This window comes from Microcebus murinus, chromosome 16 (genome assembly GCF_040939455.1).
Source record: "Microcebus murinus isolate Inina chromosome 16, M.murinus_Inina_mat1.0, whole genome shotgun sequence".
Lineage (NCBI taxonomy): Eukaryota > Metazoa > Chordata > Mammalia > Primates > Cheirogaleidae > Microcebus > Microcebus murinus.
Window position 1 is genome coordinate 10,970,556 of NC_134119.1, and position 141,610 is coordinate 11,112,165.

Consider the following 141,610-nt stretch of genomic DNA (forward strand, 5'->3'; position numbering starts at 1 on the left):
GTCAAGTTGATGGCTGCCTGGTGCCGCCACTGACCAGTGGCTGTGTCTCCTCTTTGTAGTGAGTAAGCATCTTCAGGAGAGACATCTTCAGATTGAATTTGAGTTGAAATATCCTGCCACACCTCCGGCTCCCACCCACGGACGTTAACATCCATTGGTGAGGCTGCCTCGACGGATCAATCTGCTGCGTCATAGCCCAGAACTTAGCAGCTCGAAACAATAACCATTCACTCCCTCGCTGTTTTTCTGGATCAGGAATTCGGGAGCAGTTTGGATGGAAGGTTCTTTCTCGCTCAGAGAAAGCTCTCAGAAGGCGGCAGTGGAAATGTCTCGGGGGCCACCGCTATCCGGAGGCTCCGCTGGGCCTGGCGTGGCGCTGTCCAATAGGAATATAACGTGAGTCGGCCGGGCACAGTGGCTCACGCCTGTAATCCTAGCACTCTGGGAGGCCGAGGTGGGCGGATTGCTCGAGGTCAGGAGTTCGAAACCAGCCTGAGCAAGAGTGAGACCCCATCTCTACTATAAATAGAAAGAAATTAATTGGCCAACTAGTATATATAGAAAAAATTAGCTGGGCAGGGTGGCGCATGCCTGTAGTCCCAGCTACTCGGGAAGCTGAGGCAGGAGGATCGCTTGAGCTCAGGGATTTGAGGTTGCTGTGAGCTAGGCTGATGGGGCAACAAAGCGAGACTCTGTCTCAAAAAAAAAAAAAGAAAGAAATATAACATGAATCGTAAATGTGAACCACATATTTAAGTTTTCTCTTTTTTTATTTCAGCATATTATGGGGGTACAACTGTTAAGGTTATGTATATTGCCTTTGCCCCCCACCCCTGAATCAGAGCTTCAAGCGTGACCATCCCCCAAACGTTGCACATCTCACTCTTCGTGTTTGTATATACCCATCCCCTCCTCCCCCCTCCCACCTGCCCAACACCTGATAAATGTTATGCCTATATGTCCACTTAGGTGCACATATTTAAATATTCTAGTAACCACATTTTGAAAAGTGAACAATGGTACAGGTGAAATTCATTTTAATAATATATTTTATTTAGCCCATATCAACATGCAGTCCACAGTTGAAAATATTAACAAAATATTTGCCATCCTTTTTGTCACGCTGTCTTTGAACTTTGGTGTGTATTTAATAATGCATGTTCCGATTTGGACAAGCCACACTGCAAACACTCAATAGCCATCTGTGCTCCGTGGCTGCTGGATGGGTTAGCTCCGCACCGGAGTGTCCTGGTGACGGAAGCGGTCTTCCCCCAGAGAGCGAGGAGAAAGCACGATGCCTTCTGTGATATCTCCAGCTATCTCCGTTACTTCCACCATATTCGATTCATTACAGTCAGGTCACTAAGTCCAGCCCCCACGCCAGGGGGGGTGAATTAGACTGCCCTTGTTGAAGAGGGGGGTTTCAAAGAAGCTGTGGACATATTTGTAAGTCACTCTACCCTTTATTTGCTTATTCATTTACATCAGTATGGACTAAGGGATTTTACTTTATTCCATGTGTTATAAATCCGTGTCTACCAGAATTTATATTGGTGCTCAAATTGACCCAGATTTGGCCAGTGTGAGCCCCTTTGGGCTGGCTCCTGTGTCCGTTCAACATGTCCCCTTCATTCTTGAGCATTTCCTTATTTTGGAACAAGATGTTCCAAGATCAGTGTCTACTTTTCCTATCCCTGGTCCCTTGTAGTGAAGAATGGCATTTTGAAACCAAAATCTGGGTGCTTTCCAACTCTTTTATTTTTACCAAGCCAATCGGTGTAAAGTGATATCTCATTGCTGTTTTAGTTTGCATTTCCTATTACTGATGAGTTTGAGCTTTCTTCCTAGGCTTGTGGTTTTCCTCCTCTGTAAATTGCTTTTGACATTGGTTGCCCATTTTCCACTGGGGCTGCTGTCTTTTCTGTTGTTTATTTGTGGGAGTTTCTTGTATTTTTTAAGTACTGCAGTTTTATTTATTTTTATTTATTTATTTATTTGAGACAGAGGCTCCCTTTGTTGCCCAGGCTAGAGTGAGTGCCGTGGCGTCAGCCTAGCTCACAGCAACCTCAATCTCCTGGGCTCAAGCGATCCTTCTGCCTCAGCCTCCCAAGTAGCTGAGACTACAGGCATGCGCCACCATGCCCAGCTAATTTTTTCTATATACATTAGTTGGCCAATTAATTTCTTTCTATTTATAGTAGAGACGGTGTCTCGCTCTTGCTCAGGCTGGTTTCCAACTCCTGACCTCGAGCAATCCTCCCGCCTCGGCCTCCCAGAGTGTTAGGATTACAGGCATGAGCCACCGCCAGGGGCTGTTTGCCCATTTTTAATTGGGTTGTTTACACCTGTGCTTTTAAAGTTTAAGAAGTAATTTCTCAACTCTAGTCACAAAGATATTCTCTGACTTTTCTTCTTTGAGGGGTGGGGATTAGCTTTTTTGGTTTTATTTTTATGGTGATAAAATATATGTAACACAATATTTATCATTTTCACCATTTTTTCGGGTACAATTCAATGGCATTAAATGCATGCATAGTGCCTTGTACCCGATCTTCACTATCTACACCAGAACTTCACCATTGCCAATGTAAAAACTCTGTCCCCATGAAACAATAGCTCCCCTCCCCTCCCCCAGCCCCTGGCAATGGCTACTCCACCTCCAGTGCCTGTGAATTTGCCCATTCTAGGCACCTCGCGTGGGTGGGATCACGCGGTCAGACCCTCTGCGTCTGGCGTCTACACCTAGCTAATCCGTGTTGCGGCGGCGTCAGGATTCCCTTCCTAGGACAAAAAGGCCTATCCGCCCGGCCTGCCCTGGATCTCCAGCACCCGGTGCCTCTCCCCTCTGCGCGCCCCGAGTTTTCATCTTCTGGGCTGGTCAGCCCGTGCTCTCAGCCCCTTTCCTTGCCTCCGTCGCCGCGGGGCCGGGCACGCAGCAACCACCGAGCCTGGAGCAGAGGGACTCTCCTGCAGGGCGTCCGTCCAGCGACGAGGGAGGAGCCCAGGGGCCCAGCCAGGGACTGTGAGGGCGCTCAGAGAAAGAAATCCACAAGCGCAGAAGGTCACGGCCACCTGTAAGCTGGAGGGACGGAGGACGGAGCTGGGTTTAAAGCAACGGGGGCGCGGGGGGAAACACTCTGCCTCTGCCCTCCTCCTGCCTCCGAGCTCCCCCGGCCCTCCCCGGCCGGGCCAGTGGGAAGCGGGTGGGCAGAGCCTGGGCAGCCGCGGCCGGGGCAGCCCTCTGGGCCGCAGAGCAGAGCGGGGACGCGGGGCCGGGGCGGAGCACCCGCGCCCCCGACAGGCCCTGCCTGGTCTCAGCTCCTCCCGGGCAGCCCCCACGACCGCTCAGCCCTGGCTGCGGGGACCCGGGGACCCCACAGCCTCCTCTGTCCCTCTGGCCTAGGGTGGGAGCCCAGGGTGTCCTGTGTCACTCTCTGTGGCGGCCTCCGACCCTGGGAAGTGCATGCCAACGGTTCCTCCTTCCGTGCCTTTCCCCTGGAGTTGCGGGTGGGCGTGGCGGCACCGCGCGGGGCCCTTCCAGTGGGTTTCTGTGCGCGCCTCCCGCGGCTCGTGGGCCTGCTCACACCGCCTCGGAGACGCCTCCCCGCGCCCACGCTCCGGGCCTGTTCTCCTTTACGGCGGGCACCGCCCGGAGTTACCGCGCATGCGTGTGGCCTGGCTCGCGCTCTCCTTCCACGGACCGCGACGTCCAGGGGGCCGGACGGTCTCGTCCACTGCTGTCCCCCTGGCGCCCGCGTGAGACCCCCATCGGCCACTGACGTCACGGGTGCCCGGTGTCGCCCCCACCGATGAGTAAACGAGTGAATTCTGTCACCCAACCCTCGCCAGGCGTCCGCAGGCAGGCCCTAGCACCCTCATTTTATGGGAGAGACTGAGGCTCAGATTGAGTCCCAAATCGGCCCAGCTCACCCAGCCAGTCAGGAGTAGGGGCGTCCAAGCCCACACCCAGGCCGCCCGCTTGCCTCGGCCTTCCTCCCAGGTCTCTGCGGCTTCCCAAACTACACGCTCATCTGGCTGCCCCTAACTTCTCTTATTCTGGAAAGTCCCAACGCTGAGCCAGTCTGGGCTGCGGTGTCATTTTGGCCCAGCAGGTGTCACTGGGGAATTCCAGACGGCCGCGGTTCACTGTCTCACGCCGCAGAGTGTGAATGTGCCACGGTTTATTTCATCACCTCTCAGGATGTTTCCAAGTGTTTGCCCCACAGATGAAGCTGCAGCTGCTTCCTTACACCTGTGCTCATAGGATATGAAGTGAGCATTTCTCTAAAAACAGAATTGCAAAGAGCAGAAAATATCTTCTTCATAAAACAGTTTATGTAAATGGAAAAGAACAAAATATCGGGTTTTTTTGTAGAAGTAACGAAGAGTTTATTAATTTGCTGGCAAACGAAGAGGTTGGCAGACTCCCATCTCAAAGTACCAACGTCCTGCCTCTGAGCAGGAGTGCAGAGCTCTTAACGGTTCTGATTAACCCCATATCCCATTTTAGGCTAAGACAATCTCGTGACCTCTGCCTGGACTCATCCCATCTTTAGCTAAATGACCTCTGCCCAGGGGCAATTCCCCTGAGCCATCTGCTGTGGCTCAAAGAACAAATGACACTCTCCTGCCCCTCCAACCACTGGCCTGAGGCAGGAGTGTAGGTTTTAGTTCTCAAAAGGAGCAAGGGGGCTTTGAAGAGAGAGAAAACATGTTTACCCTTTTTCAGGCCATTTTCCCTGTTATATATCCCCCATTGGCAATTTTTACCCTTCCATATCTATGGGATGAGGGGCGATATAGTGTCAAGCTACTTCCTACTGAATTGGGGTGATGTTTTAGATGGAAGGTTTATACTTATTTATGTCATTACAAAGCCTTGGCAATAGATTTACAACATCAGACTACCAGGTGAGAAAGGACATAAGCAACAACTACAACCATGAGTACTGATAAGAGAGATTTTACCCCACTTGGTATCCAAGACACCAGCAGGATGTTGGTCAGGATCTAGACAAATTGGAACCCTTGGATGGGCACGGTGGCTCACGCCTGTAATCCTAGCACACTGGGAGGCCAAGGAGGGAGGATCACTCATGGTCAGGAGTTCAAGACCAGCCTGAGCATGAGCGAGACCCCATCTCTACTAAAAATAGAAAATAAATTAGTCAGACAACTAAAAATATATAGAAAAAGTTAACTGGGCATGGCGGCACATGCCTGTAGTCCCAGCTACTTGGGAGGCTGAGGCAGGAGGATTGCTTGAGCCTAGGAGTTTGAGGTTGCTGTGAGCTATGATGACGCCACGGCACTCTAGCCCGGGCAACAGAGTGAGACTCTGTCTTGGAATCATTGTGTGCTGCTGGTGGGAATGTACAATGGTGTGGCCAATATAGAAAACGGTATGGCAGTTCCTCAAAAAATTAAACATAGAATTACCATATGATCCAGCAATTCCACTTCTAAGTATATACCCAAAAGAATTGAAAGTAAGATCTTGAAGAGCTATTTGTACACCCACATTCATAGTGACATTATTCACAATAACTAAAAAGCGGAGGCAGCCCAAGGGCCCATCATTGGAAGAATGAATAAGCAAAGTGTGGTCTATACATATAAGGGTCTATACATGCATATTCAGCCTTAAAAAGGAAGGAAATTCTGACTCATGCTACACTGTGGATGAATCTTGAGGATATTCCACTTATACAAGGTAGGAAGGAAGGGAAGGAAAGGATAGGAAAAGGCAAGGAAAAGGCAAAGAAAAGGAAAAGGAGAGGAGAGGAAAGGAAAGGAGCAGTTGCTTTTAAAATGAGCCAGACCCTGAGCTGGGCTCCCAGGGGCCAGAGGTGACTCAGCAGAGGGTCCACCCTTGATTCAAACGGGGAGAGGTTCCAGGGCAGCCTCCCGCTGATGCGTCAGCACATAGTCCCAAGAGCCAATCACTCGTGAGTCAGAAGCTCCTGGAAGTAGCAGCTGGGCCCAGCATTTTTGTTGTGCTTCCAATCCCACCTCCCCAGCCCCATTTTACCCGAGCTGAGGGAAGCAAACATAGCACAGCACGATGTCATTGCTTTGTTTTATCTGTCTCCTAATTGGCAAGTAGGTTGGTTCCCTTTTCCATCGAGTGTAAACAAACCTGGCTGGAACTCCCTGTGCCTGCAGAGGCGGGTTTTTCGCAGCACAGCTGGGGAGAAGTGGGACTGGGGGTGAGCTGTAGATCCACAGGGTGCTCCCGTCACGGCAGAGGGAGGGGGACTTCCAGATCCGGATTTCTGAACCTCGACCCTACTGACACCCTGGACTGGGTAATTCTTCATTGTAGGGACTGTCCTGTGCACTGTAGGATATTTGGTGTTCCTGGCCTCTACCCACTAGATGCCAGTACCATGTCACCACCCCCAGTTATGACAACCACAAATGTCCCGTGGGAGTCAAAATCACCCCCAGTTGAGAACCATTGCTCTAATTGTGCTGAGCCTGTGAGTAGGATTTCTAAGCACAGGATTCCTGCATGTTATTGATTTTCTTCTCTTTGAGCAGGTGCATGTTTTACCTTTTTAGAAGGGGTGCAGTTGTTACCGCCCAACCAGGTTCACTGCCGGCTGCTCAAGAGGAAGCCAGTGCACTGAGACAACAGGGTTACAGTGGAGAAAGAGTTTCATATCACAGGGCGCCCAGCAAAGGAGAGATGGGAGAATCTCCTCAAATCCACCTCCCTAAGAATTTGGGAGCCAGAGTTTTTAAAGATAGGTAGGTGGGCACAGGGCTAGGGGATTGGGTTCTGCTGATTGGCTAGGGATCAACTCACCGGGTTGGGAAACAAATTGCTCTAGGTCAGTTCCCAAGTAGAGGGTTACAGGACCTGTTAAGTCAATTCCTAACTATGGCCACTGGTCCAGTTGGCATCAGCTGGTCCACTGGAACGCAGAGTGCGGAAACTATCTCGAAGACCAGTCTTAGGTTTCACAACTGTGATGTTATCTATGGGAGCAATTAGGAAAGCTACCAATCTTACAACCAGAAAGCAAACTAGGGAACTATATGTAAAACATATATAGATGTTGTAACTATGCCTGTACCTCTGCAGAGTGCAGGCCCCTACCACAGTTCCCATCCTGTGCCCCTTTATCAATTGTATAAAGGATGGTTTCACAATGACATTGGTAGTCCATAGTCTAAGGATAAGGGTTTCAGACCATTATTGGGACAACTGGTGAGATCTGAATACGGACAACAGAAATTAAGTTATAACTTTGTATCAGTGTTAAACTTCTGACTTTGAAAACTATCCATGACAGTGGTCACGTAAGAGAATGTCCTTGTTCTTAGGACATGCACATGAAGTATTTAGGGGTCAAAGGGCATCTCGTCTGTGACTGACTCTCAAAGGTTCAGAGCGCTCCCACGCAGAGAAGGAAGGACAAACCCAGTGCGGCAAAACGCTGACAACTGGGGGATCTGAATGGGACCTATGGGAGTTTACATATGTGACACTCTTACAACTCTTCTGTAAATTTGAAATTCTTTTTAAAATTATTATTTTAGAAAGGCTTTTTAAAAAATCACCTATGATTTATTCTAGTTTTAAAAATATGGTTTCAATCTGTCATTCCCTCCTGCTCCCAGGAAAAGGAAAAATCATACACGATGGTGCCCAGGCCCCGTTTAGGGTGCAGTGCAGGAGCCTCCAGAAAGGGTTCTCAGTGCATGCAGAGCAAGCAGGAGGATCCTTTGCCCGGCCTGCAAAATGCCTGGACAGAAATTCCACAGACCGTTAACGGTGGGTCTCAGTAGCCACCCCCTCCCCGTACCGGCCCCGCCCCAGTTTTGTTCACATGTCCACCCCTTCCCCAGGCAGCCCAGGTGCCTCGGGAAAGTGACTCCCCAGCTGCCTAGAGGGCATGATGGGTCAAAGGGCAATCTTATCCCCCTGCCAGTGTGTGCGCATGATGCACGTGGGCCAATAAGGAACAAGGAACAGTTTACTGGAAGCCCTGGGCTGGTGTTTGAATGGCGTTGATAGAGGCTAGACAGGAAGAAATGACTTTATGAGACATCAGAGTGTAGGGCTTGCAGATGCTGAGCTGAGAACACCAGGTACAGAAGCCGGTCTAGCCTTCTGGAAGGTAACAGAAGTAAGATGCCGCAGCCAACAATCAGCTGCTCTCTGAATCTCATCTCCCCATGAATGAGTCCATCTTGGCCCCGCCAGCACAGCTAGAAGCCCAAGGAGGCTGCACGAATGAGCCCAGGTGTCTCCAGCGGAAGACCCACCCGCCAACTCACAGCATCTTGAGAAGTGTTATAATAAATCAGTGTTGTTTTAGCAACTAAGATTTGGGGATGAACATGCAGATTCAATGAGGCTATAACATGCCCTGGCATGCAGTAAGCACTCAATAAATGCTGGCCATTACTAATGATCATGCATTTCTGCTCCCGTCCCCTGTGCCGTTCACTCCTGCTGCCAGAGAAGCACCGTGGGGGCCCATGATGAGGCAAGAAAAACGCTGGTGGACACACAGGAATGCACTAGGAGGATATTGGGGAACTCTCGGGAACCCCAGGAGAGCTGGAGAGTCCAGGAGAGCAGTTCAGATACTGGAGGCCAAAACAAGGACTAATGCCTGCCAGGGATGGAACCCCAGCTTCTTCCTCGGTCTCCTGAGACAAAACCTACAGTCCCCGCCTCTGCACAGCAGAGTGCCGTGGGACTAAGACTACGTTCTAACCAGTGGGACAGAAGCAGGGAAGTGCTGCCTCTGGCTGGAATACGACAAAATGGCCAGAGCATGGGCAACCTTCTTGGATCCTGAGGTGGAAGTCACCTGCTACAGATGGGGGAGTGGCCAGAGAGAAGGGGCCCGGTAACTGTGGAGCTGTCACACCACCTTAGCTCTCCTAGATCTGCATGAAAGAGAAAAGTCTGCCACGTTTAAGCCACTACAACTTTGGGATATCTGTCACTTACAGTCAAATCTCAACCAAGGAAATGCATCTCTATCTATGTCCCCCTCTCACAGATGAGAAATTGACACAAGAGGACAACAGCTTCCTGGACATGACACTAGGATAACTTCAACAACTACTAATGTTGATTGAGCCGGGCCCCGCCCTTCCTGGTCACCTGACCTTTCATTACAGGAATTGTCCTGGACTCCAGATGACTCCTGTTGCCTGGGCAGTGCACTCAGTACCCTGCACCTCCCGGCCTTTGCTCTAGTCCTGCTCCCTTCCCACCACTGAGCGGCTTCGCTGCCTTACCCTTTCTCTTTGGAGAAATCTTACTCATCGCTGAGCAAGTTAACTTCTCTGAGGCTCAGTTTCCTCTTCTACAAAACGGAGCCAATAGCAAGCGTATGCACAATGCCTGGCACACGGGACCGGCCACCTTCAGACAACAGCTCCCCACGCCTTTCTCCCTGGTCTTTCCCTGATCTCAGCCCCACAGTCTGCAAGTTAAAAAGACAGCAGAATAAAAGCAGAGAATTTATTGGATTCCTAGAACTGTGAAATCCAGAGGAAAGTTACAGTTCAAGAAAGGTTTGTTCTAACGGCTCAGTGTTAATAATAATAGCTAAAATTTATGGAGTGCTTACAATGTGCCAGGCACTCCTCTAACCACTATATAGTAACTTGTTCATCTTCACAACAACCCTAAGAAACAGGATTACTATTGTGATCCCCGTTCTCTACAAGAGGAAACTAACATCCTGAGAGGCTAAATAATTTGCCCATGGTCACATAACACACAAGCGGTGGGGCTGAGACTTAAACCTACGTCTGTCTGGCTGGAAAGGTAGGGTGGCTTTCAGGTGAGTCTTGACCCAGCCATTCAAAGATCTCAGCAGGGACCTGGTTTCTCTTGGTCTCTCCTCTTTGCTTCCTCCAGTGCTGAACTCACCCTAAGGATAACCCGCTTGTAGCTGCCAGCAGGTTCTGATGAGATCTGCTTCCTCCTTCATATCCCAGTTCCGTGCCAGGATCCTGAAATTCACTGTGATTGGACCATCTAAAGTCACATGCCCATCCCTGAACCAACCCACTGTGTCCCAGAGGACTGGACAATGTGGCTTGGCTTATGCTAAAGGGAGGAGGGCTGTCAGTACCATACAAACCACAGGCTAAGAATGAGGACAAGAGAGATTCCTCCCAAATTCATGGTACTAGTTCTATGAAGAAGGGGGAATGGCTGTGGGCAGCCGGAAACACGTATCTACATGCCCACGACTCGCATGTACAACAAAACATTCTGACGTGATCATTTGGAAAAAAAGAGGCTTGGTTTGGGGACAGCTGTGCCACAGCCCAGGCAGGCAGCATCTAGCCAGCCCCTCCATGACCCCCAAGGAAGGAGGCCTGGCTGTCTACACCCTCACCCCAAGGTGCTGGCAGGGGCAGGAGGTGGGCACACTCGGTGTGGGCGGAGAGCCTGCCCCAGGACCGAGCACATCTGGGGCACTTCCTGCTGGGTGGGAGGCGCTGCTGGGGACAGCGGAGATGTGCCCAGGGAGTAAGTGGCCTGGCTGGGCACACACAGCCTCTTGGTGGCCCCAACATCCCGACCACACCGCGGCCCCTGCTCGCATCTGAGGCTTTTCTTGCAGCCTGGGAAATTGAGCCTCTTCCCTCACCACACCCCCTCCCTGTCTGTCCTTCTGCCAGGCCATGGCCCGGGTCCTTTAAGGTCCCTCTGGGCTCCAAGCTCACTCCTTAACAAGCCTACATGTTTAGTCAAATCATTAAAATGCACCTGCAACAGATTTTTAGAGCAGTGAAACTACTCTGATACTGTAATAGTGGATCCATGTCATTATAGGTTTGTCCAAACCCACAGAATGTACAACACTGAGAGTGAACCCCAAGGTAAACTGTCAGCGAGGGTGATAACAATGTGTCAATGCAGGTTCAGCAATTGGCACAAATGCACCACTCTGGCTGGGGAAGGTAAAGGGGAGGCGGTGCGTGTGGGGGAAGGGGTGCATGGGAAACACCTGTGCCTTCCTCTCAACTTTGCTGTGAAGCTACAGCTGCTCGAAAAAAGTCTATTGGCCCGCAGCCAATAAGGCTCCTTCCCGCCTCAGGGCCTTTGCACTGGCTGTTTGCTCTGTCTGGAGCACTCTTCACCTACAACCCCACAGGGCTGCCTCCTTCCCCTTCAAGTCATGTCACTTTCTCAATGAGGCCTTCCCTGGCCACCCTCGTTAACAGCGCCACCTGCCCTCCATCCCCCCAACTTCCAATCCTCCTGACTTGCTCTGCTCTGTTTTTCCAAAAGCAGCCCCCAGCCTAGCAGGCTGCAGTTTATTTCCTATTGTCTATCGTCCATCTCCCAGCCCCACCCGAGCATCAGCTCCGTGAGGTAGAGATTTTGTCTTTTTTGCTCACTGCTATGTTTCTAGTACCTCAAACAGGTCCTGGCATGCAGTATATGCTCAGTAAATGTTGAATGAACAAATGGATGGGAAAGGATTTGAGATTACAGTGCTGCTCATTTTTGCCTAAATAACTATGCCGAGGAGGATCTTAAACATTCTCCTAGACACAGGGCGCGGCATGTTCGCGAAGGAACATCTGTGAGGAAGGAGGCTTCATTCACCACAGGTCCCTCTTTACCTGTTTACTGCCTGTCCCTCTCGTAACTGTGAAGGCAGGGACATCATCCATCTTGTTCACTGCTGTATCACCAGAATTTTACACGGTATCTGGCCCACAGCAGACCTCAGTAAAGATCAGATGAATAAATGAATGAGGTATCTGAATCATGGGGGCTCCATCCCCTAACACTGTGACCCCTGGGGTGGTGTCCACCTTGGGTCAGGTACTCTCAAACACAGCTGGTGGGATTATAAATTAGTATATAACTCCAACAGCAACATCCACCTACCTAAGGATTGGTTTCTCAGTATCTACCAAAATGACAAAGGCTTTTAACATTTGTCGTGGCAATCCCTCTTCAAGAGGTGTGCGCTAGAGATCTACCTAGACATGCAAAACATGACATTACAACAAGGCCCATGACACCCAAAGACAGAAAACCACCCCAATGTCCACCATAAACAGCCAATTAAATTATGGTCCAGCCACACAGCAGAATACGATGCAGTTGTAAAAAAGAATAAGGAGATAAGACACCCAGTGCACAAGCAACCAGAGGAAAAATAGGTAATTTGTTCTTCATCAAGAGTAAAAACTTTTGGCCAGGCGCGGTGGCTCACGCCTATAATTCCAGCACTCTGGGAAGCTGAGGCGGGAGGATCGCTCAAGGTCAAGAGTTCAAAATCAGCCTGAACAAGAGCGAGACCCCGTTTCTACTAAAAATAGAAAGAAATTAATTGGCCAACTAAAAATATATAGAAAAAATTAGCCGGGCATGGTGGCACATGCCTGTAGTCCCAGCTACTCAGGAGGCTGAGGCAGGAGGATCACTTGAACCCAGGAGTTTGAGGTTGCTGTGAGCTAAGCTAACACCATGGCACTCTAGCCCAGACAACAAAGGGAGACTCTGTCTCAAAAAAAAAAAAAAAGAGTAAAAACTTTTGTATGTCAAAGGACACTATCAAGAAAGTGAAGTATTGGCCGGGCGCGGTGGCTCACGCCTGTAATCCTAGCTCTCTGGGAGGCCGAGGCGGGCGGACTGCTCGAGGTCAGGAGTTCGAAACCAGCCTGAGCAAGAGCGAGACCCCGTCTCTACTATAAATAGAAAGAAATTAATTGGCCAACTGATATATACAAAAAATTAGCCGGGCATGGTGGCGAATGCCTGTAGTCCCAGCTACTCGGGAGGCTGAGGCAGGAGGATCGCTTGAGCCAGGAGTTTGAGGTTGCTGTGAGCTAGGCTGACGCCACAGCACTCACTCTAGCCTGGGCAACAAAGCGAGACTCTGTCTCAAAAAAAAAAATAAAATAAAATAAAATAAAAAAAAGAAAGTGAAGTATTGGTTGTCAAATTCTTTTAATAATTATGTCTTCAGAATTTTTGCTTTATCTTAAGGTTAAGTTTCTCATTTCAAACCCATTAAATATTCTGGGCGAGACAAATCACTCACTTGCTTACAAGAAAAAAAAAGAAAGTGAAAAGACAACCAACAGAATGAGAGAAAATATTCACAAACCATGTATCTGATAAGGGATTAATATCCATAATATATAAAGAACTGTTACAATTCAACAATAAACAATAAAAAGACCAATAACTCAATTTAAAAATGGCAAATATTTGAACAGATAATCTTTAAAAAAAGATATACAAACAGCTAATAAGCACATGAATAGTCATGAGGGAAATGTTAATCAAAAACACAGGCCAGCCAGGCGCAGTGGCTCATGCCTGTAGTCCTAGCACTTTGGGAGGCCGAGGCCAGTGGATTGCTCAAGGTCAGGAGTTCGAAACCAACCTGAGCAAGAGTGAGACCCCGTCTCTACTATAAACAGAAATAAATTAATTGGCCAACTAACATATATAGAAAAAATTAGCCGGGCATGGTGGCGCATGCCTGTAGTCCCAGCTACTTGGGAGGCTGAGGCAGAAGGATTGCTTGAGCCCAGGAGTTTGAGGTTGCTGTGAGCTAGGCTGACGCCAGGGCACTCACTCTAGCCTGGGCAACAAATCAAGACTCTGTCTCAAAAAAAAAAAAGAAAGAAATTAATTGGCCAACTAATATAGAAATAATTAGCTGGGCATGGTGGCGCATGCCTGTTGTCCCAGCTACTCGAAAGGCTGAGGCAGGAGGATTCCTTGAGCCCGGGAGTTTGAGGTTGCTGTGAGCTAGGCTGACACCAGGGCACTCACTCTAGCCTGGGCAACAAAGTGAGACTCTGTCTCAAAAAAAAAAAAAAAAAAAAAAGAGAGAGAGAGAGAGAGAAAAACACAGGCCATGCCTGTAGTCCTAGCACTGTGGCAGGCCAAGGTGGGAGGATCACTTGAGGTCAAGAGTTCAAGACCAGCCTGAGCAGCAACATCATGAGATTCCATCTCTGCAAAATATAGAAAAATTAGCTGGGCGTGGTGATGCATGTCTGTAGTCCCAGCAACTTGGGAGGCTAAGGCAGGAGGATTGCTTGAGCCCAGGAATTGGAGTTTGCAGTGAAGTACAATGACAATACTGTACTCTAACTGGGGTAACCGAGCAAGACTCTGTCTCAAAAAAGAATAAAGTCTTGGCACATGCTACAGCACATGAACCTTGAAAACACTATGCTAAGTGAAAGAAGCCAGACAAAAAGGCCACATATTATGATTCCATGATATTGAAATGTCCGGAAGAAGCAAATCCATAGACAGAAAGTAGATGCATGGTTACCCGGGGCTGGGGGAAGAGAGAAACAGAAAGTATCTGCTGGCAGGGCACGGTGGTTCACGCCTGTAATCCTAGCACTCTGGGAGGCCGAGGCGGGCGGATTGCTCGAGGTCAGGAGTTCGAAACCAGCCTGAGCAAGAACGAGACCTGTCTCTACTATAAATAGAAAGAAATTAATTGGCCAACTAATATATATAGAAAAATTAGCCGGGCATGGTGGTGCATGCCTGTAGTCCCAGCTACTCAGGAGGCTGAGGCAGGAGGATTGCTTGAGCCCAGGAGTTTGAGGTTGCTGTGAGCTAGGCTGACGCCACGGCACTCACTCTAGCCTGGGCAACAAAGCAAGACTGTCTCAAAAAAAAAAAAAAAGTATCTGCTAATGAATAAGGGGTTTCTTTTGGGGGGGGGTAATGAAATGTTCTAAAACTAGATAATGGTAATGATTACACAACTTTATGAATATACTAAAAACCACTGAATTGTATACTTTAATAGGTACACCATACTTTAAAGGGTATGAATGCAATCTATATCTAAAACAAAGGTTAAGTAAAAACACTCTGTACTGCTAGTGCAAGATTTAACAACAACAAAATCTAAAAGCAGAATAGTGTTATGTATCCTTTGTGTAAAAAGGGGGAGGACAAGGAGAATATATATTCATTTTGCCTGTATTTGTATAAAAATACTCGATGAGAAACTAATAAGTAGCTACTTAGGGTTAGAGTGGAAAAGGGGTGGGTGTGGCCAGGGCTGGGAGCAAGACTTCTCAGTGTGTACCCTTTCATATCATTCTGATTTTCAAAGCATAAGAATGTCTTACCAGTAAAAATAAAATTAAAAAATGTAAGTCAGATCATGTCATTCCTCTACTTAAAACTCTACAGGGAAAGGACTTCCCAGCTCGGTTTAAGTAATAACCAAAGACCCTATAATCCCTTTCAAGGCGCGGCCCCATTGGCCCCTCTCCCCTTCCTCCCTGAACTCCCCCCTCTCACTACCCTTGATCGGTTCCTAGAATATCAGAAACATGTTCCTGCCTCAGAACTTCCGTGCCAGTTGAACTCGCTCAGAGCCACTTGCCCAGATATTTGTGCAACTGGCTCCCTCATCTCCTTAACCTCTCGGCTCCAACAGCCTCTCCTTGAGCAGGCCTTCCCCGACCTGCCCCTCCACCTTCCAGGAGAGCAGGGATTGCCACGTTCCCTGCTGTGTCCCTAGAACAGTGCCTGGGCCGGGCTGGTGCTTAATAAACATGTGTGGAGTGAATGAAGGAAGGAAGGAGTTATCTCAGGTGGTCTGTTTGTCTAGACCTAGGAATAACCAGCTTGGAGGCTCTGGGACTGTTTCCCTGAAATCTGAGATCCAGCCCTCACCAAAGCAACCACCCTCCTGCCTTAAGCTCCTGGTTTAAGAATCCAACTGTGTAGTTAATAAATGATGCGAGGCCAGCCAGCTTCACCAAAATTTACCAGGACTTGGGCCTCAGCCTCCTGTCCCCACATTCAAAGGTGGCTTTTCCTTCCTGGGAGGAGGTGTGGGAAGGAGAGGGGGGCAACGGGGGTAGGGGTAGGAGGGAAGAGCCCTGGGGTGACTGGTAGCTGAGGAATCCTGTACTTAAACCCTCAGAGAACCAGGGCAGGACGGAGGAGCCTCAGAAAGAAATTCTGGAAGGAGATTTTACCTCCCTCCCTGCTCCCCCCAGGCACCTCTTGGGTCCTCCCACGGCTCCCACGCGATCACACTACATGGAATTAATGGGAGCAATTATCGTGTACTCCGTAGGCAGCTAGACCCCGGGTGAAACCCTGCTGCTGTATTTACCTGCCCAAGTACTAAAGGCGTCTGCCCGAGCCTTAATTCCTCCCTCAAGCATTCTTCGAGCTCCTACCGTGAGCCAGCAGCGGCCGAGAGGAGAACAAAGCAAGTCTCTGCCCTCAGGAGCTTGTTTTGTGGCAGGAGAAACAGGAACTGCAAGTTCACTGCCCCTGACAAAGCTGTGAGGACAAAACCGGGTGATGTCACAGAGACCGGAGGGGGGCGGCTTTGAGCAGGGTGGCGGGGAGCCGCCCCCCGAGGCAACTCCGAGGGTCGGGAAGGGCAAACGGAACGGTGCCCTGCTCGCCCTCGGCCCAGCGCCCGGCAGATATTACGCGCCCGACAAATCTCACAGCGCCTCTCTCCGTCACTTCCATTAGTTTCCGTCTTCTTCCCGCGGAGAGCGCGAGCGGCCGGGCCGGGGGCCGGGCTTCTCCTGCCGGCGCACGGCTCGGAGCCGGCACCTGGGTGGCGACGCGCCCGGACCGAACCTCCGCTCACGCCAGGGCTCGAAGAACTAGTCCACTGTGACCGGACCGCTAGGGAGCACCGTTCCCAGAGCCCACCCATGCTCCCTGGCCGCGGCCTGGCCGTCCGGCCCGCGCCCGCCCTCGCGTCCCTTGCACACAGCAGGCGCTCGGCGCTGCGGCCCGGAGTGCCCGTTTCCGGCCCGGAGTCGGCGCGCCGCACAGGCCCGCAAGCCCACGCCGGGCTGGCCGGCCGCGCCGCGTGGCCCCGAGGGGACGCGGCCGGCCCGCGGGGGCGGAGCGGGGCGGGCGGGGACGCGCGGCCGCCTCACGCTTCCGCGCCCAGCTGCGCCCAGCTGCGGCCCGGCCCCCGGCGCGCCGCGGTTGGCTGCGGCTCGGCGGCCGCCGATTGGCCGGCGCGGCCCCGGCGCGGGCTCCGATTGGCTGTGACGCGCGGCCGGGCGAGGTCCCCGCCCGCGCCGCTGCCGCGCCCGGCGCCGGGCGGTCATTGGGCGGTGTGATCTCGCCGCGATTCCGCGGCCCTGCCGCCTCCGCCGCCGCCGCCGCCGCCAGCGGAGCGCAGCGGGCTGGCCGGGCGAGTGGCCATGGCGGGCGCCGAGGACGGGCCGGGCCAGCAGCCGGAGCTCGACGAGGACGAGGCGGCGTATTGCCGGCGCTGGGGCGCGCAGCACGCCGGGGCCCGCGAGCTGGCTGCGCTCTACTCGCCAGGTAGGACCTCCGGGCCCCTCCAGGCCTGCAGTCAGCAGCCCGGGCTGCGGACAGCGACCCCGGCTCCCTCGATCGGAGACCCAGCCTCGGGCTCAGATGCGGAACTTCAGCCCTGGCTTCTAACTTGCAAATAACGCCTCCAGCGTCCCCTCCAAACCCAAACCAGAATCCCAGCCCCGAGGTTTCCTGGCTGCAAGACACTCCCCAGCTCAAGAAACTACCATATCAGCTCCATGGGCCACAGGGCTCCCGTTGTATTCCCAGATCCGAATCCTAGCCCCAGGGCACCCTCGACTGCAGAGAGCGCCCCTAGACTTAGGAACCCCCACTCCAGGACCAGGTTCAACCCAAGGCAGCCTCGCAGCTATCAGCACTGCCCCGGGCCTCCTGAAAGTCACACCCCATCCCGAGTTCCACATCCTTGTGCCACCTCTGCGCCCCAGCCAGGGCCCTGGGGTACAAACGGTAACTTCAGCCCCCTAACCTGGAACATCAGTCCATCAGCTCAGGGAGCCCTAACTCAGGGACTCCCAGCTGCAGAGTGCCCCCCCAGACACCCTTCCCCCAAAGCCGCATTCTGGTGATAGCTTCAGTGGCCCCAGACGTCAATCCTCTTCTTCCCCCGTGCCTGGACCCTCCAGTGAGAGCATCAGCCCTCACCCCCTACTCCTGGATCCTCTGAGGTGAGGGGACTGCAAATGTCCCAGTTTAAGCTCCCGCCATGCACAAGCCCCAACTCCAGCCCTTGCCCCTCCCCCACATCCACATACTAGCCCCCTCCGTTAGGACTTGGGGGTGGAGCCCCCAGATCCCCCAGACCACAGCACAACTTGGAGACCCTTGCTCCCGCTCTGCCCCTTTCCCACAGGCCAAAGTCTCTCCCTGGCTTCCTTCTGCTTTGCTCACCAGTCTTGTTCACCAGTCAGGCTCCCACAAGCACCAGCCACCACCCCGTTCCATGTGAGCCCCAGGAATTTCCTTGCCTGGTTACTGGATGGCCTAGTGTCCTCGGGGGTTAAGGAAGTGCCTTCGAGAATGTGGAGTCAGGTGACCCTGCTGCCTCTGTGCCAACATCACACCAAGCTTTGTTTGTCAAACATTCTGACATCTTTCCTTTTGCCTTGGGATAGCCACCGTGCACAGCTCTTGCCTGGGGTGTGCCTAGGGCCGCCCCCACTTGGCTTCCTGCCCTGGCTGGCTTGGTTTGATGACTCTCTGCATAACCTTGGGCCATTCCCTTCCCCTGCATCCTCTGGTTTCTGTGTGTGATTTCTCACATCTGACTTGGGCACCTGGTCCATGCTGCCATGGTTTCTTCAGCCATACCCCAGACACCTGCAGTCCTTGGGTGCAGACCAGGGTTGGCATCCTGACTCTGCTACTTAGCTGTGTGACCTAGACCAAGCTGTTTTCCCTTTCTGAGTCCCAAGTTTCTTCACCTCTAAAATGGGCACAAGGTAAAGTTTATTTGCCCCTTAGTGTTGTTAGGAAGAGGAAATGAGGTCATCTACTTGGTGCAGTACCTGGCATCCAGTAGGTGTGATCCCTCATTTTATGGGTCAGGCCCAGAGAGGTCAAGGTACTTCCCTGAGACCACACAGCCCAGCCAGAGAGAGGCCTCCCTATAGTCTGACTTTGCTGTGAGGCGAGCAGCCTTACCTGTCTGGTTCCCAGACTCCCCACCTGGGAATTGAGGGGAAGGAGTCAAAGGCCTTCTTTGGTGTCCAGCTCTGCTACTTGACTAAACTCTGCCTGCTTTCAACCAGCCCAGGCATTGCCAGGCATTCTGAGCCTCCCCAGGGGCCCACTGTCTCCCCACTCTGTCACGACTGCCACTGCGTATCTGTCCCTTTCTGGTTCCCAGGAGTGCCCCTGGCTCTGCAGAACAGCTGTGGGGAATCCGGGGCTGCTACAGTCTCCTGGTGCCCCAAACCTGCCATCCAGGCTCCTTACCTCCTCCTGACCTGGAGAGGGGAGGAAGGGAGGGCACTTGCTGAACTGGTTTCTCCAAATTCGTTTCAGGAGGCCTGTCTCTGCCTCTGTCTGGCCTGGCTGTATGGCCTTGGGGAAGTACCTTGACCTCTCTGGGCCTGACCTGTAACAGGAGGGATCACACCTAGTACATATTGAGCACTTCTGTTCCAGTCCCTGTTCTGGGCCCTGGGGGTATAGCCATGAACAAGACAGAAAAAATGGAGCTGACATTTTAGTAGGGAGCCAGGCAATAAACTCAGTAAATAAGGGAAATATCTCATATGCCCAATAGTAGCAAGCACTGTGGAACAAATATATAGCAGGAAAGGAGGAAGTGAAATGTTGGGAAAGGGGTGACATTTTAGAGAGGGGCAGTTCAGCTCTCACTGAGCAAGTGACCTGAAAGGAGGACGGGCAAGAGGGAGGAAGCAGGGAGGGAGGCAGCAGGTGCAAAGGCCCTGAGGTGGGAGCGGCCCTGGCATGTTCTAGGAACATCACGGAGGTCTGTGGGCTGCAGCAGAGGGAGCAACGGAAGAGTGGGAGAGATTCCTGGGTTCTAGGAGTTGAATTTTTGAGATTCCTGGGGCCAGAGGTGGTTTGGCGCCGTGACAGTTGACAGGGATAATAATGGCAGTTAAGACAGTTGACGTTTGTTGAGCACTGACTGCGTGCGGGGCATTTTCCTCGCATGCCCGCGTTTCCTCCTCACTGCGCTGTGCGAGGTGCACCCTGACAGTAGCCGCCTTCTACAGAGCGGGAGGCCAGGCGGCTCCCCAGCCCCCACACGCGTGTTCTTCCCGAAGCGTGTCCTGACTGGGATTAGGCCCGAGTCTGCGCCACCAGATGGGAAGGTCAGCGAGGACAGGGACTGCATCTCTTTGGTCTGCCTGGCGTGCCTGGCACTTCCTGAGCACCCAGCCCACCTTGGGAGTTGCAGCCACCGGCCATGGTGATGTGGCGCGTCAGCAGCAGGACCAGAACTGGAACTGGGGGCGGAGGCGCCCTGGGTCTGTGTCTTGCTCCCGCAGTGGGAGTGGGCCAGCAGAGGCAGGTGTGGCAGAGGAGCCGATGTCCCGGGTCAGGGGACAGCGTGCATGCAGGCGATGCCCGGGTGCAGGGCGGGGCCGCTGTATGCAGAGGACAACGAGGGACCAAGGGAGTGGAGAGGGGCGAGGCAGAGAGGTGGCCCTGGTCTGTTCCCGGGGATCCCGAGTGTCCGGCCCAGGAGTAGGGACCCGATCCTGCGGGCCCCGGGAGCCACAGAGGGCCCTACTCCGGGTTTGAGTTTGCAGCAGCGGCCCATCTTGCAGGCGCCAGGGCTTGTGCAGGGCCTGGCGAGCTTGGCAAGGCCTGTCCCAGCTGCACAGACAGGCCGCAGGTGTCCAGCTTGCCAGGACGTGCCAGCCAAAATCTGGCCTTGTGTGCCACTCTCAGGTGTTCCTGAAGGATCCGGCATCCAGCCCTCCCCCCACCCTGCACAACTGTGGATGTCCTGCCCTGGGGGACATGGGGACTCAGTGTGCGGTGAGGGGAAAGGTGGAGTGTCAGGCATGGGTGGGAGTCCTGGGATATAGTCCCAAAGCAGCCAGGGCGTTCAGTGCCCTGGATGGGCCTAACCTGGGACAGAGGCCTGGGCCCCTCGCTGGCCAGGCCCAGTCCTTCCACACCCCGGGCTGAGCTTTGTCTGTCTCTTTGCCAGCCTCCTCTCTGGTCACGCCATTTCGCTTGTCTCTGTCTCCCTCTCTCTCCGTCGCTGTTTCTCATCTTTCCCTGATTCCTGCCCTCTCATCTCTCTTCGCCCCTCTGTCTGTCGTCCTCTTCCCTGGTCTCCACCCTCTCTCTTCATCTTGCCCCCATCTCCTGAGGCTGAGGGTCTCCTGGTGGCCAGAGGCCGTCAGAAGTGGAGGCTATTTGGGGCTTGAGCGGAACAGGAGGAGTCCGGCCTGGGGCCGAGTCCTTGGCTGGGGCCTGCCCTCCCAAAAGCAGCGTGGTGGAGGCCTGGCCCTGGGCCTCCCTCTCTTCCCAGCCCTCCATGCCCACCGCTCGAGCACAGCCCCCTCCCCAGGCCAACAAGCGGTCACTACTGTCACTCAGCCCAGATCGTCAATCTTTGCCAAGCCAGGCCGGCCTGGGAAACAGCCTCAGTGCTCCAGCCAGAGGACAGCTGTGTCCTGAGCACACCCCCACCCCTGGCCTCAGTCTGCCCATCTGCAAAGTGGTATCGTTTAGGCCACCTGACCCCACAGGCCCTGCCACGGTGATGGGCCATACTGTGAATTTGGTGACCCTCAGGTGACTTTGGAAAAGTCACTTCATCATCTCTCTAGGCGTAGTTTTTCCTTCACAGGATGGGACAAATGGTCCCCAGCTCACGGGGGGGGGGGGGGGGGCGCGGAGGGGGTCACTGGGGTCACCCTTAGCACTGTGCCCGACACGTGCTCGGTGCTCAGTGAAGGCCACTCAGTATTGTTTATGTGTTCTTTAGGGATTAGAATTGAGGCACTTGATCTGCAGAAAGGTCCAGGCTCCAGAGGCCAAAGAGAGATGGAATTTAGAAGGAAAAATATTTAAATTCCAGGGACATTCTCCATGGTGTGGGGAGAGAGCTGGGCCGTCTTTGGAATCGGGACAGCCCTGCACACCCCATTTGTGAGTCTGGGATCCAAACCCAGCTCTGAGCCTCAGTGTCCTTATCTGGAAAATGGGATCACACGTTTCCTTCCTTGCGGGACTGAGACTCGAATGAGAGGCTGCCTTGAGCACAAAAACTCAGACGACTACAGGGGCCTGGCCAGGGCTGCCACCAAGGGACGCTCCCCAGTGTGAGGCCATGGGAAGGGGGAGGACCGGCATGAACCAGGAGCTCATGCCCCACTGGACGGGCACAGCCACTACTGCCAGGCCCAGGGTGGCCTGAGCCCTGTGTTCTCAAGGGAAGCAGGAGACTAGGAATTGTACGTGATTTTAAAATTTAGCTTTTTTTTTTAAAACCGAGCAAAACATGCCGAGTGAGGCGGTTTTCGACATCTGTGACGGGGGCCATGCCCTGTCCCCCAGCACGGGATAGGCTTCCAGGGTGTGGGCCATCCTTACTGGAACTGTCATCTGATCATGTCGCTGTCAGCTCTGCCCACTTGCTGACCTGCATGCCGACAGGGAGGAGTCACCTGTCCTTTACTCCCTCTGCCTCTCCTCGCCCCCCCAGCCCGCTCCCGCGGGGCTCCCTGCTTCTGAGCCCCGGGCCGGCCACAGACGGGAACTGGAGACGGGGCCCTGCTGGGTCCCACGTGGTGATCCCCGGCAGGCCCTGCTGGGTCAGAGGGGCCCTTGCCTAAGAACAAGGATGAGGGGCGCTGGGCCTGCTGCGGCTGCGGCGTGACCTCTCTCGGGGTCCTTGTCTCTTCTGGGCCTCAATGTCCTTTTCTGTAAAGAGGGACCAAGGGGTCATGGCTCTGGCATATCCCTTCCTGCTTCTGAGCCGTGGTCTTTTCACGAGGCGAGGGGAGGGCAGCCATCCTGGTTCTGGTCCAGGGTGGGTGGGGAGCAGTGCGCTGTTGTGTGACCGGGACAAGTTCCTCCTCCTTCCTGAGCCTCAGTTTCCCCGCCAGGACAAATGGGGAGCCCTGTACTTCCATCCCAAGGCACGTCAGTAAGGGGCACCTGGAGACAAAGCCTTGGAGTTGGCCTTTAGGACTGTGGCTGGGAATTTGCTCGTCGCACAAGCATTTATTGAGTACCAACCGAGGCCCGGGCCCTGGTGAGTGACCAGACTCGGTTCTGGCCTCCCGAGTTCACATTCGGGCAGGGAAGACAAACGGATGCAGGCCACGGTCCTGAGTGATGGGCCCATGCTGGGGAAGCACAGGGTCAGCGGAGGCATCATGGATGGCTTCTTGGAGGCGGAGGTTTCCAGGCCGAGATGTGCAGGAGCCATGTCAGACCAGCCAGCTGCAGAGGGGAAGAAGGGAACAGTGTGCTCGAAGCCCTGAAGAGAAGAGAAGGCAGATGCAGGAGGAGGCCCCTTACCCGCTCTGGCCCTGTCTCCTTGGCTAGTCCCTCACTGGGTCCCATTTGGTCCATTACCTAGCAGGCCTGGGCTCCTGACACAGATGTCGCCAGGGCAATGGGGTGGTGGCGAGTAGAGCAAGGGACCAGGGGCAGCAGGAGAGAGCAGAATGGGGTGAGGGCAGGGTCTTAGGTGCCCACCCAGGCCACAGAATCCTGGTCTGTAGGGGACTAGCCTGGGTGCCCGTGGGCTACTTGCTGAACCACTCTGACCCTCAGTTTTGTCATCTGCAAAAGGACATCATCACCTTGGCAGGTGCCTGACACATAGTAACTGCTTGATGGATGTTAAACACTAATGATAAAATTGTTGTCATTGAAGTTTTCTGTGCCTGTGGGAGCAGCTGCCTAGGGCATACCCAGGAGCCTAGTCACACGTTCTGTGTCGCTCAGATGGTGTTTTTATATCCTTTTATTTTTTTTAATTTTAATTTACTTTTATTTTTTGAAACAGAGTCTTGCTTTGTTGCCCAGGCTAGAGTGAGTGCCGTGGCATCAGCCTAGCTCACAGCAACCTCAAACTCCTGGGCTCAAGCAATCCTCCTGCCTCAGCCTCCCGAGTAGCTGGGACTACAGGCATGCGCCACCATGCTCGGCTAATTTTTTTTTTTTTGTATATATATTTTTAGTTGGTCAATTAATTTCTTTCTATTTTTAGTAGAGACGGGATCTCCCTCAGGCTGGTTTCAAACTCCTGACCTTGAGCAATCTATTGCCTTGGCCTCCCAGAGTGCTAAGAGCCACCACGCCTGGTGTTAATTTAAAATTAAAAGAAAAAGTTTTGATAGTGCTTGCAAAGGCAGTAGTGAAAGGGCAGTCTCAACTATGTAGATTTATTTATTTATTTATTTGAGACAGAGTCTCACTCTTTGGCCCGGGCTAGAGTGCCGTGGTGTCAGCCTAGCTCACAGCAACCTCAGACTCCTGGGCTCAAGCAATCTTCCTGCCTCAGCCTCCCGGGTAGCTGGGACTACAGGCATGCGCCACCAGGCCTGGCTAATTTTTTCTATTTATTTTTAGTTGGCCAATTAATTTCTTTCTATTTTTAGTAGAGACAGGGTCTCACTCTTATTCAGGCTGGTTTTGAACTCCTGACCTTGGGCGATCCTCCTGCCTCGGCCTCCCAGAGTGCTAGAATTACAGGTGTGAGCCACCACACCCAGCCACAACTATGTAGATCTTTAAAAAAATATTTTCTTGCATAAATGGTCACTGTATGGAACTTTGCATTTTGCACGAACCTGTTAATCATGGGCATCTCCTGGTATGCACACGTAGACGTCTGCCCGGGCTTTGTCCTACCTGCAGAGATGCCTTAATTTGGCCAGTCCCCAGGTGATGGACACTCAGGTTATTCCCGTGTGAATCGGCTTGTCCGTGCGCACGTGCCTGTTAAAAATACGTGGCTCTCTTAGCTTTGTTACCTGGAAAAGAAAAATAGGTGGCAACGTTTAAATAGGAGAGTTTGCACTCAAAACCTGATGTCTGGCTCCTCCTGAGATTCAGACGCTCTGGCCTCCCTGGCCCACACTCCCGCCTTGCACAGTCTGACCCATGGCAGCCCCCTGCTAGGAGCCCCGCTGCCCCCAGGGCCCTGTTTGTCCTGACGCGATGCCTGGAGTCTGCTTGATGGAGGTCAGGCAGGGTCTGAGCCTCCGGGATTAACGGCTGTTTATAGATCTCTACCCTCAAATGATTACCTGCAGAAGGGGATTGGTGATGCCATGAAGATTCCAGTTTTTTAAAAAGAAGCTTATTAAAGTTCCCTCAGGTGTCTCCAGAGAGAACGCAGATGGGCCTGGGAGACCAGAGTTCTGGTCCCGTCTGCCAAAGAACTGGTCTATACGGGGCCAGCCTCATGGGCATGGGACCTGGCCACATCGGCCTGCTCTCTGAAGGGTCCCACGCTCCGTTTAAGGCATCCACCCTTGACTGTATGACCTTGGGCAGGCCTTTCCCCTTCTCTGGGCCGCAGCGATGTGATCTGTGAAATGGGCAGGTTGTGGTTAGCCCTGCAGGTAGACTTGCAGAACACAGTTGAGAGCCCCATGGGGTCCCAGCTCTGCCTGGCGTTGGTCCCCCGGCCTTTTCCACCCGCCCACACTCACCTCTCCCCTCTGCTCCCTGCAGGCAAGCGCTTCCAGGAGTGGTGCTGCGTGGTCCTGTGCTTCAGCCTCATGGCCCACAACTCGGTCCACCTCCTGCTGCTGGCCCGCTGGGAGCACACGCCCCTCGTCATCCTGGGTGTTGGTGAGTGCTTGAGGCTTCGATGCCTGCCTCAGTTTCCCCGGCGGGGCAGGGACCTACCCAGTGACTCACACGAGTGCGTGTGCTCGGGGGTGGTCTCCTGTGTGTGGGTACGTGCTGTGGGAGCCCTGCCTCCCCATCTCGGTCAGTGCCACCTCCCTGTGTCCTGTCACTTGGGCCCCAAACCTGGATATCATGCCCGGTCCCTCTCTTTTTCTCACCTTCCGCATCCAATCATCAGCAAATGCTGTCGGCTCTACTTTCAAAATGTGTGCAGGGTCCAGCCACTACTCCCTGCCTCCACTGTCCCCACCTTGTGCAACCACCAGCTTCTCCGGCTTGACCGTTTCAGGGACCTGCTCCCTGCTCTGCCTGCCTCCCCCGGGGCCCCCACCATTCTGTCTCCACACACGGCCAGAGGGACGCTGTCAGATCACACGGCTGCCCTGCTCTGAGCTGCCCGCTGAGAGTAAGCAGCCACTCCGCAGGCGTCCTGTGGGCCCTCAATCCACTCTGCTCCTGCCACCTGGCCTGGCTGTGCCCCACCACGCCCTGACACACGCCTACCTCAGGCCCTTTGCATGGGCTCTTCCCTGGGCCGGGAACTCTTCTCTCGGACACCTACGCGATTTACTCCCTCACCCAGGTCTCTGCTCAAAGGAGGCCCTCCCTGACTGCCCCTCAAAGGGAGCAGCCCTGGCCAGGTGCGATGCACGCCTGTAATCCTAGCACTCTGGGATGCCGAGGCAGGAGGATCGCTTGAGTCCAGGAGTTTGAGACCAGCCTGAGCAAGAGTGAGACCCTGTCTCTACTAAGAATAGAAAAATTAGCTGGACATTGTAGCACATGCCTGTAGTCCCAGCTACCTAGGAGGCTGAGGCAGGAGGATCGCTTGAGCCCGGGAGTTTGAGGTTGCTGTGAGCTAAGCTGCTGCTACTGCACTCTACCCCGGGCAACAGAGTGAGACTGTGTCTCAAAAAAACCAGAAATAGCAGCCTTGTCACACACTATTCCCCTCAACAGTTACACTATTGTATTTCTTTGTTTATCATCTATCTCCCCCCACTCAAATGTCAGCTCCCTGAGAGCAGAGATTTCTGTTTCATTCACATAGCCAGTACTCAATATTTACTGAGTCAGTGAATGAATGAATGAATGAATGAATGAATGAGCAAACTGCAGTTTATTACTATCTCCTGGGTGTCGGTCCTTACCTATCCACAGCCTGGGAGGTGGATGCTAAGGTTGTCATCATTTTCCAGATGAGGGAACCGAGGGTCAGAGAAGGGACCAGCTGAGAGTCACACCTCAAGCCAAAGCCACAACATAATTCTTAAGACAGCGTCTCCACCCCAGCCCCAGATGCCTCGGTTTCCTTCCTCTCCACCCACCACGGCTCCCCTCTTCCCTCTGACTTGGGCACTCATCCCCTCCCTGTCCTGGGCTCCTAGGCTGAGGGGGCAGCTGTGCCCTTGGTCCCTCATGTCCCTCATGGTCCTCCCTGAAGGTTCAGCTCCCACAATCTCATTACAAGCATCCGGCTGCCTAAGCCAATAGTGCCCAGGCCAGCCAATTGAGCCATCTGGGTCTGGCTGGGGTGGGCATGTGCTGGGGGGCCGGACCAGCTGGAGGCGAAAGAGTCTCGCCTGTCCAGTGCGGGAAGTCCGGGCCGCGTCCCCAGGAGCCAGGCATAGCCCCGCCAGGCATGGGAGGGACCTGCACCCCCAGCCCCTCTGCCTTGGAGTAAGTACCACATTGAAGGGCAGGAATGGCGTCAGTCTGAGCCTCAAAGCCTCGTCTGGGGATGGTTTCGAGCAGGCCCCTAATCCATTTCAATAGCTACCCTGATTTGGGTTCAAGTCCCGCTCCACCACCTCCTGGCTCGGTGGCCTCGGGCAAGTGTCACTGCATCTCTGAGCCTCATTTTGTGCATGTGTAAAATGAACCCGCTGGCAGTACCACCTCCTGCGGTTGTCGTGAGGGCGAAATGCAGGCGTGCACAGGTGCGGAGAGGCGCTGCCCACCAGACCACTGGCCAAGACTCGCACCTCGGCCTTGCTGGTCATTTAACAGTGAATGTTTTGTGAGCACCTACTATGCGCCACGCCCCGCGCTGGGCACTCTTCCCGTTTGTGACAACCTAGTGAGGAGGTTCTGATCCCCATCCTCTGAGACACCAAGTGACTTGCCCACTGGCCCACACCCAGGCAGCAGCAAAGTCTAGAATCAAAAGTCCAGAGCTGCCCGTCTCTCAGATCACATACTCCACCGCCAGGGCCGTGCAGCCTCCAGTGAGCACCGGGAGGAGAGGGTGTTCTAGGCAGCAGGCCAGCTTGGGCAGAGGATCGGCAGGATCAGAGCCAGGTGTGTGCTGTGCAAGCTGGCAGGGTGGGCATCCCGGGTGGGTCCTTCTGGTTGGAACCTGAGCTTCCAGCCACGGCCCAGCACATCTCTGGCTGCCAAGTCACCAAATGTGCCAGCTGCCCCATCACACACCTTTGCCCCTGGGCTGATAACAGGAGACAATCCCCTGATAGTGGTGTTTGCACAGTCTCTAATCAATTTAAATAGTAGCTCTGATTTGAGTGTTAACATGAAGGCAGTGAGGGCACCGTGCCAGCCTGCAGAGCCTGCCTCCCACTCCTCACTGTCTCCCCAGAGGTCCCAGTGTCCCAGGCAAGCCCTGACATCAGGGAAGGCAGGAGCATGAAAGGGTGTCTAGTTAATAAACACACACACACGACTTACCCCTGGGAAGCAAAACCAAGATAAGGGAATAGGCAAGGAAGCCTCTCCAAAAAGATGGCATTTGTGCGGAGACCCAAAGGACATGGGCCAAGGGACCATGGAGATATCTTGGGGAGAGGTATTCCAAGCAGTGGAAACAGCAAGTGCAAAGGCCCTGGGGCTGGTGTGTGCCCGTGTGTTTGGGGACTGGAAAGGAGGTCAGCATGGCTGGAGAAAATTGCTCACAGTAAAGGGGTGGTGGCAGCTGCGAGGCAGTGGGCCGATGCTGTAGGGCCTGAGGGCCGTGGGCTGCGAGGGAGGCTGTGGAAAGCCACTGGTGAGTTCCCCACAGGGAACTGACATCATCTGATGCCACAGGGCGGGTGGCCGGGGGTGGAGAGGCCAGGAAGGAGGCGCCCACAGGGGTCCAGCTGCACAGAGAGGGTGGCCCGACCCGGCGGGGGGGGGGGGGTGGCGATGAGTTGTCCCAACCCGGGTGAGCTGCCAGGACGTGCTCCCGGGTTGGCTGTGGGAACGAGAGACGGGGAAGAATCCGCCCAGCTCCCAGCAACGGGAGGGACGAGGCCCCAGGTGCCGGCAGGAGGTCGGAAGCCCCGGGTCATCCGTTAGAGATGGCGTTGAAGCCCAGAGGCTGGAGTGGCGCCTTGGGGACTTGCTCGAGGGGGGCGGGATGAGAGCCTCCCCCAGAGCCAGGAGGGCTGCTAAGGCCGAGAGGAGACCGGGTTTCCAGGGGCTGGGGGCCAGCCACGGAGCGGACTGGCAAGACAAAGGACCCACCGGCTTTGGCCACAGGGAGGCCGCTGGTGACCTTGACAAGGACAAGTCCCGAATGGCCGGGAGAGCAGATGAGCGACCGAGGCGCCCGCGCTGTCTGTTCCACTCTGGCCGCTGGGCAGCCCACGGAGGGGAGGGGTCCGGGCAGGGGACACCGTGAGTCAGAGTTCTCTCGCCAGGTCTGAGAAGCCATGCGGCCTCGGGCCCCGGGCGCCGGGCAGGTGGGAGCGGAGAGTCTGGATTGGACAGGATGTGGACCCAGGCGGTCTGTGAGCAAGGACAGCCCGGCCTCACCGCAGCGGGCTGCTCCGCGTCTCTCCTCCTCCACACCAGGCCTTTGAGGGGCAGGGGCGACGAAGTTCCTGCTGGGTGACCTGTGGCGAACTGGGGGCCCCACAGAGGGCCCAGGGACTGCCTCAAGGTCACCGGTGAGTCAGGGTAGCCTGGAGTGAGTCACCCCCAGCCCCTTCCTCAGCCCAGTGCCATGCAGGGAGGGGCGGTACCCAGCCCGAAGCTGCCCCCGGGGACAGCCGGCTGCCAGCCCCCCCCAGAGCTGGGACAAAGAGGCTTCTGTGTGCCTGTCTGCCACCCCTGCCCCCATTAAAGGGGCCTCAGCGGCTGGGCTTGGTGCTCCAGGAACAGCCGCCGCAGAGGCCTAGGGACCACGGAGCCACGGAGCCAGGGGGGGTGCTCCTCCCCCAAATACTCCCTGACCCCTACCCCGGGCACACGGCCCTCCCCACTCGCTCAGCAGCCCACAGAGGCCAGGCGCCGGTCATTTGACAGAGGGCAGCCTCATTTGACAGAGGACAGCCGCCAGTGGGAGCCCCGGGGGTGGGGCTGCTAAGCTCTTCACCTGCAGCCCATTTTATCCGCTATCCCAGTTGAGGGCGCTAAGTCCTATTGATATCCCCCTCCCCTGACCTGGCTGTGAAGGCTCAGCCACCTAAGGTCACATCTGCCTGACTGGCCCCAGCAATGGTCTGCGGCGACTCACCAGCTATCCTGACTAGCACCTGCCTCTGAGTGACCCCGGGCAGGCCTGACCCTCCTCTGGAAAGTCGGGATGGGGTGGAGCCTGTCACCGCGGCATGAAGTGAGATAACACCCTGTATGAACATAGGCTTGATTTTTTTAGAACAGTTGTAAAGTCACAGAAAAATTGAGCAGCTAGGACAGAGAGTTCCCACGTACCCCCTGCACCCAGCTTCCTCTTTTATTAACACCTTCCTGCTCTCCTTATTTGGTACGTTTGTTACAAGGCCCGCACCGATGGGGATACATCAGTATGAGCTAAAGTCCTGAGTTGATTCAGATGTCCCCAGTTTTTACCTAATGTCCTTCTGTTCCAAGACCCCGTCCAGGATGTCACATTACGCTTAGGTGTCCTGTCTCTTTAGCACCTCTTGTCTGTGACAGTTTCTTACTCTTTCCTTGTTTGCAATGACCTTGACAGTTCTAGCGAGAAGTGCTGGTCGGGTGTCTCTAGGCTGCCCCTCTATGAGGATTCCTCTGGTGTTTTTCCTATGTGTGGACCGGGTTTATGGGTTTGGGGAGGAAGAGCTGAGGGGTGCAGTGCCATTTTCCTTGCATGGTAGTGGAAGTACACCCTGTCAACATGACTGGTCGCTGTGCTGTTGACTTTGATCACCTGGCTGAGCTGGCTCACGTCAGGCTCCTCACCGTAAAGTGACTCCGCCCCTCCCTGGCTGTGCTGGCTTTGCACGGAAGTCAGTGTGCACAGTCCACACTCAGGAACAGGACGGAATGTCCTTTCACCACTCCTGATGAAGCAATAGGTACACGGTGTTGGCCATATTTTTTCTAATCCAGTGTTGTTTTTATTATCGTCATCCTTCCTGTTATCTGTGAGGATTATGTCTTTAGGATGATTAAGGAGATAAGATATGGCCCAGGCCGGTCTTGCTACAGTTTAGGCAAGGGATTAAAGGAGATAAAGCATTTAAGATGCTGGCACAGGTGGATGTTTCAACTTCATGTAAAACAAAAAAGAAAAAAAAAAAAAAAAAAAAGATGCTGGCACAGGGCCTGGTACCTGTAAATACTCAATAAATATCAGGTTAAAAAAAAAAAGTAGGCCGGGCGTGGTGGCTCACACCTGTAATCCTAGCACTCTGGGAGGCCGAAGTGGGTGGATTGCTCGAGGTCAGGAGTTCAAAACCAGCCTGAGCAACAGTGAGACCCTATCTCTACTATAAATAGAAAGAAATTAATTGGCCAACTAATATATGTAGAAAAAATTAGCTGCCTGTAATACCAGCTACTCAGGAGGCTGAGGCAGCAGGATCCCTTGAGCCCAGGAGTTGGAGGTTGCTGTGAGCCAGGCTGACGCCACTGCACTCACTCTAGCCTGGGCGACAAAGTGAGACTCAAAAAAAAAAAAAAAAGTAGCTGACATCTTTACCCAGAGGAAAAGAGGGCAAATGTCTACACACGGACTTTCACATGGTTGTTCCCCGCGGCGTCATTCATAACAGCCCTAGACGGGAAACAACCCCAATGTCCAGAGACAGCCAGATGGATGAATGCGTCCTGGTACATCCCACTGATGGAACACTACTCAGCAATCAAAAGGATGAACTGGTACCCATGACTCCATGGATGACTCTAGAAGCATTCCACTAGCAAAGGAAGCCAGACCCCAAAGAGCACATAGCTTATAAATCCATTTATTTGAAGTTCTAGAATAGGCAAAACCAATCTATACTGATGGGAAGCAGGTCTGTGGTTGCATGGACCAGGGGAGGGGGATGATAGAGGAGTGCAGGGGAGCCTGCTGGGGGGCTAGACATATTCCGTATCAGCCCTTAGCACACTAGGGCCTGAGAACCAAAAATACTTGTGAACAAAGTATTAGGGGAATGCTGCCACTCCCATTTGTTGCATTTTTGTTTTTGTTTTTAGAGACAGGGTCTTACTATGTTGCCCAGGGTGCTGGAGTGCAGAGCACAGCCGCATGATAATAGCTCACTGTAGCCTTGAATGCCTGGGCTCAAGGGATCCTCCCTCCTCAGTCTCCCAAGTAACTAGGACTATAGGCACACACCACCACGGTTGGCTAATTTTTTAAATTTTTTGTAGAGATGGGTCTCACTATGTTGCCCAGGCTGGTCTCGAACTCTTGGCCTCAAGCAATCCTCCTGCCTCGGCCTCCGTTAGTGCTGGGATTACAGGCCTGAGCCACTACCTGTCCCCCATTTGTTTTGTTTTTGTTTTTTGTTTTTTTTTTTTAGAGACAGAGTCTCACTTTGTTGCCCAGGCTAGAGTGAGTGCCATGGCGTCAGCCTAGCTCACAGCAACCTCAAACTCCTGGGCTCAAGCGATTTTCCTGCCTCAGCCTCCCAAGTAGCTGGGACTACAGGCATGTGCCACCATGCCTGGCTAATTTTTTTTATGTGTATATTAGTTGGCCAATTAATTTCTTTCTATTTATAGTAGAGACAGGGTCTCGCTCTTGCTCAGGCTGGTTTCGAACTCCTGACCTCCAGCAATCTGCCTGCCTTGGCCTCCCAGAGTGCTAGGATTACAGGCGTGAGCCACCGCGCCCTGCCCCCCCATTTGTTGTTGATACCCACTTTCATACTACAACAGCAGAGTTGAGTAGTTACAGCAGAGACTGCATGACCTGCAAAGCCCAAAATATTTACTATCTGGCTCTTTAAAGAAAGTTTGCCAACCCCTTATATTCTATTTAGGTTCAGAATCTCTGTCTTGACCTGAGAGATGGCCAGACAGGTGTGTCCATATGTAACAAGGCCGGGCCCTTTTCTGTATGCAGGTTAGACTCACTGATAAAATGAGCCAAGGTTCGGGGAGGGGAAGGGGCTTGCCACATTCTCACCAGGAGCCCAGAACTCGGGGAACAAGGGACCTAGACTATGAATCCCTGCAAGGCCACACCCCTTGGCATCCAGTCTCCTCTCGTGTATACCTCTCTCTCACATAAAGACAGCATTTGGAGGTGTCATTAGAGTTACTGGGACAGGGCCGCTGCAGATACCTCAGCTGACCTCATTATACGAGTGAAGATGCTGAGGCTCAGGTGGCAAGGGGCTCACCTGGGGTCACACAGCAACATGGTGGGGAGAGATGAGGCCCTTGGTGCTTGGCTTGATCTAGCTCTGCCATAGCTCTGGGCCACATGGCCTCTCCTCCCTCTTGGTAGACAGAGGCAGTGCATACACAGCATGCAATGGTATGCAGTAGGAGCACAAATAATGCCCCGGACCTACTGCAGTGCAGGTTCAGGGCATGAGGGGGAGCTGGTTGGGGAAGCGGGTAGGCGGGCCTCTTCCCACCCCACAGCTGCCACTGCAAAGCCACATGGCCAGCGGACGGTGGTTAGACTCCTCTGAGCCTCTTATCTCATCCAAGAAGTGAGGACAATAAATGTGGCCATGTCAGGTGGTGACAAGTACCATGAAAGAAATAAAGCAGGGAGATGTGACCAATAGAGCCTGGCTGGGAGGGTGACTTTAGCCAGGGAGTTTGGGTGACCTGTGCTCTGAGTGAGAAGGCTGAGATGGAGCCAGCTGGGGGGTTGCGGGGCGAGGGTGGGGCGAGGGTGGGGAGCCGAGAGTGCGGGAGGTTCTGCCTCCCTCAGCGTCTGCCCACCCCGGCCCCGCCCTCAGCCTGGGTCCACCTCCTTGCATCCCCTCTGGGGCAGGGCCGCCCAGCCAGCCACCATGCAGTGACAACCTGTAGCCTGTCCTTTGGCTTCCGTGTGCCAGGAGGTACAGCTGCTACGGCCCCCACCTGCCCTTCTGCCCTTACCACCAGGAAGGCGCAGGTGCCCGCATGAAGCCGGAAAGTGCATTCCACGGCTGCCCCTGCGCTCGGGCGTGGCCAGCAGAACTGCCCGTCCACAGTGACCCGCGTGCTCACTCTTCTCCTCAGTCGCAAGTCCTCTCCAGGGAGGTGTCCAGGGGCTTTTCCACAGCCTCCACAGTGCCCCAAGGCCCTGGTCCCCTGTCACCAAGGGGCTGAAGGCCCCAGCAGAACTCAGAACCTGGGCCTTGGACACCAGTTCAACAGAGAAACTGAGTCTGGGGAGGGGCAGGGAAGGGGTCTGCTGCGTGAGTCCTCACTCACACTGCCCTCATCCCCTGCTGCGTTTTATAGCAGCCGCCCCCCACCCCACCCGTCATCCTTCCCGGTAGATGAGAGCTCAGCGTCTGGCCCTGGAGCCTGGCGCACAGTAGGTGCTCACAGAATGCTGCCTGGTCGATGACGTGACTAGCAACAGTATCACGTACAGAGGGCTCACTATGCGCCAGGCCTTTGGGGCTTTACTGAGTTCCCGTTAGGGGACAGGAACCGGATTCAGGCTCCAGCGAGGAGCCGAAAGCTCCGGCCCCTGTGGCTGGCGTCGTGTGGTGGCAGACGATAAACCGCCAGAGAGGAGCCAGAGCCGCTGAGTGCCCGGAGAAGAGTAAAGACCGGAGACAGGAAATGCTGGAAGATGAGGCGGCTACAGTTTTAGATCAGGCGTCCAGGGAGGACATTTGCGTAAAGACCTAAAGGAGGAAAGAGTGAGCCGCGTAGAATCTTGAGAAAGAATGTTCCAGGCAAAGGGAATAGCAAACGCAAAGACCCAGAGGCACGGAAGTGTTTGCCAGGGAAAGAGGGTGAGCCAGCAGTGCTGGGCTGCAGCGAGTGAGGGAGGCAGCACTGGGGTGGTTTCTTGGGCAGATTGCTGGCCACTTGACCTCAGTTTCCCCATGTATACAATGGTGGTGGTACATCCTGCTGTTAAGAGGTACATCCTGGCTGGGCACTGTGGCTCACGCCTGTAATTCTAGCACTCTGGGAGGCCTAGGCAGGCGAATCGTTCAAGGTCAGGAGTTCGAAACCAGCCTGAGCAAGAGTGAGACCCTGACTTTACTAAAAATAGAAAATTAATTGAATAACTAAAAATATATAGAAAAATTAGCTGGGCATGGTGGTGCATGCGTGTAGTCCCAGCTACTCTCGAGGCTGAGGCAGAAGGATCGCTTGAGCCCAGGAGTTTGAGGTTGCTGCGAGCTAGGCTGATGCCATGGCACTCTAGCCCAGGCCAACAGAGTGAGATTCTGTCTCACAAAAAAAAAAAAAAAAGAGGTACATTCTGTGCCGCTTGTCACGTGTATGACCTCAGCCCAGTCACTTCTCTCTAAGCCTCAGTTTATACCTCTGCAAAGTGGGAATAAAAATGCTACCAACTTCTAACAGACAGTGAGAATGCACAGAGATCTAGCATGTAAAGCAGTCATGCCTGGCTTTGAAAAAATGCTCAATAAATGGTGCCCATTATGTTTTTGTTAGTCATCATCATTCCCGTCTTACAAAAGGAAACTGGGGCACAGAGAGGTTAGTTAACATGTGCAAAGTCACGCAGCTAGTGAGTGACAGCTGGAATTGGAGTCCACATCTAATAGCTCTTAACCTCTGTGTTACACTGAGCCCTCCAGTAAGTGAACAGTGCTGGGACTCTGAGGGGACCCCACTCCAGTTCAGATCAGATTAACAGCAAAGACAAGGAAAAGGTTGCTGGGGACCGAATTATCAGGTTTGTTGCTGATAAAAGCTAGGGTGGGGGTGTGGCTTCTGTCTGCAGGTAAGGTGCTTCCTAATACCAAGCCCAGAAGGACACTGCTGCTGTCATAGGCAGCCCTGGCGCAGTGCAGAGCAGAAAGAAGGGGACGGCCAGCCCTAACAAGGAAAGGCTGGGCTGATCCGAGCATGCCCAGTTTATGCTCTTCAGACTCCCCAGGCAGATGAGTGCCAGCATCCCCCCGGGGGCAGAGGAAGGAAGGGGCAGGTGGGGCAGGAGTATTATGCCTGAGCCTCCATTCTCAGGGAAGAAAACATCCCAAGTAGAGATGTTTTGTCCCCTAACAAATGAGTAACAGAGCAGACAAGTGAGTAAATGAATGGCTGACTCCCTGGTAAGGGGGCAGGGATGTCCTTCCACATGTCCTCCTATCCCCGGCTTACCCTCTTCTTGTCCACAGTTGCAGGGGCTCTCATTGCTGACTTCTTGTCTGGCCTGGTGCACTGGGGTGCCGACACGTGGGGCTCCGTGGAGCTGCCTATCGTGGGGAAGGTGCGTATGTCGACCCAGCCCGACTGTGGGTGAGTCCCCTTTCCTCTCTGTGCCTCAGTTTCCCCAGTATTCCAGCCTGTCCCTCATGCCTGCCGTGCAGACTAGAACAGGAATCCCTTGGGGTTTTGTGGAAGTAAAAATATGGGGCTTGGGATGGTCAGAGAGCTCGATGTGTGCCTGACTCACCAGAACTCACTGAATTTGAGGACCATGTCTTGTTTTTCCGTTATCGTCTGTGCTACACCTGTTTTAATTGGATTTTATCTTGTATTAGTTGAACTTTTTTGGTTGTGACAGAAAATCTATTCTAAACTGGCTTAGAATAGCAAACAAGGGTACTGATTGATATAACTGAAAATTCAGAGTTGGAGCCAAATTAAGGCATGGCTAGGTCCAGTGGTACAGACAGACCATATTCTTCAGACTCAGTCTCTCTCCGTCTCTGTCTCTGCTTTCCGTTTGTGAGATGGCTCCTGCCTGCCTAGACATCCATCCTCCCAGTTCCCAGAAAAAGAAAACTCCTTTCCCTCCTCCCAGGAGAAAAGAATTTCTCCTTTCCCATAGGTACAGCCAAAGTCCCATGGCTCACTCCCATTGGCCCAGCTTGGGTCACATGCTCATCCTCAGCCAGTCATTGTGGCCAGAGGGATGGAAGGTTCTGATTGGCCAGGGCTGGGTCACATGCTCTCTCTTGGCCAGGGACAGAATCAGCCCTATCAGAACAGCCTGTGCTAAGAGACAGTTAAGGAAGGGCTCAGGTGCTGGGGAGACAGAGGGTCCCACCCCTTACCTCAAGGGGCCTCCTCAACTGCCTTAGGGTGGGGAAGAAGGGTAGAGGTTGTCCCCAAGCTCCCTCACAGCACAGGTGGGGAGACTGAGGCGCAGAGGGGGTGGTACCAACCCAAGGTCCCTGCCACAACCATCTCAACTCATCTTCCACTACAGCTGCTAGACCAAGCCCCTAAAGGCCTGGTGGGGTCTGTGTCAGTGGCTGGTGGGAATACTGGGGCATCCCAGGTGGAATGAACCGTAGGAGCAAAGCTGGGAGGGGAGCCCGTAGACAAGTGTGTTCTGGGGGGTGTGGCGAGCAGGCGACCACCAGGGGCTGACTGGCTGGGCTGTATCCCCGACCTACCCAGGCTTTCATTCGGCCATTCCGGGAGCACCACATCGACCCAACGGCTATCACGCGGCACGATTTCATCGAGACCAATGGGGACAACTGCCTGGTGACACTGCTGCCACTGCTAAACATGGCCTACAAGTTCTGCACCCAGAGCCGCGGTGAGGCACGCCAGCTGGTGATGGGCCAGGAGTGGGCTGTCAGGGACAGAGACTCGCCCCATGAGCCTCGTGGGGCTTGTGTTGTGTGTTTAGCCCCTCATGGTGTTTTTGTTTGTTTCTTTGAGACAGGGTCTCGCTTGTTGCCCAGGCTAGAGTGAGTGCCGTGGTGTCAGCCTAGCTCACAGCAACCTCAAACTCCTGGGCTCAAGCAATCCTGCTGCCTCAGCCTCCTGAGTAGCTGGGACTACAGGCACACGCCACCATGCCCAGCTAATTTTTTCTATATATATTAGTTGGCCAATTAATTTATTTCTATTTATAGTAGAGACAGGGTCTCGCTCTTACTCAGGCCGGTTTCGAACTCCTGACCTTGAGTAATCCGCCCGCCTCAGCTTCTCAGAGTGCTAGGATTACAGGTGTGAGCCACCACACCCGGCCACATGGTGTTTTAAAATATTTTTTTTGTCAGTTGTCCTCACGAAAATTGGGATATTTGACATAAAGATCTGGGTTTCCAGCTTCTCTTGAACAATTGATTTGGCCACCCTGAATCCTTGTTCCCACCTCCTCCCTGGGCAGGAGCTGAGCAGTGGCCACCCCCTTTGATGGCTGACAGGATGCACACTCTCCAGTTTACCACAGTCCCCACTGCTCCCTGCTGTCCTCCACCCCACCCGCCTGTTCATCTGCACTGTCAGCCTGGCCCTGAGGGCTTTCAGCTTTGCTCGCTTGGTCTCATAGAGAGCATAGGCTGTGAGGCCAGTCCTGAGTTCAGATCTCGGCCCTGCCTATTTGGGGAGGGACTTGTCCCAGAGCAAATCACTTCATCACTCCGAGTCTCAATTACCTCATCTGTCAGGTGGAGGTGAGGCCAGGCCAGATCCTGTTCTAACAGCGTGACACCCACCGATTCTTAGAGCAGCTTCTCTACGGTCAGAGGTGCAGTGGCACCCCTGCCTCCCCGCTCCCCCGTGGCTGCCAACAGCTCCCCCTTCTCGGGAGACTCGCTGGGGGAGGCCCTGCCTCTTCTCTTGGGATAGACCTGAAACCAGTGATTGAAAAGCCTGCGGAGGGCACGTCCCTTCACCTCTGAGTGGGACCAACTCTGTGGAGCCTTCAAGGCCCAGAACTCCTCCCAGGGTCAGGCTGAGACAAGGCTGCCACCCCCTCGGCCCTTCCCCACCCTGTCTCCCTTCCCTCACTTCTTAGATGTTTTTCTGAAGAGATCGGCTTGATAAGTCACATGCGGGGGAAGCCATCTCAGGCTCTGCTTCTATGGACCTGGCCAAAGGCCTTATTCCCATTTTACAGATGGAGAAATTGAGACTCAGAGAGACAGAATCACCAACCCAAGCCCATACAGCCAAGGATGTCCGAGCAGGGATCTGACCCGGCTCGGGCACTCCAGAGCCCGCGCTCCTGTTCCTTGTGTTACTCCGTTATGTGCCCACTTAGCAGAAGGAAAGCCTGAGGCCATGTGGGAGGCCGGGAGGAGTCCGGGATGCTTGCCCAGGGGTGGGAGCTGCCAGGGGTGGGTGGTGAGGGCCAGGTTGGCAGCGGGCCTCCGCCCCGCATGATGGCTGTGCCAGCCCCGTGGGTCTGCTGTCCCCTGCCCTGCAGAAGCCCTGGAGCAGCTGTACCCCTGGGAGTGCTTCGTCTTCTGCCTGATCATCTTTGGCACCTTCACCAACCAGATCCACAAGTGGTCGCACACGTACTTCGGGCTGCCACGCTGGGTCATCCTCCTGCAGGACTGGCACATCATTCTGCCGCGTAAACACCACCGCATCCACCACGTCTCGCCCCACGAGACCTACTTCTGCATCACCACAGGTGGGGCCACCGGCGGCGCGGACGGGCTTTCCCCACCACGGCTGAGGCACCAGTGTTGAGGTCAGGAGGGCAGAGGTCACAGCGGGGGTCATGCAGTCCTTGCCCTCTCAGGACGTGCCGTTAATGAGCACACACCGTGTGCAAGGCATTCTCGGTGCTGAGGACCCTGCAGCACGTAAGACAGCAGAGCCCTCTCCCCTCCTCCTGGTGTTGACTCCGGCTCCCCATCCATCCAGCAGACACTCCCTGCGTACTGGCCACAGGCCAGGCACCGATCCCTGCCCTCGCGGCACTACCTAATGGGTGCGACAAAATCAATAAATAAAAGATGTAGTACTTCTGATGCACCGACTACTGTCGGGGAAAACAGGGCAAGGAGACAAGGGCTGTGCCTTCTAAACAGGGTGGCCAGGGAGACTATCACTGAGAAGGTAACAAATGAGCAAAGACCTGCAGGGGCTGAGGGCGGAGGCCAAGCAGATCCCTGCAGGAAGGGCACTCTGGCAAGAACAGCAGGTGGAGGCCCAGAGGCTGGAATGTGCTTGCTTGGTGTGTTTGAGGAGCAGCAAGGAGGCTGGTGACTGGGTCTTGGGGGACAAGCACGGTGGGAGAGGGAGGGGAGAAGCAAGGGAACAGCCCTGCAGATAAATGGGGACAGATTCGAGCAAAGGAAGCAGCAAGCGCAAAGGCCAGAAGTAGGCACACGCCTGTAGTGTTGAGGAACAGTAAGGAGGTCATGGGCCACTGGACCGCTTGCAAGGTTAGGTCTATCAGGTGCTGTAAGTCCAGCCACCTCGGGTGTAACTCTCAGCTCCTCCGTCTGCGCCTTTAGAAAACTCACAACCCTCCTTGAGTATCATTTTTCTCTTCCACAAAATGGGGCTGCAGCCCCTTCCTTCACACCACCCTCTTGGGGCCCTCGCGAGAATGGAAACGGGGCACATACAAAGTGCTTGGTGTGTAGTGGGTACTCGATCAATTATAGCTACTTTTTTTTTTAAGGAATTTAAGCAGGCGGAAGGATTAGAATTTAGGCTATTTTAGCCAGACACAGTGACTCTCACACCTGTAATCACTGGACTTTGGGAGGATTGCTTGAGGCCAAGAGTTCAAGACCAGCCTGGGCAACACATCTCTACAAGAAATAATTTTTTAAAAAATTAGCCAGGGGTGTTGGCACATGCCTCTAGTCCCAGCTACTCAGGAGGCTGAGGCAGGAGGATCGCTTACAGTAAGCTATGATCGCAGCACTGCAGTCCAGCCTAGGCGACAGAGCGAGACCCCATTTCTTTAAAAGGAACAAAAAAAATAAGTGAATGAATGGGAAAATAGAGTCATTCCATGTGGCCCTGAGACCATTAGAGGGGAGGCCTCCATTCCCAGACTCCTTGGTTGGTGCCGCCTGCTCCAGTCCTCTGCAGAATCACCCCTTGTTAGGCCCTGCCCCAGTTAGGGCCAGCTTTCCCCCAGTATCCAGCATCGCCTTGACTACCGCGCCCCATTCAGTCTCCCGGTGCTGTTCCTACTGCAGGCTGGCTCAACTACCCTCTGGAGAAGATACGCTTCTGGCGACGCCTGGAGGACATCATCCAGGCCCTGACGGGCGAGAAGCCTCGGGCAGATGACATGAAATGGGCCCAGAAGATCAAATAACTTCTCCGAGCCTGCCACTTGGTTGCCAACCTTCCCTAGCCCCCAAACCGAAGCCATCTGCCAAATTCCAGCCTCTTCGAGCTGGCCCCTCCAGGTGGAGAGGACACCTCCTGGGCTGGGCCCAGGCAACCCCAGCCCACCCCTCGTGACACAGAATACTTGAGCCACTGATTTATCATTTCCTTTTTTCGTTTTCTGTCCTTGGCCCCTCCCCAGCCACTGAGCTGCTCTGTCTGCCAAGCTGGACCCTGCAGAAAAGGGAGCCCCGCCCTGCCAGCCGCCCCTCGGGTAGAGAGGCGGCTCACGAACTCCCTGTACTCTGCCCTGTGCCCTGCTGGGCAGCCCTTTGGTGTGGCTGGCACTGGGGCCACTGAGTTGCCTCTGTCTGTCCCTCCTTGTCTGGCCCCAGTGGTCTAGGGAGCCCCCAGGCACACCTCAGTGTCCCTGGAGCACTGTCCTGCCATGCCCTGCAGACTGATCCTGGAGACCTGGGTGGGTGGACAGCCCCAGCCGCCACCTCCAGCCCAGCCTGTCCACCCAAGAATGGCAAAGCTCAGCAAGGGCCGGAAGGCAGCCGGCCAGAAGAGGCCGGAACTTCCGGCCCAAGTCTGGACCCCTTCTCCACTCCCCCACCCCCATCTGCCCACGTGATTCTAGCCAGAGCTGATATTTCCAATATGAGGATGTCTTCACAGGGCACAGCCCCTGCAAAAGGTCTTGGTCATTTGGAAGGGGATACAGTATCCCCTCTGGCCAGGGTGTGTCAGAGAAGGAAGAGTGGGGCTCTTTTGTTTTTGTTTTTTTTTTTTTAAAGGTGCTTGCTTGTTTAATGTAAATAATAGAAAGCCTTAATATCTTTTCTGTAACACGGAGTAATATTTTAATGTCATGTTTTGGATGCACATAATATATTTATAACAAAGCAGCAAGAGTCTACTTAACCTTAGCTGCCTCATGACGTTTCCTGATGGGCTGGGGTGGGCGTTGTGTTACGGAGCCAGGGGGAGCAAGGCCTCCCTCCCTCCCTCCCCATTCCTCGCTCCCCCAGCCCGGGCCTCAGGATGGGGGCTTGTCGTCTGACCGTGAAGTAATGTTGACATCTGCTCCAAGTCCTTTGGAGGGGACCCCCATTTGGTGAGGAGTGGCCTTTCATGTCTTCATGATGATAAAGTAATGATGCCTGATCCCTATTTGTGAGTTCCTTCAGCAGATGTTTATTGACACCCGGTGCGTGCCAGGCTCTGTCCTGGACACGGGTACAGTGGTGAACAGTCTGACAAGGACCTGCCCTGGTGGAGCTGCCCTCCTGGGGAGAGAGAGACAATAAACATAAATAAATGCACATGGAAATTCAGGTGGTGGTTTGTGAAGAAAATCAAAGAAGCGGAGAAGCAGGGTGGTCCGGGAGGGCCTCTGAGGAGGTGCCGTTGAGCTAAGACTTGGCCTCTTGATGGGACGGCAAGCACAAAGGCCCTGAGACAAGAAGCAGCTTGGGTTTTGTTTGTTTCTGGTCTTATTTCCTAGCCACCAGGGAGAAGCCTGGGATTTTAAGAGACAGCGGGGTGGCCAGTGTGGCAGGACTACAGCAAGCCGGGGAGAGCGAAGGTGGGGCTGGGAATCGGGGACCTGTGACACAGGGCCTCACAGGCTGAGGTGAGTGGGGCTGGGAATCAGGGACCTGTGACACAGGGCCTCACAGGCTGAGGTGAGTGGGGAGCCTCTGGACATCCTGGACGAATAAGTGACTTGTTCCCTCACTGAGCAAGTAATTACAAGACACCTATGTGCCAGGCACTGGGCTCCGGAGTGAACACTACAGACATTACAATTAATACCTAGTCTAGGCTAGATGGTTTAGCCAGAAAAAAGAAAGCCTGTTGGGAACAAGGAAATGATAAAAGACTCTTCGGTGCAGTTGCAAACATGGCATTTATTTTTTAAAATGTGACCCATAACTTCATTTTCCTTAAAGTTTGCCTACCACTTTGGATTTGTGACTGTCTGAGGGGACCACAAAAGGAAGGGCCTTAAAATGATAGAAATGACAGAAAACTAAACTAAATCAAAAGTGAATCGCTAAGATAACTGTATAAGCTCATGAAACTAAGAAGTCCACATGTGGTTTTTTTTGTTTTTTTGAGACAGTCTCACTGTGTTGCCCTGGCTAGAGTGCTGTGGCGTCAGCCTAGCTCACAGCAACCTCAAATTCCTGGGCTCAGGCGATCCTGCCTCAGCCTCCCGAGTATCTGGGACTACAGGCATGCACCACCATGCCCAGCTAATTTTTTTCTAGCTATATTTAGTTGGCCAATTATTTTCTGTCTATTTTTAGTAGAGATGGGGTCTCATTCTTGCTCAGGCTGGTTTTGAACTCCTGACCTTGAGAATGATCCTCCCAACTCAGCCTCCCAGAGTGCTAGGATTACAGGCGTGAGCCACCGCGCCCGGCCTCCACACGTGGTTTTTGACTGAAGGTTTGGCAGGACCCAGGGGCTCACATGATTTATCAGAACTTGGTTTCTCTCTCTTAGCTCTGTTCTCTCACTTGAGACTCACTGAACCTGTTCAGCCGTCCAGTGGCAAGAGCCTTTCCAGCAGTTGCAGTGAAAGTCCCAGACTGTCCTTGGCCTGGGTTGGGTCATGTGCCTCTCCCTGACCCAATGACCTTGGTCAGAGGGTGGGGGGTGGTGGTGTGTGAGACAAATGTTCTATTGGCCAGGTCTGAAGTCCACCTGGAATTGCAGAAGTGGGGTCAACGCTTTCCAAGCCAGAGGAGGGAGGGAGGGTCCCAGAAGAAAATTAAGGTGTTATAATATAAAAGAAGTCTGGTAGATGGAGCAGACACCCAAACTCTTCTTCGGAGAGACCAGATGAACTGCCTCAGTGGGATAGGGGTTGGCTTCCAGGCCCTACGAGTCTGTCAATTTTGCTGGAGCCAACAAAAAAATTCAGCCTGAGTCCAGAGAGGTAAAATGACTTCCTGAAGGTTCTACAGCTAGTGATGGCAGAGCCAGGCCTCAAACTAAGACCATTTCACTTCTGAATCCCAAGGGGTTGGAAAAAAATTCTTTTTAAAACCAGAAGAAAGTGGGTACAAATCTAAGTAAAAAAATCTATAAAATGAAAAAGTAATAAAAACAAAAAAATAAAATAAAACCAGAAGAAGGTATGCATTGGGTCCGAGAGTGCTGGGGCCACTTGTGAGATCAGGGCTTACAAACAAGTGTCTGTGAGGGCCAGAAGGAAACATGCCACTTAACATTTACTGCACACTTATCCCTTGCCAGACTGTGCTAAGAACTCTGGCCCAGGTCCCATCAGCAATACATGTAGCTCTGAAAAGTGAGTACTCTTAGCACCATTTGCAGATGAGGAAACTGTGGCAACCTAAGTCAGGTGACATGCCCAAAGTCACAGAGCTGGTAGGTGGCAGAACCAGGACTTGAACCCATGCCTGACCCAGAGCCCTTGTGCTTTAGCACTGTCACTGGGAGAGGGAGGTGAGGCAGGTGGCAAGAGGGAAATGTGTCCACTATGAGGAAATGGCAACACGCACGAGAAACGGCAGCTGACGCTGGGGACTGGGATGACCTGGAGACCTTGGGCCCCAAAGGCAGCTGCTACTCACACCAGTTGGTTAAAAAGGAGCCAGATTTTAAAAACACAGACTCCACGTTTAAAACATAACCCGTGGGCAAAATAAAATAGGTGCATGGGTCAACTTATGCTCGTAGCCTCCCAGCTGGTGAAGGATGGCTTGCTTTTAGGTGGGCATGTGCTGCTATCTGGTGGCAGAGCAGGGTAGGTGGCACGCAGGGCAAACATGGGGCTCCAGCTGGACCTGGGAATGTCACACATCCCTCTCTGTGCTCATTTCTTCTTAGAGGGATCTGGGCACACACCTCAGGGCGCCTGCCCCAACATTAACCCTACCCCCTTTTGATAAACCAAAAACTGTCAAGCTACCCTTTTCAATATTATTTTGCAACACATAATGCATGCATAAGGTAAGGAGTAAATCAAACAATACGGGTCAGCTGACTCCGGCCAGTGGGCCAAATCCTGCCCATCTGGTTCTCCTACAGCTCACACGTATTTTTTTAAATGATTAGGAGGGGCATATTCCCCAACACAGGAGTTCACATTTCGATGGTGTTTGTGAAGTTTAATTGGCACCTGGCCATGTCCACTCATTTACATACTGTCCCAGGCTGCCTCTGCACTGCAGCAGCAGATTTGATGGCTGCCTCAGAGACCAATCGGCCCAAGAAAGCCTAAAATATTTACTAAGTGGCCCTTTACATAAAGTTACCAACCCCTCCCTGGTCTAAAGTGAAGAGTGAATTGCTCCCTGATACATGTGCCCCCAAGCCCTCAGCTCCCCTCCTTAGAGGCCATCACTTTGACAGACGCTTGCAAGTCCCTTACATCGGTGTAGAGCCATGCCTGCCCCCACCTCTGTCACACAATAGGATTTAGTGCACAGTCCTGCAGCTTGCCGTTTTCCCTTTAACACTGAAGGAGCTCAGGGAATTTCACCCCAAAACATGACTCCTTGGTATAAAGAATATTTTGAATTAAAGGCCCTTAGAAGTCAACAGGCGCTGGGAGGGACTTTTCCCTCTATCCACACAAAACCATGGAAAAACAATTGCCTTTCCAATTACCTCCCAGTTACCTCAATATATTGCAGGAAAAAAGATAAAAAAGGCAACCAGACCTTGCCCAACCCATTTTAAAGGTAATACCTGTCTCTCAGGTTAATTTAATTTCCAAAGAGAATCATTTACAAGTCAATCTGTTTTCCACCATCCATTCCTTGTCTGAAGTATCTATTCATCCTCCCTAGTAACCACTTATTGTCCCTAAACAGAATTACCTATACTCCTCATCTCCCCCGCCCCTCTAAGGTGAGGGGTAAATTTCTGGACCACACTGGGATATTAGGTAATCACTCTGTGGTTCTCCCCGTGCGCACAGTAAATACATTGTAATCTCTTTCTCTTAGTAACCTTCCTTATTGTGAGTTGATCTTTCATTGAATTTTCTGGGGAGAAGGGTAGTTTTCTTCTCCCCCACAACGTATTTTGGAAATAGTGTTATTACTGACACTATGCTCAGAAAGCTTCCTTACTCCTTTTTACAGCTGCAGAGTCTTCCAACTTCGGGATGGTCTCGACCTGCATTTTTTTTTAACCTTGTTGGATGTTAAGGTCATTAACCCAGTGACAGTCGTGGGCGTTACTGTAACTGGCTCCATGTACTCCTATATTTTATTTTTATAATCCTCTCCCTTAACTAACTGCTTGAGCCTTTGAGTTGTTTGCCAGAAATGATAGACTCCTGGCCTCAAGTGATCCTCCTACCTCAGCCTCCCAAAGTGCAGGGATTATAGGTGTGAGCCACCACCTGGTCAGAAATGATGAATTTTCTACCAAAGGAGTTGAGATTCTGCAGCCTCCAGGGCAGACTTCCTGATGCCAAGATTCACCATCCCCCCGAATCTGCCCCCAATGCATGTAGCCCCTAGTGAGATATACCACAACCTGTCCCAAGGCACGTGATCCCTCTTTTAAAAGCCCATGACCTAGCACCTAAGAGGACACATAGGTACTACAGTAATAGGGTATAGGGCAGGGGGGAGGGGGAGTGGGGTGGGTACATACATACATAATGAGTGAGATGCGCACCATCTGGGGGATGGTCATGCTGGAAACTCAGACTTGGGGGGGAGGGGGGGAAAGGGCATTTATTGAAACCTTAAAATCTGTACCCCCATAATATGCCGAAATAAAAATAAATAAATAAAATAAAGATAATTCTTACCGGCCGGGCGCGGTGGCTCACGCCTGTAATCCTAGCTCTCTGGGAGGCCGAGGCGGGCGGATTGCTCAAGGTCAGGAGTTCAAAACCAGCCTGAGCAAGAGCGAGACCCCGTCTCTACTATAAATAGAAAGAAACTAATTGGCCAACTGATATATATATAAAAAAATTAGCCGGGCATGGTGGCGCATGCCTGTAGTCCCAGCTACTCGGGAGGCTGAGACAGAAGGATCGCTCGAGCCCAGGAGTTTGAGGTTGCTGTGAACTAGGCTGACGCCACGGCACTCACTCTAGCCTGGGCAACAAAGCGAGACTCTGTCTCAAAAAAAAAAAAAAAAAAAAAAAAAGATAATTCTTACCTAAAAAAAAAAAAGAATGGAAATTTGCTGTGAATTAAAAATCTGATCTGAAAAAACAAAACAAAACAAAAAAAAAGCCCATGACTTCCCTTAGTCAGGGAGCTGGATTTGTGGCAGCTTCTCCTGTTCTCCCAGCAAGACATATTAAAAATTCCTTTCTTCCTTGGCAATCCTCGTCATCTCAATAATTGGATCTTTGTGCAACAAGCAAATGGACCTAAACCAAAACCCCCTTGCAGTTTCCACTGCATCACATCACTGTTATGTTCAACAGAGAACTTAAGTCTTTGTTCTGTGGGCCAGGAGATCCGAAGGATCAATTCCTAGAAATTGCTGCGTGATAGGGTGTTTGTGTTTTAAATTTTAACAGCCCACACCAAATTGTTTTCCACAGAGGATGTGCCTATTTAAACTCTCACAGCTTTTGAGAGTGTCTGTTCCCTACACCCTTGCCAACACAGTGAGTTATCAAATGTTTTGTTCTTTGCCAATCTGATAGGTGGCTTTAATTTGCATTTCTCTTACTGTATCTCCTTGAATCTAAGATGTCATTGATCCTAAGATGCACCCTGATTTCAGAGATGTTTGAATGTAAAACTATGCATCTTAGAATCACTGAAATACAATCTGTTGAGTGATATTGGGTATCTTATTGTTAGTTTAAAAGTCATTTGCATTTCCTTATCTGTTCCCATCCCTTCCTTTTCTTGGAAGGCAGGGCAGTAGTGGTTAAGAGCTTGGCCTTCAAATCCCAGCTCTGCTGCTTACAAGCTTGTGACTTGGGGCAATTACTTGACCTTTCTGGGTCTCAGGTTCCTCATCTGCAAAATTTAAATAATGGTACCTACCTCATAGGATAGTTGTGAAGATTAGTATATGCAAAACATTATGTTCCTGGAACACAGTAAATGCTCAATAAATGCTTGCTATGATTATATCTTTCTTTTGGGTTATTTATCTTTTTTCTTTATAAATTAAAGAAACTCATCCTTTTTGTCATGCACCCCTGCCCTCTGCCCTAGACCCCAGGTTTTCATTTCTTTTTCCCTGACCACAAAAGTAGCATATGATACAAAATTCAGATGTTACAAAAATAAATTATACAGGAAGATGTCAACGGAAACATCCCAAGATGTCCACCGATGATGTAAATGAAATGTACTATGGCCCCTCTACCATCTACTCCCACCCCTTTTCAGCTGTATATTTGAGAAACTACATCACACATTAAATGTCTTAATGCTATGCTCAGATACACCTCAGGGGACATAATTCCACATATGTATCATAAAATGCCGCTAGCAAATGTGTCAAATCTGCTTACCACAGACCCCTTCCCAGGGATTCTACTCTCCCCCTTTTGGGACCCCATGACCCTTCCTCTCAACAGTTCATCAGCTTTACTTTCTGTAATTTGTATTATAAAAAGTATAGGACGGCCAGGCACGGTGGCTCACACTTGTAATCCTAGCACTCTGGGAGGCTGAGGCGGGCGGATTGCTCAAGGTCAGGAGTTCAAAACCAGCCTGAGTGAGACCCTGTCTCTACTATAAAAAATAGAAATTAATTGGCCAACTAATATATATATATATATAAAAAATTAGCCGGGCATGGTGGCACGTGCCTGTAGTCCCAGCTACTCTGGAGGCTGAGGCAGTAGGATTGCTTGAGCCCAGGAGTTTGAGGTTGCTGTGAGCTAGGCTGACGCCATGGCACTCACTCTAGCCTGGGCAACAAAGTGAGACTCTGTCTCAAAAAAAAAAAAAAAGTATAGCACGAAGTTGGGTTTTTTCTTAACCATAAATTGAAAATGAAAACATAAAGCCTGTGCAAACATTATATAATAATGTTTTTTATATTTTGGATATACTTTTTCAAACTACTCATGCCTTTCACATCCCAGAGATTCCAAAACATCCCCAGTGTTTTCCTATTTATTGGGAACGCTGTGGAAGAGTCAGGTCTATATGTCCCTCAGCTGAACCACCGCACCAGCTTTCTGTATCTATTAGGTATGCTTTTTGGCTGTAGGTAACAAAAACCTACCTTTGGCCGGGCGCGGTGGCTCACGCCTGTAATCCTAGCTCTTGGGAGGCCGAGGCGGGCGGATTGCTCAAGGTCAGGAGTTCAAAACCAGCCTGAGCAAGAGCGAGACCCCGTCTCTACTATAAATAGAAAGAAATTAATTGGCCAACTGATATATATATATATATATAAAATTAGCCGGGCATGGTGGCGCATGCCTGTAGTCCCAGCTACTCGGGAGGCTGAGGCAGAAGGATCACTCGAGCCCAGGAGATTGAGGTTGCTGTGAGCTAGGCTGATGCCACGGCACTCACTCTAGCCTGGACAACAAAGTGAGACTCTGTCTCAAAAAAAAAAAAAACAAAAACCTACCTTTAAGAGCCACTTAAGCAATAGATACTTATCTCATGTCTTAAGAAGTCTGTAGGTAGGCTGGGCGCGGTGGCTCACGCCTGTAATCCTAGCACTATGGGAGGCCAAGGTGGGCGGATTGCTCGAGGTCAGGAGTTGGAAACCAGCCTGAGCAAGAGCGAGACCCCGTCTCTACTATAAATAGAAAGAAATTAATTGGCCAACTAATATATATAGAAAAAATTAGCCGGGCATGGTGGCGCACGCCTGTCGTCCCAGCTACACAGGAGGCTGAGGCAGGAGGATCGCTTGAGCCCAGGAGTTTGAGGTTGCTGTGAGCTAGGCTAACGCCAGGGCACTCACTCTAGCCTGGACAACAAAGTGAGACTCTGTATCAAAAATAAAATAAAATAAAAGAAGTCTGTAGGTAGACAGCCACAGGAGTCCTCCAGCAGCTTAACCACATCATCTAGGACCTGGCTCTTGCCATCTTTCTGAGCTGACATCTTTGATGTGTCAGCTTTATGGTCTCTGGCTTGTGCCTCATGGTCTCAATGTGCTTGCCACAGCTCCAGCCTCCACAAGCTCATATTGTAAGAAGGAAGAAAAGAGACAAAAAGGCTTTCTCCCCAGCTTTTAACAGGGGAGGGAATTTTCCAAAGACCCACTTCACCTCATGTAGGGGCATGGTGACTGGATTGGCAGTAAACAAGTGTCCAACACACCTCCTCTCTGGAGTCTCCTTGTCCAGTTCCCTCCAGGTAGCCAGAATGCACTTAGAGAAAACAAACCTACCCACATTTTGCTTGAAACCTCCCAGGCTCCACCTCCCTCACTACAGAAGAACCAGCAGGTGCCACGGGGTTAAGAGAACTGGATTCCAAAACTATTTCTCCTTCCTTGTGTGACCCTGGACAAGCCATCAAACTCCTCCAAGCCTCAGTTTCCTTATCTGACAAATGGAGATGGTAACAGCTACTTTGCAAGGGTCACTGAAGATTAAATTATAATACCAGCTAATACTTACATAGCACTTAGTGCCAAGCCCTCTTCTAGAGTCTCTGGTTCTATTAACTATTTTAATCTTTCCAACATTCCGTTAAAACAAGACTCTCTCATCCCTAACAGCTGAGTTTATCATCTCAAGCGCAGAGCCGGGAAGGGGGCAGGGGGAGGACCGACTCTCTGGGAACTGGCCGCGTCTTCCAGGAAGGGGGCGGAGCCTCTCCAGTGGCGCATGTGCGAGGGGAGGTACTACAACTCCCAGCAGGCTCCGCGGAGCGCTGGACTACAATAACCAGCATGCCCTGGGCAGTTTCGCCTAACCTTTTCCTCCCGCGCTGCGCTCTGCACAGAAATTCGGATTATTGTCAATTTTGCTTGCAAGAAAGTCCCTACAAGAACCAAGGAATCTATGCAAGTAAACATTTATGAGCATCGTGGATAAGGGGCTTGTGTTTTAATCCTCACTCTTCCACCCGTTAGCTCTAAGTCTCGGTTTTCTCGTCTCTAAAATGGGCACAGTCCTAGGAGTTGCTGCTTCGAGTTCAGAATTAAAAGCTGGATTAACGCCTTGGTAAATGTCAGCTCTTTCAGTGTCCCTTCCTCTTCTCTGTGCCAAGGAATTTTATCAAAGCATTTTATCTCCACAGCAATTTTATGAGGTCGACACTAGTGTCCTCCTTTTTATTTATTTTTTTTTTATTATTTTTTTTTTTTATTTTCATGCACAAGGATTGAGGTCATGTCCTCCTTTTTAGAAAGGAAAACTGATGCCAGGAAAGGTTCAAATCTCTTACCTCAAGTCACACAGCAGAGTGAGTGATGAAGGACTTGAACCCAGAAAATTTCACTCCAGAGGTGAGTCCACCTTAGGAGGCCAAATGTTTCCACTTGCTGCTGATGCTTTGCAGTGACTAAAGTCCAGAGCAAATATTTTTTGTGCTCCCCAGGGGAAACTTGTATCATGTGATACACGAAATAATGTCAAGTCGTTTCACGTGTGATCAGCTCTGGAACGGGGCAACTTTGAGAGCAAATTATACTGGAGAAATCAGGGAAGGCTTTCCTGAGGAAGTGATACTGCATCTGAGAATTGAAGAGAGGGAAAAGCACAAGCAAAGTCCCTGAGTAGGGAGAGGGCATGTCATGTTCCATTGGCCTTGGAAAGGGTCAGTGTAGCTGCAGAGGTCCGGAAAGTCTTAGAGGTGCAGGCAGTGCTAAGGCTAGGGTAAGGCAAGTGAGGCAACTAGGGTGCGAATTTTAAGGAGGCACTTACTTGTAGGTTGCACAAGTGCAGAGACAGGACTTGAGTGAAAGCCTCAAGTTTGATGCCCTCACCTCCCCATCCTAGTGCCAGCCCTGGGTGCAAGGCCTTGTGGGTAGGGTGTCCATTCATCCTGCTTTGTCCTACAGAGTCCTGGTGAGATTACAAGAGGTCCCCTTTGACCTCATTGAGTGATAATTCTATGGTCACTCTACTTGCAGAGTTTGTATTTTATCCAGAAGGAATGGGCAGCCACTGAAGGCTTTAGCTGGAGGGTATTTTGAGTACACTCTGACTGCCATATGCAGAATGGACCCTAATAGGTGACAGAAGGGAGGCCACTGGGGTCCTCCAAGTGGGAGGCAAGGGGGGCTTGCCCTGAGTGGGAGAAGTGAATGCAGTGGGGAGATGGATAGTAGGCACTGCTGTCAGAAAAAGGTGATGGGTTGGATTCCAGCTTGTCTCTCTGTATTGAGAGTCCTGGTGGTCCTTCTGCCAGTGTTTTGCTCTGTGACTTTAAGCCAGTGCCTTCATTTCTCTCAGCCTGTTTCCACATGCATATAGGGCCTTCTCAGACCATTTGTGATAAAGGAGGCACTGCTTCTTGGACTTATTAATTGGCAAATATATTTCCCCAGGGCCTTTGCACAGGCTTTTCCCTCTCTCTTCATCATTCCAGCCTCTGCTGAAATATGGCCACCTTAGGAGACCCTTTCTGATTATCCTCTGTTGCCCTTTCCCTGGTTTTATTTTCTTTCCTATCATAGTTATAGTTGCCTATTTATTTGTGTACTTGCTCTCCTCTGTCTCAGACTATAAGTAAGCAGGGAGTTGCTTGCTTCCTTAGGGATATATATCCATCCCCAGCACCTAGCACAATGCCTGACTCATAGTAGGTGCTTAATAATTTGTTTGGATCAATGAATGGCTGGATGAGTGAATGTGTTCCCTGCCACTTTAATCCTCCCAAGTTAGCTGCACCCAATACAGGCCGTGTCTGGGCAGGGAGCATCGACCCTGGAAGCAAGACCTGGGTTCAGATTCAGTCTCAGCCACTTAACAGCTCAGTTTAGGTAAATGGCTTGATCTGTTTTAGCTTTATTTTTCACATGAACCCTGACCCGGCAGAGATGTTGTGAGGGTTCAGCTACATAGGAAAGTGCCTGCAGCGAAATAGGCGCTTTTTGTTCGGAAGCGCTCTTTTCTCCTTTTTCTTTCACCGTCGCGCCCTCCCAAGCCTAGTCACCCCGCGCTTCTCTCCTCACCTCCACACCTCCCTCGCTCCGAGGCGCGGAGGGACTCGCAGGTTGCCCGGCCCTCGCGCACGCAATACTTCGTCCCTCTAAAAGGAAAGGAAAGAAGCCTTCCCGGCCCGCGTCGCGCCGGTCCCCGGAGCGGCCGTCAGCGGCGGCGTCTGCGCTTGCGCGCACGCCTGCGCATCAGGGCCAGGGGACGGGCGGGGGGTGAAGAAGGGGCCGGCCTTCGAGCGACAGCGACGCAAGATGGCAGCCACCACGGGCTCGGGTGAGCGAGGGTGCCGGGCTCCGTCGGCCGAGGGGGCGCGGGCTCGGGCCGGGCGCCGGGGACTTGCAGAGGCCCCTGCAGCGGGGCCAGGGTCTCCGCGCCGCGTCTGTCCGCTGGCCTCCGCGGCCGCCAGCGGCGCGGCCTGACGGGGCAGGAGGAGCAGGCGGTGGCCAGGAGCACGGGCGGGGACCGGAGGGGCCTGTGGGCGGCGCGGAGAGGCCCAGAGGCTCCCCGTGGGCGGCGTGAGGGCCCCGCTGAGAGGAAGGGCCGGGCCGGCGTCGCTGCTAGGGGCCGGAGTGGGCGAGGGCCGAGCCCTGAGGTACTCCTGAGGAGACCTGGGCTGGCGACTCTGGGGACGACCGAGGGGTTCCCCAGAGGATGAGGAGGCGCCCCGAAGCGGATGGAAGTCCCTTACGGGGTGCTGGGGTTCCTGGGGAGGCGGAGGGCTTGGGATGTCTGGTCAGAGGGGACATCGGAGAAACCCCCAGGCCGCATGGGAGGAGGATCCCCTCTGGGTAAAGGGCGGCTCGGCGTTGGTTTTGGGGATGGGGCTAGCTGAGGAAATACCTATGCTGATCGGAAAGGAGGAGCCTTGGGGTGGCTGCAGAATTGAGGAGATGTCCGCAGGATGAGTGAGAGGGGAAAAGGAGTCAGATGCCAGAGGGATCTGATGGGGGCGGTAGTGAAATGACCCCATCGTGACCAGACCCCTCTTCGACGGGACAGATGGATTCCTCCAAGCTCCCGGTGGGGCAGTTGGTGTAACCTCTGACATTGGACGAGGAAGAGCAGATGAGTTGGGAGCACTGGGGGTGCCTCTTGTGGGGTGGATGTTAACTGAGGGAGTCCCTTCCAGTAGGTGAGAGTGGAAACAGGTCAGGTTTCAGAGATGTTTCTTTTAAAGAAGAATTATTTCCTCTTCCTGTATTAAGTGAGGGAAGCATACTCTAGAAGTGTAAGTGTCTTTTTTGTGGCGACTGTCACTCCTTTCAGTAACTGGGACAGATATGTGGGTTCAGCTTAGAAGTCCCCCATTGGCTGGATGGGCACAAGGAGACAAACAGATGAGATGGGAACTCTTGGGTGAGGGTGCCCCATTAGGTGCCCTGCAGTGAAGTTTCCGCTGGGGTCAGACTAGATCCAAAGAGGTTCTCCCAAATGGGGTGAGGGTGGGTTACCTCTGATGGAGGACACAAACAGGGCCACGGTGTTCCCACATGGGCCTGCAGGACACCAGCCTGAGCACTGCAATCCTTGGACTGTTTAAGGCCACAGCAGCAGCAGTGTAAGGAAAGGGTTGGTGATCTGAAGGAAACAGGGTGAGGAGAATCCATCTTTCCAGATGTTGCTCCTCTAGTATGCCAAGGAGCCATGCCTGTCTAATTGTTAGGGTGGGAATAAAGGAAATTGGATGTGGTGAAGTGACTCGCTGCAAGCTGCATTTTACACTTAAAGCAGTGGGGTCTTCTGGAGCATAGAGGAGACCATATATCCATTTACCAGATTTTGGTTTCAGCTGGAACAGTGCTGAGTCAATTCATTTACAGAGACATTGCTACAGGCACTCCCAGAAGAGAGAGGCTGAGTCAGGCCAGACTGCTGGGGTAAACTTCTCACCAGAATAACACCCTCGCTGGGTTGCTATGAATTGGGGAGTACAGTGTGCCCTGGGGTGGCCAGCATTTTGGTGGTATTGCAGCTTAGCCCTGTTTGCAGTCACCTGAGATTGGCTACCTACAATCTGGTTTAATAGCTACTCGATTCTGACTTCTTGAGATCCTGCCAATTTAAGAGTGCTTCATAAATGCTATGGGGGTCAGATAAAACATCATCAGCTGCTGTCTACTAAAATATTAATACAGTAGCACTTGGTGTGGTTTAGATAACATAGAACAGGCTTTGAGGTACCCTAAATGGGCTTCCCAAAATTCTTTTGTCTCTTTATTCAACAGACATTTACTGAGGGTCTGTTATGTCCCATTGTAATAGCAAGCAAAGTGAACATAGCCCCTGTCCTTGCAGAGCTTCCATTCAAGTCAGGGAGAAGGCCTTTAAAGGAACTTATGTGACAGAGAGTGTCTGCAGAGGTGGTCAGGGAAAGCTTCTCTGAGACAGTAGCATTTGAACTGAGACAAATGATGGAAAGAGCCAACCCTACATACAGCATGTGTCACAGACAGGAGACAGGAATGGACTGAGTGCAAAAGCCCTGTGGTGGGATGGAGCTTGGCATGTTGAAAGAACAGCATAAAAGGTTTTGGTGTGCAAGGGACGCTTGTTAAGGAGATGAGATGGATTGATATGGCTCTGGATTTTAATAAATATAAGAGGAAGCCATTGAACAAATGTCTAGTACGAAAGAGGTATTCAGTAAATGTTTGTTGAATGAATGAATGAGAGTCTTAAAAGGAGGATGATGAGATCTGGTGTCGTTAGGCAGTGAAAGTAGTGCAGAGCGAGTGCTAAGAGTGGAAGCAGAAAGACTTCAATTGGGTTACACTAAAATGAGTGTACAGGTCTCTCTACTTTCTAACCCTGAGAAGTCTTTCAGGTGTGGTCAGGGGCTTTGAGGCCTTCGTTAGTCAGGTTTAGAGTGAGCCTCTTGATTAATCTGTGCCTCTGGTTGCCAGGAAACAGCTGTGAAGCCTTTGAGTCCTTTAAGGGCCGAACTTAGATTTTTATGATCACTGCTTTCAGCATTTGGCTACACCACCTTCCCACTTCCCTTGGTTCTGCAGTGTGTGGTTTCTGCAGAACTCCTAGAGGGTGGAACTGTGAAGAGTCCACCACCATCCCTCAGTATGCCAGTACTGTGTAGGTGACTTCCTCCTGCCTTGGCCAGGATTGCAGGACATAAAACAGTGGCCCTTGGTCCTTCCTCTCACCCAGCATCCCACAGGCTTCCCTGACAATTAACCAGAAACCAAGTGCCAGAGAGGTAATCCCTGGATGGGCATGATTTTAAATTTGCATACATGAGAGTACCCACTTTCTTATGAAGATTTAATCATGTGGGCAGTAGAGACTAAGTAGTTGTCCTTTGCATTAAAAGATGTTGCCCAGAGAGAGCTGGGGGAGGGAGGTGAGAACCCATAGTCCCTAAGTTGGTCTCAGACTTGTGTGTCTCACTGTGTGAGCATCTTGTACCAATTATAGTTAAGTGCCCTTTGTATAACATGGGCTCTACATTCAAGACAACTAACTTCTTCATATTCTTCTTAGCCACAGAAACAGCTATCTGCTCAAGTGATGGAGGGGAACTGGCTTTGCTGGGCTAGTGCAAGCTAATTCTCTTGAGGGATTGCCAGGGTTAATTTTGGTGATCGAGCATGGTTTTCTCCTTGCACATTAACTTTATTTTCTCTCTCTCTCTCTCTCCTTTTTTTTTTTAAGCATGAGGTGCTGTTAGAACACATTAACTTTAAAACCACCCTATTCCCTCTACCCATTCTCTTTCTCTCCATATCTGTCGTCCTCTTCCCTCCCCACCCCCAACCTGGATTGTGGCTCTACAGTAATTTGATAAAAATGGAATACAAAATATGAAGTTAGGAATCCTTTGTTAAATTCTGAAAGGCCACTGTGAAGTATAGAGCTGCATTTGGTGAAGTAAATATTTTAATACTATTTTTATATCATGTATAGTCCTTTAGAATGTTCCACATATTGTGGCTTACCTGTTAGATTGTCTCATCTAACTCTCCACAGCCCAGTGACTAACCAAGGGAAGCATCCAGCCCGCAGTATTACTGTGGGAAGGGCCAAAAGCTGAGGGAGATTGATGATGCTCAGACTAGAGCCCAGGCATTTTTTTATTTTTTTTATTTTTTTTTATTTTTTTGAAGACTAGTCAAGTGCAGTAGTGAGGAGGGGGGAAAGTAGTAGAACAAGGAGTTCAATCTGTAACTGACTGTGAACAATCACGTGAGATAACTCACTACCTTCGGACCAGCCTAGCCCAGGCATTTTGACTCCAGTTCACTCCCTGACATGCACCAGCATCTTAGGAAGGAAATGGAAAAGGCATGGATTTTGACATGCTCTTCCTAGGTCTTGGAGTGTTTAATCTTGGTGAAAGGGCTTTAATAAGAAGTGTTTGCTGCCACCCATTTCAGGAGCCCTTTGTATAGCATCCCCTTCTGGGTAATGGTGCTGTCCAGCAAGAGTTAGGTCTATTTTTAAGGAAGCTCTTGCTTATGCTTTATACTGAATAACTCATATTGTTGGGCTGGAGCCCCAGGTGTCATGTACAAAGCCCTCATCCTCAATTATATGCAAGCCCTCAGGCTTCTTTTAAGTTGCACTTCTAGGGTTTACTATGTGCTAGACACTGTATTAGCTACATTATCTCACTTCTCACAGCAAACCTTTAAGGCATATATCTATCAGGAAGATGAGGAAGTAACTAGCCTGAGGCTGAGAGTGGGTGACTTGCAGAGCCAGGGTGCAGAACCAGGACAGCTTTGCTCCAGGACAAGTGTTCTTGGGCAATCATCATTCTTCCAGCCCACATTGCCTGCTGTCTGAGCTAGGCATCTCAGGTGCCTTCAACCACTGGCCTCTCTGTCAATGTTTCTGTGTTGGCCAATTAGTTCATTAGTAGGTAGATGGTAATGACCCTCAGGTAGGAGTCTTTTCTTATCTTCACATCCTCACCATCACAAGTCCAGTCGGTGTAGCCCTGAAATAAATTGTCAAATCCTCCTCCTCGCCATCATCTCTACAGTTGTCATCCTAGTCTAACCAGAACCATCTTCCTTTTGCCTGGAAGACTGAAAAAGTCTCCTGCTTCCAATTTTGCCCTTTCCAATCCATTTTCTTTTCTTTCGAGACAGAGTCTCAGTCTGTTGCCCGGGCTAGAGTGCCGTGACATCAGTCTAGCTCACAGCAACCTCAAAGTCCTGGGCTCAAGCAATCATCCTGCCTCAGCCTCCTGAGTAGCTGGGACTACAAGCATGTGCTACCATGCCTGGCTAATTTTTTCTACATATTTTTAGTCATTCAGCTAATTTCTTTCTATATTTAGTAGAGATGGGGTCTCGCTCTTGCTCAGGCTGGTCTCAAACTCCTGAGCTCAAACAATCCACCCGCCTCAGCCTCCCAGAGTGTTAGGATTACAGGTGTGAGCCACCACGCCTAGCCCCAATCCATTTTCTATTCAGGAGGCAAAATGATCTTTTATAGACATAAGACAGAAACTGCCTCTCCCCTTCAGAAAGCCCTTCCCACTGCACTAGAATAAAATCCAGCTCTGTTCCGTGGCCTACAAGGTCCTGCCACCCCGACCTCAAGTGGTATCGCACACATCTCTGTTCTTGCTCTGTCCCTAGATTTTCATGAACCTGACTGCTTCTCATTCTTCAGATCACAGATACCCAGAAAAACCATCCTCAACCACCCCATTCAATGATGGTTTTTTGTCACTCTCATGGCTCTCTCTTCTCTCCTAAGTTACTTTACCTGAAGTTTTTGTGCTTTCTGCATATTTCCTATGCCTTTTCACTAGGGTAGGATTCTCTCTTGTTCTCTGCTGTGTTCGTAGCACCAAGCCCAGTCCCTGACATAATAGTGGGTGCTCAATAAATATTTGGTGAAAGCTGGGTGCAGTGGTGCGGCTCCCAGCTACTCAGGAGGCTGAGGTGAGAAGATCACTTGAGGCAAGGAGTTCAAGACCAGCCTGAGCAACATAGCGAGACCCGTCTCTAAAAAAATAAATTAAAAAAAATTATTGAATGTTGCAATCAATTAATCTAAGGTCTCACTTTTGATGTAACCAAATATGTAAATTTGACATATATGGAGAAAAAACTTATCTGATAGAGCAAAAGTGGTGGTTCTGCCTTTCAAAAAGGAAAGCTCTCATCCTGATTAGTTGGCATTTATAGAAGCACTTTATCATAGAATCAACTGTGTCCCCCCCTTCTCCAGGTGTCCTGACTCACTTCCCACATCTTACTCTTCAACTCCACCTCTGTCAGAGAAAAATCTGATCTCTGGCTTTGGTCACTGACCGTCACGGCAGGAACACAGGGTCTTGCATTTTGTCACCAGCTGTTGTCACATTGTCTGGACTGTAAAGAATGACAGGTTGCTACTGTTTGTTCTAGAGCAATGGGTCACAAACTAGTGAACATCAGAATCACCTGAAGGGCTTGTGAGATTGCTGGGCTCACCCTTGGAGTTTTAGATTCAGGAGTTCTGAGAATTTTTTTTTTTTTTTTTTTTTTTTGATTTTTTTTTTTTTTTTTGAGACAGAGTCTCACTTTCTTGCCAGGCTAGAGTGAGTGCCATGGCGTCAGCCTGGCTCACAGCAACCTCAATCTCCTGGGCTCAGCGATCCTACTGCCTCAGCCTCCCTAGTAGCTGGGACTACAGGCATGCGCCACCATGCCCGGCTAATTTTTTTTTTTTGTATATATATTTTTAGTTAGTCAATTAATTTCTTTCTATATTTTGGTAGAGACGGGGTCTTGCTCAGGCTGGTTTTGAACTCCTGACCTCGAGCAATCCGCCCGCCTCGGCCTCCCAGAGTGCTAGGATTACAGGCGTGAGCCACCACGCCCGGCCTGGAGTTCTGAGAATTTACATTTCTATTTGGTTCCCAGGTGAGGTCCAGACTATAGATTTGGGGACTACATTTGAACTATTGCTCTAGAGAAGGAGAGAAAAAGTCTGCATATCTGGGCAAGCTAACTAGGCAGCCAGACTACACTTGCTGATTGCTCAGGAATAAAAGTTACCAGCCTTTAATTTTATGTCCATCTTTTGGGTACATTGAATCCAGTGCATCACCTTCCAGGCCTCCTCATTTTCTGAAGTTGAAGCAGCATCAGATTCCTAGCTCAGGGGGTGGGGGAAAAAATTAAAAGATTCCTAGCTTAGTCCACTGTCTTTCCCGAATAGGCAACCAAACCAGTTTTAACTAGCAGCTTTCTTTTCAGGTGAAACCTGTGAGGCTCTACCATTTAAAATCAAGACCTAGGGCTGGGTTTTCCAAGATTGACTTACTTTGAAAGCTGCTATTTTGTGGCCATGATTTTCCCAAAAGATGTTTGAAAGGACTTCAAAAATCCTTTTGGTACCACAAATATCTTAACATGTTGCTGTGTTTCAAATTATTGCATTAAATGTTCTACTGTGATGTTGTATAAAACTCTATCAAATATTCATGCTTTTTCAACCTGGTTGTCATATTTTCTTTGTAATATCCTGCAGCTGCTGACTTTCAGTTTATATTTAGCCAAGAGAATAACTGGCTGGCTTTTGATACTGACACAGATCCAGGAAAAATCCTTCTGGAAAGAATAATTCTGAATAGGAACAAATATTTTCTTTTAAAAAATCTTGGGTTACTGTGATATTTTAGCACCTTCGTGAAGTTGTCTTAAGATTTTCATAGTTAACTTTTTAATAGTTACAGTTTATTCAGTTATACTTATCATTAACTTTAGTTTTTCCTAGTACACTGTCTGGCTATTGTAGAGCCTGTAGTTCTCTTGGTTTAGGAAGATTACAAGCGTCTATTTTTATATCCTCTATATTGTCAACTAGATACTGTTTCTCCAGCTCCTTTCAGGTAGTCAGCTTCTCAAAGAAATATTGGAAATCTTAAAATTTGTTGATTCAATTGATTAAAGTGCCATAGGAATAAAACATATGTTAGAGTATTCGTGGCTTTTCTAACTTATTATGTTTCTGTTCTTTGGCATATGTGAATTTAATTTTTTAATATAGTCACTAAATCATTAATGTATCATGATTTTGAACGTATGCTCTCCATTTGAGATAGGATAAGGCCCTTGCTTGTGACTAATACATCCATGAGTCTGCAGGATCTCTGAGTTCCACTAATATTTAGATTTATGTCTCTGGAATAGCCCTGGAAAGTCTAGAACTTCTAAGTGTGGTTAGACCATTGGAATTAAATGCTATTTTGCTTTGTAGAAAATGTTGATGTGTTAACTTTGTGTGCAGCTTCTAAATGGTTTGGAATATTAATAACAGGCTTTCATCCATATTATAAGAAAGTTCATTTTATAGTGAAGAATTCTTCCATTTGAGTGGTTTGAGTGAAAAACCAGGTTTCCATCATTTAAAAAAAATGTACGTTTACCTAAAATTCTCAATCATTAAAAAATAAATGAGAATAGCTAAGATGAGGGAAAGAAAAAATTAAAAAATAAAATAAAACTAGTTATACAAATATACTTATCTCAAAATAAAAAAACCTTGGGTATCTCAATTATATGGTATCAGTGTCCAATATTTTGGTCCCAATGGGCCATATTAGAGTTTACAATAGGAAAGGAAGAGATATTGCCGTTTCTTCAACCAGGAAACATTTGAGTACCATTGTATGCCAGACAGAATACCAAATTCTGGGGAAGCAGGATTGAATGAGTCACACCTCTAACTTGAGAAGCTCAGAGAATGAGTCAGACAATAAAGAAGGAAAAAAAAAAAGTAAAGAAAAAGAGAAAATACAGCACAGGCCTTGGAGGTGAAGGTGTACTTGGCAGAGGGCTCTGAGAGGGCCTCTGCAGACCAGCTTCTGAAAAAGATTTATAGTTTTTAAGATCATTATATTCAAGATTTAATATAACTTTTCCTGGGCTTTAAAATTCATACTAAGCCTCCTCTTTGATAATCCTTATAATACTAGAGTCTTTTTAATGGTGCTATGAATGTTTTCCTCTTGTATTTTCAGAAATAAACCAGAGTTAGAATTCTGTGACATTGAGGAGTAAGCATTCTGAAATACTATTCTAGCTAACAGCCAGTCGTCCATTCATTCTTTCAACAAGCATTTGAGGGCTTACTCTAGAGGGCAAAGCACTCTGAGGCATTGGAGATTCAACAGTGAATAAAACAAAGTTTTACTCTCATAGAACTTACATTCAGATGAGAGAGACAGACAGTAAACACCCAATGAAGCTGAAATGAATATATTTAAAATGTCAAGTGGCAACAAGTGCTATGAAGAAAAATAAAGCAAGATAAGGGAATGGGAAGTTAGACCTTAGGTGGAAAAACAAGAGAACCAGTCAGCCATTCACAGAACTGGGATATGGTCTCTCTAAGCTGAGGGACTAGCAAATGCTAGAGGCAGGAAGTAAGGATACCTCTTCAGAAACTTCAAGAAGGACTGTTGTGACTGAAAGAGGGTGAGGTGGCAAGGAGAAGAGTGGCAGGAAATGATGTTGGAAAAGCATGCAGGGCTCTGGTTAGGCGGTAGGGTGTGTTCCAGTTGCAGCAGGAGGCCGGGGTGGGCTTCAATTGTAGGGAGCGATGATGCCTAGTGTACCTTCAGAAGGATCATTGTGGCGAATAGACTGTAGGTAGAGCCAGGTGGATGAAGAAGTCAGTTAGGAAGCTGAGGTGGCATGGATGCCAGCAGTCATGGTGGAGATGCTAAAAAGGACTAGATTTGGGATAGATTTGGAAATGGGTTGGATGTGGGGTAGAAGGGAAAGATTTCTTGTCATGTCTCCAAGATTTTTGGCCAGAGCAATGTTTATTCCATATCCTGAGCTTGAGGAATGGCTAGTCTTTGTTTTTAGGAGTGCAAGGGAGTTCCGTTTTGGAAGAATTTTAAGTGTGAGAGGCCTAACAGGCATCCACATGGAGATGTCTAGGAGGCAGTTAATTGGAAATATAAATTGGAGAGTCATCAGCTTACTTGGAGCCTTGCTCTGGGTAAAATCACTTAGAAGGTAGGAGCAAATGGAAGCGCTCCTGTGCCCTGAGCATGAGATGGAGGGAGGAATCAGTGCTGCCAGAGCTCCAGTAACTCGGGGCTGGGAATTGATGGGATTTGGCCTTGGGATTTAGATGGGTACCCCTGACGTGAGTGACTAGGTAAAAAAGCCCAGTTGGAATAGGTGCAGGTGAGATGAAGACTCACAGACAAGGAGTCTAGACAGCCCTTTTGAGGTTTTTTTGCTAATAAGGAACAAAGAAATGATATGGTAGCTGAAAGGAGATAGTGGGTCAAGCGAGGGTTTTTTTTTTTTTATTTTATTTTATGATGGATAATGCAGTGCGCTGATGCAGGGGTTCAGTAGCAAGCTTACTATGTGCCAGGTATTATACAAAGTGCTTTCCTGTCTTACCTCATTTATCCCCCCTTGCAGGTGTATTGTGGTCCCTGCTTCACTGGGGCGCGAGGTAACTTGCTCAGGCATACAGCTAGATTGCTGGAAAGTTGTGGAGCCAGAATTTGATCCCAGGTCTGTGCTCTTAATCTTCTGCTGAAAGATTATAGAATTTAAAGTATATTCTGATTCTGATTGTGGGAAGATAACATAGCCATTACTCTGACCTGCCTTTAAAAAATAGTGGTAGACCAGGTCTCCTTACATTGTGATTCTGTGTCTGTGGCATCCAAAGACCATTGATGTGAGTATACACATACAGGGAAGAATGAGTTGACTTTGTGGAGTTTCTGGGATTTTTGTTTTGTTTTGTTTTGTTTTGTTTTGTTTTGTTTTGAGACAGAGTCTCACTTTGTTGCCCAGTCTAGAGTGAGTGCTGTGGCATCAGCCTAGCTCACAGCAACCTCAAACTCCTGGGCTAAAGCAATCCTGCTGCCTCAGCCTCCCGAGCAGCTGGGACTACAGGCATGCGCCACCATGCCCGGCTAATTTTTTGTATGTATATATTTTAGTTGGTCAATTAATTTCTTTCTATTTTTAGTAGAGACAGGGTCTCACTCAGGCTGGTTTTGAACTCCTAACCTCGAGCAATCCACCCGCCTCAGCCTCCCAGAGTGCTAGGATTACAGGCGTGAGCCACAGCGCCCGGCCGAGTTTCTGTTTTTTAATATATGAAGTGAAGCTTGCAGACCTTTTTATCTTTTTTTGCTCAAATTTTAAGTTTTTCAACAAGTGGTTATCTGAAGCCTGCTATGTACAGGCCAGTTTTTTTGTCACATTGTAAAACCAGGAACTACTACTGTAGTCGTGCAAATGAATAGTTGCCACGGTATTAATTACCACATCTCACCGTTCCTTCTGCTTTTGTTATCCAGGCCTGTAAGAAGGTTGGTAACAAATGTTCTGTCATAGTATTTGCCCTAAGCAAATGCTTCTAGCTTTATATCCTGAGATTAGTGGTAACACCTCCCTAAGCTGACCTCTAACCCTTCCAGTCCATCCTGAACATTACCCAGGAGACTTGTCTCTTGTCTGACTCAAGAGCCTTTTGCAGCTCTCCTCTGATCACTCTTTTTTTTTTTTTTTTTTTTTTTTCTTGAGACAGAGTCTCGCTTTGTTGCCCAGGCTAGAGTGAGTGCCATGGCGTCAGCCTAGCTCACAGCAACCTCAAACTCCTGGGCTCAAGCGATCCTGCTGCCTCAGCCTCCCGAGTAGCTGGGACTACAGACCTGCGCCACCATGCCTGGCTAATATTTTCTATATGTATTAGTTGGCCAATTAATTTCTTTCTATTTATAGTAGAGACGGGGTCTCGCTCTTGCTCAGGCTGATTTCGAACTCCTGACCTCGAGCAATCCACCCGCCTCAGCCTCCCAGAGTGCTAGGATTACAGGCGTGAGCCACAGCGCCCGGCCCCCTCTGATCACTCTTAAGGTAAAGTGCAGGCATCTTAATAACATGGTCACAACCTCTTGAGCTTTCATCAAATTTCAATGGGGTTTATGACCTCTCAGGGGTTAAACACTGCTCTGGTAGGTTCTATTCCCCTGATACATTTTGATAATGTTTTGTTTCATTGATCTTTGTATGGATATCTCGTTTCCACACTGAGACTTTTAGACTCTGATGGGAAAGCCTTTTTATTTTATTCCTAGCCCCTATATTGTCTAGCAAAGTGCTGGATAAGTATTAGGTAAATCTCACACTGAAAGAAGGTGTGTGTGTGTATAAATGTTTCTGATATTCATGTATAGGGAAATTCTGACAAGCAGGCAAAAAGCCTAGCAAACTTTTTTTCATTGTAGCCCTGAAATGTGTAGACTTTTTTTTGCTTATAAATGTGCAGTGAATCCAGTTTTACACACACTGAACATAGTGAGCCCCAGAATGGTCCCTTATCAAGAACATTATGTTCTTAGCACAGTAGAGTTCAGTAGACCAGCTAACCAGGTGGCAGTTAGCCACTTACATTTAAATATCAGGAAAGAGGCCGGGCACGGTGGCTCACACCTGTAATCCTAGCACTCTGGGAGGCCGAGGTGAGCGGATTGCTCGAGGTCAGGAGTTTGAAACCAGCCTGAGCAAGAGCGAGACCCCGTCTCTACTATAAATAGAAAGAAATTAATTGGCCAACTAATATATATATAGAAAAAATTAGCCGGGCATGGTGGCACATGCCTGTAGTCCCAGCTACTCGGGAGGCTGAGGCAGAAGGATGACCTGAGCCCAGGAGTTTGAAGTTGCTGTGAGCTAGGCTGACACCACAGCACTCACTCTGGCCTGGGCAACAAAGTGAGACTCTGTCTCAAAAATAATAATAATAAATAAATATCAGGAAAGATTAAATGAACCACTCTATAATTTATAAAATTTTGTAATTCTTAATTTCTACTAGCTGTTACTATTCTCCAAACTTTCTTTTTAATCAATTTTTGAGTGAAAATTAAAATTTGCAGGTCAGAAAAAAATGAATTAAAAGTTAACAGTCTACTTTAGGAACTTTCTAGATTATAGACTTCTTCAAGATTTAGCTAAATAAAGGTTAGCAGTCTTTAACTGTCCTATGCCAGATTAGTATACCATTTACCAATCTTTACTTTTCCTTCTGACAAAGGGTTTAAAATACTCTCTGAGCTAAACCTAGGATGTTAGAGCTCAAAGGGACTTGGGGACCAATTAGGTGACCTTAGATGTTGCAGAGCGGTGGTCCATGAGCAGAATCTGGCCCACAGATTTGACCAGAGGAAAGGAGTGACTGTCCCTTTAGATTGGACGTATGTTCTCCAGCTCACCTCAGTTATTCATGCTCCCTGTTGTTTTAAGCCAGTCATTAAAGAAATTTGCAAACTCTTGCCATCTTCTCACTAATTTTTATTTTGTACTGTAGAAAATATAGTTGTTTCTTAAGCTATATTATGTATCATTTGTCTTAACACATAATGGTTTGTTGTGGTTATTTTTAAATGATAAATTTTTTTTTTTTTTTTTTTTGAGACAGAGTCTCGCTTTCTTGCCTAGGCTAGAGTGAGTGCCGTGGCGTCAGCCTAGCTCACAGCAACCTCAAACTCCTGGGCTCAAGCAATCCTCCTGCCTCAGCCTCCCGAGTAGCTGGGACTACAGGCACAAGCCACCATGCCCGGCTGATTTTATATATATATATATATATATATATTATTTGGCCAATTAATTTCTTTCTATTTTTATGGTAGAGACGGGGTCTCACTCAGGCTGGTTTTGAACTCCTGACCTTGAGCAGTCCGCCCGCCTCGGCCTCCCAGAGTGCTAGGATTACAGGCGTGAGCCACAGCGCCCGGCCTAAAATGATAAATATTTTTAAAAGTTTCTCAGTTTAAATTTCTAATTTGGCAAATTAATAGCTATAACTCACATAAACAAAGGTTCTTTGAGGTCTTCAGTCATTTTTAAGAATATAAAAGGGTTTTGAGACCCAAAACGTCTGAAAACTGCTGTGCAAATGGAATAAATACTTATTGTAATGATTTAGTATATGGTATAGTTATTATGATGTTTATATATATTCCAACTCCTACTTGGAATGATTCTAAACTGCCTAGTAGATATTGGCCAATCCAAAGTTTTTCATTTTTTAAAACTGTTTCTGGTTTAATGGATGGTGTTATGGGCTACATTATGTTTCCCCCCTCCAATTCATATATTGAAGCCCTAACTCCCAGTATCTCAGAATGTGACTGATAGGGCCTTTATTATTTTTTATTCCCTGCCAACTATGTAAAGCAGTGTATAGGCAGGGCCTTTACAGGGGTTGTCAAGTTAAAATGAAGCTGTTAGGGTGGGTCCTAATCCAATCTGATGGGTTTCCTTAAAGAAGGGAAGTCTGTGCCAGGCAGGGTAGTTCATGAATGTAATCTCTCAGCACTTTGGGAGACTGAGATGGGAGGATCACTTGAGACCAAGTGAGACCAGCCTGGGCAACATAGTGAGACACACCCCCAACAACCACACAAATAGAAAAATTAGCTGGGTGTGGTGGCATACACCTATAGTCCCAGCTGCTCTGGAGGCTAAGGCAGGAGAATTGCTTGAGTCCAGGAGTTTGAGGTTGCAGTGAGCTATGGTCAATGCCACTGTACTCTAGCCTGGACAACAGAGTGAACCCCTGTCTTAAAAAAAAAAAAAAAGATGGGAGGGAAATCTGGACACATAAAAAGACACCAGAGATGCGTATATACAGAAAAAAAACTCTGAGGACCCAATGAGAAGGTGCCATCTGCAAGCCACGGGGAGATGCCTCAAGAAACTAAACCTGCTGACACCTTGATCTTGGACTTCTAGTCCCTGAGCTGTGAGAAATAAATTTCTATTGTTTAGGCCACCCAGTCTGTGGGTGGCAGCCCTAGCAAACTCATGCAGATGCTAAGTGAGACATCTTAAGAAGCTTACTACAGTAGGTAAGGATGTATACCAAGATGTTAACAGATGTTATCTCTGGGTATAAGAATTGTGGGTAATTTTTCCCCTTTCTATATTTCTAATCTCTTTTACCATGATCCCATGTTACCTGTATAACAAAACAATTTAGGAATTACTTCAACCACCCTCTAGGCAAGGTCCTACCTCAGGGCCTTTGCATTTCCCATTTCCTCTATTTAGAAGACTCTTCCTCTAGATGTCCATAAGCGGTGCTCCTTCACCTTCTTCAGAGCTTCAGTTATATGGCACCTCATCTCAATAAGGGTCAAGAATTCTATGAGTGGGAATCTCACTTAATGGCGTTTCCTGAATGACTAATTTTAAATGGTCTTTGTTTTTAATGTTACTAAAACTTGTTCAGACTGTCAAATGAACAGTGGCAAAATGTAACAACTTCCATAGCTAAGCCCTTCATTACTGAATGGAAATTGCACATGTGACCTTTATTTTACATTGTTCTTTTAGCAAGATAAGAAAAAAATGTGTTACTTTCTTGTTAGGTATTTAAATGTCAGGCTAGACTATTTCTAGCAGGACTGTTCCTCTTGTAAACTTAAGCAAAAAACTTCCTTGTGGTTGAAATATTACTTTTTCATTTAACAATCAGATCCAATGTTCTAATATAAGCTCATTGCTGTTAGTTTCAAAATAGGTAGTAAATTCAAGTTTTTGTTTTTGTTTTTTGAGTCAGGGTCTCCCTCTGTTGCCCAGGCTAGAGTGCAGTGGCATCATCATAGCTCACTGCAACCTGAAACTTCTGGGCTCAAGTGATCCTCCTGCTTTAGCCTCCCGAGTAGCTAAGAGTAGCTGGAACTATAGGTGTGTCCACCACTCCTGGTTAATTTTTCTATTTTTAATAGAAACAAAGCCTTGCTCATGCTGGTCGTGAACTCCTGAGCTCAAGTGATCCTGCTACATCGGCCTCGCAGAGTGCTAGGATTACAGGTGTGAGCCACCACGCCCAGCCTATATTTTTCTGATGTTTAATTTTTACTAAAGAAGTAGGGGCCAGGCACGGTGGCTCACGCCTGTAATCCTAGCACTCTGCAAGGCCGAGGTGGGAGGATCACTTGAGCTCAGGAGTTTGAGACCAGCCTGAGCAAGAGCAAGACCCATCTCTACTAAAAATAGGGGAAAAAATTAGCCCAGTGTGGTGGTTTGCACCTTGTAGTCCCAGCTACTTGGGAGGCTGAGGCAAAAGGATCGCTTGAACCCAGCCAGGAGTTTGAGTTGCTGTGAGCTAGGTTGACACCACGGCACTCACCCTAGCCTGGGCAACAAAGCAAGACTATGTCTCAAAAAAAAGAAGGAAAAGTAGGGTAAAATATTTTATGAGTAATTAATCCTATATTTCCAACAAACATTTCTATTGGATTAGATACTCAGTTTCTTAAAAACAAAGCATGAGGCTGGGTGCAGCGGCTCACGCCTGTAATCCTAGCACTCTGGGAGGCCGAAGCGGGCAGATTGCTCGAGGTCAGGAGTTCGAAACCAGCCTGAGCAAGAGTGAGACCCCGTCTCTACTATAAATAGAAAGAAATTAATTAGCCAACTAATACATATAGAAAAAATTAGCCGGGCATGGTGGCGCATGCCTGTAGTTCCAGCTACTTGGGAGGCTGAGGCAGCAGGATCGCTTGAGCCCAGGAGTTTGAGGTTGCTGTGAGCTAGGCTGATGCCATGGCACTCACTCTAGCCTGGGCAACAAAGTGAGACTCTGTCTCAAACAAAACAAAAAAAACAAAACATGCAAAGCCCACATAAACAATTGAACCAAAGAAATACGGAAGTTAGTTCAATTTATTTTATTTTAGTTTTGAGACAGAGTCTCACTTTGTTGCCCAGGCTAGAGTGAGTGCTGTGGCGTCAGCTTAGCTCACAGCAACCTCAAACTCCTGGGCCCAAGCGATCCTCCTGCCTCAGCCTCCCGAGTAGCTAGGACTACAGGCATGCGCCACCATGCCCGGCTAATTTTTTCTATATGTTTTTAGTTGGCCAATTAATTTCTTTCTATTTTAGTAGATAGAGATGGGGTCTCCCTCTTGCTCGGGCTGGTTTTGAACTACTGACCTTGAGCGATCCTGCCCGCCTCAGCCTCCCAGAGTGCTAGGATTACAGGCGTGAGCCACCACACCCTGCCTCAATTTATTTTAGGTTAGTATTTGGAACCTGAATCCAAGTACCTCGGATATTCATCAGCCTTTCTATCAATGTGATTCTGTGCTCTTTTGATACTCGTTTTTATTAATGTAGGCTTATAAGTTAACCAATAGTAATACACAGTGACTTTTTTCCCTAGCCAAATTAGTTTGGATTATTAGAGGTTTATATTAGGTTATTCAATATGAGGTGTCTGATTTTGAGTCAAAAATGTAGTTTATATCTCAAACAAAAAGCAGTACAATTAATCAAAATATGTTCCTAAACTGTCAACACAGTTTTGCCATCTTACCGATAGCTTGTTTGTGCCAGCAGCAAAGAAGCCTGGAAAGCAAGTGGCGATGAAATCGCGAAAGGCGTTTTCCACAGCTTGTTGAGAATTGAACACTTTCCCTTGCAAGAAGTGGTCCAAAGCCTGGAAGAAGTGGTAGTCAATTTGTGCAAGGTCTGCTGAATATGGTGGATGATAGAGTTTCCAAGTTCAGCCTCTGTAGTTTGAGCAGCATCGTTTATGCAACATGTTGTGGAGCGTTGTCTTACAAGAGGATTGGCCTGTCTCTGTTGATCAGTCTGAACTGCTTAATCACAAGCATCCTCCTCATTTCATCTAATTGGTTGCAGTAGACACCACTGTAAAGGATTAACCAGATTTCATGAAGCTGCAGTGGATAATACCAGCACTGGACCACCAGACACCATTAGCTATTTTTAATGAGTATTCAGTTTTGGACTGTGTCTTGGCACTTCATCTTTATCCAACCCTTGTGCCAAACACTTGAAATTGTTGAAAACGATCCATTTTTCATCACACGGGATAATACTGTATCAGGGATCCTCAAACTACAGCCCCACGATCCATTTTTCATTACACATGACAATACTGTATCAGGGATCCTCAAACTACAGCCCTGAGCCACATGCAGCCCGCAGAGGACATTCATCCTGCCCACTGGGTGTTTTTGCTGCTGGCTGCCTGTCTTGCTTAGCAGCCGACTCATCCCGGGCCCACAGTGCGCATGTGTGGAATGTGCGCCGCACTCTCCAGTGGCCCTCCAACGGTCTGAGGAACAGTGAACTGGCCCCCTGTTTAAAAAATTTGAGGACCCCTGCAAGTGTGTAGAAATGGTTTGGCTTTATGTCATGACAGCAAAGAAAGACAAGCTTTGAGAGGATCTTTCTTCTGACTCTTTAATTCATGTGGAACCCATCTATCCAGCTTCTTTACCTTGCCAATTTGTCTCAAATAGTCCAATATTGTTAGAATAGTAATGTCAAACCTTGCTGGTAATTCACTAGGTTGAGATAGATTCGATTCCACTACAGCTTTCAGCTTATCATTATCTGTGTTGGTCTCTGGTTGCCCACATGGCTCATTTTCGAGATTAAAATCACTGGAACTTCTCAAACCATGGATGTTCTGTGCATTCATTAGCCACATCCTCCCCAAACACTTTGTCGCTGTTTGGAGCTGTCTGCACAGCATTGGTTCCATGATGGAACTCCTGTTCAAAAATAACACAAAGTTTTGACTTACCTCGGTTTCACAAAATTTGCCCCCCCCAAAATTGAAAGATAATCACAAACCAAACTATGCATTTGAAAGTATGAGGATGTACTATCACAATAAAAATAAGAAGTGTCAGAGATATCAACTGTCAAACTTAGTACTTAAGGAAATCAGACATTTCATACTTAATAACAGTGTTCTTTCTGAACAAAAGTATCATGCCTATAATATCAGAAACATCTTTCCATTTTGTTCTCTAGAGGAGATAATCCACTATAGCTGAATAATAACAGTTGGCTGTTTGGTGGATGAAAAATGCCAGTGTTTTCCAAAAGAGCAGTTCACATGTGTTTTCAAGTTTTTGCTGTTTCAGGTCCCACATATACTACTATTTAATATTTTTCTTCAATCAGCTGATTCTTTAGCTTACAATATTTTAAAAGGAAACTTTTGCCATCATTGCAAATGGGAAGTTAGTATGATATTACTTGCTCTACCTAAGTAGGTCATTCTTAAAAATAAATATGTAATGGTAAAATGAAGTGTTAACCACATACCTTCTTAAAGCCACTAACAACTCTATCCTTCCAGTTACTCAGACCAAAACCCTGGGAGTTGTAGTTGACTCCTTTCTCTCACATCTCCCAGTCAACCTGACAGCAAATCTTGGCAGCTCATACCTTCAAATACCTACAATTGTGCCACCTCTGACCACCTTCACTGCTCTCGTCCTGGTCCAAGCCAGCATTCTCTTTTGCCAGGATTTTTGCAGTAGCCTCTTAGCCACTCTGCCCTTGCTTCCTTCACTCTGTCCCTCACGAAGCAGTTAAAGGGATCCTGTTAAAAACAAGTCAGCCAGTCTGAGCAAGAGTAAGACCCCATCTCTACAAAAAAATAGAAAAATTGGCCAGGTGTGATGGAGTGCCTGTAGTCCCTGCTGTTCAGGTGGCTGAGGCAGGAGGACTGCTTGAGCCCAGGAGTTTGAGGTTGCAGTGAGCTATGATAAGGCCATTGCACTCTAGCCTGGGTAACAGAGTGAGACACTGTCTCAAAAGAAAATTAAAAAAACAAGTCAGAGCCTGTCACTCAATAACTGTTGGCATCCTTAATCTCCTACTACTCTCTAATCTTAATTTGCTTTGAGCTAACTTGGCATCTTGCTGTTCTTTCTCAGTCTAATCAAGGGCCTAACTTAGGGCCTTTGCACTTGCTGTCCCTCTGCTTCAGAGACTCCCCTCAGCTATCCATCAGTCAAGCTTCCTTACCTTTAGGTCTCTAGTCATGACACCTGATCACAGTAGCCCCTTCCCTATTACTCCCTGCTTCAGAACACCATGATCTGTCATATAATTTACATATTTATTTTGTCGATTATGTCTCTCCCACGAGAATGTGAGCTCCACAAAGGCAGGCATTTTTGTTTTGTTTACTGCTTCTTCCTCAGTGCCTCGAAAAGTGCCTGACGTTTATTCAATTCAGTTAATTCAATCAGAATAAATATCTTATTGAATAATGGCATGTATCCTATGCTTTGGGAAATGCTGACACATACTGGGAATACCTTCCACAGTCTTAGGTCCCTCCAGTGGGCCTCTCTTCAGTTCCTTGGTAAGTCCTACTTGCCTCTCCGAGTCTGGTCAGTTGGGGGCTCAGCATTCAAGGCAAAGAAAACTTGAAAATTGTCTGGATCCTTCCAGAGAAAATAATGTAAATGCCAGGGGAAGTCAAGGAGGAAGAAGAGGCAGGCAGGACTGGTTGGGAGAGCAACCCTAGGAGAGATGCTCTGTGCCCAAGCACAGGAGGAAAGTCAGTCCCCCTTCCCTCCCACAGCCCCATCCCCTGTCTGGCCCAGTTACCTAGGCTCTGTTTGAGATGTTTTGTGTGTTGCTTTCATGAGCTACTTGCCAGGCTTTGGGTTTTTTGGAAACACATCAGAGAAACAGATACCCTCTTCTAGCTTTTTTACAAGAGAGAAACTATAGCTTAAATAATTGAAAAATAATTAAAGATTGCATCCTTGACACCTTCAGTTGACCCTTAGGTTATTAAGAGAACACCATTTTTATGTGACATATCCATGGTGACTATTCCTACTAATGTTTAAGAATCAGTCCAACAAATGAGCATACCCTTAGCCTCTTCTTTTCCAAGATACTTTTGTTAGCACTTGATAGTTTTCTTCTCACAAGTTGATCCAAAGTCATCAACATTTAGACATTTAAACCCTTTAAGAGGCTTGTCAAAGGGGTGGGGGTGGGAGTCTTTGAGTTGGTTATCTAGCCCTGATCATTTCACTGTCACAGAACTGTGTCCCCATTCCCTCTGGTTGTATTGATCGATTGCCGATGGCTTTATAAGTGGCAAGTTTGAGTTGTGACAATTTGCAACGATTTTTATTTTTTTTGCATGTTAGCATCTTTATTCCCAGAGAGTGATAATGAGCAGCTAGCTCTAGGCTTACAAGTTCCCCTGGAGTTGCTAGTATCTTGAATTTCTTTCCATTTATTTTAGGAGTAAAAGTCCCTCGCAATTTCCGACTGTTGGAAGAACTCGAAGAAGGCCAGAAAGGAGTAGGAGATGGCACAGTTAGCTGGGGTCTAGAAGATGACGAAGACATGACACTTACAAGATGGACAGGGATGATAATTGGGCCTCCAAGAGTAAGCGTCAAGCTACGACTATAAATATCAATGTCTTAAATTCACTGTGCCTCCTTTTAAAAAAATATTAGCCTTATCACGGAAAAAAGCTCACGAATGGTATATTTTCTGAAATGTGGCTATTCTTTTTTGACCAGTTTCAGTTTATATATTTGAACCTCCTCTGATGCTGTTTAATCCCTCTAAATGGTAAGCAAAAACCTATTTAGACTCTAGTGTGAATTTACACAATGTAGACAGTGAGGGTTGAGGTCATTGCACCCTTAGGTGTAGTTTAGACCTAACTCTAGGCTTATCAAATAACCAAGCTCCAGGTATAGCTAGCATTCCTGAAGCCAGTCTCCCGAAGAACTTCGGAAAGCCTTCACAGTTGTGGTTTTTATTCACTGCCTCTCAGGTTTGCCCAGTACCTGTATCCTGATTAATTGGGCCATTCAGCAAAGGTTTATTGCCAGCCTGTCAGCTCTGTTTCAGGCACTGTTAGGCCCAGAGGCCTTTGTGAAGACCAAGACAATAGGGATGGGAGAAGTGACCTCACCTAGAACTTCATGATTTGTGATAGTTCCCAGTCTTGCTAATGGCAGCTAACCTTTTTTGAGGGTATGGAGTAAAAACTCAAGAAATGTCATTTAATTTTCACAGTTCCCTATCTTTAGGTGTTCCTATTGTTTAATTGCATTCCATTTTACAGATGAGGAAACAGACTCAGAGGAGTGAAGTCATTTGCCCAGTCACATAGTTGATAACTCCCAAACCAGCTCAATCTGACCCCAGAGCCTGTGCTCTTAACCTCTATGCCACATTATCTCCCTCTTGTTTACATTTTGAGTTTCATTCATTACCATTATAGAATTATCTGGAGCGTAAAGTAGTAACTTAATATAAGAGTCAAGACATAGATTCCCATCATGTGACACACTCCAGATAAGCAGTAGGAGATTCTGCCTGAATGTAGCAGGACCTGTCCTGTGTCTGCTTATGCTTAAGGATGACGGCATTCATTCATTCTTTCGGCTGCGTGCAAGGCTCTGCACTAGGGCTGTGGGAAAGAAAGACATGTAGGGTGTGGCCTGTGTGGAACAGGGAAGAGCGACGTGTTAAGTGTTGAGACACTCCAATGTTCATCTTAGATGTTCATCAGCACTCATGGTGAATGACTTGCTTTGCTTCTTCAGTCATTTTTTGGCCATATAGTTTTTTGGGATTTTTAAAAAATGTATCCATTCAATCTGTTTTTATTCATTTCTTTATCCTTTTTTTCCTACAAAACCAGAATTTTCTGTATCTATTAAATACTTGGGAAAACCCAATCCCAATCTAGAAATTCTATTTCTCCATGAAAATAAATTTCTTTGCTGTCTCTGAAAGTCCATTATATGCTGATGTCTTCTTCACTGCATTTCTTTTCTTCCTAAGAATGGTTTAGGTTTCTAGAGGATGAGAACTATTCTTCCCTCCTCTGTATTCCCCAGAGTATCTGAAAATGACTTAGAATGGAATAGTTATTCAGTAGATTTAATCAACTGATTTACGGCAGCTGGCATATTAAGAATTGAGGCCGAGGCAGGCGGATTGCTCGAGGTCAGGAGTTCAAAACCAGCCTGAGCAAGAGTGAGACCCCATCGTACTATAAATAGAAAGAAATTAATTGGCCAACTAATATATATAGAAAAAATTAGCCGGGCATGGTGGTGCATGCCTGTAGTCCCAGCTACTGGGGAGGCTGAGGCAGTAGGATTGCTTGAGCCCAGGAGATTGAGGTTGCTGTAAGCTTGGCTAATGACCCAGCACTCACTCTAGCCTGGGCAACAGAGTGAGACTCTGTCTCAAAAAAAAAAAAAAAAAGAATTGAACCCATGTACAGCATTGTGAATACACTAAATGCCTCTGAATTGTGCACTTAAGAAAACACATTATTCTGTCTGAATTTGCAGGGCTAAGAATAAAGATTTTTTTTCAAAAAAAATAAAGCATAACAAAAAAATAAACACATGAAACAATGAATCAGTAAGTTCTGTTGGAAATATTCTATTTCACCTAAAACAACTTGGACTACCCTGAATTTCAGTTTATCTCTTTATAAATGGGGCTAAGTTTTAATGGGTAGCTACAGTATGCCATGTGTTTTCCATATATTCTGTTTTTTAATGACAACTTTATTGAGATAGAATTCACGCTTTTAAAGTGTGTAGTTCAGTGGTTTTTGTCAAATTCAGAATTGTACAACCATCACTAATTTCAGAACATTTTTATCACACCCCAAAAGAAACCCCTTACCCATTAGAGTCCTTTCCTATCCTGCCTACCACCCCCACCCCCATTTCCCATCCTTGACAATCACTAATCTTTCTATCTAGCTCAGCGAATTTGCCTCTTCTGGGCATTGCATATAAGTGGAATCATACAATATGTCGTCTTTTGTGACTGGCTTCCTTTGCTTAGCATACTTTTTTCAAGGTTCATCCATGTTATAGTATCTGTCAGTACTTTGTGGCTGAAAAATATTCATTATCTGGATATACCATATTTTGTTTATACATTCATAGTTGATGGACATTGGGTTGTTTCTACCTTTTGGCTACTATGAATAATACTGCTAGGAACATTTGTGTAGAGGTTTTTGTGTGGACATATATTCTAGGAGTGGAATTGCTGGATCATGTGGTACCTCTGTGTTTTAACATTTTGAGGAATTGCCAAACTGTTTTTCAAAGTGGCTGTATATACCATTTTACATTCCACTGGCAATGCATGAGGGTTCCAGTTTCACCATATCCTCAACAACACTTGTTATGTTTGGATTACCCTGGTTCTCCAAGGTTAAAAACAAAGTCGTAAAAGGAACTATCAGCTTCTAGGTGCTTCCTGTGACCAATCTATTTTATGATTAGCATATAAGGTATATGCTGTGCAACTGGAATATCCACATAATTATTAAAGCATCTAAATAGAGCACTTGAGTAACTCATCTCCCTATTATATTTTTGTTATGTTTTACTCAAAAGAAAATCTTACATCAAAATTTTAGGAGTATATACCATCTGATCCAGCAGTTCTGCTAGGAATTTACTGTCCAGTTTTTCTTGAATGTATTGCCCAAAGGCAGTATACAGAATTATTTCATGCAGCATTGTCAGTATTTGCAAAATATTGGAAACAACCTCAGTATCTTTCAATAGACCATATTATGTACTGTTTAGTAGCTGTTGAAAAGAATGAGACAAATTTATGTGTGCTGAAATGGAGTGATCTCCATGATACTTAAGAAGTAAGTTACAAAGCAATACGCAGAGTATGCTGCCATTTGGGTAGGGGAAATGGGGGGAGAGGAAGAGGTCATATGTACACTTGTGCTTTTGTGTGCTTTCAGTACCTTTGGAAGATCATAAAAGAAGCTGGTGACAATGGTTGCCTTCTTCAGAAGAGAGTTGGCTGGCTGGGGCCAGGGTAGAAAAGAAACTTAGTTTTTACCATACACCCATGTGTACTCTTTGAGTGTGTTTTAATCATGTGTGTTAGCTATTTAAATACTCTCCCCCCGCCCCATTTTTAAATAGAAAAAGAAGTCCTCCAAACATAAAAGCTTCCTATCCAAGTATTCCTTGCACAGTTATTTCTGACTATCCATAGCGTTATACATGGAATATTTCTTTCTTTTTCTTTTTCTTCTTTTTTTTTTGAGGCTCAGAGCAAAAACTCTTTTTTTTTTTTTTTGAGACAGAGTCTCGCTTTGTTGTCCAGGCTAGAGTGAGTGCCGTGGCGTCAGCCTAGCTCACAGCAACCTCAAACTCCTGGGCTCAAGCCATCCTTCTGCCTCAGCCTCCCCAGTAGCTGGGACTACAGGCATGCACCACCATGCCCGGCTAATTTTTTCTATATGTATTAGTTGGCCAATTAATTTCTTTCTATTTATAGTAGAGACAGGGTCTCGCTCTTGCTCAGGCTGGTTTCGAACTCCTGACCTTGAGCAATCCACCTGCCTCTGCCTCCAGAGTGCTAAGATTGAGACAGAGTCTTGCTCTGATGCCTGGGCTAGAGTACTATGGTGTCAGCCTAGCTTATAGCAACCTCAAACTCTTGGGCTCAAGGAATCTCCTACCTCAGCCTCCAAGAGTAGCTGGGACTACAGGCACATGCCACCACACCCACCTAATTTTTTTCTACTTTTAGTAGAAATGGGTTCTCACTCTTGCTCAGGCTGGTCTCAAACTCCTGACCTCAAGTGATCCTCCCTCCTCGGCCTCCCAGAGTGCTAAGATTATAGGCGTGAGCCACCACACCCGGCCTACGTGGAGTATTTCTACTTGACCACAGAAGTGCTGAGTAGTCAGGTTGTAAAGCAGGGTTTCTCAGCATGATTGACCCCAGTCAGGATGGATTTTTTCTTTGTTGTAAGGGAGCTGTCCTGGGCATTATAGGGTATTTAGCCACATCCATGACCTCTACGCACTAGATTCCAGTAGCAGCCCTGCCCCAGTCATGACAATGAATGCCTCCAGACAATGTTTAATCCTCCCTCTCCCCAGTAGGGGAGGGCAAACATTGCCCTGGTTTAGAAGCAGTGTTATGCCTCTGGGTTTCTCTAAGGTAGTGTTTTTATGTGTGGGTTGAGCCCCCGTGTGTGTTTATACACATACCCAAAAGTAGTGTACCCATGCTTAAAAAGGACAAAACATAGTCACAGGAATGTATGAAGTAAAAAGAAAGTAATCCTTTCTCTAATTCCTTATGCTTCCCACAGAATTAAAACTGTTAAGTTTGTGTATAATATGTTTCTACCTGCTTTTGCTGTGGGTATGTAAACATAAATACATATTTTTCATAAGAAAAATGGGACCTTGCTATGCATAATGTTCTGCAACTTCATTTCTTTTACTTAATAGATGGTGGACATCTTTCTGTATCAGTACATATTAACCTCTTTTTAAAAAGCTTTCAGTTATATGACTGATAAATGAATATACTCTTTTAAAATTTTTCAGCAACAGGCCAGGTGGTGTGGTGGCTGACGCCTGTAATCCTAGCACTTTGAGAGGCTAAGGCAGGAGGATTGCTTGAGCTCAGGAGTTCAAGAGCAGCCTGAGCAAGAACAAGACCTGTCTCTACAGAAAAATTACCTGGGTGTGGTGGCACTTGCTTGTGGTCCCAGCTACTTGGGAGGCTAAGGCAGGAGGATTGCTTGAGCACAGGAGTGTGGGGTTGCAGTGAGCTATGATGACTCCACTGTACTCTAGCTGGGGCAACAGAGTGAGACTCTGTCTTAAAAAAAAATAATTTAAACAATAGAGATTATGTAGAATAAGAAATTAACTTAGTTCCCCTTAACTCTGTGTCAGTCAGGAAAAGAGAAATCTTACCAGGTATTTCTGTTTTCCCCCTGGTTTCTTTAGTATAATTGACAAAAATCAAGGTCTACAACGTGATGATTTGATATATGTACACATTGTGTAATAATTACCACAATCAAATTAATCAACACATTCACCTCCACACATGGTTACCGCACATGTGTATGTGTCTGTCGTCTATCTTGTGAAGACATTTAAGATCTACTCTTTTAGTAAGTTTCAAGTAAACGATCTAGTTTTATTTATTTATTTATTTATTTTTGACAGAGTCTCGCTTTGTTGTCCAGGCTAGAGTGAGTGCTGTGGCGTCAGCCTAGCTCACAGCAACCTCAAACTCCTGGGCTCAAGCGATCCTCCTGCCTCAGCCTCCCGAGTCGCTGGGACTACAGGCATGCGCCACCATGCCCAGCTAATTTTTTCTATTTGGTAGAAACTGGGTCTCGCTCTTACTCAGGCTGGTCTTGAACTCCTGAGCTTAAATGATCCTCCGCCTCAGCCTCCCAGAGTGCTAGGATTACATGCATGAGCCACCGCACCTGTCCCATCCAGTATTATTAACTGTAGTCACCATGCTGTACATTAGATTACCAGAAGTTATAACTGAAAGTTTGTGCCCTTTGACCAGTATCTCCCTGTTCCCCCACAGCCCAGCACCTGGCAACCACGTTCTACTCTGTGCTTCTGAGTTTAACTTTTAGATTCCACATATAAATGAGATTATACAGTTGTATAATGTCCTCCGGTTTCATCCATGTTGTCGTGAATGGCAAGATTTCTTTTTGATTTATGGCTGAGTAATATTCTGTTGTGTGTATATATATATACACCATATTGTCTTTATCCATCCATCCATTGACAGACACTTAGGTTGTTTCCATATCTTTTTTTTTTTTTTTTTTTGAGACAGAGTCTTGCTTTGTTGCCCAGGCTAGAGTGAGTGCCATGGCGCCAGCCTAGCTCACAACACCTCAAACTCCTGGGTTCAAGCAATCCTTCTGCCTCAGCCTCCCCAGTAGCTGGGACTACAGGCATGCGCCACCATGCCCAGCTAACTTTTTCTATATATTTTTAGTTGTCTGACTAATTTATTTTCTATTTTTAGTAGAGACAGGGTCTCGCTCTTGCTCAGGCTGGTCTTGAACTCCTGACCACGAGTGATCCTCCCTCTTTGGCCTCCCAGAGTGCTAGGATTACAGACGTGAGCCACCATGCCCGGCCTTTTTTTTTTTTTTTTTTTTTTTTTTTTGAGACAGAGTCTCACTCTGTTGCCCTGGCTGGAGTGCTGTGGTGCTGTGGCATCAGTCTAGCTCACAGCAACCTCAAACTCCTGGGCTCAAGCAATCTTCCTATCTCAGCCTCCTGAGTAGCTGGGACTACAGGCATGAGCCACCATGCCCGGCTAATTTTTTCTATATATTTTTAGTTGGCCAATTAATTTTTTTCTATTTTTTAGTAGAGACGGTGACTCACTCTTGGTCAGGCTGGTTTCGAACCCCTGACCTCAAGTGATCCTCTCTCCTTGGCCTCCCAGAGTGTTAGGATTACAGGCGTGAGCCACCTCGCCCTGCTTCCACATCTTAACTATTGTGAATTAATGTTACATTGAGCATGGAAGTGCAGATACCTCTTCAAGATACTGATTTTATTTCCTTTGGTTATATTATATCCAATACTAGACAACAGAGATAATTTAATATAGGAAGTTGATCAGATAGGTGTTGGACTGAAAAAGCGAAAATTGCACAGTCTGCAAACACAGAGATAATGTTGCAGAAAACAATACCACCCCGGCTGTCAGAACACAGAGGCGCTTGGAGGAAAGGTGCCCTCTGCTGCTGCTGGTCCCTGCGTGGTAGGTGCGAGGCTGATGGGGGTTTGGGGACCCGCGGGACCCGGAGTGCTGGAGTCCAGAACCAGCTGCCAAGGTGAGGAGCTCATGCTGGGGTGGCACTGACAAGAATAGCAAGCAAATAGGAAGGAGCATGTGCCACCTTTTTATTTTATGTTAGGAGCTTCTGGTTAATTTGACAAGTCAGTCCTTAGGTTGTAGAATATTTGGGTGGCACTAGGACTTAATCAGAGAAATGAATACTTAATATTGCCTAGAGATGGGTCCTGTGCTGACTTAGATGGATACCGTGAGTAGTAGGAAGAGGGAGAGTCTGCACAAGGGATAATTGTGTCTTGCCACGGCGGAGGGGTGTGTGCCGGTGCTGGTTTGCAAGCTCCAAACCCACCTTTCTCTGCTGTGCTTTGGAAACTGGGGCTGGGATTCTGCACACTACATTTTTCCTTCCTCAGCTGGCTTCCTGTCAAGGTTCCACCAGTCAGGGACATAGGAGAGCGCCTGAAAGGCAAGGGGAGGAGAAGGGATTTCCTCCATCCTGTTTGCTGTTTGTTCTGTCTGCGCCACTCTGGTAACAGCCCTTTATCCTGGCATCAGCAGTGGGCTCCAGCCTCTAGCTTTTTTGGGGCATTCACAGAACCAGCCTCATCGCACCATTCCCCCCCCCCCTGCCATACTAGCAGCAACCAAGCAGTGCCCTCTCCTCAAAGGTCTGAGTTCAACTCTTGGGACCTCTTCCTTAGTCTGATAAAGTCCAGCCCTTCCCTTCATTCCCCAGCCTTAACGGTTTCCATCCTGCTTCCTGTAGTTTGTTCTTCTGTGTTAACTTCAGTTACCTTTTGCTCTTTCAGTCTCCTGACACCTGTTTAACAATTCCCCCTATTAAATTCTGTGTTGTAATTTAGTGTGGTGTCTTTTTTCCCTGAATTATCTCTAACTGCCGTATCTCCATTCTAACTGATCAGCATTCTAACGTAGCATGTGCCCACATTGTGCATTAAATGTATTTTATATGTAACTAAGTAAGATTTGGATTGAGTAGCAGCAGTTGACTAGTTGACCTAATGCTACCTTTTTATATATTTAGATCTTGTAATTTTCTTTGTATATTTTTATAGGTAATACCTTATTCCTTTTCTCATATTTTATATATTTTTAAAATAAATCTTATTATATAATACTTTTGAGATTTACAGAAAAGTTGCAAAGATAGTACAGAAAGTTTCCATATACCCTCCCTACCCTTGTCTCCCCTATTGTTAGCACCTTATATTGTTATGGTACATTTGTCATAACCAATGGACCAATATTGATCGGTACATTATTATTAACTAAAGTCCGTACTTTATTCACGTATTCTTAGTTTTCACCTTATGTCTGTTTTCTCAGAATCCCATCAAAGATACCACATTACATTTAGTGGTCATATCTTGGGCTCGTTGTGGCTATGACAATTTCTCAGGTTTTTTTCTTAGTTTTGGTGCCTCTGACCATTTTGAGCAGTACCGATCAAGTGTTTTATAGAATATCTCTTTGTTGGACTTTCGTGTTTTTATTATGAACAGACTAGGCTTATAGATACACACATACATATATTTTAAGGCCCAGGAAAAGTTTGCTCTGGGCCTGTACTGCCTAATGGATGGTATAGCCTGTGTGACACAAATATGCCCAGAGTTGGAAGAAGATGTATGACTGCTTTTATCAGTGGTACATAATCTGCATCCTACGGTGTTTACCAAGTGCTGTGTCTTGGCAGTATTTCTGTGGGGGAGTGGGCCTTTGAAAAGGCTACGAAGTATCCAGTTATATGAATGTGCCATATTTATTTTACTGTTGCAGACATTGCTTCCCATTACTGTGCAAGTATGAGTCCATCTGTAATTCCTAGAAATGGCCTCACTGGTCTGAGCATGTCTGTTTCTCATCTTGATAGGCATTGCCAAGTTGCCCCATGAAACTTAAACCATATCAACAAAGTAGAAAGTGTTTGTTTCATGATCAAATAATGAATCTTAACAGTAGTGTTCTTCAGGCTGGGTACAGTAGCTCACACCTGTGATCCTAGCACTCTGGGAGGCTGAGGCTAGTGGATCACTCAAGGTCAGGAGTTTGAAACCAGCCTGAGCAAGAGTGGGACCCCATCTCTACTGAAAAAATAGAAATTAATTGGCAAACTAAAAATATATATAGAAAAAAGTTAGCCGGGCGTGGTGGTGCATGTCTGTAGTCCCAGCTACTTGGGAGGCTGAGGCAGGAGGATTGCTTGAGCTCAGGAGTTTGAGGTTGCTGTGAGCTAGGCTGACGCCATGGCACTCTAGCCCGGGCAACAGAGTGAGACTCTGTCTCAAAAAAAAAGAGGAAGAAGAGTAGTGTTCCTCACAGAGACAGAATGTTCCAGCAATTCTCTTTCAGGCACAGCACATTTTGATGAACCATTTTTAGCAGGTCCATGGAGCATCAATGAACAAAATAAACAAAGAAAACCCTGTACCCTGTTTTCTACTAAAGGAAGTCTAGCTTGGGACTTTTAAATGACCCTTCAGGTGTGTCTTTGTGATCACTTGACATGGGGCGTTTTTTGTTGTTGTTGTTTTATACTGTGTTCCAGTAAAATTGCCAGTTGAATATCAGTGTTCAGAAATTTGATAGTTTGGCCACAAAACTTGCTGCCAGATTACTGAATTGGTATGTGGAAGCCTCCAAAATTATGTTACCAAAGATTTTTAAGACTGTGATTTTAGTAATTACTGTGAGCCCATGCACCCCAAAAGACTTTTTTATATAAGATCTTCTCTCTTTGAATTGTGTGGTAAAACCATGGGAGCATGAATACTGGGCACACTTAGAGATGAATTTGGGATCCAGTCAGTCAGCAGATACTTAATGAGTATGTAGTTGTTGGTGGAGACTGTGCTAGGTGCTCAGGATAGACCTTTCATAGTATTTTCTATAAATCTGTATATAAGTCATACCCTTGTTTGTTTCCTACTTGTTCTGTTTACTGAGGCAATTTTCTTTCTCTTTTTTTTGTTTTTGAGACAGAGTCTCGCTTTGTTGCCCAGGCTAGAGTGAGTGCCGTGGCATCAGCCAACCTGAAACTCCTGGGCTCAAGCAATCCTACTGCCTCAGCCTCCCAAGTAGCTGGGACTACAGGCATGTGCCACCATGCCCGGCTAATTTTTTTCTATATATGTTAGTTGGCCAATTAGTTTCTTTCTATTTATAGTAGAGATGGGGTCTCACTCTTGCTCAGGCTGGTCTTGAACTCCTGAGCAGGCCGCCTGCCTCAGCCTCCCAGAGTGCTAGGATTACAGGCGTGAGCCACCACGCCCAGCCTGAGGCAATTTTCTTTCTTTGAGGAAACACATTAATTGCAAGGAAGTATTCATTTTGTAAAAGAGTGAAGAGCACTATTTATTGCTTCAACAAACATCTGAGCGCCCCGTTGAGGCCCTGCCCTCGGCAGTCCAGTCCGCATGTAGTAAGGGAGGCTGATGTGTGGCTGAGTGCCAGTCTTCAGGTGGGGGGTTAGGAGGACTTGTGAGAGGGGAGCAGCTGGTGCAGGCCCCCAAGGCATGTTTGAAGAGGAGTGAGGAGGCCAGAGACACCTGGCATGGAGGGAGAAGGGTAAAAGGACAGGAGGTCAGGGCTGCACAGGTGGGGGGGGTAATTGGGCTTCCTCCTCACATCACTAGGAAGCCATTGGAGGTGTAAGCCAGCAGAGACAGCTTCTTCTGGTGTTAAGAGGTCAGTTGGGGAGTGAAGAGAAAGCAGGGACTTGGAGTTCAGAGGAAGTGGTAGTGATGAGGAACATGGATGGACGTGGGTCTCTTAGAGGTGGAAGCAGTGGGACCTTCTGACAGCCGGAAGGTAAGAGGTAGGTGGAATGGGACTGAGGCTGGCTGCTAGGTTGTTGCTTTAACTGGGTAGATGGTACCACCTACTAGAGAAGCGAGGGGAGGAGCAGGTTGAGTGTGGGTGGAGATCCAGGTTTGAGTTTGGTGTGGTTGTAGTTTGGGAGCCCTGTGGACGAGAGTTTCTGTGGGTTTACCATGAATGCCTTCTGGATCTAAAATATGTTGCAGATTTTTTTCAGGGATTTAAATCACATCCTCTGTGATATAGTCCCCCCTCAAAGACTGATAGGTGTCACTGTTAACACTGGAACAGTTAGTGAGGAAGGAGCACTGATGCCTGCGAGGGGAGCCCACAGGAGGGTGGCCCTTGCCCTCAAGCGGGCTACTCAGATGGGAGGCTGTCACCTTCAGGCATACATGATAACAGCATGACTTCACATAGGACAGCAAGTTAGGGAGTAGCTGGTATTGAACTGGGTATTCAGAGTGTGAGGTAGTTTGGGGTATGAAGGACCAGCCGGGCCATAGCAGTGTGTCTTGCTGCTCATCAGGTGGATGTTAAAGGTTATTGGCCTGGGGGATTGGACATTTTCAATGATTCTCAACACAGGCATAGTTGGCCTTTTAAGAAGGACTACTGTTTCCTATGCAGGCCTGGGATCCCCACCCACTAAATACCAGTAATCGCTCTGGTCATCATGACTACAAAACAAAACAAAGCAAAAGCCTGCAGGGAGGGCTGGAACCCAGGCTGGGATCCCTTACACAGTGCCCAGCCCAGAGTGGAGGAGAAGGGGCAGCAGCTCCAGGTCTGTACCCCAACCCCCTCCCAGTCTTAATTTTGGAGCTCTCCGAAGCAGTTGCCTGTTGAGTGCTTTGCACACAGTGGTATTTAATACATTGGCTGATGAGCCTAGCGTGAGTGATCTTTTAGTGTGGTTTCCTAGAATGAAGACTGCCTCCTGCACACCAGTCCCCAGAGAGTAGGACAGGGCTGCACAGTAGGGAAACTAACATAAAAACTGGTCTCTCTGATTGGACTTAACAATGCTAAGAACTTCAGTGATGCTAGCTTAAATGTTTTCTTTTTTTAGTTTCTTCAAGGCCCAGAATTCATATAAACTAGCATGGAAACTAGTTACTACTGTTTTAACCACGTAACAAATAGACTGTGCTATAAGCAGATGCACCAGTGCTACAGTCGGGAATAAATGGGGTTTCACAAGTTCTACCTTTTCGAATTCTTTGTTTGTAATTGCCTGACATCTTTGTACGCTTTTTTTTCCAGACAATTTATGAAAACCGAATATACAGCCTTAAAATAGAATGTGGACCTAAATACCCAGAAGCACCCCCCTTTGTAAGATTTGTAACAAAAATTAATATGAATGGAGTTAATAGTTCTAATGGAGTGGTAAGTTGTTCTTTCTGCCCCCACTGTTCCTCGGGGTTGAGAAATGCTTTGTAGTTATCAGGGACATTGGACTGGGCCCAATTCCATATGCTCCTTGATCATTTGATGAAAAATGTATCATGGTGCATGTGAGTGCAGATTTGGGGTGGGACCCTTTTCACAGTTGTATCTATCACTCATACAGCACTTCCTCTGAGCCAGCTCTGTGCTGGTCACTTTGAGATACGAGCTCATTCAGTCCTCATGATACCCGTTTGAGGTAGATATGAGGAAACTGAGTCACAGAGGTGAAAGATCTTGACCAGAACAACACCTTTACCTCCTGGGCCTTAATTGTGAACCACTGGTACATAACATTCTTTTCCTTGAGTGGCCTTGCTTTTTAAATTTATTTTTACTATGATTTCACAACTGTAAATGGAAACCAGTCCCACTCATCATAAGAAAGTAGTACTGGTAACAATAAATATTACCAAAGCAGAAGGTGCTAACAAATTCTTACTCATGTTATTTGCCAAAGGCTTTGAGCCTTTGAGACCTGCTTTCTTGTTCAAAGGGAAGATCAACAAGTGTTAAAGGGTGTAACTCTTATTAAAATCATGCCAAGCCTTTGTCTTTGAGATCTTCAGAAGACTTTAAAGAAAATTGAAAAGAGATGAGCCTTGTCACTGTGTATTCAGTGTTTAATGTTGTATCTGAGTTCTACGTAAAGTCCTGAACCCAAAATTCAACCCATGCTTTGGGGAATTTATTTTGGGAAACGTTGCACTAACCTGAGAGCCTTTGTCTCTGTGCAGGCCCCTGTCACTAGAGCAAGGGTCCCCGCTGCCCTCTGCCTTGCTCTTTCCTGACTGGCCCGGCTTCGTTTCCCACCACCTGGGGGCAGAGTCGAGCAAGGGCAGCCCTGGGCACCCTTAGAGCTGAGTTGGGCTGGGTCATATCCTGCCAGCTGTCAGTGTCATTATTTCCTTCTGCCAAATAGTGAGGTGGTTGGGGCACAAAAAGGGAAAAACTGACTGGAGGGAGGGAATCACCTAGGTAAGTATTCTATATGTCAAGTATCGTTCTGTGGACAGCATGCTCAACTAGAAAAACTGCCCTTAACTCAAGTGTGTACTATAGCTTATCTCCAGCATACAGCTATTTGTTTGGGAGCCTGGAGAGTAATTTGTTTTTGTTTGCCTTTTTTAGGTGGATCCAAGAGCCATATCAGTGCTAGCAAAATGGCAGAATTCATATAGCATCAAAGTTGTCCTGCAAGAGCTTCGGCGCCTAATGATGTCTAAAGAAAATATGAAACTCCCTCAGCCACCTGAAGGACAGTGTTACAGCAATTAATCAAAAGGAAAAACCACAGGCCCTTCCCCTTACCCCTATTCGATTTAAGCAGTCTTCATTTTCCACAGTAGTAAATTTTCTAGATATGTCTTGTAGACCTCAAAGTACTGGAAAGGAAGCTCCCATTCAAAGGCAGTTTATCTTAAGATACTGTAAATGATACTAATTTTTTGTCCATTTGAAATATATAAGTTGTGCTATAACAAATCATCCTGTCAAGTGTAACCACTGTCCACGTAGTTGAACTTCTGGGATCAAGAAAGTATATTTAAATTGGTTCCCATCATCACTGGTGGGGCACATCTAACTCGACTGTGAAAAGACACATCACACAATCACCTTGCTGCTGATTACATGGCCTGGGGTCTCTGCCTTCTCTCCCCTTCCCCCGCCTCCATCCCTCCCTGCAACAGCCCTCCAGCTCGGGGGCTTGTTAGAGTAGATGAGATGTGAAGGTTTCAGGTCGCAGCCTGTGGGACTACTGCTGGGTGTTCGGGGTGCTTTGCCTGCACCCCTGGTTTCTTTCTTTAAGTCTTAAATGATGCCCCCTTCCAAGCCATCGTCCCCTCCCCCCTCTCCTCCACTCCCGCCCTTGGCCAAAGCGTAGATTGTAACCCCTCTGCTCCCCTCTGAGATTGGCCTTTGGTGAGGAATTCAGGGCTCTCCATATCTTCTCTCCCCCACCTTTATCGAGGGGTGCTGCTTCTCCTCCCTCCTCCTCACGTCCCTCTTTGCACTGTCATCACCCAACACTTTACATGACACTCCTTGCTTTGGCCAGAAGCCATCAGGTAAGGTTGGACAGAGTCTCTGACCTCCCTCGTTTAGTTTTGGAACCGCATTTATTCACTCCACCAGCCTGGGAAATAAATTTGGGGTCCTCAGCCCTGCCACCCTCTGCTGTCATCATCAGCTGATGCGTTTTTAGCTCAGGTTTTGATAAGGTGAAAAGAACAGTCACCAGGGTTACTCAGACCTGCCAGCTCTCAGAGTCCTTGGTGGTTAAACTTGGAGAAAGCCCACATGAAGACACTCCTAAGCACACATGGTCCCTCTGAATTGTTTTATTTTCCTGTAATTGCTTTTGCTTTTAAACATTGAAGAAGTTTTGAACAGGGCTCTCATGTGGTCATCCTTGCAATCCATTGGGGTCTAGTTTGGAATCTGACAACTGGAACAAAAAGAACCTTGAATTCAGTTCATACTTTGGTTTTGGTGCTGCTGCTTCTCACGACCCTCAGCAGGGATCCAGAAAGAACTGGGTGTGCACAGCAGATCCCCGAAATTGGCAGGCTGACTTCCTGGCAAATTGCTGCGTTTTTCCACTTTCTGTTCAGGACCACTAAACGCTGAAATGTGGATGCATACCGAAATAAAAGCAATTCATTGTGTACTAAAGTTTTTTTTTTTTTTAATTTAGTATTTGTGTAAAAACACCTTTTGAGCAGCAACTGTCAAAAGTCTGAAAAGCGATTTCCATTCATCTTTTTCTGGGGAAAACCTTAGTTCTAAGGATTTAACATCCTGTAAGCAGAGTTTAACGTAACAGTATTCCATAAGCAGCCTTTTTATTGTCAGACCATTGCCTGATTTTAATATAATAAAAGAAAAGTGTGCGTTAATATTTAACAGGCTGTGCTCTTCTTCCTCTTGGCATATTAATTTAGGGACAGAATTTAATGTTTTGGATGTCTAGGATTCAATAGACATCCTAAAGCAGGGATTGGCAAACTTTTCCTACAAAGGGCCTAAATTTGTAAATATTTAGGCTTTGCAGACCACTAGGCAAAAATCAAGGATATTATGTAAGTACTTAGATAAGAAAAAACAAATTTCCATAAATTTTTTTTATTGGTAAAATTCAAAATAGAGTATAATATTTTTGTAATGTTACTGGCCTAATATGAAGATTGGAGTTCACTTAGGGAATAACATTTTGCTTAACTGGGACTAAAAGTTGCAAATATTCATCTATAAAAATTGTTCTTCATTTGAGAGACCCTACAAGATTAAGCAGTGGGCTAGATTTGGCACATAGACCATAGTTTGCCAACTCCTGTCCTTAAAAGGTGTTAGTTTAAAAAAGGTTCTTCGTTTGCTATTAAGTCTCCACTAGAAGCCATTTATTGGCTGAACTTAGTAGTCTATTGGGAGAAAGAAACAGCTTAAGATTTTCACATGAATTTTTGATGTTTGAAACAAAAGTTTTGATCTGATGATTGACAATTTGTCTACCATCTACTGTGTAAGGAGTAGGGACGTGTCTAGTTGTTTTTACCCAGGATTTGAACTTCCTGCTGTGGTACCACCCGCCTACAGGCAGGAGGTTGGTATCCTGTGGCAGGAACAGGCCATTCCCTTCTGGCTGTTGGGACCAGCTCAGGTGTCAGAAGAACTGGCTGCAAGGAAAAGGCCAGATTCTTCCAATAGGTCACCCTCCAGAAAGCCATGCCTGAGTCTCTGCCAAATGGTCGTTACAGTCCTCTGGAGTGAATGGCTGCTCTCAGTTCTCAAAGTGGATTGGGCCAGAAACACTTGTGGGTTCTTCACTCTGTCAACCCTCCCAAGCAGGGAGGAGGAGGACGAGAGGTTCTAAAATTATTTCAAAATGTTGGAAAACCCCAAAGTAAATTCAAGGCTAAATGTAAAAGCGGTACCTCTTCTGTCCTGAGTTCCCATAGAAGAAAACAAGTCCTATCTCAAAATCTTAGAGTGTATGCTTTGAATCTTACTAGTGGGCTAAGTGGAACTGGGCTTAGGGCCTCAGAAGCTTAAATAGAACGTCTTTCACAGCTGTTTGAATCTGTGATCTTGTGGGCATTATGTCCCACGGTTGTGTAATTAGCCCTTTGTTGTTAGTGTCAAAATTTTATGGATGGGGCCGGGTGTGGTGGCTCACGCCTGTAATCCTAGCACTCTGGGAGGCCGAGGCGGGCGGATTGCTCGAGGTCAGGAGTTCGAAACCAGCCTGAACAAGAGCGAGACCCCGTCTCTACAAAAAAAAAAAAAAATTTTATGGATGGAGTTTAGGCCTAAACTTAGGGCACACAAGAAGTGCTCATCAGGTTCAAAGGGTGCCACTTTTGCCAGGTGATTTCTCTGGTTCACAAACCTCCAGCCCCCAGTCCCCGCCAGGTTTTCTGCCCCAGAGGATATATCCAACTGTTAATTTTTTTTTTTTTTTGAGACAGAGTCTCACTCTGTTGCCTGGGCTAGAATGCCATGACGTCAGCCTAGCTCACCGCAACCCCAAACTCCTGGGCTCAGGAGATCCTCCTGCCTCAGCCACCTGAGTATCTGGGACTACAGGTATGCGCCACCAGGCCCGGCTAATTTTTTCTATATATTTTTAGTTGGCCAATTAATTTATTTCTATTTTTAGTAGAGATGGGGTCTCGCTCTTGCTCAGGCTGGTTTTGAACTCCTGACCTTGAGCAATCCTCCCTCCTCGGCCTCCCCGAGTGCTAGGATTACAGGCATGAGCCACCGCGCCTGGCCCAATTGTTAATTTTCACTGTGTGGAACTTTGGGGTGTGGGGAGGTCTCCACAGTGACCTGACAAAATTGGGGGAGTTGGTAGGTATGGAAGGCACCCCCCCGTTGACCAATAGCAAGCCAGCCGTAGGTCTGTGCTTCCCCGTGACCTCTGACCACCTCCCTGGTCTTGGGGTGAGGCCAGTCCCTTGAGCTGCATCTCTGATCAAGGAAGTTCTTGGGCCCTTTGGGTAGGGGCCCCGTTGGCTGCACTGTCGCCTTTAGTTGTGATGTACAGCGGTATGGACGGTGTCAAGTAAACAGACCAGATCCTGCAGACTCCGTGTTCGCTTGCCATCCTGCCAAGGGATCCCTGCTTGGCCTCTTGCCTTTTCCCTCAGGAGACCCCTGGGGTCTGGACACAGTCACGTTCCTTCTCCTGGCCCGTCCCTGCTCCACGTCACTCCCTCATCATGGAAACCCACGAAGGAAGTTCAGGATGCCGCGTTGGGGGTTTGCTTACTCAGCAGGAAACTCAAGGAGAGTTTGGGAAACATCTTCGCTCTTTCCAGCTTGCAAGAAAGGCTGCTGGCGTGGCTGACCCAGCTCTGAGCTGCGGGGACGATAACAACAGATCTCCCTCGAAGACTTCCTTGTGAGGCCTGCGCAAGGTCACCCGTGTGCCGTCAGAGCTGTCAGGCTGAGGGGACCGCGGCAGATGTCAGTGCTACAGTGTCTCATTGCTGCTGCTCATCCTGTCACCATGATTGCGAAGGCCACATCTTTGGGGTTCCAGTGTGTGTCTGATGCCACGCAGGTGGGTGGGGACAGGTAAGTGTGAAGAGGTCACTCAGTACTAGGCACATGGGTTTAGTGAATGCCTGATCTTTCTGATTTTCCATGAGAAGCTGAAAATGCAGATTTTATATGAAATATCCCAACATTTATGTGGCAATTAACATTTTCACACCCCGTGTGGAATAAACTCAACTCATCCCTGGGCTGCACCCAGCTTTCAGGCCACGGTCGAGACAGCTACATGCGGCCCTCTGTCACCAGTTGCCCTGTCCTCCCAAGATTGTCGATGTTGTGTCCCTTTGACCTCCAGGAGGCCTGTGGTCCTGGCAGCTCTACCCAGGGACGTGTTTGGCGCTTAGAACCTGATTATGAGACCGATGGGAAACACACCCACCGGTCACTGCGCCATTAGTTTATATACCATGAAGAAAAAAACGCTGCTGGTTACAAGTGTAAGAGACTATTGGCCGGCGCGGTGGCTCACGCCTGTAATCCTAGCACTCTGGGAGGCCGAGGCAGGCGGATCACTCGAGGTCAGGAGTTCGAAACCAGCCTGAACAAGAGTGAGACCCCATCTCTACTAAAAATAGGAACAAATTCATTGGCCAACTGAAAATATATATATATAGAGAGAGAGAGAGAGAGAGAGAGAGAGAGAAAATTAGCCGGGCATGGTGGTGCATGCCTGTAGTCCCAGCTACTTGGGAGGCTGAGGCAGGAGGATTGCTTGAGCCCAGGAGTTTGAGGTTGCTGTGAGCTAGGCTGATGCCATGGCACTCTAACCAGGGCAACAGAGTGAGACTCTGTATCAAAAAATGAAAAAAAAAAGAAACTATTAGTTGTAAGAAATGTCCCGATACCGGAGGTGATAGGACGTGAGAGTGTCTGTTTTAGAGTCGGTGAAAGGCAGGGTATATTTGTCACTGTGACAGGAAGTGGGGGGTGAAGGCCAGGAAAGTGCATCTGCCCCTTACACTGCTAGGACAAATCTGAGCTGGAGACCCCATTTTTAGTTGTTAAATAGAGACTATATGCGCCTAGAAAGTACTTCAAACAGACGAGGTGGAGTGCAGGGTGAAGCCCCTCCAAGACTGAGCCACTTTCGGGCCGGCGGTCCCCCCGCCCCCTCCCTCCTGTACAGTTTTGCCCCTTGTTACACGAGTGGGAGTGTGGCCTCACTCTCCTCCCCACCTGGATGTTTCCAGAAGCAGAGCAGCGCCCAGAGATCTGCCCTGCAGCTGAGTGGCTGCGGAGCACCCCAGGACATGACATGCCACCACTTTGGTGGCCAGGCCTTTACCTGGGCCTGAGGTGGTCTCAGTGTTGCACTGCTGTGCCTTGGGGCACGTGTGTGTGCATCTGTCTGTGGAATAAAATGCTAGCGGCGATTCCTCTGAGCAAGCACATGGGCATTTTAAGTTCTGACATTTTCAAATGGCAACTCCCCCTCCTGCCAGCCAGGCAAGCCCAGGGGGCTGCCTTCCTCCCTCTTGAGCGCTCCGTGCCTGCCCATCTTTGAGCTGAACTTGGCTGTGATTGTTTCTCGGGGACGAGGCTGCGTGTCCTTCCTCACGGTGAGAAGCCAACTGCGTCCTTTGCTCATCCTGATTACTTTTCCTCATCATCTGTCAAGTGCCTTATACGTATAAATGGGTTCTTGTCGTCTGAAACTGTCATTGGAAGCATAAACAAGTGGCTCTGGTGTGGCTGGCAGGGCTGGCCGACTGGTGGCCACCTCTGCCAGCCACCTAGTGGCCCTGTGGCACAGGTAGGTAGCTGCACGTGTGCAGTTACATAGGACACTCTGCCCTTGTGGCCAATCGGGGACATTTTCAGTCCCTCCCTCAAGAGGCTGGAAAGTAGCCTCTACCCTCTCCGAGTCCCCCGGATGAGGAGGTGTTGAAATGAGTCACCTTTACACGTGCCTAGCTCTGAGCTCAGGATGACAGCAGATCTACCTCCAGGACTTCCTCGTGAGGCTGAGGCCTGCTCGGGGTCATCCGCTGTGTGCAGATGAGTCAGAGTGGCGCGGCCGGCAGGGCGACCTGACCCCCCGCACCACCCATGGCTCGGCGGTGACGGGGAGTCTGCCTCCCCTCCGCATGTGTCCCTGGTGTCTCCTGCCCGTCCCCGTGCTTTGAGAAGCGCAGAGCTCACGCCAACAAGCTGGTGCTCTCAGTTCGTACTAGAGAAACCTCTTGCCTTCAAAAGCTGGTCCTCAGCCCAACACTTCCTGCCTAGCCCAAGTCACTGTCACCGCTCTGGCTCTCAACTTCGCCCTGGCCCCTCACAGGCCATTCCCCACACCGCTGGGACCCTGCTCAGCTCCCAACCTCACCCCCAGCTCAGCCTTTGCACTTCTGTTCCCTCTACCCAGAATGCTCTTCCTGCGCCCCCTGTCTCTGCACAGTGGGCTCCCCGGGCCCCAGTTGTCACCCACGTGTCTCTCCCCAAGCCCCATCTAAAGTAGCCATCCCCGGTCCTTCCCCATCCACATCAGTTGGTTGTGTTTTATCGTGGCAAGTATTAATATCTGCTGCCTGATTTGTTAGCGTGGCCATTCCTTCCTCCACGCAGCCCGCGCAGGCAGGCGCCTCGCCTGGCTCATTCCCGGTGGCGAAGCCAGCGCTAACAACAGTGCCCAGCACAGCCAGGAGGTGTTAGCTGAACGGACGAATTAGTCCCCAGGGCTGGGCCCGGCCTTCCCCTCTGGGCGGGTCACTTGTGCTTGTCAGGCCACTGGCGGTGACAAGGGAAGGGTCTGGATGTCCTGTGGGGACTCCTGCTGCCTCTGCCCTGTACCCACTAAATGATGGCTGGGTGGAAGGGAAGCGGTGGCTGGGTGGAGGGCAAGCACACGGACAGGCCGGAAGCCAGACCTTCCCCAGCAGGAATGCTGAGGGTCAGGCCTGAGCAGGCCCCTGAGACCAGAGTGGGGCCAGACAGTCCCCATTCTAGTACCGTCCGTGGGGCGGGGGTTAGACGGAAGCCATGGCTTTCAGCTTGGCCAGGAAGGCCTGCCCCTCAGGTTGTTGAGGGTCACCAGCAGAATTGAGAAAAAGCACAGGCCACAGTGGCAGAGAGAAGCCTGCAGGCCACCACCTCCAGAAGCTAAGGCCACCTCCATCCCCTGGGCCTGGCCTTGGGGCTGGCTCCACCTCGGGCCTCCAGGGGCAGATTCCAGCACCACTGTCTGCACCCGGGAACTGAGGTGGTTGCCAAGGATGCTGATTAACGTAAGGGTGAAGCCGCCACCACCGCCCTCAGCCCAGGATGCCGTCTAATAGATGGCAATCGATACGGCTTGGTGTGGTGATGTGAAATTCCTTTATATAGATTTAAAAATATATGTATTTTTTTTTTGTAGAGATGAAGTCTCACTATGTTGCCCAGGTTGGTCTTGAACTCCTGGCCACAAGAATCCTCCAGCCTCAGCCTCCCAAAATGCTGGGATTACAGGCATGAGCCACCATGCCCAGCCTTTACTTTTTCATTTCTTTTTTCTTTTTTTAAGACAGAGTCTCGCTTTGTTGCCCAGGCTAGAGTAAGTGCCGTGGCATCAGCCTAGCTCACAGCAACCTCAATCTCCTGGGCTCAAGCGATTCTCCTGCCTCAGCCTCCTGAGTAGCTGGGACTACAGGCATGCACCACCAAGCCTGGCTAATTTCTTCTATATATATTAGTTGGCCAATTAATTTCTTTCTATTTATGGTAGAGACGGGGTCTCGCTCTTGCTCAGGCTGGTTTCAAACTCCTGACCTCGAGCGATCCACCGGCCTCGGCCTCCCAGAGTGCTAGGATTACAGGCGTGAGCCACCGCGCCCGGCCCAGCCTTTACATCTTTAAAAAATACATTTAAAGCGAAAACCAATTGTCTAGAAGCGCATGCCAAGTACATAATTAGCACAGGTGGGACTCAGATGTGGCAAAAAATCATGTTGGGCTGGGTGACACTGGGGAACATACACAGGCTCGTCACCTGGTTTCTGTCACAACTGAGAATTATATTAATATATTGATATTTATTATCTGCGCCCTCCACACCCCATTAAAATGTCAGCTTCAAGAGGGCAGGGCCAGGGCCAGTCGTGTTCACAGCTGTGCTCTGCTGTGGCACACAATGCCTGGCATACAATAGGTGCTCCATAAATACCTGTGAATGGGTGAGTGGACGGAAGGACTCGAACTCTTGGGTGAGTGGAGGTGAGATCATCCATCCCATCGTGTCTCTACCTCAATGGACCCCAGTTCAGGCCCAGGAATCGGCTTCTTCTGCTTACCAGCTGTGTGCCCCTGGGCAGGTTCATTAACCTCTCTGCCTTTTGGTATCCGCTGCACGGGGTTATTCTAAGTAGTACGTGGGGTTTTACGCGGAGCGGGCTCCTCGCAGCCCTGGGCACGGAGCGCCCCGTCGGTAAATGCTACTCAGCCGTGGATCGCCCGCACTTCCCGGAAGAGGGGAGGAAACGCCCCGCGGCCCGGCGCCGGGCCTGCGCGCCTGCCCTGGGCCGGCAGAGGGCGCGCGCGCGGCGGGACCCGGGCGCGCGGCCACGCGTCAGCGCCCGGCGGCGCCCAGCCCATGGCCGGGCCGCGGGGGGACGGGCGGGCGGGGCGGGGCCCCCAGGCGCCGGCGTGCGCGTGGGCCGGGGGAGCCCGGAGACCTCGAGAGGGCGGCGCGCAGGCGGCCCGGGCCCCGCGCTCCCACCCGCTTCCGGCCAGGCCAGCGAGGCTCGCAAAGGCGGCGCCCAGGGCCCGCCCGGCCCTCCTCCGACACCATACTGCTTGGTGCCGGGATGTGAAATCCCTTTATAGAGATTTAAAAAAAATTTTTTTTTGTAGAGATGAGGTCTCACTGTGTTGCCCAGGTTGGTCTTGAACTCCTGGCCTCGAGAATCCTCCCAGGCCGGGGAGCGCGGCTTTTCTAGAGGGAGCGGGACACGGGTTCTTGGTGAGCCGTCTCCGACCTTATGGCGGCGGGCACGGGCTTGCTTATCTGTGATCGCTGGTTGCCACCTCTGAGCTGCCTGTCAACGCTCGCAGACCACGGTGCTGGAACGACACCGCCTCGCTGGGCTCTTCACCTGCCCGCCCATGACCCCTTCCCGGTCAGTTTCCAGTCTCCTTCTCCGTCCGCGCGGAGGTCCAGTGAGCTTTCATTCCTCCATTGATTCGTTCGTTTGTTGAGCGTTTATTGAGCGCTTACTGCGTGCCAGGTCCCATGCTAGGGACATCGCAGGCAGCAAAAGATGAACCCCCGCCTTCCTGGGGCTGACGGTGGAATGGGGGGACAGTGCGGGAGTGGACACACAACGCCCTGGCCGAGGCACTCAGCATGCACCCAAGCAAGGGGACAGAGGGCGGAGGGCAGCCCTCCGAGGGGGTGACGCCCAAGTGTGAGGAGGAGCCCTGGGGCCCAGAGCCCGGCGGGTGGACAGTTCCAGGTGAAGGGGCCGGCAGAGCAAGTTTGCGTCACACTGTCACCTCACAGGGCCACAGCACATGGTGAGTAGCAGGCGCTCTGTGAGTGGATGGAGAACCGACACACAGACAAGCCTGTGGCACTGGCTGCCCCCTCTCTTGGCTCGGCTGTCCCCACCAGGGCCGGGATGAAGGGACAGGACACTGCCTACCTAGCCCGAGGCAGTGGCTCGGCCAGCTTCAGGGTCCCTGAGCTGCACGCCACCCAGAATGGGGTCCTCCCTCCCCACTGGGCAGGAGCTGAGGCCTGGCCCCACCGTGTCCCAGCCATCTGCAATAGAAGGGACACCTCCCCTGGCCCAGTCCGCATCCCAGGCCTCCTGGGTCACCCTGACCTAGTGACCTGACCACTCTGAGCCTCAGGTGGGGCCACCACTTCCCTCGGCAGGTCTCTCACCCGCTGGTGGCTCTGGAATCTAAGCCACGGTTTCCTCGGAATGCAATTATTTTTCTTCCCAGATAATTCAGGCCAGAAGACTGGGCCGGCCACTTCCGGCCATGCTGCCTTTGCTGCCCTCCTCCCCCGCCCTTTGCTTCGCAAACTTGACACTGTGGTCAGAGGCTGAAAGCCAGACCCGGAAGCCCCCTGGCTGTCCCTCCTGCCCCGTCCCCCTGATCGGCACCCAGCTCTGGGAATCTGACTGTAAACACCGGGACCCTCAGCTGCCCCTTTCCCACAAACCCCTGCTCAGAACATGCTGGCCCAGCCGTGGCACCCAAAGGGCACTGCACTCTACAGTCTACAAGGCGATTCCAAATCGTAGAGCTTCCCGCTTAGCCCAGGGACATCCACACCGTCAGAGTCTCACAGTCCACAAAGATTTAATGAGCAGCTATGTGTGCCAGGAACTGCCCTCGGCCCAGGGGACACAGCCAGGAACAAAACAGGCAGAAACCTGCCCGTGTGGAGTGGGCATTCTGGGGTGGTGTGGGCCGGGGAGGAGGGGTAGGGAGAGATGATAAATGCAAAAGTAAATTACGGGATGGCGATATATACTATAAAGGAAAATAAAACAGGAAGAGGGTGGGGGGTGGGGTGGGGCAGGGGCGCCCCTGAAAATGGAGTGGGGCGGGGAGCCCTGATGCTTGAGAAGGTGGCGTTTGAGCGTCAGGGTCCAGCACACGGCAGCGACTGCATGTCGGGCCCGGGCCGGGGCGGGTGGTGTGAGCCAGCTGAGAACGCCAGCCGCCACCCAGCTGAGCACCATACGAGAGACTTCACCGACTCTCTCCACAGCGCGTGCTCCCCGTCCAGAAGTGGAAACTGAGGCCTAAAGGACTTGCCAGAGGAGGTCTGTTGGCCCCTGCACTGCCCCCACCTTCCGGAAGGCCCCGACGAGGTTGGGGAAGAGGCCAGGCGGTGCTGGTGACCCTGAGGTTCAGAGAGGACGCCGTCTGCCCAGAGACACACAGCTGGTGAGTGATCGGGGCGGGGGCTGAGGGACGCGGATTATCTGCTCCCCGCGGGGCGGCCGGCCAGACACAGCTGCTGCGGCCGCGGCCCTGGAGCCTGGAGACAGGTGTGGGGTCCTTGTGCCTAGAGGAGCAGCTGCGCCGCGTGTGCCCGTGTGTAGTTGTGTGTGTGCGCGCGTGTGCGTGTGCAGTCGGGAAACACCCCAGCAGGAAAAACTCCAGCACTTCAACCCCAATAGTCCTGCCCCCTCCCCAGGTCCCTGGTGACATTTCTGGCTGTCTCGCTGTGGGGCTGCTGCTGGCATCTGGTGGCAGGAGCCAAGGGTGGCACAGGGCCCCCGAGGTGTGCAGGCCAGTGCCCAGGCGGAGCCGTTGGGCCCGGCGGGAGGTTGAGAGCCTGCCCTCCCCGTGCGAGCGCGGGCTGTCCTTCCCCACCTGTCCCTGTTTCCTACCGGAAAGCAGCGAGGACCATGGACTGAGCAGCCAGAGGGACGGGGCTCCAGTCCCGGCCCTGCTCTCACTGGCTGTGTGCCCTGGGCCAGTGTCCTGACGTCTCTGGTCATGGCTTCCACGACAGCGGCCTGGGGGCGCAGTGGGGAGGTCCAGTGGGACGGGCCTGCGAGGTGCGCCCAGAGCACGCCCCCCCTCGCGCAGGAGAAGCCGGCGCTCATGGACGGGGAGGGTAACAGTGACGGAGTCGGGACTGAGCACAGCGTGCCGGGGGCGGCCAGCATGCCAGTAAAGTCACTGTGGCCCCCTCCACAGCCCTTGGGGATGACTGATACTACCCCACCTGACAGACAAGGAGACGAGGCACAGAGAGGTTGGGCGCCTTGCCCAACGCCACACAGTGAGGGAGGGGCAGAGCAGGGTGGCACCCTGGCTTCAGAGCCGGCGTCCCCACCTCCCGCCGCCGGGCGCCTTGCGGCCTCTGACCCCAGGTGAAGGGGTTTCGGCGCGTTTTCCCCACTTGCCTTCTCTGAAACTCAGACATTTTTTTCCTAAAGTCTTTGTCGGCATTCAGATTGTTGCTAACGTGACAGGTGCCCCCTGTCCCCGGTCACTACCCTCCTGCCCGGGTCCTGGACACCCTGCCAAGGGCCCCCGTTGATGGCGAGCTCCCCAGAGAGGGGCCAAGACGGCCCCGAATTTCACGCCCCTCCTGCCCCGCACTGACTTCAAACCCCCGTGTCCCAAGCCTGCTTCGGCCCCGGGCGTTTTATGGCATGAAATCCAAGCCTTGGCCTCCAAGGCGTCGAGCGGCTCGGGGCTGGGGGCCTTGGGAGGCCACGGGGTGGGCCGTGGGGCAGGGCTCGGGGCTCGGAAAGGGTCTGAGCGGGAAAGGCCAGTCCCGCCCTTAGGGTCCCGGGCCGTGTCCAGGAGAGGGGACGCCAGGCCCACTTCCCTTAGCAAACCCCCTGGGTGCCAGGTGCTCTGCTGGCCCGTGTCCCAACCTCCAGATCTAGGGCTTGAGAGACCAGGGCAGACGGGTGAGAACTCCCCCTCGGCCTGCGCTCTGGGCTGGAACTGAAGGCGACGCGAGTCCCTTGGGTGGACCGAGGCGCGTCCGGGATCCGGAGAGGAGCCCCGGCTGCGACTTATCCGGAAGGCACCGGGAGAGGACGGGTCCCCCAAAATCTCAGCCCCGGGTACCCAAGCTGAGTGTGGGCATGGGCTTCTGGGGTTCAGGCCGCTCTACAGAACTGAGTTCCTGGTCACCTCGAAGGGCGGGGCCCTCGTCAGTGTCCCAGGCCCGCCCCGTCCCCAGCCTGGCCACCTCGGCCTCCTGCCGCACGGCCTGAGCAAGAGCCAGCTGCAACCCGGCCAGGTCCCTGCCTCGGCCCGCCGTGGCCCCCCGGCCCTCCGGATGAGGACAAAAGCCCGAGCACACGCGCGGACGCAGGCCCTGCAGCACCCACGGAGGCTCGAGGGTCACTCCTGTGCTCGCTCGTCCGTCCGCATGTTCATTCACACAAGAGCTGTGTGGCTTTTGAGAAGAGAAACGCATCCTTCCCGGGGGTGGAGGCTGTCGGTCTGAAATCAAGGCGTCTGTCGCGGGCCGCGCTCCCGCTTGGCCTCTCCCGGTCCGGGTGGCTCCCAGTGCTCCTGGGCCTGTAGCTATGTCGCTCCCATCTCTGCCTGTCTTCCAGTAGCCTCCTGCCCGTGTCTCTGTGTCCTCTCTTCTTTTTTTTTTTCACTTTTATTTATTTTTTAACTTTTTTATTTAATCATATTATTGGGGTACAAATGTTAAGGTTATGCATATTGCCCATGTCCCCCCTCCTCCCCTTCTTCTTTTTTCTTTGTTTAGAGACGGTCTTGCTCTGTCACCCAGGCTGGAGTGCAGTGGCAGGATTATAGCTCACTGCAGCCTTGAACTCCTGGGCTCAAATGATACTCCTGCCTCGTCCTCCCGAGTAGCTGGGACTATGGGCACGTGCCACCACGCCCAGCTAATTTACAAAAAAAAATTTGTAGAGATGGGGTCTTGCTATGTTGCCCAAACTGGTCCCAAACTCCTAGCCTCAAGCGATCCTCGCATCCCAGCCTCCCAAAGTGCCGGGAGCCACCACCAGCACCTGGCCCCTCTCCTCTTCTTATAAGGGCACCAGTCACTGGCCTCAGGGCCCACCCAACCTTCCGTATAGTCTTATCTCAAGATCCTTAACTAATTAATCTGCAAAGACCCTATCTCCAAATGCAGTCACATTCTGAGGTTTTATGTGGATGTAAATGCTAGGGTAACACACTTCAACCCACTACCAGCGCCTACTGTGCCCAGGCCCTGGGGACAGAGTGGAGAACATGGCGGACAGGCCAGGCTCTGTCCTCAGGGAGCTCCAGTTCAGGGGTGGGGCAGGGGTGGGGCGGGGACAGAGACAGGTAGTGACAGCAATGACGCTTTGTGTAGGGCTGCAGTGAGGTCCGCGGAGAGACGTCAGACACGGGGACTCGCAGGGCAAGGGCCCTCGCCTTCGGCTGGGCTGGGGCCGGCCCAGCCATCGGGGTCTAACCGACCGCCCGCCTCGCCCGGGCCTGTGCAGTGGCCTCCCCGCACCGAAGTCCCCTCTTCCATGTCCTGAGGCCTCAGCTCAGAACGCGCCTCCTCCGGGGAGCCGCCTCGGAGCTCAGAGTCCGCACCTGGTCCTCCTCCCCAGGCCTGGGCTCCCTCCCAGCACCCGGACGTGGTGGGGCTGCGTTTGTTTCTTTTCTTTTCTTTTCTTTTCTTTTCTTTTCTTTTCTTTTCTTTTCTTTTCTTTTCTTTTCTTTTCTTTTCTTTTCTTTTTCTTTCTTTCTCTCTCTCTCTCTCTTTCTCTGTCTCTCTCTCTGTGTCTCTCCCTCTCTCTCTCTTTCTTTCAAGACAGAGTCTCACTTTGTTGCCCAGCCTAGAGTGAGTGCCGTGGCGTCAGCCTAGCTCACAGCAACCTCAATCTCCTGGGCTCAAGCAATCCTGCCTCAGCCTCCCGAGTAGCTGGGACTACAGGCATGCGCCACCATGCCCGGCTAATTTTTTCTATATATTTTTAGTTGGCCAATTAATTTGTTTCTATTTTTAGTAGAGACGGGGTCTCACTCTTGCTCAGGCTGGTTTCGAACTCCTCACCTTGAGCAATCCGCACACCTCGGCCTCCCAGAGTGCTAGGATTACAGGCGTGAGCCACCGCGCCCGGCCTGCATTTGTTTCTTACTTGGGAGTCCTTTATCAGTTTTTATTCATAAACAGAATGCTTTCTGTAAACACACAAATAAATAAAATGCATTGACAGGAAAGGGCTCCCACTTTCTTCCCTCCTTAAATCCGCTGTCTGGAAATGACCTCTCTCGGCAGGTAGATGCGCTCCGTATAGTTGCTGGTACACCGTTGGTGCTCTATAAATGTTCGAATGCATGAGAGGCCAGTGCTGGGCCCTGGGGATGATGAAGTCACCACCTCTGGCCCCTAGGAATTCCCTAGGGCACAGTCGCTGCACTGCCCACCCAGAGTGGGGTATACAGTCAGTGGTGTATAAATGCTCGTGGTGGCTGGGGCGTTGCCCTCGGGGTCCCCTCCATCGTTGCTACTGTCCCTGGTGAGGGAAGGCCTTGGTGCAGCCAGAGCCGGAGCCTGGGTGGGTGGGTCGAGCCAGGGCCAAGCCGCAGGGATGCAGGGTCCCGACCCCATGCTCTCGGGGACCTGCTGTCCCCTCTGTACCCTGACTCTGGCGGTCAACTTTGGGCATCCAGGTCTTTTGTCCCCAGACACCAGGACCGTGGGGGCGGGGGGGAGGTCACTGCTCAATTTGTGAGCATTTATCGAGCTCCTCCCCTGTGCCAGGGGCTGCGTCGCCTGCCAGCGTGGTGACCAAGACCAGACCCGCCCCTCGCGGAGCTTGTGCTCCGGCCGACAGACGTGGTCAGGGAGATGGCGGAGCTGCGCCACAGCACGCAGGCAGAGGGTTCAGGGAGCAAGCCAGGGGGGCCTCCCAGGGGAGGTGGCAATGGAGCAGCTCCATCACCAGGTGAGGGAGGCCGAGGAGGGAGGAGCCACAGAGGCAGGGAGGTGAGCGGGAGCGAGCAGGTGGCAGGAGGCGAGGGGGCTAGTCCTACAGGCCCTGTGGCCGCTGTGAGGACCCTGGCTGTTGTCTGGAAGGCTCTGAGCACGCGACAGGCGAGGTGAGACGAGGGCACGACCCCGGGTTCTCGGCCCGGCGCGACTGGCGTCCAGATTGTCTCTGCGGCAGGCGCCGGCCGGGGCCCCCGGGCTGTCCAGCGGCTTCCCTGGCCTTCGCCCGCTGGATGCCGCGACACCCTGTCCCCAGCTGTGGCATCTCCAGACGTTGTCCCCTGTCCCCCGTCAGACTCTGGCCCACCGTGAAGAGACTGTGGGGCTGAGGCTGCGGCGAGGAGGGACTGCCCCCGTCCAGCCAGAGCAGGGCGGCCGGGCGGGTTTGAAGGGGGAGCTGGAGCTGGCGGAGGAGAGACAGGCTGGGCGCGGGGAAAGAGGAGCCGCGACGACTGGAGGGCTCTGGCCTCAGCCTCCAGGACCAGGGGCCGGGCCGTCAGCTGAGCGGACGGGCAGCCGAGCGATCTGCGTGGCCCGTGGCGGGCAGGAGCCGAACCCCAGACCACCCGGCGGGCGGCAGAGTCGCGGGGAAAGCCCGGATTCGGCGTGCAGGTGGGGGGGCTGGGGGACACGCACGCAGCCCCCCTCATGAAGCCTTCTTGCTGGGCCTCCCCTGCGTCCACGTGACCTCGCTGGAGTCTCACAACAGCCTTTTGAGGCTGGCACCCTTGGAAGTCCCAGTTACAGATGAGGACACAGGGGCTCAGAGAGGTTGAGTGCCTTACCTGGGGTCACACAGCAAATCAGTCAGACATGGGGACAGAGGGGACACCAGGCAGCTCGCCCTGGGTCCAAGCCCTGGTCTTCATCCATCCCCGGGGGTGGGGTGGGGTGGAGGTGTTTGGGGAGGAGGAGCTTTATTTCCCAACCTTGTGATTGTCTGCATTTGTTGGTTTCTTCAATGAATGGGCTTCTCTTTTGCAATCAGAAAGAAACAAGAGCAAGACGGGATTTGTTGGCTTGTTTTAGGAGACACTCCTTGCGGAGCTGTTCCCACAGCTGACTGTCCCTGTGCCTCTGTCACCCTGTCAGCCGAACTGCTGGCGGGACAGTACACAGACACGAACTTTGGGGCGGGCACATGAGCAACGGCTCTCAAAACGGCTCCCGGAAGAGGAAATGCACCCACTGCTTCTAAGAATGAATCAAGTCTAGAAAATACCCGTCTGAGTCCTCCAAGACAGGGACACGGGCATCTGTGGTCAGTGCGGTCCACAGGCAGCACCCTACAAGTTCATCCGCAGGGCCTGGAAAATCCGCACCATGGACTACTACGCTGCCGTGCACAAGGCCCAGGCCGCAGGGAGGGCGGGGAGCTGCTACGCGAGGCGAGCAGGGGCGGGGCCGCACACATTCTGACGCTGTTTGGAAAAGCGAAACAAAATGGGAAAAGAGAATACATGTGAATAGGCAAAGAGAACACATGGCCCTCAGACAAGCTCTAGAAGGCATTAGGAGCCACTGTTCACAGCAGGGCTGGATCTGCAGCAGGAGGGAGTCTTCTTTTTCTCCTTTTTTCCCAGTTACTATTCGTTATTACAAAATAGTTCAGGCCAGTGAAGACAATATAAAGAATAGCATCTCCTGACCTTCAACCTAAGAGAGAAAATACATGGAGGCCAGACGCAGTGGCTCACGCCTGTAATCCTAGCACTTTGGGAGGCCGAGGTGGGAGGATTGCTTGAGGCCAGGAGTTCAAGACCACCTTGGGCAACACAGTGAGACCCAGTCTCAGCAAAAAAAAAAAAAAAGTTTTTTTTAGACACTATGGAGAGAACAGAGACCCTGTGCCCCCCCCCCCCCAGTTCCTTTCCTCCCCACAAAAGGGACTGGCGTTCTGAGTCCGGGTCTGTGCTCCCACGGGTGTCGTCACTCACTGAGCGCCCTAAATCTTGTCGAGCTCTGCACTTTTCTGCTGTGTGTGTCACCGCTCCCCGCAGGGATGCAGAAAAATAAATCTGAAGAGGGGATTTCTTGCACCGTCACCCTCCAGACCGCTCCGCAGCTTCGGGGTCCTCGCAAGGGGGCTGCCCCTCGCCTGGGCCCCCGGGGCCGCGAAGAACAGAGGCCGTGGGCGGGTGAAGACCCCGCACAAGAGCCCACGCGCGGCCAGCCTGGCTCCTGCAGCCGGGGCTCGGAGCCAGCAGGCTGGAGCCAGGCGGCCTCCCGGGCCTCCTCACAGCCGCTTTTGATAAAGCCCCTCTGTGCACGGGGCCGGCCGGCCGGCTGGAGCCAGCTCACATCTGGAGGCCAGCACAGGCCCGGGGCAGCCGGCGCGGCTGACAGCGGCGCCACCCGGAGCCGCACGCCGGCCCTGGGTAAACACGCCTGCGCCCACCCAGCCGCTCACCTTTCGCCCACAAGGCGGCCTTTCTTCTCGGACCCAGGCCGGGCCGCCACCAACATTCCTGCCTGGCACAGGGCAGAACGGGCCGCCGGCCTCAAGGCTGGGCGAGGAAGAAGAGGGGCTTGGAGGGCGCCTACTACGCGCCAGGCAGGCGCCCGCCACGCGTCAGGCTCACTGCTGCCCTGGGAGCCCTGGGTTCCAATCCCAGCTCCAGCTGTGAGACCTCGCTGAGCCTCAGTTTCCTCCTCTGTACAATGGGAACAGTCATGGCCCACCCTCAGAGGGGAACGAGAATATTAAAGACGCTATCATTAATGGAAGCACGTGGCTGGAAGACGCCCAGGCCTTAGTGCTGCACACGGCGGCCTCTCAGCGCCTGGCTCAGCAGCGTGTCGCTGGGGCTGCTCTGCCGGGGGACAAGGCACCAGTGTTACCGTGGGCTCCTTCCTCTGTGCCAGGGTGTGGGCTCCGGGGCTGGCGGCGGGGCGGGAGGAGTGGCCAGGTGCTGTGTGACCCTGGGAGGCAGCTCCAGGGCGCACCGGCTCCGTCTGTCCCTGGCGGTGGGACCCTCAGCCCACCCTGCCGCTCCCTTGGCCCCCTGATAGCCCTGGGTGCAGTCACCTCCCTGACCCTCCGTGTGCTCCCGCGTGGAGGGGACAACAGAGCCGGGTGTCAGTTGTGTCTGGTGTTGGGGAGAGTCTGGGAGACAGGCCACGGACAGAGCGCGGTGCCTGGCCCACAGGGAGAGGTCTGAGTAGAAATCAGGGTGGCTTCCTGGAGGGGGCGATTGTGCTCCCAGCTGGGAGGAGGAAGAGGAATGGGAGGGGTTTTAGGAATAGGGAGACAGAGGGTGTGCACCTGCGCTGGGCGTAGCTGGCACAGCGGGAGCGGTTCGCCGGAGCCACATGGCTCTTCCAGCCATCCTATGAGCTCCGTGCTCTAACCACCCCATTTTATAGATGAGGAAACTGAGGCCCAGTGAACAGAAATAATTTATTCACTCAGGGAGTAAATGCTCGAGTCAGAATTTGAACCCAGCAGGCACTAACTCCTCCTTTCCTTCCTTGCTCGGTCTTTATGGCGTCTGGGCTGCGTGCTGGATTCACGGAGATGACGCATACCCCTCACCTCTGTCCCTCACCTCTGTCTGCCACCCACCTTGGCCTCCCCTTCTGGGGCCCAGTTTCCCATCTCTGAGCAATGGGTTCAACCTCTCCCACCCCTTCTGGCCCAGCGTCCCTAACCCAAGGCAACGCGGAGGCGCGCAGCCGGGGCGGCTGGCGGGCGGGGGAGGGGGTCCTCCACCTGCTGCCACCCCCGGTCCCTCGTGAACCTGCTCGCCAGGCTGGAGCCAGCCGCCATCTGGAGCGACGGGCTGTTTATGGAGCCAGGCGGCGGCGGCCCTGGCCCTGACCCGGCAAATCTGGAAGTGATTAGCGGCCGGGGCTGGGGAGCATTTGGAGTTCTCATCAGCCGCCGGGACCCCCCCAGCCCCACAGCCCTCCCCGCCTGGAGCCAAGGCCGCCCGGGGGGTCTCCAAGGAGCCCCCTTCCTTGCAGGGCACCGCAGCTCGGACCTGCTCCAAGGCCGGGAGCGCAGAACACCAGCAGCGCGGAGACTGGGCCACCCACAGGCCGGGACGGCGGGCGGGGCGGCGCCGGCCTCCCCGCGGAGGGAAACCTCGCCCAGAGTCTTTCTGGAGGGTTCGGTTTTGAATGTGCATGTCAGTGCGCAGCAAAAGCACAACTCAAACAGCAGAGGAGCCGATGGTTACGGGGAAAAGTTGGTGTCCCTCCTCCTCCCCCGTCCCCTTCCCTTCCTCCCGCACAAAGCCACTGTCGCCAGCTTAGGCATCTATCTCGTTGTTCTTCCGACCTTTTCCTGCAAGCAGCGGCTCGCTTCGCCTTCTGCCTGCTGCCTCCTTTTCTCTCTGTGGGTTAATCCACACGTCCTCCACACGTGACTCCTACTGCCGCCGATAATAACGACGGCGTCAGTAATAATAACGGCAACAGCAGAGATTTATTTCTATGTGTCTTACCCGGCGTGGGACACAGCTCTGCGTGCTCTATGCGGAGCCGTTAATCACAGGCCGACGTGATCCTATCAGAGGGTTCCATTATTGTCATCGTCCCCATTTTGTGGGCAAGGAAACAGGCCCAGAGACACAAGGCGCCTGCCCAGGGCCACACAGCAGTGACTGGCGGAACCGAGATTCGGGCCCAGGCTGTCCGGCTCCCCGGTCTGTGTTCTGAACCTCAGCAACATTTTGTCTCTCCTGAGAGTCCAGAATATTCTGTTGCCCGGGCAGATCCTGGCGGGTCTGAGGAGGCCTCGGGTGACGCGGTGTGTTGTTTTCATCTTGGGCTGGCGGGAGCTGTGCGGAACACCAGGGGGGGACGTCACCCGAGGGGCGGGGGTGGGGCTCCATTCCCAGAAGGGTCCTGGCTGGTCACAGGACTGAGCAGCCTTGGGCCGAGGACTTTTGCCCAACTGCCGTCCTCGGGGAGGTGCCGCTGACGCCTGGGCCTGTCTCCCGCGAGGAGGGAGGAAGCCTCAGCCACCACATCCTGGGCCTGTTCCCAGGGCACTCGGGCCTGGCCCAGCACGTCAGGGCGTGCAGCTCCCTCCATCTGCTGGGTGGACAGGACGCCAGTGTCCCTCTGTCCTTCCCACTGCCAGCCTCGCCCCTCCAGTCCTTGCTCCCGCTGCAGCCAGGGCAAACCTCGTAAAGCCTAAATGCGGCCGGGCACCGTGGCCCACGCCTGTCTGTAACCCCTGCACTTTGGGAAGCTGAGGTGGGAGGATTACTTGAGGCCAGGAGTTCAAGACCAACCTGGGCAACATAGCAAGACCTTGTCACTACAAACAAATTTAAAAACTAGCCAGGTGTGGTGGGGCGCACCTGTGGTCCCAGCTACTTGGGAGGCTTGAGGCAGGAGGATCACTTAAAACCTAGGAGTTCAGCCAGTGGCGTGGTGGCTCACGCCTGTAATCCTGGCACCCTGGGAGGCTGAGGCAGGAAGATTGCTGGAGCCCAGGAGTTCGAGGCTGCAGTGAGCTATAATCGTGCTACTCTACTCTACCCAGGATGACAGAGCAAGACCCTTGTCTCTAAAAACAACCTAAATGAGCCCAGCCTCTCTCAGCTCAGCATGACGGCTGCTCCGAGTGCAGGGGGCCAGGCCTGGCCCTGGGGGACGGGAAGAAACCAAGCAGGCCCGTGCGGGCCGTGTGCAGCAGACTTGTTCTTTCCAGCAGCCCACGAGACCCCTCACACGGCCGGGAAACTGAGTCCCCTTCCTTAGCTCCACTGACCCAGCCTTGGAGTCTCCAGGGCTGGGGGCAGGCGTGACAGCACAGCACAAGGCAGGCACTGACCTGGAGTTTTGGAGCAGACCCAGGAGACAACCCGACAAGAAGTTATCACCTGGCACCTCCGCAGTTGCTGGCGTGCGTCCACACACGGGCTCGTTTCAGGGTGGTATTTTTTTTTTTTTTTTAGACAGGGTCTCGCTCTGTTGCCCAGGCTAGAGTGCCGTGGTGTCAGCCTCGCTCACAGCAACCTCAAACTCCTGGCCAAGCGATCCTCTTGCCTCAGCCTCCCGAGTAGCTGGGACTACAGGCATGCGCCACCACGCCCGGCTAAGTTTTTCTATTTTGGGTAGAGATGGAGTCTTGCTCTTGCCCAGGCTGGTCTTGAGCTCCTGAGCTCAAGCGATCCTCCCACCTTGGCCTCCCAGAGTGCTAGGATTACCGGTGTGAGCCACCGCGCCCGGCCTAGGATGATACCAAGTGGTGCCTGTCTGCCTCCCGTTCTGGGAGTTCAACGACAATCACGGCCATGGCTAACATTGATGTGGTGCTCACTGTGTGCCAGGCACTCAGCTAAGTGCTTTGCACAGAGGCTCTTGTTAGTTCTCAACGCAATCCTCCAACATGAGGACCCTGATTGTCCCCATTTTACAGACGAGGAAACTGAGGCTCAGAACGGGTAAGTGACTTGCCCGGGGACACACAAAGGTAGGCCTGGGAAAGTGACACTCTGAAACCACACACAGGGTCATGGATGCCAAGTTCAGGACGAGGGGGGAGGTGGGGGAAGGGCTGCGGTCCAGAGGATGCTCGGTGGTCCCCACGGCCACTGCCACTTCTCTCCTAGAGGGGGGAGCACTGACGCTCACTAGCATTTCTTTCTGCAAGTCAAAATGGTCCATAACGGCAAGCAGCCATGTGACCAGCTCTGCCTGCGTCAGGGCGGAGGCCAGTCGGGGCGTGGGGCCCCTCCCAGCCCCCCTTGGCCTCGGGGCCCTCCCGGCTCTCAGTGACGCAGCTGTGGTGGCGTTTGGCAACCCAGGCTGCCCGCAGTTGCGACAGCCCCGCACATCTGCCAGCTGGGGCGGGGGAGCCCAGGGCCTGCCCCTGCCTCTGCCAGCTGGCCCCTCCTGCCGGGCGGCCGAGATGCCCCAGTCCCTCCCTGCAGCCCCTCGCCCGCCCGCCCCGCCTCGCCTCCTAGCGCTTTGCGCCACCAGACGTCGCTAGTGTGTTTTCACTGTCCAGAAAGCCAGCGCCCTGCGGGCAGGACCGTGTCTGAGGTCACGGCCATCCTCTCCCCAGAACCGGCCACAGTTGGTGCTCAGTACGTATCGGCGGAAGGAACAAATGAAAAGCTGAACAAATGAATTGCAGCCCCTCCCTCCCTCTCTCCTTCCCTCCCTCCCTCCCTCCTTCCAGAGATGGCTATCAAACACCTGCCATGCGCCAGGCACTGTGCTAGGCGCTAGGGACACAGCGATGGACGAAGCAGACAAAATCCCTGTCCTCGGGTGTCAGCGTTCTAGAGAGGGGCTCAACATCGCGGTGGCCCCGCGAGCCTCCAACAGAGCCGCAGCCCAGGGCGAGGCAGGGAGGGAGGCCTCGTGCGTCCCTGGAGCAGGGGTGGGTGTCTCCCCGAGGGGCCCGGCAGCGGCTCATCCGCAGCCTGACTGGGCAGGCGCCTCGCCAGGCGTGACGGCACAGCCTGCGTCCCTCACGAAGCTCAGGGGCTGAGGGACGGGGTTTGGAGCGGCCGGCAGGTTACGAAAGAGCAGACCCTCGGGGCGGCTGGCCTCGCCCTCCCAGCCAGGAAGGCCAGAGGAAGCGACGCGGCAGTGCCACGGCGGGGACGCTGCGGAGGAAGAGTGTTCCCAGAGGGGGCACCGGCGGGTGCCAGGGCAGGAAGACTGTCACCACCCCTCAGGAGCCGTGACTCCCGCCCGGGGAACGCCCCTGTCTGGCCTCCGCTTTCTCCTTTGTAAGAATGGAGCAGAGCTGCCCGCCAGGCCAGGATGCTGGAAAATTCTCCAGGAGCCGTGCAGGGGCTGGGCAGGGCACTTCGCTGAAATGCTCCAGGGCTGCCCTTCTCCTCCTCCTCGTCTCTCCCGGGCGGCTGTGAGTCCTGCGGGAGGGGGCCCGGTCCGTCTGGCCCTTGGCTCCCCCAGGGCCCGGCACAGCCTGGCACCAGTAGGTGTCTGTGGAACCGAATCCTCGAGGACACCCCAGTTCCATCATCTGTGGGCGGGGACAATGCGGAGGAGGTGGCCGCCATGCAGGGATGAAAAAGCTCTGTTTGCATTTTGTGCTGTCTGCTCTCCCCGCCTCCCGGTGGCAGGTCAGGTCGCCGTGGGCCCCGAGAGTCCCCGGCGGGTGGGGAAGGAGGTGACAGGGTGGCTGGACAGATCCCCCAGCTCCAGGTTCTGCGGCCAGGGATCCTGAGGTGCCCGGAAGGAAACGACAATCAGCTTCATTGACAATGGAAGGAAACTGAGGTACGTTAACAACAACAATAACTAAATCTATCCCTGCCTGAGTGCCTGCTCCACGCCAGGCGCTGGGCTGAGCCCTTGACCCAGGCTGTTTCGGGTGACCCTTTCGGCAGTCATCGTAGGAAGCTAACAGCACGGCCCCATCCCACATGCAAGGAAATGAAGACTCAGAGAGGTAAGTTGAGGCCTCACCACCAGCCACTGCACCCGGCCCTCTATTTTATTTTTCTCTTCTATTCACTGGAATCTAAAACAGAACCTACAATAGTTTAGGTACTTAATAAATAGTTGTCCAATGAATAAATGAATGAATTTTGATTTTTGAGCCAACTTGAGTGTTTGTGTTTTAATAGACCTGTTTAACTCATTTACATTTATTGTTTCAATGATGTGTTTGGTCCTGTGTCATCTTGTATTATTTTTGTTCCCAATCCCACCGGGAAGAACCGTGAGGAGGGAACACAGCCACCATCACAAAAATCTGGCTCCAGAACTCAGATTTGAAAACCTGGGACTGCTGAGTGTGGATGAGGGGTACCTGGGGGAGCCGGGATGGGGGAGTGGACAGAGTTCTCCTCTGGGCGACCAAGAACTGTGTAATACTTCATTGCAATAGTGGGGGTCTGGGGTCAGTGTCATGGCCTTTTCACTCTGGGTGGCCCAGGGCAGGGAGGAGAAGCCCCAACCTCCAGCCCACCCCAGCAACCTGGAATTTACTCTGCTTCATTCATTCATTCAGTCAGTCAGTCAACAGAAAACATAATACAAGATGACAAAAGACCAAACGTATCATTTAAACAATAAATGTTAATGAGTTAAACAGGTCTGTTAGAAAACAAAGACTCATATTAGATCAAAAATCAAAATTCATTCATTTATTCATTGGGCAAATATACATTAAGTACCTAAACTATTTTAGGTTCTGTCTTAGATTCCAATGAATAGAAGATAAAAATAAGATAGAGGGCCGCACACAGTGGCTCATGCCTGTAACCCTAGCACTCTGGGATGCCAGGGCGGGAGTATCGCCTGAGGTCAGGAGTTCCAGACCAGCCTGAGCAAGAGCGAGACCCTGTGTCTACTAAAAATAGAAGTTAGCCAGGTGTGGTGGTACACACCTGTAGTCCCAGTTACTCAGGAGGCTGAGGCAGGAGGATCACTTGAGCCCAGGAGTCTGAGGTTGCTGTGAGCTAGGCTGATGCCACGGCACTCTAGCCCGGGGTGACACAGTGAGACTCTGTCTCAAAATATATATATATAAATAAAATAGAGGAAACATGGGAGGGAAAGGTGATCTGCGGAGAGAGACCCATCAGTGCACAGGCTGTGAGGCGAATGAGCTGGGAGAACGGAGGGACAGGAGGGGCTGTGCGGTTGGAGAATGGCAATGGGGAGCATCAGCAGGGGTGAGGAGGGAGAGGTCAGCAGGGCCGGATACCCGAGAGCACAAACAGGGCGGAGGCTGCGCCATGCCGGGAGCGTGGAGATGTCGTGTTCACGCAGAGCTGTGGGTCAGCCACTGCTCTCGGCAACCCCCGCTGGACTCGTGGCCCTCCCCAGCCGGGGGCGCTTCCTCCTGCCTGGAAGGGCCCAAAAGGGTGGGCCCAGCCTCCCCGTCCAGGGAGAAGGCCGACCATGAGTCACTGGGTGCCAGGCTCTGCCACTAGGGGGTTACATGCTTAACTGGCTCATTAATTGGCTCATCGGGTTAGACCTCTCCCTATTTCAAAGAGAAAACTGATGCTCAGAGAGGTAGAGTGACATGTCCAATGCCACACAGCCAATGAGTGTCATGGCTGGGGTTTGAACGCTGCGTGTGGACACGACACTGTGCCCTCTTGCCCCTGCGGGGCCGCCTGCTAGGACCTGGCAGTGGAGAGGCCTCAGCGGCTGCGTGTCCTCACGGGGGTCCCCCGACCTTTGTGGCCTCAGTTCTTTGTCTGGGAAGCACGAGGTCGGGTCAGGACCTTGATGGCCCCACTCTCGGGGCAGTGGAGTTCCCAAAGTGCTGAGCAGGTGACTCCTCATTTCACCCTCACACTGACCCCACCTGACAAAGGAGGAAACTGAGGCTCAAAGAGGGGACGTGAGTTTCCTGTGAGGACCCGGGATAGGGTCCGTTCATCGAATGGTGACCTCCCAGAGTGGGGAAACCCAAGGACGCCGAGACTTTGTGGTGGGGTGGGGGACAGGAGCAAGGACACCAGAGGTCAAGGGGGAGTGGGCCTGGGACCAGGACGTGGGCCCCCAGGCCTGCGCCTCACTGCATCCTGGCCAGGGTGTCCCCCACCTCCCCACTCAGGGCCACACCCTGGGTCCTGCCCATACAAGCGGAAATGCCAGGCCGCGCCCAGCCCACCCAGGCCGTGGGCACACTGCGCCTGGGGTTCCGCTGTGCACGGCCTGCCTGACCTTGGGCAAGGCCCTCCTCTCTCCCGGCCTCGGTCTCCCCCTCTGTAGTCACAGGCTCTGTGTCCAGCCGCCTCTGCCCCCTCCTGGCTATGTGGCCTCGGCGGGTGGCCGTCCCCTCTGGAGCTCAGCTCCCTCACTCCTACAGTGGAGGTCAGCGCACACAGCACGGGCGCCATCAGCTGAGCCGTTGTGACCCCAAGCAAGGGCACAACCGGGAGGCTGGCCTCTGGCAAGACCTCCGTGGCCTCTGGGAATAACGTCTGGCTTTCCCTGGACTCAGGACCACGCCAGGTGCCTGTCTGCACCTCGGTCTTCCAATCTGCAGAAGAGGCAGAGCCGCAACCCGGGCTGAAGCCTGGGTTACCGCAGGTCTCTGTTTGCTCCTCTGTACAATGGGGGTGGTAACAGTCCCTCCATAGAGAGTCCCACTGAGGGTCCCCGGGGTTATTTCCTGGGACGTGTTAACTATGTGCCCAGTTTTTTCTTTTGCTGCTATTCCAACGCCCAGCACCCAGCAGGTGTTCAATACCCCTCAGCTACCGTTGTCACTGTTGTCACCAGGCCCCGATTGTCCACTTCCCAGCTAAGGTCGTGCTCAGTTTCACTTCCATCCGTCATAAAGTGGAAGGAACAGTGGCCCTGCCTCGGGAGCTGGGGGGACCCGTGCGTGCCTCGTGGGTGCCTCCACGGATACCTATTAGGCACCCGCTGTTTCAGGACCTAGGGGTGGAGAGGGGGAGTCAGCTGGGAACAAAACAGAGAAAAAATCCCTGCCCTCCTGGAGCCGGCACTCCTGGGGTGGGGGGGACAGACGAGGTGGGCGGGTTTACGCAGGGTGTCCGGAGGGAGGCGTAGGGCTGAGCAAAAGGAAAACGCAGAGCCAGGGAGGGCTCCGGCTCTCTGCGGGATCTGGGGGCCCTGGGGGGGCCTCTGAGCAGAGGAGGGACATGGAGTGACTTAGGTTCTCTGGCGAGTGTGACAGGAGGAGGGCGCGGGGCAGGGAGGGAGCCCCAGGTGCGACAGGATGGGGACAGACCAGGAGACCGGGGCAGGGACTCAGGGAGACTCGGTTGAATCCTGGGTCTGTTTCATCCTCAAATCCTCCACAGACAGAATCTGCCCCATTTGGCTGCGGAGGCTCAGACAGAGCAAGCGAGACCCTGGGGTCTCGGCCCTGGAGCCAGGCCTGGGAAACGGGCTGCGCCTCAGGCCTTGGGCGTGGCCTGCCAGGCTCCTCCACCTGGAAATCCTCCGCCTGGGGCCCTCCCCACAGTCCTCCCTGTGGTCCCACTCGCCTCAGACAGTCCCTGCTGCCTGGGGCTTATCCCGTGATCATTACCGTGGTCATTAGACAATCGGTAAACTGTCATTATAAATTGTATAAATAAAATTCCCTATCCCCACGTTAGAGCAACAGACATTTGCGGGTGCTAGGGGAGGTGTCACGGCCTGAGGTCACAGCCAAATCTTGTCAAAGAGGTGGCATGAAACAGGCTGAGTTCCAGCAAAACGCCCTTGCAGGACGATGCCCCTGCCCTTGGCCACAGGGAGACCCTGGGGCAAGTCTGGCAGAGCAGCCTCTCCCAGGATCCCCCACGAGCTGGGGGTCCCTGGGCCCCTGGGCCCCGCAGGAAGCGGCCAGGCCTGGGACCGGCCTGCTGCTTTGATCAGCTTTACGAGCCACGGCTGTTTATGGAGTCCCCAGCCCCTGCCACCCGGGGCTGTGTCTCGTCACCGGCACTCGGGATATTAGCAGTCCCCAGAGAGTCTGGGGCCAGGGTCCCGGCCCCATTTCCTGCCAGGCCAGCCACACCCTGCCCCCTGGCCTGGCCCCGGGAAAGGGAGGGGAGGGGCAGGCCCAGGGTCACCTCTGAAAAGATCTCAGGGTGGGAGGGGTCCTGGCAGTCCCTCTGCAAATGCAAATGAAAGCTTAGCCCCACCTCAGGCCCACCTGCAGCCCCCCTCCCAGCTGCCCCACCCTCTCCTCCTCCTCCTCCTCCTCCTGGTGGCTCCTGTCACTTCCTCAGAGAGGCTTCCCTGCTCTGCCACCAAAGTCACCCTCTAGCACACCCTGAATTTAATTTTTCAGGCCAGCGCGGTGGCTCACGCCTGTAATCCCAGCACTCTGGGAGGCCGAGGCGGGAGGATTGCTCAAGGTCAGGAGTTCGAAACCAGCCTGAGCAAGACCCCGTCTCTACCAAAAATAGAAATAAATTAATTGACCAACTAAAATATATATATATACAAAAAATTAGCCGGGCATGGTGGCGCATGCCTGTAGTCCCAGCTACTCGGGAGGCGGAGGCAGTAGGATCGCTTGAGCCCAGGAGTGTGAGGTTGCTGTGAGCTAGGCTGACGCCATGACACTCACTCTAGCCTGGGCAACAAAGCGAGACTCTGTCTCAAAAAAAAAATTAATTTTTCATTGCCCACATCACTGTCTGGAATTCTACAGCTGCTTCTTTCTTCCACGGGCTTTGTCTTCTTGCCCAGGATAGGGACTTGGTCTGTCCTGCTCACGCCTGCGTCCCCAGCGCCCAGTGTGGTTCTGGCACACAGTAGGCACTTCATAGTGTTCCTTTTTTTTTTTTTTTTTTTTAATTACAGGTGCGAGCCACCGCGCACGACCTCCATAGTGTTTCTTGAATAAAAAAATGACAAGCCTATTCTGGTGCACGCCAAAACGTCAAAGCCCCCCCGCCCCCACCCCATGCCTGTGTCTGGTCAGTTCTCTGGGGCAGAGATGCTGACCACAGAGGGGAGCTTCAGCCCCACTTTGTGGATGAGCAAACTGAGGCTTAGAGAGGTGACTTGCCCAGTGTCCCCAGCCTGAAGGAGCAGGGCTGGGACTCTATCCCAGGCCCTCTGCCCCAACCCTGTCTCTTCCCCCCCTTCCCACCACCCTCCACTTCCCCGCCCTCACTGTTCACCCCCACCCCACCCTCAGGGCCTGGCTCATGCCTGTGTTGGCTCCTGACAAGAAGCTGCAGGGGACAGGTGTCCGACCAGCCGGGCCGGTTCCAGGACAGTGCACGGGGCACTCCCCCAGGGGCGATGCTGTGTGAGGACAGTGGACACCTGCTCCCACACCTGCCCCTGCTCCTCGCGCCATTCAGGCCCTGCCATTCCCTCCTACCCACAGGGCCACAATGGGCGGTTTTGTCCTCGGTGACACCAGGACTCCCCCCTCCCCACCCCTCAGCTCCCTGCCCTGTGCTCTGTGACCTGGGGCAGGTGCACCACTCGCTCTGGCCTGCGGAGGCGGCAGCAGGTGGGAGCTGTTCAGCCCGCTCCCTGCGCCTCCCCTCTCGCCCCTACCAGCCAGGGACTGCGGGGCTGGGGGCTGGGGAGCTGGGTGACACCATATGGGCACCTGCTGGGGCTGGGTGGCTCCCATCCCCACTGAATGAGAGTGAGAATGTCAGGTTTCGCAGCAACCCTGCGGGGACCCGCCGTGGTCATCCCGTATTCTAGCTGGGCAGTGGAGGTTCAGAAACGGAGAGGATGGGCCACTTGCTTAAGGTCACACAGTAAGCAAAATTCAAACTCCAGTTTTTGTGTTGTTCCCATTCCTCCAACTTACCTCTCCTTGGGCAGTGAGGTCACTGCAGCCTTCGGCAAAGGCGGGCATTTGGCCACGCCCAGGTGCATCCAGAGCATTCGCCCAGCGGACAGGGACTTGCCGGGCACCGTGCTCGGTCTGGGGGCACAGCACGAATGGGGCGGGCGGGCCTGCCCCTCGGGGAGCTGACCTTCTGGGGGGACAGGACAAACCAGCAGAGGAGGCAGCGAGCAAGATCCCGTCACACACGACAAGGGCGTTCGGGTGGGTCAGGCTGCTGGGGGCTCTCTGAGGGCGTGACGTCTCAGCTGAGACCTGGAGGAGGAGAAGCCGCCCTGGGAAGGGGAGAGAGCGTGTCCCAGGCAGCGTGTCCCAGGCAGCGGGACCTGTGCCCGCAGAGGCCTGGAGCTGGGAGAGGCCCAGCGTGTCTGCAGAGACGGGAGGACCACTCGGGCTGGGGGCGGGGGCAGGGAGGGCGCTCACCGCGCAGGACGGGACGAGACGGGCCTCTGTTCCCGCATCTGAACACTGGGCTGAGCCACCCCCAGGGCTGCAAAAAGACACAGGCCCGTACAGGGTGGGAGCTGCCACTCCTGCCCACTGTGGGGTCATCGACCCCTCCTGCTCCGGGGAGACCTTTCTGGTACCTCTCGCTCCCCAACCTAAGAAGGGCCGGGCAGAGGAAAGAGCTAGAGCTGGAGCAGCTGGGCCCAGTCCTGCTCCCCACTTCCCAGGGTGGTGAAGAAGGCTTGGAGAACGGCCCGGCACTCGGCAGGGGCTCGGTGGGAGTGCGCAGGCCCTGGCCCAGCCCCAGCAAGACGGGTCTCAGCCCCAGGTCAGGCCGGGAGGGCCAGCCTCTCCGCTGTGAGGGGGGCGGTCCATAGGCCACCTCCCCAAAAGCTTCAGTTCCCCCAAGATCCGAGGTGGTGGAGGCTCCGGGGCCAGGCACTGTGTACCCAAACAGGGGCTCGAGAGAACCCAGGTTCCCAGCATCCAACTGCCCCATCATACAGATGAAGAAACTGAAGTTCAGGGAGGGCAAGGCACCTGTCCAAGGTCACACAGCTGGAGAGGCAGCTTGGAGCTGAACCACACACACACATGGGGAGATGCACAACGCCACACCAGGACACACACACGCACCCACCATTCAAGGCCACCCCTGCTGGCCCCACGCTCCCAGCAGCACCGTGGAGAGCTCTGTCCCTCCTGTTCCCTCCCACCTGGCATCTGCCTCCTCCAGGAAGCCCCCTGATGTCCCATGACACCCTGCCTGAATGGCGCCTGGCCTGCCCCACGTCCCTCCCCGCCCTCCCCTCCCCCAGCAGTGGGCACCTGGGCTGTGCTGCCCGATGACCAGCCCGTGGGGCGTGTTGAGAGGACAGGGCCAGAACCAACCACCTGGGAGCAAAGCCCGGCTCTGCCCATCCTGCCCTTCACGTCTCTGTGCCTCAGTTTCCCCATCTGTGAAATGGGAACATCCTTACTGTGAGCGTGGATGAACTGATTCCTGTAAAGCCTCAGCAGAGGGCCCTTAGCATCCTTGTTATCGATACTGGATACTGCTGTGGAGGTGTTTCTGTTCTTCCACCCGGGGTCCTCTGGGCTTCCCTGGCTGGACTTCTGAGCTCCCGTGGGCAGGGACAGTGTCTGTCTCATTCCTCACGGATCTGGCTCAGTCAGTGCCGATGGAATGAATGAATGCAAGAATGAATGAAGGAAGGAATGAACCAGCCCCAGGCCCTGTTACAGTGACCGGCTCAGGAAGGCAGCAGGAGGACAGGTTGGCAGGACCCGGCCTCAGACGGCAAAGGCCCCGGCCAGCCGCCGAGACATGTCTCAGGTGGTCGGGTTTGCTGCTAACCTGGTGGGGAAGGAAAAATGTCCTGGAAATCCTCCCTTTGCTCAAATGCACAGAAGACACGCGCGCCCCTCCGCTCCTTCCCCTGCCCCCCCTCGGCGATCTGCTGCAGCTCCTGGCCATGCCTTGAACCCACGGCACATTCCCCATGGTCTCTGTCCCTGCTTTTCCCGCTGCCCAGGATGCTCTTCTCGGGCCCTTGATGTCCGCCTCCCTCCCTCACCTCCTTCTCTGCCCAACGCCATGGTTTTGTCCATGAGGCCGTCCCTGACCCCACCGCTGCATCCGGCTGCCCCTCTGGCTTTATCCTGTGACTTCGTGCTGCTGTTCCCAGCTCTCCTGCGGCCCGACAAGGCGTGTTGCTAGTCTCCCATGAGCTCCCTGGGGCAGGGGTCTTGTTTTACCCAAAGTTGTAAGTCCAGCATCTAGAACACTGCCTGGCACATAGTAAGTGGTTAATAAGTATCTGTTGAATAAATCAACCCAATAGCATAGAAAGGAATAGAAGGCTCTAGAACAGACCAGAACACACGACAGAAAGAATACAGTGGAATAGACATGCTACACCATGACAACCCAGCAAAACCAGACAGACACTCCAGGCGTCGGCAGAACTGACAGAACACCAAGCACCCCACCCTGACACTGTGATCTGAGCCCCAGCGGGCACCTCGGGCAGGTGGCTGAGAGCTGCATCTGGGCTGGGGGCTTCCCCTCCCCCAGCAGACTGGCCCAGCTACCCTCGCCCACTCTGTCCCTGTTCCTGCCCAGCTGGACAGGTCAGGGGCGGTTTCTGGTCTGGGCACCCGGGCTGTGCTCCTGTCTGGGGTGATTCCTGCTGAGTCACCGGCCATGGCTCCGGCCAGGATCCCACGGCCCGGCTGTGCAGGGGGGACCGTGGCTGGGGGATGACACACTGGGTCTGCGTGTGCACATGGCAGGCGGCGGTGCTGGCTGGCCACAGGCTGCTTCTCCCCTCACCAGTGGCTTCCTCTCACCTTTCCCATGGCCCGATGGTGACAGAGCATCTCTCTTCCCACTGGCCAGCTCACGGGCTTGACCGAGACCCTGGCTAGACGGATGATTACAAAAAAGAGGGAGGAAGAGAAGGAAGGAAGACTTAGGGACCCCTCCCTGCAAGAAACCCTGCATGGGGGGGGCTGACCAGCCAGAAGCTGCCCCTGCCCCGCGCAGACCTGGGCCTGTCCCTGGGAGCCCAACCGCCCCTGGGTCTCATCTCGGGGCAGGGGAGGCGGGAGGACCTGCCTGTCTGCCTGGAAGGTTTGGGGGGCACCGATCCCAAACTGAACATTATCCTGGCGCCTCCCTCTGCCATAGCCCTCAACCCAATCCCTGGCTGTGACAGGTCAATCCTCCTCCGGACCTACGTGGAATCTGACCGTGTCTCACCTCCGCTGGAGCCCTCGGCCCGGCACCAAGGGGCTGTTCCTCACTAGAGCAAAGGCCGAATCCTGCCCGTTCCCGGCTGGATCTGCCAGCCCTGTTCCCTCCCTAGCCTCAGCGCCTCACCTGGCCCACCCCGCCCATCACCACTCCAGCCTCCTGGCTGCTCCCTGATTACACTGCCACCTCCCTGCCTCAGGGCCTTTGCACTTGCCGTGCCCTCTGCCTGGAACTCTCTTTCCACAGGTACTCACACAGGCCCCTCCCTTACCTCCTTCCAATCTTTGCCTGGCATCGCTTCCCAAGAGACACCTTCCTTAACCAGCCCCAACACGGAAACCATTCCCTCTGGCCTCCTGACTCCCCCAGCTGTGCTCGATCATTCCCTGCCGACCCTCGTCACAGCACATCGTGCCGCATGTGCATTGTGTGGTCTCCGTTCTCAGAATAACAGCTCCCCGTGGGCAGGCAGGCCGTCTGCTCTGTCCACTGTTCCATCCCGCGTGCCCAAGCAGGGCCCAGCCCACAGCAGGTGCTCAATACATTTGGGGCAAATAAAAGAGGGATGAGCTGGAGGAGTTGGGAGGGAGCAGGAGGAGCACACTGGGAAGCTTCTCTGAAGAGGTGGCGTTTGAGCTGAAGCCTGAGGCTGAGAAAGAGTCCGTCCGTCCAAGTGTTTCAGGCAGAAGACACAGCAAGTGCAAAGGCCCTGAGGCTGGAACCTGATGGACAAACTCAAGCAGCAGAAAGAAGGTCGTGAAGCTGAGTGTGGCGAGTGTGCACGTGGCAGGGGGAGGGTTAGGAAATTGTGGGGTTGAGCTTGCAGCCTTGACCCAGGGAGTGCAAGGACCCTGCTCTGACACCCCAGGACCCTCTTGGTGTCTGACAAGCTCCTAACAGGTGGCTCCTGTCTGTCCCACCCAGCAATGGCTACAACCGGCACCTCTACTCTCCGCCCCTCCTCTCCTCCTCCCCTCCCTCCAGCCACCTCCCGGGCTTTCCCGCCCGCCCGTCTTGGCAGCGCCAGGAAAATGTGACTCAGGAGTCTGGCCGGCTCAGGCCTCCCTCCCCCCGTGTCCGGGCCGCTGGGCCGGAGCCAGCCTTGGCCTCACGTCCAACCTCCCGTCTGACGTTCCACCGGCCGAGCAGGGCCGGCCCCGGCGCTCACACGCCATGTGGATTCTTCCTGGGGCAGCGGCCGAACCCTAGCAATCCCCCCTTCCCAACCGAGGGCCCTGGTTGCTTCATTTCCAGGGGGGCTCACAGAGGCTGCGACACTTGTCACACAGCTCTGGCAGCCTGGCGCTGGCAGTGGCACTGCCTGGTTGGCAAGTCCAGGACAGGGCGCTGGGTAGGGCTGAGCCTTCACCAGTGTAGACCGATCACACGCTTCCCCGTGGACCCCCCAGACAGGAGGGACCCTGGGCTACGGCCCTGGCCCTGGATCCTAACGCCCCCAGCCCCAGAGCTGGGGTCTCCTTTCTCTCACCAACCCCCAACCCACATACCAAGAACGAACCAGGCCAAGAGTCCAGGAAGGAAAACACCCAGCGAAGGGACACAGAGCACCTCCTGGGTACCTGCACCCCTCCCCATTCCTCCACCAGCACCCCCCAATCAGCCAGTGACCTCAGCTGCACACGGTCACTTCAGCCTGCAGACATTAAACACCACGTTTCCAGCCGTCCCCGAGAGAGACACCCGGGGGTTCAGAGGTGGGTCCCATCCAGCCCCTGCCGCAGAGCAGCTGCTGCTCAGCTGTTCAACCCCAGACAAGTGTCTCCACCTCTCTGGGCCTCAGTTTCCCATCTGCGCCGCGGGGTATACAGCAGCGCACTGCCTTCCAGGGTGGTTTTGTGTGTTGCCTGCGTCAGCGCCCGCGAACACCAGCGTGCCGCCCGGCACACAGCACGTGCCCGGAAAGCGCTGCCTTCGCTCTCCCCTCGCGCCCAGCCCGTGCGAGCTCGGCCAAGAGGCCTGGGGACCCCGCCCCGGCCACGTCACAAGCTTGCCTGTGGGACTTGTCCCCCACGGTCCCTCCTGTCGCAGTCGCTCATCCAGGTTAGATTTTATTCCCTGGCATCCACTAAATAGGCCACGGTTGTTATTATTTCTGGCCTCAAACGCAGTGTGGTTCTGGCAAATTAATGGGACCGGGCTGCTTTCCCCCCGACGAGCTGGCGTCCCAGCAATTCTGGAAAACTGTGCGCTGTTTTCCCATCAGGAGCATCCAGTCGTAACACGGCCGGGGGCTTTCGAGGCAGACACCACCCCTACTCCCTCCAGCTCCTGCCCCACGCCCAGCCCCACCCAGACCAAGAGCAAGGGATCCCTTGTGTCAGCAAAGGACAGTAACGACCCTGACGGGGACAGCAGCAGGGCAGCTCCCTCCCATTTGAGGGAGTTTTCCTCCTTAGCACCATTTAATGAAAAAATAGAGGCCCAGAGAGGTGAGCCAACTTGACCAACGTCACGCAGCCAGGAAGGGGGATTAGGGGGCTGGAAATCAAACATGCTGGGCAGGGAAGCCCTGGCTCTTACCTCTTTCCTCAGCTTTCTCCGTAGGTAGCAACGCAAGAGGCAAAGCGTGGCCTGAAGACACCCTTGTCCTCACTCTCCCTCTCTCCCTTCTCGGCTTGGGTTCAAGGAGGTTCTGAATCCAACAGACTCAGCATCTTCACTTCTTACCAGTGTGACTCTGGCTCACTTTCTAAGCCTCAGTTTCCTCATCTGCAGAATGGGGGCAACATGGAGCCTCTCTCATTGGCTGGTTGTGAGAATTCCCCAAGATTATGAGTGCTTTTAAAGATGCTTAGGCCTGGTGCGGTGGCTCACGCCTGTAATCCTAGCACTCCGGGAGGCCGAGGCGGGCAGATTGCTCGAGGTCAGGAGTTCAAAACCAGCCTGAGCAAGAGCCAGACCCCTGTCTCTACTATAAACAGAAAGAAATTAATTGGCCAACTAAAAATATACAGAAAAAATTAGCCGGGCATGGTGGCGCATGCCTGTAGTCCCAGCTAGTTGGGAGGCTGAGGCAGGAGGATCGCTTGAGCCCAGGAGTTTGAGGTTGCTGTGAGCTAGGCTGACGCCACGGCACTCACTCTAGCCTGGGCAACAAAGCGAGACTCTGTCTCAAAAAAATAAATAAATAAATAAAGATGCTTAGCAGTACAGATGGTGAAACTGAGAGAGAGAAAAAAAAAGAAAGAACAACAAAAAAAGATGCTTAGTGGGTGGTCCCCCAATAAATTAAACATAGAAATACCATGTGACCCAGCCATGCCACAACTAGGTGTGTACCCCCAAAACTGAAAATAGATATTCAAACAAAAACTTGTACACAAATGTTCATAGCAGCAATATTCACAACAGCCAAAAAGTGGAAATAGCCCATTGTCCCTCCGCTGAGGAATAAACAAAACGGGGTCTATCCACACAAAGGAATATTATTCAGCAATTAAAAAAGACCCCAGCACCTACACACTACATAGCACATACCACAAACACACCACAGCACGGGTGAGCGTGTGAAAGAAGCCAGACACGAAAGGCCACATATGACATGATCCCATTAGCGGGACAAGGCAAATCCACAGAGACGGAAAGGAGGTTAGCTGTCGCCAGGGGTTGGGGTGTGGGGGTGGGGAGCGATGCTGAATGGGTGCAGGGTTTCCCTCTGGAGGGATGAAAATGTTCTGGAAGCAGAGAGTGGTGACGGTTGCACAATATCGTGACTGCAGCAGATACCACCAAATTGCACACTTTGAAATTGGTTAAAATGGTAAATCTCATGTGTATTTCACCACGACAGGAAAGAGTGCTTAGCAATGCCCACACACACAAAGCATCCGAGCAAAGCTAGCAGGGAGTATCCTCGTTATTGCGGGAAGTCTGGAAGGACTCAGGGCTTGGGTTCCAGATTTGGCCTGGGAGGCTGATGTTGAGTCAAACCTGCAACCCACAAAACACAACCTCTGCTTCCCGGCCCTCCGTCGTGGGCACCCATGCTCGCCCTGCGGGAGTCCACGAGTGATTCCAGGCATCTCCACCGACTGACTGATGTTGTAATGGTGGAGACAGACAGACAATGTATCCCCACACGCCGATGAACAGAGAGGGTGAGCCACGCAGTGATGAGGTCAGGAGGTACAGTAAGGCAGGGCCTGGGCTAGCCAGGGTTCCCAGGGAAGGCTCCTCGGAGGAAGTGACACAGAGTGAAGGAAGAGCCCAGCGAAGCCCTGCGTGATGGACCCCTGCCCACCTCCCCCGCCTCAACCCCACCAGGCGCCCCCTCGCTTACTGAGTTCTAGCAACACCTTCTCCCACAGGCACCAGCTTGCTCTGCCCCAGGGCCTTTGCACTTGCTGTTCATGCGCGCACCTTCCCCACGGCGCCACTGAGCCAGCTCCTTCTACCAGTTGGGTCTTTGCTCACACATCACCAGCTCAGAGAGCTCCCAGACTGCCCTGGCTCAGGGGCCCCTCCAGTCACACCCCATCGCCACTCCCTGTTTGTTTCCATCTTAGTGCCTTCCCTATCCCAAATTATTTTCCTTATGTGTCTGTTGTCTCTCTCCCCCATTACACCATCAGCTCCATGAGAGCAAAGCTTTTAGTCTGTCTTGTTCTCTCATGCCCCATGCCCTGTGCCTAGAACAGTACCCAGCACATAGTAGGTGCTCAAGAAATATCTGGAAGTAAAGCACAAATAGATGAACGACTGTGTGAGTGGGCGAATGAACGAATGCTTCTTTGTAGAGAGGAGGGGCTCAGGCCCAGAGAAGGGCTAAGGCTTCCCCAAGGGCACACAGGTGGGGAGAGGGGGGACTCCAGGCACCCCCTCTTGGTACAGGGCACACCTGGGGTGTCAGTGAGGCCCTGCTTGCTGACAAGGGGCCGTGGGGCAGGAAGCCACATGGCCAAGGTAGCTCTGCGGTCCACTGCCCCCCACCTCCCTCTGCCTCCGGACGCCCCCTGCCTCGGGGTTGGGAGCTCTGTGCGCCCCACTCCCCAGCCCGCTCCTGGCTGTGCCAGCCTTCAGCCCCAGGTGACCCGCAGGGGCTTTCCCCAACAGGTGAGGGCTGGGGCAGGGGAAAGTGCCAGGCGGCTGCCACGATGGCTCTCTGTTCCCGAAACTGCCATCCAGGAAGTGAGCAGGGGTGACGCAGAGCCCATGTCACCGGGGCTCTGCCCAAGGTCCCCGCCTCAGCCAGGACACCTGCCCGAGTGATCCGGGCAGGTGGACGCCTTCTCTGAGCCTCTGCTTCCTCGTGGGCAGTAACTCTCGCCTCGCAGGGCTGCGTAAGCAAGGAACGGGGAAGCGTGAGAAAGACAGCCCGGGCTTGCGGGGCCCCTCGGACGCACTCACGCTGAGAGACGGTGCACGGGGCGTGCCTACCCCAAAAAGCATTGCTTGTTGATCTGAAATTCCCATTTCACTGGGCATTCTGGGTTTTTGTTGTTGTCTGTCGTCACTGATCTTGGTGTCTTTGTTACTGCTAGATCCGGCAACCCTGGTCTGGCATGAAATAAATGTCCATAGTGTTCGTGAGCGAATGAATGAATGAAGGGAGCTAAAAGCATAAGCTGAAGGGATGAACGAACGAGTGACTGAAAGCCCTTTTGTTCTGGCATTACTATTACGGTTGTCATTGTTTTCTCACTTATGGTTCAAAAGTTCCTGCTTCCGAGAACATTCTCGTATCTCAGGCTCAGGACAGGCTGCCGGGGAAGTCGAGGCTTGCAGAGGGAAGTGACTCACCCAGGGCCCTCCAGGCCCGTCTGCACCGGAGGCCGAGCCCGTGCGCTGCCAGCGGTGCTGTCCCCCGCCGACGATGAGTCCGGCGCCTTCGAACCCCATGGCAGCCCACGAAGCTGGGACGCTGCCAGCGAAGACGCCGAGCTCAGAGAGACGAGGTGACCTGTCTGAGCTGATGGTGCACCTCCTGGACAATGACCCTCTCCCTGGGGCACCGAGCTGCAGCTGGCAGACCTCCAGGCTCAGCTGACAACCGGGGCGTCCCACAGCCCCCCCCCTGCCCCTCCCCCCCAGCTGACACCAGCGGGGGCCCAGAGAGCAATCACTCAGCCCAGGCTTAACTTCGTGAAGGAAATTCCTCCCCTGGCAGCGCCCCCCCTGCCCCCGCCTTGCATCCCGGCTCCACAGCCGGGAAATACCTCCCCCAAGGCCGGCTCACCTCCTGGCAGCGCTAGCAGATGTGGAAACCCTGGCTTGGCTGTGGGCTGGCAGCCCGTGGGCGGTGGGCAGGGCTTGCACCAGATACACTCGGCCCACGCAGCCAGCGCTGTGTTTCATTCAGTCATTCAACAAACATTCTCGGAGGGTCTGCCGGACCAGGCACCGGGCCCCTTGTTGCTGGTTGTTGGAAGAAGTAGATCAGACGACGAGTGTTTAAAAAGAGGCTGGCACATGGCAAGGGTTCCTGTATCTATCCTTCTCCCCTGAGCACCTACTGTGTGCCTGGCACCACAGGTGGCCCTGTTTGGCCTGTGGGGAGACAGGACCTCGTCAGGAACCCACAGCATAGGAGAACCTGGAAGCAGATGGAACCAGCTGACACCCATGGAGGTCATCTGGGGTGCTGGGTGCTGTCCCGACAGTATCTCATTTAATGCTGCTCGTCACAGCGCTAAGCGGCAGGACTGTCACTATCCCTGCTACACAGCAGGGAGAGAAGGCCAAGGCTCTACCACAGGGATTAGCACTTGCTTTACACTCTCCCATATTTAGGGAGAATGAGCAATTAGAGAACCTCTACTGAGTCACTCCCTTCATGAGCAATTAATCCATTCATTCCTTCATTCAACAAATCTCTATTAAGACCTGCCACAGGCCAGGCACAGAGACACAGCAGTGAATAAAACAAATGAAACGAAAACCGTATCTAGTATTAGTAAGAGCACAGGGTCTGCAGCTGGATGCCTGAGTGCAAGTCCCAGCTCTGTCTCCTACCAGCTGTGTGATCTTGATCAAGTCCCCTGACCACTCTGAGCCTCAGTTTCATCTTCTGAAAAATTGGCAAGAATAACAGTACCCACCCTGTGGGGTTATGAGGACTCGATACATTTCTCCGAGCAAAGGGCTGACCACATAGCCCGGTGGACTGGAAGAGCTCAGCATGTTGGGAATTTTCTTCTTAATGTCTATTTTTCAGGTGAGTAAACTGAGGTTCAGAGAAGTCATGGCACCAGCCTGGGGTGAAAAGTTAGTTGAGTTGGAACTTGAATCTAAATGTCTAAACGACTGCAAGGACCCCTCCCTCACGGCTCCTGTCCTCAGCCCCTCTGGCCCAGAGGCAATCCAGCTCATGGCCACCCCACCCCCACCTAGGCACAACTTTTAACCTTCGCAGCCTTTGAGTCCCTACAGACACTAGACACCCTCACGCAGTGTCCTGAGAACCCTGAGAACTAACTGCATCCAAGTCGCCACCACCCTGCTGGATGCACACACAGCCGTGGGATCTGCGTCTGAATAGGTGTCACTGCTGACTGCTGTGCTGGGGCGTGACACAGCCGGCCAGGCCTGGAAGCAGGCTGAGACGCCAGTCATCCAGGCAGAGCAGGACCTGGGGTGTGAGGTGGGCTGGAGTCAGCTCTGTTTTATTTCAGACAGGAAGGAGGGGGGAGGAGGAGGAGAAGAGGGGGAGGGGGGAGGAGAAGAGGGGGGAGGGGGAGGGAGGAAGGGAGGAGGGAGAAGGAAAGAAGGAAGGAAGGGCAGGAAGGAGGGAGGGAAGGGGAGAAAGAAAGAAAAGAAGAAAGAGCAAGAAGAAGGAAAGAATTCTCATTTGTCCCAAGCTTGCCCAAACTGAGAGCAGAGCCAGACCACAGGGCTCTCATTTTCTCCCCTGATTTTTCTGCCAGAGGCAGGAAACACTCTCCCTTGGGAGGCTCAGAAATAGCTGAGCTCAAAAACTAGGCTGGCTGAGGAGGATTCCAGGCTAGAGGGAGGGATTTACACCAAAGAGGTCTGTAGCGTCTGGAGGTTAAGGGCACAGCCACTGGCGCCAGTCGGCCTGGGTTCAAATCCCAGTCCTAACACTCCCTGGCTCTGGGACCTTGGATTTGGCCTCCGTTTCTCACCCACGAAGCAGGAATCAATAATGGTACCAGGCGTGGCCGCATCTAGGTGTTCAGATTTCCTCGTCGAGACTTGCTTTCCCTCCACCTTTGCTGGCTGCACTCTCAGCCAGGCTTCCTCTCATTGAGCCACGATGAACCCCACGGTCCAGGCTTCCACCCAACTGGGCTCAGCAACCCCGACAGCGAGAAAGTGCCTCCTTCCCCCACCCTCCACCTGTCCAGCTAAAATCCCAGGCCCGGCTCTCATTGGCTGAGAGGACGCTAGCACTATGATTGGTCAGTCCGGGGTCACGTGCCCCACCCAACAATGGAGTCGGCCCCACCTGAAACCCTTGGACTGAGGCACAGAGAAGGGGAGTGGATGCTGGGTAGGAGCCAACAACAGATATCCCTACAGAGGCCCACACGGGGCAAGAATAGGAGAGACGCCCACTCAGCGTTTGCTGAGCACCTGGCACGTGCCAAACACTGCATTTGCACGGTCCTGGTCGCCACGACAAGCTTGCCCTGCTGTTCCTTTGGGAAACAGGAAAGGAGCCTTGGAGGTGGTGAGCGGACTAGGCCAAGGCCACCTAGAGCCACCTCCACTTCTGAACCCTTCCCCTCTACCCTGCCCGTCTGATCGCAACCCTCCACGAGAGGGGAAACAACGGGGACAGTTTATAAGACACTTGCTGCGAGAACGGTCACTGCCATTTCCTCATCACCGAGTCCTTGCTGAGCCCGTCCTCCTGACATCCCCGAGGCTCTGAGAGGCTCTGAGAGGCTCTGAGAGGCCCAGGCACTTGCCCAGGGCCACACAGCAGGGAGAGCGGAGCCAGGGTCTGGACTGGAGCTGCCTGAGTCCACGCCGGGCCTGGAAGGCAGCGCCGCCTCCCACCAATGGGGCCAGGGCAAAGGCGGGAGAGCCAGGCCACCTTTCCTGCCACCTCCGGGACCCTGGCCCAGCTATAGGGTGGCCCCAGCTCTCATCTGGAGATTAGAAGAAACAGCCGCAGCTCACCCAGACAGGGCAGGGGTGGGGCTGGAGAGGGGACGGGGAGGTGGCAGCCGTGCGCCCTGCAAGGTGGCGAGAGAGTGGGCTCTAGGGACAGGAGACCTGGTCTGCACCCAGCTCTGTTCCCTGAATCCTGTGTGAGCCGGGTGAGTGCCGAGCCTCGCTGGGTCTCACCTGCCGCGCAGGCTCAGGACCTGCCGCGGGGGATGCTGGGACGCTCCTGTGAGCGAGTGCTCACAGTCCCTCCCCCCATGAACTCACTCAACCTTCGCCACACCTGGGGGAGGGAGGTGCTGTTATTATTACCTCCAATTTCAGAGGAGAAACTGAGGCATGGAGAGAGGGGACTTGCCTGATGATGTTGCTCGCACCCACAGTCAGGAGGTGGCAGAGCCGGGATTGGAACCCAAGCCAGTCTCATTCCGGATCCCACCTCTTAGCCATTGTCCAGTGCCTGGATGCAGCCACACTCAGCTGCTGTCACTGCTGCTGGACCTGCCAGGCTTTCTGGAGTTGGGGTCCTCCCTGAGCCTGGAAACGGGGTGGGCCCAGACTTCCCGGCATCCCATCCTGGAGAGCCACCCTGTTGTGACCCTGCTGGGGAAACGCAGGCCCAGAGTGGGTGTGTGCGGTGCCCAAAGTTGCACAGCACAGGGGTCAGCTATGGCTTCTCAGGGCAGCATCCCGCCCAGCTGACAGCCCCTGGCCACCCCCGTCACACACACACACACACACACACACACACACACACACACCACACACGCCCCCACGGGGGCGGGGGTGCCTCCCCGCCGGCTCCACACTGGCTCCACGCTGGCTGCAGGACATTTGTTACTGTGTCAGCTCCAGCTCCCACCCTGACGGGGCGGCAGGCAGGGGGCTTCCTGGAGGCCCTGGGAGGGAGGAATGCGCCCCCGCCCCCAGCCCCATATGGCCTCCATCCCGGCCCATCTGCTTCCCATTGCCCCATGCGCCGCTGCGGGGCCGCTGGAGCCGCCCGCAGGGGTGTGAAGTTTATGTGGCCGGGCCTGGAGCCGGCGGTGACAGGGCCACACACGCTCACACAGACACACACCGGACACCCCCGGCAACCCTGGTGCATGTGCGTGCACACACACCCCAACATCGGTCCACCCCACGCGCCCCAGAATACACCGGCATTCTCACATGCACTCACACTGACTGACACCCGACCTGCAGCTCAGACACACACCCCCGCCAACTCCACACAAGCCCCGACACACACACACACACCAGCAAACTCCACACAAGCCCCGACACACACACACACACACACACACACACCAGCAAACTCCACACAAGCCCCAACACACACACACACACACACACCAGCAAACTCCACACAAGCCCCAACACACACCCCCGACACACACACACACACACACACACCAGCAAACTCCACACAAGCCCCGACACACACACACACACACACACACCAGCAAACTCCACACAAGCCCCGACACACACCCCCGACACACACACACACACACACACCCGCAAACTCCACACAAGCCCCGACACACACACACACACACCCGCAAACTCCACACAAGCCCCGACACACACACACACACACACACACCCGCCAACTCCACACAAGCCCCGACACACACACACACACACACCAGCAAACTCCACACAAGCCCCGACACACACACACACCAGCAAACTCCACACAAGCCCCGACACACACACACACACACACCAGCAAACTCCACACAAGCCCCGACACACACACACACACACACCAGCAAACTCCACACAAGCCCCGACACACACACACACCAGCAAACTCCACACAAGCCACCCCACACACACACACCAGCAAACTCCACACAAGCCCCGACACACACACACACACCAGCAAACTCCACACAAGCCCCGACACACACACACACACCAGCAAACTCCACACAAGCCCCGACACACACACACACACACCAGCAAACTCCACACAAGCCCCGACACACACACACACACCAGCAAACTCCACACAAGCCCCGACACACACACACACACCAGCAAACTCCACACAAGCCCCGACACACACACACACACCAGCAAACTCCACACAAGCCACCCCACACACACACACCAGCAAACTCCACACAAGCCCCGACACACACACACACACCAGCAAACTCCACACAAGCCCCGACACACACACACACACCAGCAAACTCCACACAAGCCCCGACACACACACACACACACCCGCAAACTCCACACAAGCCCCGACACACACACACACACCAGCAAACTCCACACAAGCCCCGACACACACACACACACACCCGCAAACTCCACACAAGCCCCGACACACACACACACACCAGCAAACTCCACACAAGCCCCGACACACACACACACACCAGCAAACTCCACACAAGCCCTGGAGGCCTGGAGACCAGCAGCCACTGCCCGAGGTCGCCAGGGACGTGGGCAGAGCAGGGTTACCCAGGCGACCCTGGGCCCCTGGACTCTGCACCCATCCGACACCCGCTCCTTCTGTCACCTAGACCATCCCCAGAGAGACCCTGTCACTCACCACCACCTCTAGGGGCCTAGGGCAGAGTTCACTGATCCATGAACTTGAACTAGGGAAACAAAAGTACATCTTGATTTTCATTGACCTCCCACTGGAATGTGGCAATTCCTTCCCTTATGGGCAAATGTGAGAATCAAACCACAGAGGCAGTAGCTGGACTGTGGCTTTGTCACTCAGAAATCCTAGCCATGTCCATGTCTCTCTCTCTTTTTTTTTTTTTTTTGAGACAGAGTCTCACTCTGTCACCCTGGCTAGAATGCTGTGGCGTCAGCCTAGCTCACAGCAACCTCCAATTCCTGGGTTCAAGCGATCCTCCTGCCTCAGCCTCCCGAGTAGCTGGCACTACAGGCATGCGCCACCATGCCCGGCTAATTTTTCTAGTTGACCAATTAATTACTTTCTATTTTTAGTAGAGACAGGGTCTTGCTCTCGTTCAGGCTGGTCTCGAACTCCTGACCTTGAGCAATCCTCTTGCCTGTCGACCTCCCAGAGCGCTAGGATTACAGGCGTGAGCCACCACGCCCACCCATGTCCAAGTCTCTTCACAGTGTTGCAGAAAGAACGTTTATCCTCTTCCCGACTTCACAACTACCGTGGTTATGAGGCCAGCCACGAGATCTTGTTACTAAACGCATTCACAAAGAAGCACAGCTGTCACCATATCAAACATTAGACTATTAAATATTTTAATAATTCCAGGTTAATAGAATTGCTTTTATTTTAATCCTATATACTTTCATTTATAAAAATTTAAATACAAATTCATAAATATTTTCTACTTTTATGGTCTATGGCACAAAAGCCAGTAAGAGTCCCTGAACGAGGCCCAGGTACTATATTCTTACATGCCTTTACTATTACTCTAGGGTTTTACACTTAGGACTGTAGCCAGGTTGGGTAGCTTGCCCAGGGTCACATGACTCTCAATGGCTGAGCCAGGATTTGAACCCAGGAAGTTGGCTCACCTTCAAGCTGTAGGCTATCCTGTCTGTGGGAACCCAGAGCCCATGCCCCACCCTCAGGAAGAGGATCCCAGGGTCTAGGAGAGCCCCCACACACACACCATCCATCCTGGGGACCTGGGAACCTCCCAGCCAGCCCAGGGTGGGCCAGCCCGCTGCGCCAGCCAGAAGGGAGCCAGCTGCCTTCACAGCTTACAACGTGCGAGAATTCTCACCCATGGAGTGGCAGGCAGAGCAGGCCCAGCTTCCAGCCCCCCGCCCCACTGGGGGCTCTGCAGGAAGCTGAAAGTGAGCTTCCCTCTGTGCGGCCCAGGAGGCCCTGGAGCCCTCCGTCCCCTGTCCCTCTACTCACCGGATGAGGCTCTGTCTATAGCTCAGGAAACCTTGTCCTCTACTGGCCCGAAACCCTGTCACCAGAAAGAAAGCAGGGGCCTTCTTTGTCCTCCACTGCCTGGCTTTGTCATTCAGTATTTCCTCCAGCATTTGTTGAGCACCTACTGTGTGCCAGGCTGGGCGCAGAGGCTTCGGCTGTGAACGCAGCCCCCGCCCTCACCCACCGAGCCCGCCCTCACCGAGCTGGCAGGCAGGCAGAGGAGAAGCGAGTGAACAAAAGGGATATAACATAATAAAGAGAAATAGGGCTCTTTGCCGAGGCAAAGCGAAGGGGGGCAGGGGATGCGGTTTAGACCCACCGTCTGAGAAGGTCTCTCCGAGGAGGTGCCCTGTGAACAGAGGCCTGGGGGAGTGAGGGGGCAGCTATGGAGACAGCAGGGGTAAGGAACAGTGTTGTGGGCAGAGGGAACAGCAGATGCAAAGACTGCCGTCGGGCTGCCTAGAGCTCTTTCTGCCTTCTCTTAGTCTGAGACTCACATTGGGCCTTTCCAGGGGGTCCCACGCCTCCCCTCATCCCTCCCTCCCTCCCGCTCCTCCCCACCCAAGGGCCCAGGGTGTTAATTACACATGCACCTGGGCCACTCTGATTCTGTCTCCCACTGGGACGGAAGTCCTGGGTTGGGGTGGAGAGGCTGATGGATCCTGCCGTCTGTTCCTCCCTCAGCACCTGGCACCGTGCCTGGCCCATCCCCATTTGACGGATGAGAAGACTGAGGATCCGAGAGGCACTTTGGGTGGCTCAGGCCTCACCACGAGGCCTGGGGCTGGTCACTCAGCTCCGCGGGGCTTCGGTCCTGGGCCTGGGCCTTTGACCTGAGCGCGTGGTCGCCCTGGTTTCAAGTGTGGCTCAGGAATGCGCCACCGCCTCCTTAGGCCTCAGCTTGCGGCTGCCCCGCCAGAGCCTCACGCGAAGAGTACCCACAGTGACCGGCCCGTGCGCTCTTCCCAGGACGCGGTCCTGGAGGTAACCGCGGGCTGGGGGCGGGGCGGGGCGGCCGCAGCCCCCCACCTGCCCCGTCGCGTCCCAGGGGCCCCGGGAATGCGGGGGCGGCCCCACCCCCGGCTCACGTTTCCGGCCGGGCCCCCTGCCGCCCTGGCTGCCGGCGGCCGCTCATTAAGGCGCCTCGCCTTCCACCTCCGAATTTTCCACGCAGGGTTAGGCTGGCGACGCGCTGTCTGCGGCCCATAACGGCGGCCGTGTGCTGCATTCGTCTCGCCCGCGCGGCCTGGAGGGGCGCCCGGCTCCAGGGCCGCCCCCGCCGCGCACGCCCCGACGGGCCGCGGCAGCCGGGAGGCCGGGTCCAGCGCGCCCGACGGAACCGGAACCGCGCCCGGCCGGCCGCCCGCAGCGCGGGCCCGCTTGCAACCAGCGTCCCCGACCGCGCGGAGCGGGCGGCGCAGGGACAGGGAGCCTGCTCCGGCGCGGCTCGCCACCGTGCGGCCCTACCACGTGCAGACGCCGGTCTGGGGATGGGGTCTGCCTGAACAAAACCCAGGACTCCGGCCCTCCTGGCCGCCGCTCCAGTGGGGGAGCCAGACAGCGCGCATCAACACCTGAACTGCAGTGCCAGGCGGTAGCAGTGGGGACACTAACGCAGGAAAGAGGGAAGGCGCCCGGCAGAGGTGGCGAGGGCATGACATGGTGCATAGCATGGTCAGGGAAGGTTTTCTTGAGGGGCTTGTTTTGTTTTGGGATACAGGGTTTCACTCTGTTGCCAGGGCTAGAGTGCAACGGCATGAGCATAGCTCACTCACTGCAACCTCAGACTCCTGGGCTCAAGCGATCCTCCTGTCCCAGCCTCCTCAGTAGCTGGGTCTACAGGGACGTGCTGGGCTAATTTCTCTATTTTTAGTAGAGACGGGTCTTGCTCTTGCTCAGGCTGGTCTTGAACTCCTGGACTCAAGCGACCCTCCTGCCTCAGCCTCCCAAGATGCTAGGATTACAGGCATGAGCCACCACCAGGCCAGGAGGTCTTTTTGAGGGTTGGAGTCATGTGGACATCCAGACCCTGCCTCCAGAGCCCTACTGCCCCTAGCCCTGCTGAGGCTGCTGGAGGCCCCTACCTTAAGGCAACTTTCTGGAAGGGTATTCCAAGAAGTGGAAACAGCATGTGCAAAGGCCCTGAGGAGCATGCTTAGCTCTCATTTCTTAATCATTTACTACTGGTACACCTCACGCATTCTTTCTTTCTATTCCTTTCAGCCGCTCTGCCAATCCAGGAATCTCTACAGTTCCCCTTTTCCAGCTGAGGATATTAAGGCACAGAGAGGTTAAAAGACCTACCCAAGGTCCCCTGAGCAGGTCCATAGCCAACCTGGGATTTGAACCAGGGACTTTCACACTCATACATTGATGTGACAGCTCAAGGCCAGGTCTGATTCACCTCTGCCATCTTTTAGCACAGGGACTGTCCCCAGGGAAGCAAGGGAGGAACAAGAGGGAGGAAGAATTCAAGACCAGTGTCCACCTCTGCACCCATTGGTGGGATTCCACCTGGTGGCTTGTCTCTGTGTGAAGATGCAGGCAATAAAAGTATCCTTTTTTTGAGCCTTTACTCTGCCAACGGCTTTCCGTGCATTGTGTATTTAGCCTTCATATCAACCTTGCTACAGATGGACACAGTGGGACAAGGGTGGGGGGGTGGGGAGGGGAGTTTCTTGCCCAAGGTCATGCAGCCTGGGGCTGGCGGAACTGGGATTTGAGCCCTAAAGCCACATTTAGACAACTACAGTGATGAAAATGACAGTAAAAAACTGCCAGCCAGTGGTTCCAGCATATTCTGTGTGGAACTCCCGTAAGCCTAGAAGGAGGCTACTTTACTTATCCCCCTTAGGTGAATGAGCAAACTGAGGCTGTGTGAAAGGCAGGAAAGGGCAGAGGTAGAATTTGCTCCTGGATTAGACAATGTTTCTCTTTCCATACCTCCAGCACAACCTCCCAGCAAGGGAGGCAGAGTGTAGCTAGAAATTGAAGGTTGGAAGAAATACAAAAAGACCCTCTTTTTTTTTTTTTTTTTGAGACAGAGTCTCGCTTTGTTGCCCAGGCTAGAGTGAAAAAAGACCCTCTTAAACACCAGTAAGGCAATCAGGTAGGCCAACAAAAACTGAGTAAAAGATATGATCAGAAAAGAAATTAATCCCCACAGACTAGAAAGAAACTATCTGCAAAACACATATTTGATAAAGAACTTGTATCCAGAATATATAAAGAACTCTCAAAAGTCAATAATAAAAGAAGTCAGTTTAAAAATGGACAAAAGAGGCCGGGCGCTGTGGCTCACGCCTGTAATCCTAGCTCTTGGGAGGCCGAGGCGGGCGGATTGCTCAAGGTCAGGAGTTCAAAACCAGCCTGAGCGAGACCCCGTCTCTACTATAAATAGAAAGAAATTAATTGGCCAACTGATATATATATAAAAAATTAGCCGGGCATGGTGGCGCATGCCTGTAGTCCCAGCTACCTGGGAGGCTGAGGCAGAAGGATCACTCGAGCCCAGGAGTTTGAGGTTGCTGTGAGCTAGGCTGACGCCACGGCACTCACTCTAGCCCGGGCAACAAAGTGAGACTCTGTCTCAAAAAAAAAAAAAAAAAAAAAAAAAAAGGACAAAAGATTTAAATATTGTATATCTTCGATTGAATTGTCAATAAGTGCATGGAAAAATGCTCAACACCATTAGTTATTAGAGTAATGCAAATTAAAATTGCAATGAGCTACCACTGAACCCCCAGTAGAACGGCTACAATTTAAAAGACTGACCATACCAAGTGTCGGTGAGAACGTGGACAAACTGAAGGGCTCAGGCACTGCTGGCGGGAATGCAAAATGGTGCAGCCACTCTGGAAAACGGTTTGACAGTTTCTTAAAAAGTTAAGCACACCCTTACGCAGCCCAGCAATCGCACTCCTATATATTTACCCAAGAAAATGAAAACATATGCCTACACAACGACTTGTCCATAGACATTTGTAGCAGTTTTATTTGTAAAACTGCCCCGAACTGGAAACAGTCTGTCCAACGGGACATCTGCACAGCGGAACAGCACCGTTGATACGCGCCCCAGCGTGGATGGACCTCGGAATCATCATGCTGAGTGAAAGGAGCCCGGAGAACAGACTGTCTAATTCCATTTATAGGGTTTCCAGAATATGCACTGATCAATAAGTGACAGAAGGCCGGGCGCTGTGGCTCACGCCTGTAATCCTAGCTCTTGGGAGGCCGAGGCGGGCGGATTGCTCAAGGTCAGGAGTTCAAAACCAGCCTGAGCAAGAGCGAGACCCCGTCTCTATTATAAATAGAAAGAAATTAATTGGCCAACTGATATATATATAAAAAATTAGCCGGGCATGGTGGCGCATGCCTGTAGTCCCAGCTACTCGGGAGGCTGAGGCAGGAGGATTGCTTGAGCCCAGGAGTTTGAGGTTGCTGTGAGCTAGGCTGACGCCACGGCACTCACTCTAGCCTGGGTAACAAAGCGAGACTCTGTCTCAAAAAAAAAAAAAAAAATAAGTGACAGAAAGCAGACCACTGGTGGCCTGGGGACGGGGAAGGAGGAGTGAGGAGGAAGGGGAAGAGTACAAAGAAGGGGCACAAGGAGACTTTCTGAGGTTCCGAATATTTTCAGTCGTAATTATGGTGATAGTTTCACGGGCATAGTATACACGTGTCCAAACGTCTCGCATGTCGTACTTTAATATGGCAGTTTATCGTGTTCAACTACGTGTTGAGGGAGCTGTTCCACACACGCCGAGGTACCGCAACTCGCCTATTAGGACGGCTAAAATGAGAAATTAAAACGCGATACCAAGTGCCCGAGGGTGTGGAGCAACCGGAACTCCCTGTGGCTGGCGGGAGGGCAGAACGCTCTGGAAAGCGATGGGCAGTCCTGATAAAGCTGAGCACGTTTTACTGCACAGCCCAGCAGTCCCGCTCTTAGGTGTGTGCCCCAGAGCAACGCACACTGGCGCTGGCCCAGACACCTGTGTGCGCATGTGGACAGTGGCGTGGTCAGTGCGGCGCGGGAGACAGCTCGGGCCACACGCTGCCCGAGGGCGAGCCCGCCGCGGGAGCAGGTCGCTGAGACTCAGCGGCATGGGGAATCTCACGCGTCACCCCGAGTTAGGGAAGCTGGCTCGGTGCGCCTGGAAGGTTCTATGCGCTGCTCACGCGGGTGGGCTTACACGGGAAGCAGGCTCTGAGAGGAACACTTCTGATGTGCGCATCTCGTTATGCCGTTGTCACGCTTTGTTAAAGTTTTTTGAATCTGGACAGTTCAAGAAAGAAAATGTGACAGGTCTGTCCCCTCCTCCCCTGAACACTGACCCAGGGCTCCGCCGAAGAGGCCGCTGGGCACAGACGCTGGCAGGCGCCTCTGCGTGTGCTGCAGACCTTCTAGAAGGGCCTCAGTCTGGAGGGAGTCCGTCCTGGTCCTTGGGCCCCTACGTTTTTGTCTTATTATTTTTCTGAAAAGCACTTTTCAGGACAAAAGGTTAGAGAGGGACCTGTGCGGTCAGACAGGTCTGGGTTTGAATCCCTGCTCAGCCGTGGTCACCTGGGGTGGGGGGACCTTGGGCAAATCCCTTGCCCGTCTCTGGGACTCGGGTCTCCTGGTCTGTGAGTGGGAATGTGACAGTAACAGCACCAGGCACAGTGCTGCTCCGGACGGCTGTCGTGCCCTCCTCTGCTCCTGGGCGCCTCATTCCTGCTCTGCCTCAGTCCCAGATCAGACCGTGCCCCTCCACAGGCCAGGCTGAAGAGGGAGAGAGCTAGCGAACTTAGCCCACCCTTCCTCCAAGCTCCTCCATGGCTCCCTAGTACCATCTTCTCCACCAAAGGTTCGTCTGCAGCCTTCTATAAATCAATTCAACGCATATTTATTGCGAGGCTACTGTGTGCCCGTCGCCGTACCAGGGGCTGTTGCTGGCCCTTCAGGGCTTACTGTCCGGTGGGGAGGGGCTGTCCTGGGGGGGACAACAGGAGGAGGGTGCTGGGGCCAGGGGAGGGAGGTGGTGGGCAGGGGGCTGCAGAGTCCAGGTGTGAGGGGTCAGAGGTCAGGGACGCAGCGGTGGGGCCTGAGTGGTAGGGCTGTTAGGGCCTGCTGGGGGGTCCCTAGGGGTCCAGGCATGACGAAGACATGTGCTTCAGTGTTTCCTCCTGTCTCCTCTGCCAGGGCCCCAGTTTTGTTGACGGGCACCACCATGCACCGCACCCTTTCCTGAGAGCTGGAACCTTCCTGGCCGGCCCCCCCAGTCCCCCTCCAGCCTCGCCTGGCCCATCCACAAAGACCCCTCCCTCCCATTCTTCCTCCTGCCCGCCAGGCCAGCGGAAGCCGCAGCCTGCAGGTGCCTCCTCCCCTGTCTGCCACTTCCTTTCAGGTCCCCTCAGTCTATTTCCCACACGCAGCCAGAGGGAAGTCGGACTGTGTCACCGCTCCGTGCAAAATCCCCTGGTGGCTTCCCACAGCTTAGAATAAAATCCAAACACCTGGCTGTTGGTGTGGCCCACAAGGCCCTGGGGGGGGGGCAGCGCCTGCCCGCCTGTCCCACCCCTCCTGAGTCTCTCCCCTCCCGCCACGCTGGCCTCCTGCCATTTCTTGAGCACCCCAAGCACGTCCCCACCTCAGGGCCTTTGCACTTGCTGTGCTCTCTGCCCGCAGCTTCCTCCTCCTACTCAAGTTCTCTTCACCTGGCTAACTCCCACTCCCTCGGTCCCTGGGAAGGCGGCTCCTAGTGGCCCCACGCCCCTGACTAAGGGAGTGCCCCCTGCGGCTCTCCCCCGGCGCCCTGCCCTCTCCTGCACACCGTCACTCCCCTTCCTGAAAGATGGGCTCGAATCCCTGCTCGGCCACCACCACCTGCGGGGGCGGACCTGGGGCCAATCCCTCCTCCCTCTGGGACTCAGTGTCACCATCTGCACAATGGGGTGCGGCAGCAACAGCACCGTGCTTCTAGGGGGGCAGCCGTGGTAACTGCATCCCTGGGCTCCGGAACCAGCTGTTCCTCGGCAGCCGAGACCCCAGACAGACCGCGCCCTTCTCCAGCCCCGGTGACCTGTCGGCCCCCAGACAGCGGGGGTGCGTCCTCGTGCCTAGAACAGCCGCGCCACTGTAGGGCTCAGGGCACTCGTGCCGAATGCAGGGAGGACAGAGCTACAGCCGCAGAGGCCCCGAGACCCGCCTGCCGCCCAGGGAAGAGGGATGGGAGTCGGGGCTGAGCCCCACCGGAGGCACCCAGCCCCCCCTTCCCCAGGCAGCGGGCCCCCTCCCCGGCAGAAAGGACCCTGGCCCTTCGGCAGGGCAGATGCTGTTCCGGTCCCAGTGCCCACATAGGATACCACACGGCCCAGAAATG

General features: G+C 52.3%; 2 protein-coding genes and 1 long non-coding RNA gene across 11 annotated transcripts; 2 read left to right on the forward strand and 1 right to left on the reverse strand.

Moving 5' to 3' along the window:
• The first annotated feature begins 17,052 nt into the window (after positions 1-17,052).
• On the forward strand, positions 17,053-42,350 carry PEDS1 (plasmanylethanolamine desaturase 1). The gene is made up of 6 exons (XM_012766157.3): positions 17,053-17,317; positions 25,487-25,606; positions 36,139-36,230; positions 37,370-37,514; positions 39,135-39,347; positions 40,879-42,350. The coding sequence occupies exons 1-6, from the start codon at positions 17,194-17,196 to the stop codon at positions 40,998-41,000; spliced, it is 816 nt and encodes a 271-aa protein (XP_012621611.1). The 5' UTR covers positions 17,053-17,193; the 3' UTR covers positions 41,001-42,350.
• Positions 42,191-53,201, reverse strand: LOC142876856 (uncharacterized). Its single transcript, XR_012923684.1, has 2 exons — positions 53,090-53,201; positions 42,191-42,306 (listed from the first exon to the last, which is right to left on the reverse strand). It is a non-coding gene; the product is annotated as an uncharacterized LOC142876856 (long non-coding RNA).
• Positions 51,322-89,485, forward strand: UBE2V1 (ubiquitin conjugating enzyme E2 V1). Of its 9 annotated transcripts, none has more exons than XM_020281969.2 (5): positions 53,290-53,348; positions 63,482-63,577; positions 74,133-74,281; positions 86,624-86,749; positions 87,941-89,485. In XM_020281969.2, exons 3-5 carry the CDS (start codon positions 74,237-74,239, stop codon positions 88,085-88,087), a joined length of 318 nt encoding a protein of 105 aa, XP_020137558.1. In that variant the 5' UTR covers positions 53,290-53,348; positions 63,482-63,577; positions 74,133-74,236; the 3' UTR covers positions 88,088-89,485. The 9 variants fall into 9 exon arrangements, with proteins under 9 accessions (XP_075866992.1, XP_012621612.2, XP_075866987.1 ...); XM_076010873.1 differs by lacking the exon at positions 63,482-63,577 and adding an exon at positions 70,430-70,559; XM_076010874.1 differs by lacking the exon at positions 63,482-63,577 and adding an exon at positions 69,974-70,108 and having other exon boundaries at positions 53,296-53,348.
• The last annotated feature ends 52,125 nt before the right edge of the window (positions 89,486-141,610 follow it).

Coding starts and splice junctions, on each gene's coding strand:
- PEDS1 (XM_012766157.3), top strand. CDS start 17,194: ATGGCGGGCGCCGAGGACGGGCCGGGCCAGCAGCCGGAGCTCGACGAG. Junction 25,607..36,138: donor CCTCGTCATCCTGGGTGTTG/GTGAGTGCTTGA, acceptor TCTTGTCCACAG/TTGCAGGGGCTCTCATTGCT. Junction 39,348..40,878: donor CTACTTCTGCATCACCACAG/GTGGGGCCACCG, acceptor TTCCTACTGCAG/GCTGGCTCAACTACCCTCTG.
- UBE2V1 (XM_076010877.1), top strand. CDS start 51,331: ATGCCAGGAAAGGTTCAAATCTCTTACCTCAAGTCACACAGCAGAGTG. Junction 51,419..74,132: donor CAGAAAATTTCACTCCAGAG/GTGAGTCCACCT, acceptor CATTTATTTTAG/GAGTAAAAGTCCCTCGCAAT. Junction 74,282..86,623: donor TGATAATTGGGCCTCCAAGA/GTAAGCGTCAAG, acceptor TTTTTTTTCCAG/ACAATTTATGAAAACCGAAT.